The 144,179-nt window shown below is 37.6% G+C and overlaps 1 protein-coding gene across 2 annotated transcripts; it reads left to right on the top strand.

Annotated features, from left to right (window-relative positions):
- Window positions 1–65,060: 65,060 nt before the first annotated feature.
- On the top strand, window positions 65,061–130,993 carry nicn1 (nicolin 1). Of its 2 annotated transcripts, XM_058372990.1 has the most exons (8): window positions 65,061–65,260; window positions 67,483–67,618; window positions 68,779–68,961; window positions 70,667–70,780; window positions 70,928–70,996; window positions 71,387–71,491; window positions 85,842–85,931; window positions 130,884–130,993. In XM_058372990.1, the coding sequence occupies exons 2-7, from the start codon at window positions 67,493–67,495 to the stop codon at window positions 85,902–85,904; spliced, it is 660 nt and encodes a 219-aa protein (XP_058228973.1). In that variant the 5' UTR covers window positions 65,061–65,260; window positions 67,483–67,492; the 3' UTR covers window positions 85,905–85,931; window positions 130,884–130,993. The 2 variants fall into 2 exon arrangements, with proteins under 2 accessions (XP_058228973.1, XP_058228974.1); XM_058372991.1 differs by lacking the exons at window positions 85,842–85,931; window positions 130,884–130,993 and adding an exon at window positions 72,403–74,186.
- The last annotated feature ends 13,186 nt before the right edge of the window (window positions 130,994–144,179 follow it).

Genomic DNA, 144,179 nt, shown 5'->3' with positions numbered 1-144,179 from the left:
CTCAGAAATAGTTCGAGGAACATGACAAAGATGTTGACTTGACCTTCAAATTTCCCACATCTCACTCTGATCGAACATCTGCGGGATTTGCTGGACAAACAAGTCCAAACCATGGAGGCCCCACCTTGCAGCTTACAGGACCGGGAATGGGTTTGTTTCTGAAATTGTACCTCATTCATACAGTTTCAACTTTCTTGACGCAAATATCATCAGACATGACACTGGATGAAAAGGCTGTTTGATCAAGGTGGTTATTAAGTATGTCAGGAGTTAGCCGGGAACCGTTTGAAACCATACACATTTGTCACTATCATATCAAGCAATGGTGGTATAGCAGTTCAGAGATGCATTAACGAACTTCCAAATTCCTTTTACATCGTGGAGAAACTCAATTCTTCAATTCATTTCATCTTGATTGTCAGTCTGGATAAAGAACTTCGGGATAATTGCTATCTATCAATCCTGTCAGTGCTGAACTAATTAGTGTTGATGAGTTTCTCAGGCTAGCATTAAGGCACCATGAGCTGATCTGTGAAATAGGAACTAAGAATAAGTATGAAGGGGGGAAAAAAATCACAATGGCTGTTGTGTAAAATTGCACCCCATTCAGACTGCAAGGTTAAAATGATGTGGATTTAATAACTTGGCAGCCAATTGTATGTGAATGATACACCATCCTGCAGGGATTATGACGGCTACACTGAAAATATAAATAATAATAGAGTTACATAGTAGTTCAATAGCAGAGTGATTAGCTTATGAGCTTTGAAAGGAGAGGAGAAAGCTTTTGCATTAAAAATCTGATGTGAGGTTGCTGCCAGCTTGTACTGGCTTTTTATCCCCAAGGGAAATGGGAAACGAATCAAGAAAATATATCATAAAAAGTAGTGTTATCGCTCTAGAGCAGAACGGGCTATTGCTGCTCAATCTACAATGCTATACCCAAACCCAATTTATCCAACACAAAAGTCTTTGAGCCACACCCAAACAAATGAATCTGTCAGTAGTCAGTAGGTTGGGTTTAGCAGTGAATATTATGGATTTTTTTGAATATGACTTTAAAATCCTCTCAGAAATCCTGTCAGGTTTGATTATGGTATTTATTTGCTTACACTTACAATACCATTCAAAAGTTTGTGATCATTACCCACTGCTTTTTCTGTACTAGAACCAGTTCCTGAGGGGAATAGTTCACAGTATGGTGCTAAGATGTAAGTGGTATGGTATGTATGTATGTATGATAAGTTCTTACCATGAAAAGAAAGAAGTTCTTTCTTTTTCGGCCATTTTGAGCCTGTAAACAAACCCACAACTCCTGATGCTCCAGATACTAAACTAATCTAAAGAAGGCTTCTTTTATTGCTCCTTTTTATCAGTACAGCAGTGTTCAGCTGTGCTAGCACAATTGCAAAATGGTTTTCTAATAATCAGTTAGCCTTAGAAAATGATTAGCTTGGATTAGGAAACATGACAAGAGGTCGAAACAGAGGATTGAAGGTTGCCGAGAATGGGCCTCTGTGTGACAATGTAGAGCTTTCTTTAAAAATCAACTGATTCATTTTATGATTTTGAACTGAATAAAAATGGGTTTTTCTTTGGAAAACAAAGAAATTTCCAAACTTTTGAACGGTAGTGTAGTGACCAATGAAGATTATAAACTTTTATGAATGTTACTCTCAGAAATCCTGTCAAGATCAATTCTGATATTTATTTGCTAACACTCAGCAGTGACGATTATGAACTTTCATGAATGAACTCTCAGAAGTCCTGTCAGGTTCAAGTACAAGTCTTTCTTTTTTTTTCGTTTTTTTTTGCTAACACTTAGTTAGCAGTGAAGATGATAAACTGTCATGAATTTAAAAATCCTCTCAGAAATCCTGTCAGGTTCAAGTATGGTAGTTGGCTACACTAAGCAGTGAGGACTATGAACTGTTAGAAGTATTACTAAAATCCTATCAGAAATCCTGTCAGATGCGAATATGAGTCAGTTGAGTACACTTAGCAGTGAGGATTATGAACTCTTCTGAATGGTACTAAAATCCTGTCAGAAATCCTGTCAGGTTAGCTCATGATAGATAGTTGGCTACCATTAGCAGTGAGGATTATTAAAAATATTATTAAATTCCTGACAGGGTAATCCATATTAGCTACCAGGCACTACATCAGAAAAAAATTGTGAAGATTTTTGAATATGGCTTAATCCTCTTACAAATCATGTCAGGTTAGCACATGATAGTGGGCAATAGTTTGGACATTGTCATGTTAATTGTCTAAACATTTTTTGGGAATATGATGTAAAAATCATTTCAGCTTAGTTTATGATAGTTGGTTAGAGTTAGCAGTGAGGATTATGAACTATTATAAAAATTACTGAAGATCTTATTAGAAATACAGGTACGTTTAGTTCATATGTGTGTATGCTAGCTAGCTGGCTAGTTTTAGTAGTGAAAATTCTGACCTTTTATGAATATATAGCTTTAGTTCTTTTATAAATGTCCTGTTGGTTTAGCTCACCTAGCTAGATACCAGAATTAGTTGAGGAAACATGCATCAGGAAAGTAAGTGCATAAGTAGATTGTACATTATTAATAACATAGTAGATGTAGTAACAATGAGGCATACACAAAGTTTCCACCGTGTTTTGGACAAAAGCCTTACGTCAACATTGCAAGCAAACTAATGCTGAGCCTTCTACACGTTTTATTGGAAAAAATCAGGGGAACACGGACACTGTTTTAGAACAAACTAGAGTTGATATATAGCGTCACTTGAACCTCTGCACTATACAGACATGCCTTTGCAAGCATTACACTGATTAACAATCAAACATTGTTGTGTTTGTGTTGTACTTGGGTTAAGTTTATTTGATCATGTTCTCGCAAAGAGAAGACCAGAGCAATTTAAAGAGTACAAATTCACAGTTAAGGACTACATGATGTTAGTTTAGTAGAAGAGTGGAGGGAAGTCTATCAATAGCTGAGAGATCCAATCTGCCCCACATGCTTAAGGACTATCAGGCATTTTAACTTTCAATTGGTCACTGTCACCGTGTAGACAAAAAGTGGTGGCAGGCCATAGCATGAAGCAGAAAAGCATTGATTTATCTGAATCCTATTTGTTTCTGTCTGCCACAGAAGTGATGTTTGAGATATACAAGCAGAGGGAACTCTATTGATGAGTTCCTTCAGTGCACCTTTCTATCACCTTTGCCTGAAAAAACTTTTATAAAAGAGTAGCCAAGGTTTTACTTAAGGATAGATTTCATATACCACCTATATAAGCCCTTCTTGTTAACTGATATACACATATATAAATACGTAGAAGCTCATAAAGACTGATTTAATTGAACTTTTAATTATGCTTCTGATGTTGTGATGCCATTGGAAATCATTTGTTTGCTACAGCCCAGTGCTAGATTTTATTGGTGCATCCCAGTCCTGGATTTTCTTCAAACAGGCCAGCATTGGATTTATTCAATACAGCCCAATTCTGAATTTTATTCATAATGACCAGTGCTGGATTTTGGTTATAAATCCCAGTGCTAGATTTCATTGGTGCAGCCTAATGCTGGATTTTATTCATACTGTCTAATGCTGGATTTTAATTCATATAATAATATGATGGATAATATGAATTTCATACTGTCTAATGCTGGATTTTAATTCATATAATAATATGATGGATAATATGAATTTCATACTGTCTAATGCTGGATTTTAATTCATATAATAATATGATGGATAATATGAATTTCATACTGTCTAATGCTGGATTTTAATTCATATAATAATATGATGGATAATATGAATTTCATTCATATTATCCAATGCTGAATTTGAATTCATACTGTCCAATGCTAGATTTCATCCATACTGTCCAATGATGGATGTTATTTCATATTTTCCAATTCTGGATTTCATTCATACTGTCCAATGAAAGATTTGATTCATACTTTCTAATGCAGGATTTCATTCATGCAGTCAAATGCTGGATTTCATTGATATTGTCCAGTGATAGATTTCATTCATGCAGCCCAATGCTGGATTTCATTCATATTGTCCAATGCTGAATTTCTTTCATAGAGCCCAATGGAGGATTTCTTTCATACAGCCGTAACACTGGAATCCATTGAAATATCATAGTGTTGAATTTCTTGATAAAGCCCAATGTCGCCCCAAACTTATCAGTATTATGTAAATGATTATACATTTCCATGTGCTATAAATGTCCTTGTGTAAGACTTTTTATTTTAGAAGTGATAACAAGTAGCACATTAGTAAAACCTGAAACTACTATTACAGTGTTGTTAAGGAAAATGAACCCACACCATTCAATTTTGTCATACCACAAACTTATACCAACAAAAATCAGCTATTATGGTAACTTAACATCAGGATTCTAAACATATCCACATACTTTCACATTGGCTTATGATATCAGTGTGTAAAGCATCATTGATTAGCACGCCAAGCTTAAATATATTAGCCAAGAATCTTGGGAATGTTCCAAAGTGATAAGCTGTGACCTACACCAATAAGAGAACTGTAAAGATAACAGAGACAGCAGCTGTATGGCTGTAGTATACACAAGGTCGGCCACATGATTCGATCTAATCTCTAAATGTTTCTACAGTTCATTTTCTTTGCCAGATGGGTTTCTTTCAGATCATGCGGTTACAGTTACAGCTAAATGGTGTTCACTGCTTCAACTTTAGAGACAACATTTCTGAGAGGGAGTTTGTAGCATAATGACTTCCTAACCTCAAGTAAACTAGTCTCAAGGGCACAAAGAGCTGTTCTTTCTACACACAGAAACAAATAAAACAAACACAAATACAAAGGAAAGCATGCGGGCAAAAGCAACATGAAAGGGAATCTTATGGAGGGCAGATTCTCTGCTTTTCAAAGGATGATAGAACCATAAAAGCCTTTTTAACATCATTGTCGGAATGTTCCTGGGGCAGCAAGAACGTCAGAAATACTTTTAAGTGATGAATGAGATTATAGAGTAATAGTAATGACAGTGGAGAATTGAACTTTAGAGAGGCCTAAGTTTCAGTTTTTACATAAACCTTGTGTGTGTCTGTGTGTGTGTGTGTGTGTGTGTGTGTGGCAACAGCACAGTCATAACAGTCATAAAATCACACAGATACAGGTCAAGGGTTTCTTTTAAGGTTTACATCAAACATAAGTCACTTTTTCCCTTTGAATGCTTGCTGGTGGCAGATCAGCTGCTTCGAATATTTTGGAAACTACTGACCTCCAGGGATTTTCACACACAGTAGTTTTTGTTGAGTTTCCAAAGAATGGTGTGGAAAGAAAAACATCCAGTGAGCGTCAGTTCTCCAGGCCGAAATGCCTTGCTGATGAGAGAGGTCAGACCGTTTGGCCAGACTGGTTTAATCTGACAGGAATGAACCACTCTTTACAAGGTGGAAAGCTGAAAAGCATCTAAACATATCACTCTTAGGCTGACGAGCTACAGTGGCAAACAGGTTCACATCAGGACACAGTCGGTGCAAATCACTCCTGTCAGCCTTGTACACGAAACTGGGGCTAAAGTGGTACATCTATATGAGCCGTAAAGAACAATAAACATAACATAAGCTACACAAACCATTAAGATAATGACAAAATAACAAATTAGCAAAACAAACGTTCATTATCGAGATTATTTGCTCAGAAAAATGCCTCTTTAAACCTTGTAAAAGAAAGGGGGGAAAAAAACAAGCAAAGTGTGTAGGGGAAATGCAGAAGAATTCTAATCAGACTGCATATAAAAGATAATGAAAAATTAATAATCAGCTTTGTAATATTAACATAGACTCTGCATCATTTAAAAGGCTCCCTGTTAGTAAACAAAACATCCCATATCATTAAGTACAGGCTTTGCATACAAATGCGATTTCTATAGAAACCCTGGATTGAAAACAAAGGAAAAGAAATATTACAAGAATGTATAAAGAAAGAAAATCACTTTCTAAAATCACAGAATTTAGAAGGACAGCGATAACCACCTGTCACGGTTATGCTGAAATCAATGCTGAACTGCATTTCCCATCATCCCCAGCACATCACATGACCATGTCCCATGTCCCACTGATCACTCACACCTGTTTAATGTTATTCCCCAGTATACCCCTGTTTAAGTTCTGGTTGCTATGTGTTCCTTTTTTACAAGCTTTTGTTGTTGTTGTTGTGTTAGCGTTCCATACTCTCATTCTGTTTAGATTTATCGTTCTTGTGCTCACAGCTTCAGATGTTGTGTTGCGATAAAAATCTGTGCTTGCAATCCACCTCCTCCTCCTCCTAACCATGACACCACCATTTTAGATTACTGTTGTGTTTTCTTCAGATCCCATGCTAGCAATTTGTGTTTGCTAAAAACATAATGACATGCACTAGTAAGCTAAAATCCCCTTCTCCATCCACCACACACATCAATTTATTTGTATACCTAATTATTTATAGCACTACCCAGCTTAACATGTCCCTCAGGACTCATTTCTGAACAGGTAATTGCCATGGTTTCTGCACTAACATCCTCATGCTAGTAATCACTCGTGAGGCTAATCAAGAAAGCACACATGTATGCCGTGTAAAAATTGTGGCCTCGTGTGTCCCTGACTATTCGGGTTCTAAAAGGCGACGCCAGCTATGCCTGAGGTAATTTGACTGTCAGGAGGATATGTCCTTCATCTTGTTTAATGAGTGGAGGCAGTGGGAGAGACTAATTAGCCATAATTTGCTCAGTACCGGCTTGCTGAATGTTCCGGGGCTTGCCTCGGTCTTCCTTCTACCTTTGCCCTGAGAAATGTCAGTGGTCACTGTGTTAAGGAATGGTGGCATCTAATCAACCCTAGCTGGCATGTGTCTGTACAAATGCTCATCATTAGTGCCCTGGTTCTATAATTTGTCCCACTTTTTTGCTGAGACATGGTATTATGACTTTTTGGTTTAACCAGGCAGATCCAGATTATTTTATATATATATTTATATATATACACTACCAGTCAAAAGTTTGGACACATCTTCTAATTCCATGGTCTTTCCGGATGTTTATTTCTTTCTACATTGTAAAACAATGCTGAAGGCGGCTGAAATACACAATAATGTCCTTTGAACAGTTGATATTGAGATATGTCTGCTACTGATGCTCTGTAAAGTCTTCATAACGCCTCTAATCTGAGGTGCTGTTAATTGGTGATTTCTGAGGCTGGTCACTCTAAATGAACTTCTCCTCTGCAGCAGAGGTAAGTTTTGGTCTTGCTTTACTGGGATGGTCTTCATGTGAGCCAGTTTCATCATGGTGCTTGATGAGTTTTGCAAATGCACTTGACAATACTGTTCTTGCAAGAACTATTCCAGAACACCTGACCTTCGTGTCTTAAAATAACAACTGACTGTTTTTTGTTGTCGTTACATATGGATTACTTAAGTCCATGTGTGTTATTTCATGATTTTTAAATCTCCAGTATTGTTCTAGAATGTAGAAAATAAATCCCTAAACAAAAAACATTGAATTAAAAGGTGTGTGCAAACTTTTGACTGGTAGTGTATATATATATATGTATATATATAAAGTTTTATTGGAACCTGTAACAAAGACCTTAAATAAAACTATACTGTAAAGTTGTTAATCCCAGTTTAATACTTTTAAATACTAACAAGGAAACCTGTCAATCATTCTGATTTAATCCATTTGGATACTGACTATAAAGATAAGCCTTGAGTTGAGTGAATGTCTGCATTGCATCTCTCCATCCCATTTTCAAGCAGATTTCCACATATCTCTCTGCCTGAAGCCATTTACAGTCACTCCACCGAGCGCACAAATTGGTTTGATTGAAACAGATGGAATATAGAATTCTGTCCAATCCAGATTCATTCCTTTTCACTTGTCAGCTTTGGTCTTTATAGTCCTCAAGTGGGCAATATGTGATCCACAAACTGGATGGAATATCTTTTTTTCGTTTTTTGTTTCTGGTTGTTTCTGGGTGTGCTCAGGAAACACCACTAGAATTTTATGTGTAAAGCCCCATTCAGACCGGATTAGTTTTTGCACAGGGAGGTGCTGTAATGTAATTATTATAGCAGTATCTCTGGGATTTTAGATGAAATCTGCCACGTCAGTCGTTTTTTTATGGACTGTGCATGCACACACCTAGAATGATTACACCATATTTTATCTCCTTGAAAATAGACAGTGGAGATAACGCTGGGTAAAATATATCTTGAATATAAAACAGTATATAGAAAAGTTATATTTTTGGGGGAGGAAATAGGTTTTGTGCCTTTTCTTCAGTATAACAACACTCAAGCTTACATTTCATTACATTACATTACATAAACCGATAATTACCAAAGATATCTATAATGGCAATATTACACACTCTTAAAAAGAGATTTTTGGCTTCATGAATTTAAAGAAATAATAGAACACTTCCTGTTTTTTACGTAGAACTCTTGGAGAGCAATGAACCTTTTATATTAAAACTTCTATAATTCGAAGAATGTGTAAGCTGCCATTACTTTTAGAATTTTATCTCTATATAGATAACTGTGTTATTTTTGTTAATTGTTATTTTTGTTTATACTGTGTTTGAATTTTCAGTATGTCTAAATGTGTATGTAATAATAATAATAGTAATAGTAATAATAAACCTCTACAATCATAAATAAACAATAATAATAAAAAAAAACATTATACATATAATAAATAAATAAATACAAATAGTAATAAACCTCTAAATGATTCTTTAAAGAACCCCATTGAGTCCTTTCTAATAATCCCTTCCAGATGATTCTTTTGTAAAGCAAGTGAAAGAACCATTCCTCTTAATATTATACAGGAGCATACTAAGCATCCCACCTGAATAGTGCTTAAAATGTTTAGTTGCTGAAACGAGACCACACAAATCATTCAGAAAATCAGAATAATCTTTCAAGGGCATGAGCTTAGCCTAAAAACAGTTGTTTTTCTCTTCAAATAGCTGCGAATAATAACCTGACCATTTTTCTTTCTTATAGAAAGATGTCCTCTTCTTCAAACGAGTCTGTGTTATTCATGAAGCTATAACCCAGCAGTGGCCAGATTTCTGTTTAGATACCTATGTATATTCATGTGAATGTTAATAGGAGGTCAGATCAGGTGATAAACAGGAACAAATTAGAAATGGATCGAGGGTGTTTTTTCATTTCTTAGTGTGGCTCGATGCTCTATCTCCGCTGACACATCAAATGAAGATGTGTCAATTAAAAAATGCTCATGTCAAGATGCGATATGAGCGTAATCTTTTTGCTGTATTATATGAGCCGGGGTTGAGTGGAAACTTGTTTTATTTGACTAATGATTCGCCGGCACCACAGTCTCCTCCTCCTCTCCCGCTTGCTCTTTCCATCTCATCGACTTTTCTGCCCTCGCTTCTTTCCTTATCTCTTTGGGCACGTTGCCCATCCACCCGCCTCTCCCGATCATTTTCCCTCTTGCAACTCGCCAGACTTTTGTCATGAAAATCTTTAATTAAGTTTCACGGCTCAGGGAGATTTCTGAACGACTCGCATTCCCCTGCTGATCAGTCGTCGCATTCCCCTGCATGTCGATCCCTCCCTCCTTGTGCCATCCTCTCCACGGTCCCTGATTGGCATATGGCATGTGTATCCCAGCTGTCTATGAAAATTGGGCACCTTCTCATCAGAAAATGGCCCCTTTTTCCTTGAACCAGCATTTTCACTCGTTCGGCTTCTGGTGGATTCACACTTTCCGTCCTTTTCAGCTGTCTAAGTGCTGATCTCTTCCCATGGAAGCTTCTGGCCTGTGATAGCATCTCGCTCCCTGGAGCCTGTGCAGCATTAAACCCATACGTTCCCCTCAGTTTTGTCTCAGCTGTTGATTCTCAAGCTTCTTCTCCTTTAGAGATGATGCCGGTGATGCAGTGATGGGATTACATGGACATTTGCTGCTGACTTTTCTAGACTTTGGACATGGTAGATGATGTGGTTTTGACCTGTATAGCAGTAGTGCATAAAGCGATGTTCCACTGTCTTAAAGATATAGCTTTACAGTCATTCTACTGACATATTGTTTAGACAGCTCTAGAATAATACAGTACTAAAAAAATAATTTTATTTAGTAATTTAATACTAACACAAAATCAATAAATTATTTATTATTTAATTATTTTTTTTATTAAATATTTCATTCCAGTTTTCCTGATGGAATTTCCCAATCACAATCAATAATCTTACAGAATCATACTATTATGCATGTCACATTTTGAAAAAACAATTTTGCACAATGCTAACTATTACTTTTTCAATTACTAGCGGCAACAGCAACATATTTTACTGGATTATACTGTTCAAAAAAAAAAAAACAGAGAGAGTTGTACAAATGTTGTTTTGACAGTTCAACATTCTTACATGGAAACCTTTCTAAAAGGGCAATCTGGGGTGGTTTGAACCTCAAAAAAACAAACAAAAAAACCTTTTACTGTTCGAAAATTGTACCCATTTTTTTTATCAGCACACTCTGTTAAAATGTTCCAAAATCAAAAAACAGATGAAGCAAAATAAGTTTCACAAAAGAAAGGGTAGATAGAGTGCAGCTAATCTGGATTTCTAGAGGAAAGTAAAATAAAATGTTTTCTTTTTTAAAATGTTTCTTGTTATCTAATTACAATTTAGAAGTTTTTGGTTTGTGGGTTTGTTAATGCAAATTCTTTTGCATCAAGAGCTCAGACTTCTCGGAGCAGTATTCTATAATTCAATAAAGACAGAATTTCGTGTTGGCTGTAGTACAAATCATCTGAAGCCTTTTCAGCAGATTTTTGAGATTCAACCTGACTACTGTGAATCAGAAGATACAGAAGGATAGCTGTATAATTAAAAGGTTTGAGTCTTTTACTACTACTACTATTACTATTAATGCCAATATGGCAGCCTTTAACACTAGCTAAACCAGTGGCAGGCAAACACGCGTCCATTTCTCCAACAGTTCAGGTTGTGTCAACATTCCGAAAAGTCAGAAAATACAGAGTTCCCAGTTGTCATGAATGCAGCAAAACAGTGTTAAAATAGCTAAATCACAGGTGTGTGTCTGTTCATGTAAGCAGGATAGAGCAGTTAGTGCTCTCCTCCAAAGTGTGTTCAGCTGCTTTATGATGTTGTGTGTGTGTGTATAACAGTTTAAAAGAGACAATAACAGTAGCTTCACCTGTCTTGGAAGAAGCATGTGTTAGCACTCCCATTACATGGTGGTCAGCAGGGATGGTAGGTGACCTCTTAAACAGAGCTTCTCAGAGTGAAGTCCATGAAGCATAGCTTGTTTATCTTTCTTTCTTTTTCTTTTCTTTTTTGTGTTACTGTAGTGTAAATTACAACACACCACTCGAATCCGAGAACAAATAGGCTTATAAATAATGGCAGCATATCCTGTCAGTGGAAAGTCCAGGAATAAAAAGCTCTAGAGACATATTTTTGTAGCCCAACCTGGAAGTGATCATCACCTTGGTTCCCTTGACAAAAATCCAATAGGATTCTTCCATTGGCTTTTGGATTACAGCAGAAAATCAGCTCTGTGACCAAAAAAGTGACCAAGATTATCTTCACCTTTATGAAGCCTTAATACTATAATAATCTCCAGAAGTAATTTAGGCTAACTACACGACTTGAATCACCATCACTAAATCACTAAACAGTTCTTTCAACCTTTATTTAAAAACGTCTTCCTCGATAACGATCCATTGTACTGTTATTGAAGCCATTCATTTTATTTAGCCACTTGTTACCAGTAAAAAAGATTAAATTACGAGTGATCTATTCCTGATGTATTTTATATGTTGTAGAATAAAACAACATATTGAGCTTGTGTTAACCACAGACCTTATTTCAGGCATTTAGCCAAAACCCATTCATAAAAACCTCAAAGCGGAAATGCAAAAATGCTAATTTCCGGGTTTTGAGTCTCATTCCAGCAGCACTCTAATAAATACCTAGAATATTGTTCTACACATTTAAAAGTCTGAATAAGTTTTACTGCGGAATCCATGGCATTTATTTTTTTACAAGGGTCTCTGCCTGCAAACGGGTTGAGAACCTCAGACTTAGATAATATGGTAGGAATTAGTAATGGATGAATGGGAAGAAAATTTGGTTAAAAAAAAAAACGTATTTTAAGCCCCACCAGTGAGGGGAACCGGGTGATGCAACAGCAGTATAAAAAATAACCGTTTTAAAACCGTTCTTGCGATTTATTTTAGCAACACTCTTCCACTGTGAGAAGTTTTGTTGCTGAAAAAGGTTGGCCAGCTCGCCTGGCACATTTCAGATCGATTAGGTCTACATCAAAAGATTACAAGAAGAGCACAGAGTCCTCGACACTGGTCCATAGCGGCTGTTTAATTCGATTTTACACAGACATGGCTGCCTGTGTATTGCACATTTTCACCATTAACTGATCTGGACTGTGGGTGTCATAGTATTACAGCTGGGAATCAGCTCGGAGGCCTTGGAGTTGCAAGCGTATTTTTATCATTTGATATCCATGAGTGAATAAATGATACATTTCATGTCAGGCTTTCTATTCTCTTTATGCATTGGTAAGCTACAGTGCATTGCAGTCGCAGTGGACGGTGTTCAACACTAAAGCATTTCTATTTCCTTGTCAATTTGAGAAAGGATGATGTGACACGTTTTCCAGCCAAAAGGCGGTGGACTGTATAAAAAAAAAAAGGCAGACATGAATCAACACACAGGCATGCACACAGGCCGAGAACAAACCATTACACTGGCACACTTACACACAGATGATTACCCTGAAATCGCATGAATGTACAATCGACACAGAAGTGTCAAATAGCAAATGCAGGGAGGGAAAAAAAAAAAAACCCCAGCAGGGTAGACATTATTGCAGGAGGCCATGAAATCACTTCCAACAAATTAAATAAATAAACCAATTTTGGGTTGCTGTTTAAATTGTTTTAAAGCCTTGTATTAAACTCTAAAATCATCACTACCATTGCCAGATATGTTGGTACCTATAGGTTGTTTACAAATGAACATCATATGTTGACTTTTATTGAAGCCAGCTAATTAGAAATACCCGTGCACAGGGGCTAGTGTATTTTATGGAGTATTTTAGAAAGTGCTGATCTCTTCATCTCTTCAATTTTACACACAACTGTCTGCAGAATTTTATACAGAATGGTAGAATTGTGAGTCAGTTTCGGTGAGTCTGTTCACACCAGCCTCTTGGCTCACAGGAGTGGAACCCGATGTCGTCTTCTGCTCCTGTGGTCTGTCAACCTCAAGTTTTGGGTGTGTTGTCGGTTCTGAGCTGCTTTTTTGCTCACTACAGTTGTAAAGAGTGATTATTTCAGTTGTCATATCCTGTTGATTTGGTTTAGGGATTTTTCCTAGTTATACGAGTCTTTATGTAATCAGGCCTTGTGGAAGTCGAGCGGCAGGATCCCATGCTCTCATTGCCACAGCCTGGGTTTAATTCCTGGGCAGGGAGCTCACCCAGCCCCTGAAGGTTGTCCGGATAAAATTGGTCAGGAAGGGTATCCAGCATTAAACCTGTGCTAAATCAAAATACATGGGCCAAATGATCAGTAGTGGTGACCCCGAACAGACAGCAACCGCATATAAAAGTCTTACAATTATATATATTATATGCAAATTATAATATTAAGTACACATACACAGTTCTATACAGTATACAGTAAACTTGCAGTGAAATGAAAATCCGGCCTGTTCCTCCTTAGACTGTGTGTATAAGTGCACTAAATATAGGAGCTAAAAAAGAATAAATAGAAATAATAAGAAAGGGAAAAGAGGTAGTAGAAGGTGATGTGTGATATGTTCACGTTACATGTACTGTAGTAGCTTGATGTGCAATTATGTTCCACGAGTCTTTCGGGAAGCCTTTGAGGCAACATCCTGTAATAAAAGTCACTTATTTCTATTTCATATGTTTAAACCAGAGGTAAGAAACCTTATTATTGCTTTATGTTTTAATCAGAATCACAGCGTCCATATATAATCACTAGTTCACACATTTACTGTCTGCATACAAGATGACCTCTTTAAATAAATAATGCTACTCATTATTTTCCGCAACATCCAATCAAAGACAAAGCATCCTAATTCTACATCAAAACCGTGAACCTGGCAACCCTAATTCTTACATTTGATCAAGCATTCTTTTGAATTTTTCAGGTTTTCTTTTCCTATTCAGACTGTTATATAATTCCACATACAAAGGTTTTTAATGCTCTTTTTTAACATATTAGCAACAGTTTGCATGTTATCAAGGTGACCACGTCTATTTTTTCCCCCCAAGCGTTCAAAAGAAACAGGAATTGGCTGAATACCAGCAAGATAATTGCAGTCTTCAACAGACATCCTTGACATCTATGCTTACCGCTCTAAAAGCCAGACCTCTGGTTAATTAATTAGTCTGTATTTTCTGCAGCGCTGTCCATGTTATAGTAGACAGTTAAATGGTAGGGCACTAAAGCTCATTTTAAACCAGAAGTGCTAATGTCTGAAACCTAATCTGATGTGTAGTGTAGCTTTTTAAACTAGTTGGATGTGGGAAGTGGAGAAGCGGCAATCAGGCACTCACAAAGTGCCATCCTTTCTGTAACGTCTGATGAGCAAGGGCAGGACACAAGTGTGTATGCTCAGCATGTGTTTCACTGTTTACAATAATCATAGTCGTGGTCAAAATGAGCAAAATACCTGCCTCAAAGAAAGAATATGTGTATGTGGAAAATGGACCAGGATCCAAATAAGGAAGTGTAGAATACAAAAAACTTTAATAATTGATGACATGAGTGCACAGAAAGGGTACCAAAATTACCGAGGGGAGACATAAAACAGGCGCACACATTAGGTTAAACAACCAATGACAAGACATAGGCAGAGCGCAAACCCAAAACAATCATAAAAAAGCACTAAATACAAGAGCAGCGCTGTCCCAGTCATACTGAGAGGAGAAATTTCTGACACTTACCTTATCATATCTGCCGTGCTAGGAGCATCTTGGACCCATGTTGTGTGTCTGATAATCCTCTCCTCATTTACGTTATCTTTTAAATGTAATTAAATTGTTAAGCATTTACTGTAACAGCATCTGGTGAATGCATTTTATTACAAATATTACAAACAACATGTAGCCTTTCCAAGCATGTTGACTGAGGCTTTACCTATTTTTTACTTGTTCTTGCATCATCTTTTCATCAGTCCCATGTCATGGATTAATAAAAAACATGATAAATGTGCTTAAGCTGTTTGTTGTTTTGCAGCAAAGCAATGCACTGACTAAATGAGAATATCTGATCAGGCTGGCTCGAGCAATCACAAAACGTTCTTGAATTATTAACAGCGACAGCAGAGACTACAAACTAATGGGGGGGGGCATTTGAGATTCAATTCACGCATTTCTCCCTGCTTCGAGACCTTGACCTTCCCTATATATATATTTAACATTCAACTCTTATTATTGTGCAGTAACGTTCTTTTACTCCCAATGCAATCGTATTTCCAAAGCCGCATGCTTGTTAAAGGTTCAAGGCTGTGGTCATGGAATCTGTTTACCGATTATACTTTTATGGATGTGCTTTTTGAGTATCGCCTTGTACTTGAGTGCTCATGTTGGCATGGCTCACTTCTCAGCATGAGCTTAACGGTTACACAGCAACTGCATTGACCTAAATAGTGTCTCGATGGATGTTAGCTCCTGGGCTTGCTGTGAAGAAGGTCAAAGGGAGGTGAAAGTGGTGGAAATGGTGTGACAATAGGTTCGGAAAACCATAGGAAGCTCTCTTGCTCTCGTCAGTGCTTCCATACCTCTGTTTAGTCCTCAGTACCATCTGAAAAATATAAAATAAATAAATAAATAAACACCACTTCGTCTCCCAGTTAACAAATTATTAGTGTATTATTAAAATATACACTAAAACAATAATCCTCGAATGCTGATTTGTCAGTAGGTGATGATTATTTTTTAATTTTATTAATAATTCAGTTTTATTTGTTTAGTGCTTTTAACGAACAATATTGTGACAAAGCAGCTTGAACGAAATCTAAAAACTTACATTTAATGTCCATTATTAGTTTATATGCATCACACACACACACATATATATATATATATATATATATATATATATATATATATATATATGAATTACAAAGGTGCAACAATTATTCACTTCTATTATACTAAATGGTGACCATTTTAAATCGTACCAATCATGACACTGAACTACTTAATGTGCTTGCTTACTTTTTTTTTAGGTTTTAAATTAAGATTTTTTTTCCCCCAATCACATTATCAAAATGTGCTTAAATGTTTCCTTTTCCTCAGTAAATGTAATCCAACTGAATTACCCTGAACAACAAAAACGATTTAGCTACAGCTCTGAGTTTGAGAGGAAAAACTCAGCCGGCGGTTGTGAAGCTAACATGCATTTAGACAATACCACAGTGAAATAGTTTCAAATGGGAAAGCTGTGAAAGGTACAGGTCTGAGTGGACTCTTGATGGATCGCTCAGCCTCGCTTCAAGTCGTCTATTTACAGAGCAGTTAAAACTAAACAGTTCTCATGTTCTGAGAAAAAAGCATCCATATTCACATCGTGCCTTCTTCTGATTGCCTTCTGAAGTGCTTGTGAACACTTTTTTCTTTTTTTCTTTTTACCCTTCACCTCATAAAAAGCCCAGCAGATAGGATTGACTGATTATGCAAATCACAGTTCTTATTTATGATATACCTCAGGAGTTAAACTAAGAAGATTTGCCACTTGATCCAATCAGGCTGATTATCACAAAGTCATAGTGATCCACTTTTTTTATGCTTCAGGGTTTGTAAATATCTGAGGAGTCTATATCTAAAGGACCATGACGGTTATTTAATTCTTTTTTCCTCGACCAGCTCAGTAGGTTACGTGGTACGTGTAAGACTTGGTCCTTGGGTGCGATTATTTTAGAATTTCAATAGTTAAACACTTCCTGGAAGTAGGACAAAGTGAATTTGATCATTTGTGAATTTCCCTTTGGGATGAATAAAGTATCTATCTATCTATCTATCTATCTATCTATCTATCTATCTATCTATCTATCTATCTATCTATCTATCTATCTATCTATCTATCTATCTCTGTCTGTTTTCATGCTGCAGATTATTAACCCTTTCTCTTTTTTTTTTACCAGTACACCAGCTTTCTATTCCACCAGTGCATTGGAAATCAACTTTCTTTTTATCAGTATAAAGAAATGAATTCTTTTCTCACTGTACATCCGACACAAATTAGTCAGGACACTATTGGCTATCAGTGTGGAAATGTATGAGGCTGAAAACTCTTCCATTCCTTCAGTCAGTTGGAAACACAGTAGGGAAAACAGAAATAAAACTTTGGCAAGCTTTGTTTACCCTTTTTCTGTTGCTTTATTTCTGATCGATATGTTGAGTTTTATGGACGTTTTCAGCCCTAAACACACTCCAGTTATTTTTATTGTTATAATTTCTGTTTTATTTCACATCCTACTGAATAGCAAACAAACCAAAAGATCTGATTCAGTCTTGGCAAATAGGTGTGAACACCTTTATGTGAGCGTATTTAGGTTTCTAACCTAGTTTTGGCTTTCGATGTTTGCTCTCAGACAGGACATTTAGGAGCTTGTTTTAGCCTTAAGATTCTTTCCACTTAAACAGAGCTATTTTTTTCCTACCAGCTCACTCCACTGTTCCTGTAAGTACTGCTTTATCAGTGCCCTGGCTCCCATAGGCTCGCAACAGCGGTTATCAAACCGAGGCAACGTCTGACCCCAGCTTTTCCATTTTCAACCATCTTACAGTCTGAATGTGGCTGACCTGCAGCATTAATTCAAACCCTCCCTGGAGTGCGGGAAAGTGCCTGTACTTTGTCACCTGTTAGAATCAAGTTTTGATGCACTGCAAGGGTCGGACTGGGGTGCAGATCAAATTGAACCTGCTTCACCGCTTGAAATACCTGCCCACTCCCACCCCTTTTCCCACACTGCACTGGGAAAAGTCACTGATAAGGCAAGGTCACTCTCTCCTTTTCTTCACCTCTTGTCCTATTATCGCCTTCTGTGCCCTCGCGGGGCTTTCTGTTGCAAAAATTTGTCATGAATCATCTGAGCCTCTGTTCCACCAGCCATACTCACTCCCTCCTCATTTGTATTTTTTCCACATGACCAATTTGGAAATGGAGGAGAAATTTTTTTTTTTACCTATTTTGATCAATTAATGGAACGCATCGTAGCTATAAATTATGTCTTTGCTGTGCGATTGTTAAGGTAGGCAGTTTCCAGGGGAATTGGAGATGTTTTGAAGGCTTTCAAGTGAAGAGACGGTGTAAAAAATTGCCAGTGGCGATGCTTAAATTGGTCACGGTTGCTGAAGCCAGACAGACACAAGTAAATAATTTAGATGAATACAATTGTAAGGCGTATGTTCTTTTTCATTCATCTGAAAAGCAAACCACTTGGCTTATTTGTATGTTCTTCATTTATCTTTAATTAACCTCAATCCACTCACATTTACAAAACCGCTGAGGCGTCCAAACATCTGCATTCACTATCGAGAACACTTTATTTAATCATTTACTAAAAGAAAGGGGAAAAAAAGTACTTCACATGCATTTGTATACTGGATTTAAGAAATAGATTCTTCTAGAAATGCAGTTATATTTAACAAAGAAGAAACAAGGAATTATTGATATATGGTGACGTTTTCTGTAAGGAGACGTTATTAAATGTTTATGGAAGGAGACTCCAGTGTCACTGTTTTGGATTCAGAAGGTTTTCCACCATGGGAAAGTCACTCTCCTGTTTGTTTGTATCATGAAAGCTTGTTTTTTGTTTTAATAACTTTACAATTTAGGAAACGAAGAGAGGCTGATGGAGGAATGACCGTTTATAGCTGCTATAATGGAAAGCTAACAGTTTCATGAAGAGCAGTAAATGTAACTATAAATGGATAAAAAGCAGGATGTGTTATATAATCATTGGTAAATAATCCCCATCTGTGTGGTTGTAGATTATTTATCTATTACTACACACTCTATATTGTTTTAATGAAGTAGACCTCATATGAAGTCAGATATAATTACAGATATAATCAGATATAATTTCATTTCTTGTTTAGTCAACTTTAGTCAAGTATCAAGCGGCTTAAATATTTCCCTACTTCATGTTGAATTTAAAACAAAAAGCTCTAAGTTCCAGACTCGGATCGCTAGACTGTAATGTATAATTAAGTGGTCATCTACACTTACCTCAGCAGGGAAGATCTTAAGCCCTCCCCATGCTGCAGTCAGTAGAGACCACCAGAACGGGAGCAGGTGGGTTGTTCAGCACAGATGGTGGCCCTCTTTGTGATTCCATGGACAAAACCACCACCCGCATTGAGAGAGACAGGCTTAGCCTTGATCATCCCAACCAATCAACACTGCTGCCAGCTCCTTCGTTTCAGAGCAGATTTTGTTTCTCGTAGCACCATGAAGATTCCCACTGAAACACTTGTCATGCTGGTTTGAAAGAGTGAAATGCTTCAGAGAGCGATTTTCACACCTTTCAATTCTTAAAATTTTTCTTTTCAGGTCAGAGTCTACTTCAACAGCTAATTAAGTCTGCTGGCAAAAGGCAAAATGGAGTGCTGTGTTAACTGTTTGTGGCCTGAATCCTAGAACAATACACTGTTCACTGTGTGTTGTCTAGAAATTAAAATTGAAACCTAAAAACAATTAAAAGCAGTTCATGTTGACTAACATCTAATGTTGAATGTACAGTAGCTCTTTCTAAGCTACTTTCTTAAGCACCATTGTTTGAGCTTGGCAGACAATACATACTGATTTGTATATGAATATAATTAATATTTGTCTATACACTGACCAAGCATAACATTATGACCACCTGCCTAATATTCTGGTGGTTCCCTTTTTGCTGTCAAAACAGCCCTGACCCGTTATGCACTGTGTATTCTGACACCTTTCTCACAGAGCCAGCATTAACTTCTTCAGCAATGTGAGCAACAGTAGCTCGTCTGTTAGATCGGATCACACGGGCCAGCCTTCGCTCCCCACGTGCATCAATGAGACTTGGCCGCCCATGACTCTGTCACCGGTTCACCACTGTTCCTTCCTTGGACCACTTTTGATAGATACTGACCACTGCAGACCGGGAACACCCCACAAGAGCTGCAGTTTTGGAGATGCTCTGATCCAGTGGTCTAGCCATCACAGTTTGTCCCTTGTCAAACTCGCTCAAATCCTTACACTTGCCCATTTTTCCTGCTTCTAACACATCAACTTTGAGGACAAAATGTTCACTTGCTGCCTAATATATCCCCCCCACTAACAGGTGCCATGATGAGGAGATCATCAGTGTTATATATGCTCATAATGTTAGGCCTGATCGGTGTAGAGTGGGGCCCAAAAATCTGAGCTTTATTAGAATTGAAAATGAAATGTTTTAATAAACTTTCAGTAAAATAAGTAATTGTTCAGTGTTAACAATATTTCATGTTCAAAAAGTCTGCACTATTTCTAGGCCTCAATTTAAAAGTAAGCAAACGTGTGATATTGACTTTATTACCTGCTTTGTGGAAAAGGTCAGATTTTCCTCATGCCTCATCTGTTCTATTGAAGTATGTATTCAGATGGTGCTAGACTGGATTTAATCTAAAACCTGTGCAGTTTCAGACAGTCAACACAAACGGTACATAGGACACAGAAACTCTAAAATTGATGTATATATTCCAAAGATTCTGCTTTTTACTCAGGTTGCTGTCATTAATATAATTTGTAATGAAAATGTCTGTGCAAAACCGTAACATTTTCTGAAGTGCTCTCATACATTCAGGCCCGAGGTGTTCATGTCTGTACTCTGACTATCTACATGAATAAACCCTTTTAATAAAAGCAAACAATGGATTTGTTAAGGTGGAAGTAAATCACCCTTTTTTCTCTGTTTGCTTGAGAGTTATTGCAACATCATCCAATTCCCCCAAGAGTCACTATGGTCTACAAACCTGGCCTCACCGGACTCAGTTTTCCAGACTGCACCCTCAGTCACAGTCACCAGCTTCCTGTTTCCAAATGCACCTTCACTCATAGTCACCTTTTTAAAGTAACTCACACACTTTGAGTGAAGTATACACTCAGTCTGTCTTTACCAAGCTTTTATTCATTGATTGCTTCTCTGGTTTTTCCCCGACTTACTCCATTTCTGCTTTACTCCAGATTTGTTTGTTGTTTCAACCTTGAGTAGTCTGCTGATTTGGATCCTCTGTCTCTGTGTTAATAAAACTGCTTCACCTGCAACCGCTTCCTCGTCACGTGACGGTTATACAGTTTATTTTACTCAGGTTTGTCAGTTTTTCCACATACAGGCATGTTCCTGATCCTGAAAAGCTTGAGTCTTCTGCAATCTATTTACCGTAACTAGAGAACCCAGTGTGTGTGGTGAAGTAGATGGTAGGATTCAGGACACTTAGCATGCGGTTGAATGACGCCATTGATGTGTATCACTCCACTGTGTACTACATTTTTGTTTTATACATACCTAATGTAAATCTTCAGTGAAATCAATACTGAATAGGGCTTTTTTTTTGCTGAAAGACAATAGAAACAAATAATGAGTGCTAGCCTACTGAGCTTTCTTATCTGCTGGGTATCTATGAATAAAAAATGAATAGCCTGTGTTCGTAATCGTCTTGTCCTGGGTGCTCGGGCTAGTGATTTGTCCACCCCTGCACTGGTAGTAATTAAGGAGCGAGCTTGCTCTTAGTGGGATGGCACTCTTCTGGACTGAGATTGAATTTCTCGATTCTGAAATCTGAAGGAGCCATTTTTCCAGCATAGAGGTCAACAGGCCAAGTGCTTTTATTGGCATGTTTTAAACCATGGTTTTTAACATCCACACTTCCCTTCTTTGGATAGCACCTTTAGTTGAGATTGCCAAATCGATCACTCTTGCTTTTTCTCCTCCTCCACATCTACTATGCACTGTTTCTTGTTCATCTTTCTGAATCTGCATGTTCAGATGTTCCTGTATACAATCAATTCAGTACTAGGTTTGACCTCTTATCGTACGGTAGTTAGTTCATGCCTCTGATTAACAGCGGCTTTCATGAAGTTGGTGCTTGATTGGCTAACCACAACATGACAAGATAATGAGAGTAAATGTAACATTACCGGACGCTATTCTCGCTCGTATTTCACACAGTGCTGCTCAGCTCTGGATTGTCTCAGACTGCACCCTCGGTCTTATCTGAAATGATACACCACTGCTGATTGAGCTAGTGCTGAGTGTTTGTTCTTGTGCTGGCGTGATTAGTACCTCTAGTAGGAGTTTCTCTTGTCAGCCACCTCTGCTATCTGTCAGTGGTTCATTTCATGCCATGGAAGTGCAACTCAATGAGTGAGGCTGGATGAGAAACACAAGCAAGAGTCACTTTATGGATAAAAATTCTGTGACAGGGACAAGAAGGTTGACAGGAATGCCCAGGAATGTGGTTAAACTGTTCAATCTGTTCACTAATTATTATTTAACAGGTTCTACTCCTTCAGTAATCAAAAGAAAAGAATGTCTCCTTTAACCAGAATAAAACATAATGAAAGATTAAGAATTAAGAACTAAAGAATTCCAGCAACATACAAGAAAATTCTCTAAAAAACCAGCTAGAATGATCTAGGAGTCAAAATTACCAAGAAATGTAATGTTCAGAATACGCTACGCCTAATTTATCGCTTTTAAACATTTACTAAATGTTTTCCAAGGTCAAGCCAAGCTAAAAATTTCACGAGAAGTTTTGTTAACGCTGATATTTGCTTGATAAATGCCAATCACCTGTATTCGACCAAGCACATTTATTAGCAACAGCTACATTAGCAACGCCTCAAAACATAAAACTGAATAAACTGCAAAGCTCACACAGAGCTGCAAATGTCAAAATAACAACTAAATGGTGAAAAAGCACCTCTTTAGCACAGCATGTGCTAGATCTACCAGTAACACCACCACACACACTTAACTCTTTCTATTTTTATGGTAGAATTTGTTATGTCCCAGCTGAATGGCTAGAATTATTTTATTTATGGATTGCTTTATTTCAGTAAGTCATTAATACGAAGAGTTTTGCAAAAATATTTAATAGATTTGGATGTGTAATTAAAGAAAAAATGTAATTTGAACCTGGTTTTATCCATATATTAAAAAAAACCTGCTAATTATAATTTTGAAGCCAATTAATTGAGGCGCTCATTAGTTAGGTTACGTATGAACTTTTTTTTTTTTTCCAGAACAAATTGGAATTTCATTAATACCAAATTTCTTCTGTAAATATTCCTAAAAAAAGAAAGAAAGAAAATATTAATATCTATCTTAATATTGTAAATATTTTGGGAATGAGTAAACACAATATATTTGGTACAGCGCCTTTTTTTGCTTTAATGATGGTATGCATTTGAGCTGGCATGGACATCACAAGCTTTTGCAAAACCTTTTGACACGTTTTAGATCAGATCCATAGATCAGAGCATCAGAATTAGGAAAATCGGACATTTTTATAAAAAAAAACAATTAATGGGATCAATATCACAAATTTGCTAACATTTAAATAGGAATCTAGAAATAGTCCAGATTCTTAAATATTAAATATTTAAAATAAAAAGATATTGAGCATCGAATATGTTTGTTTTACATATTTTGAAATTCTGAAAGCTTTTTATTTATTTTAAATTTTAAAAAATCCCATATACTATATTTACTGTATGTACTTGTAAATTGTTCGAAATAATTAAAAAAAAAAAAATTTCTAAGAAATTGTTTGAATGGCTTTAAATATATTTTTCAGCTTGAAGGATTTTTTATAAATATGTACAGTGAATACTAAGAAATGAAGAACTATGTAACAATGTTATTCAGGAGCAGAACTAATATAACAGTGGGCCTTGAACCTTTTTCCAAGTGCACTGAGAAAGTGAATTTGGCAGTATAGTACAGACTGCACTGTCTCATGCTGCTAATTGATAAGTATTGTTTTCTCCCAAAGATCACTCAGACACCAGGCTTTCCTGACGTAACTGGAACAGCTGTGATCCAAACATGAATCCCAACAACATGAAAACAGTGTGATTACAGCAATAGCCAGCCTGGGCTCTGCTGTTCATTTTTAATTAAGTCCTACTAGCTGAAGATGATTCCCTGGTAGTCAGGGCACTTGAATATAAACATCTTAGGCTGGCCAGCAATTATTTAAGTGTTATCTGGCAGTAAGATTGAAGAGACCTGAAAGGGCTGGAGATAAACCGCTCACTAACCAGCACTCTTGTGGGAAGGAGTGCCTCTGTAGCCTCGGGTCTGGTACTCGGCAGATGTTTTATGAATATTTATTTGTTCTTTTTTATTTACTCATTCATTTATGAGTCTCTCTTTGGTGCTGGCCTAGCAGCCTTGTTTCATTCTGACATCGCTTCCAGTGCTGGACCGTGGCTAGGGAAGCTCTCGGATCCTGAGACGTCTTGGCTTTCCTGGAAGGCCTACGGTTTGACATTGCAGTCTTGGTTTATTGATCTGAAAAAAGGCATTAATATTTAAAGATCACAGATGGCCGTTTTCCTTCATGTCGAAGCATGTTTCAAGCTCGAGGGGCATGATGTCATGAAAGCCGAAGCAATCTGAAAGTAATCTGAAAGTGGAGATGGATTATCGCAAGGTAGTGTTTACTCTAATTGTAAACATGCTTCATTGTCTGCTTTCTGAATGCTTGGATGGATGGATGGAAGATGGATTGATTGAGGGATGGATAAACAGATAGAATTGATGGCTAGACCAAGAGTCAGAAATCCCCCTGCTACGGCAAACACCACTCGAGTGTGGATCGCTGATGTCAGCGCAACTTGCAATCTAATGTTGCTACCTAAACCGTCCAAGCTGAAGAGGCACAAAATAAATCTTTTACATTTGAGAGCTTTTCTATGATTCTGTGGACTGTGAAAGACATTTTGAATTATGAACTTATTTGCTCTTACTTACTATTTATGTCATAAAGAAGACGTTGACAAGCTTTTGTGTACAAAACCAGTGCTGGTCTAAGCGTAAAAAAAAATATTCCTGTTTGTACAAAGAGTCATTTCTTCTCTAAGCTTTTCATGGCTGAAGATTAAGGCCCATTATTTCCCAGCCTTCCTGGCTCTGTCCTCAAAACTAAGAGTCCCCTAATAAGCCAAAGTGAATGACCACAATGGGAAGCTTTTACAACACTGTGGTTCCAAGCTACCACCCTATTGTGGCTTTTTTTTACTAGGAGGCAGCTATTCCCTTTTAGAGTCGCCCCCCTCTTAATTCCGAGGTCGTGAACTATCATTCTATTGTGTTTTTTGCATGGACTTCATTTCCTGTTGCTTTGCAGGGTCAGTGCTTTCTTTCTGCCCTGGATCACCGGGTCTATTAAAGCAGAGCTAGACAAACTGATTAGGTAGACCTTAATTACTTCGGCAATGCTCCATTCTTGTGCTGAGTGCTTTCAGGACATCTGTATCTCTCTCTCTCTCTCTCTCTTTCTCTTTCTCTCTCACACACACTCCTTTCTGTCTTTTGTCCTTTTAAAATGCCACCTAGAAAACTATTAGACAACTGGAGAACTTCTTCCAAAGAGACACCAATGCTGCAATAATCAAAACTTCGAAGTGCAAGGGTTAAATATGACATTGTCATGTCTGTTGTCCTTCTACTGGCTTGTTAGAGTTTCGGTTTAGTAGAGTCAGCTCATTTGTTTGAGTCAGCCTTTCTGTATCTGTCCTTCATTTTTCTGCATTCTTTCTCACAGAGCCATATGACAGCACATCGCTCAGGCAGCTCAGGGTTGTATATATATATATATATATATATATATATATATATTATACATATTTTTTGCCATGTGCACCATTTTTGCTTCTTCCTGAAGCTATTCTGATAACAGATTTTGTTCTGTAAATTTGTCTGTATAAAATATTTGTTTGGAAATATAAAAAATAACTATTAATAAAATCTAAGCATTAATCAGCAGGATCACATTTTACTTAAGTTGGTTGTTGCCATGTGTTTAATAAAAAGACAACAGCAAAACAAAAAACACATTTCCTTAATGTGATAATTTGTAAATAAATAAATAAATAAATAAATAAATAAATAAATAAATAAATAAAATAAAATAAAATAAAATAAAATAAAATAAAAATAAATATTAAACCAAAGATTTACTTTTGGTCTATCTATCTATCTATCTATCTATCTATCTATCTATCTATCTATCTATCTATCTATCTATCTATCTACATCTAAAATTCGATTTTCTATAAGAGAAAATAAGCTTCCCTTCAACATTCAACATGGCTTGATAACAAAACCATTAGTGTTTTCTGACAACATCCTAAGAGTCACTATACACACAGCAACATACTGTGCAGCTATTTGTTGAGTTGCTGACCTCAACACACACACACACACACACACTCACTCACTCAGTGGACCATGAACTCCTAGCACAGGCTTATTTCCATTCTTCACCATGCACTCCTACCTCATGGTACGTTGCTCATTCACTCCATGGAGTGTGAAGTCCTACTTCATTCCAAATGCTATTTCCATTCCAGGCCACATCCTCTTAACTTATGTAACCTCTATTTTAGCTCGGTTTCCATCCAGGACTATTTGCTGTTGTCTCTTTATTGAGTAGCTAATGATTTGTGACATGTTATACCCAAGGTCAAGAGAGTGATTTTTTTTTTTTCTCTAGATTTTAAAGCCCTAGGGAAGATAAATCCATGGTGGATTTCTTTTTAGGTTGATGTTGGCTTTGCAAGTCGCAATCTGCAGTACAAAGTATGAATAATTATTGACTTTCTACTGTACCCCTTCATGTGTAAATCCAGTTTTCCGCTTTGCGATTACAGCTGTGTTTTATGATTATTACTTGTCACACTGGACAAGTCTGACTGATCCTAATGAAATCCTGAATTCTATAACAGACTGTTTGATAATGTTCTGTCCATGTCAGATTATATGATAAAGATCCTCTGATGCAATGCTTCTTAATGGTTCTTGAGGTCCCTTGAGAAACCCTAAGGGGAGGGGTCGGGGGAGTCACAGTGGACATTATCAAAGCTTTTATATTTACAGGTCCAAGCGCAAAAGTAAAATCAGTCCTAATTTTTTTGAAAAAGAAATCTGTATTGAAGAAGCCATAGAAGCTGCATATATGGTATTAAAAATTACATGGTATATATATTTGTAAGACAAAGTTTTCAGGTTACGCTGTTAAACTTTGTCCTGAGAGGTAAAGTGTATAACAGAGGCGCAGACTCTTAATGCAGCTACTAGTAACAAATTAAAAGCAGCATGTGCTGTGGTCAAGTTTTAACTTTTGTTGATTAGTCTAGCGGTTTTTATCCACTTTTATTGTCTGTGTCATCTGTGGTTTTGGCTAATGCTACTAAAGCTTTAAAAAGAGCACTAAAAAAAAAAAACAGACCAAAAAGCCAGATGTTTGCATTAAAACTTTTAGCAACATTCTCCCAGAAACAGAAAAGCTTCTTTTTTCACCTGTTATTTTCAGTACATTAATAAAAATCAACCAAATTATTAATTAAGCTAATGATTAATTGTCCAGATATCTTGTCCATATGTGCTCTAATCATACTTCTATGGCAATTTGTTATCGCTACAATACTAACGTACCAAATGACTTTTTGGTACATAGGCTCCTCCAGCCCACGGTGCCGCTAATTGCCAACCCCTGAAACTCATCCACTTCCAGCATGTCATTTTCCCATCCATCTTCCTCCACTTCAAATTACCTGTCGCCGATGTCACGTCCACCAAACAAGGCTGCAGTTTCCTAGCAACACCTGGTGTGTTGGATGGGGAACAGGTGGAGCATTGTGTCCGTCCTCCTGTTTTCTGTCCATTTGGGGGAATTTTGTCCATTCAGCCTGATGTTCTGTCACAGCGTGAGACATGGCAGGTTGACATGGCAGGTTGACTTTGGCTGATTTTGCAAAACATATGATAGATGAATAAACCAGACTAAGAAAAATAAACCATAAAAATTGAATTTTCTAGTGTGTAGCACAGAATTAATTCCTCTAGTCAGTCTTTATTTGGATATATTTACTAATCCAAATGTATTAAGAATCTAAGCACTGAAATTAAAATGATTTATTTGTTTGTTTGTTTTAATGGATGCTTAATTGTTCAATAATAATAATACCTTGTGCACCAAATTAATCTAATTTGACATTCATCACATATCAGGTTTGTTCCTCTAGTTGTTTATGTATATGCAGGGGCTGGACAATGAGACTGTTGAGATTTTAGACCACACCTGGTTTTAGACCACAGTAATTTATTAGTATGTTGTAAAGCCTCATTTCGCGGCCAATACAGCATCAATATTTTATGTTTATTGGATACAATCTGGGTTAGGACCCAGGCATCCCTTTTAGACAGCTTCCTCTTTCATGGACACTTACTCCTGATTGTCTTTCTTGGTGGTATGCCGACATAACCCTAGATACCATGGCTCTCGAACTTGCACCAGTAATTTGTCCTCTTTTGAACTCTGAGATGTTTCCCTTCGTGTTGTGTGGATTGCAATATTTTGCAATATGCAATATGCCTAACCGTGCTATACATTGAATTGCTTCACTAATTCCACCCTCACACTCTGATTTTACTTATGGACTGCAGACTGGACACTAGGCTGCGAATATACAGGCGTGAACCGTCCAGTTTCATTTTCCATGTGTCATTTTATATGATCCTTATTGCCATAGACTGCTGGACAGTCCATAGTTTTATTTACATTATTGTTACGTTCCCATTTGCTTCTCCAGTTGGCTTTCCACTGACGCAAACAAGTTCTGAATGGCTCCTTGACGTATGGGCAGTTTAGCTGGCATCCAGTTCACTCATCTGCTGAAAATGCTTCTTATGCCGATGAAAAATTCTTGTAAAATTTCAATTCTTGATGTGAAAAATTCATAAGGGAGGGCATTTGTATGCTAAGGTTCCACTGTACCTGCTGTCTTGATTGTCTTTTGCTGAGTCCTCTGTTTTTTGGATTTTTAGTTTTCTGTTTCCCTGGATCTTGTGTTTGTATTATTGATGTCTTAGTTTTACTCCTAGTGTTTTCCTGTGTCTGTTGGTTTAGATATTCTTTTAATAAAACACCCGTCTGCCTTCTATCCCTGCATTTGGGTCTGGTTTTTGTTCTCGTGGAGACACCTGCCTCCTGAGACATATTTTACCTTAGTTTCAAATATTGAAAAAAGAAAAGAAAACTAATAATAATACAATACTAAATAGTTAATATATTTCCATACCTGTGTAGAGTTATTTGTGTCAGTTTATCCAGACTTATCTTTCGACATAGGACTGCATTTTGCCTTGTCTTTGTTGCTCTAATGAAAATGCGGTATTGTGTTGTACATCATAGAGTTCAGTCTATATGCAAATAGAAGTAAATTAGCATGTGTATTGTGAATTCGTTAATCTAATAGACACATTGGGAACAGTGAATATGTGATCAATGAATACAGTCGAAAGGCAGATGTTTGTAGAATGTTGAAGAAACGCTGGTTTTGACACACCTCTTGTTCCCCTGCCACTCATGTTATGGAAACCAATGATCTCATCATAGGTGAAAACACATGCGCAGGTTACTTCACGTCCTGAAAAAGTGCAGACTCAAGAACAGGTTGCGTTCACATTCACAGGAATCACGGCTCAGTTCCTGTGCAACACCACCTCCTTCTCAATACCTTGGTGCACTTCACAATCCTGGCTTTCTCATTACCAAATTTTTCATGCAAGCTGTGCTTAGTTGCGAACTAAACTGCCAGTGTGAAAGCCTCCTAAGAGCCTTTAGACAGTTTGTTGCTCTTGTAGTAAGCCATTAACAATCATTGTGTTTCAGTGAGGACAAGAAGATTGCATCATTGAATGAACCTACTTTAGATAGATAGATAGATAGATAGATAGATAGATAGATAGATAGATAGATAGATAGATAGATAGATAGATAGATAGATAGATAGATAGATAGATAGGACACAAGGGATTTCAAAAGAATAGAAGAAAATCTCTGTTACGAGACAGTGGAGAGACCGGCCATGCTGTATGGTTTAGAGACAGTGTCATTGAGGAAGGGACAGGAGTCAGAGCTGGAGGTAGCAGAGCTGAAGATGTTAAGGTTGTCTGTGGGAGTGACACGGTTGGACAGGATTAGGAATGAGTACAACAGAGGGACAGCTCATGTTGGATGTTTGGGGGACAAAGTTAGGGAGGCCAGATTAAGATGGTTTGGACATGTTCAGAGGAGGGAGAGTGAGTATATCGGTAGGAGAATGTTGGACATGGAGCTGCCAGGCAGGAGGCAAAGAGGAAGGCCAAAGAGGAGGTATATGGATGGAATAAATGAGGATATGAAGTTAGTGGGTGCAAGTGTTGAGGATGCAGAAGGTAGGGATAGGTGGAGAGAGATGATTCGCTGTGGTGACCCCTGAAGTGAAAAAAAAATCTCTGGTTAGGCAGAAAGCCACTATTGGGCATTTTAGGAAGTCTCTATCTCCTTAGCTCTGTACTTGTTTTGTGTTGTCTGACTTTGTTTTGGTTAAAACAGTTAGCACAAGATTAAACGTCAGTGCCACATCTCCAACCTTGCTGCATTGAATCAGTGCTAAAATATGACATGACATGTTTGACCTCTTGCTTAGACAGTAGTTCAAATTCAGAAACTTCCTGTTTTCCTGGCACTGGGGCATGACATTACAGTGATTAAAAAGCTTTCAGATGGACTATGATTCTGCAAGTTCTTTATATGTAATTATGGAAATGAGCAATTATGCCAATAATGGCTGACTGCAACGTCAAATAGTTCCATAATGTATAGTTTCATTACTCATGCACAATGGCGTGCATGGTGGTGGACGTGATTACGTTTCATTAAATCATTCTGACAGCACAGAGTTGGAAAATTATTAATTGGTTGTTTTTCTCGAGACCAGTGGCATTTAGCAAATGAATAAATATATCTGAAAGTCCATTTTAATTTGAGCAATAGACCACCTTTTTCACATGGTCATGCTCTCCACCAGAATATCATTTATACATTGGGCATGATCAAAATAAAAAGCATATGGACAACATATGGCGAATGCTTTCACGGTTTGTTCCTGATGATATGATTTGAATTACATGAGCCTTTGGAGTTTATAAGCCTCCAAACAGGACTGCTGCAGTTTTTACTGATTACAGTTTGACTGACTGAGGCAGCCAAGGAGAAATAATCGTTCGTTTTTATCTGAATCCAAGGCTTGCTGATAACTTTCTGAAATAAAGATGAAGCCTTGGAATTATGATAAAACTGTTGATGATAACAGAATCAATACATCTAATACATTTATACTTTATTCCAGGGTGGACATCCATCCTAAACTTAACTTAACTCCATACCCAGTATTTGTGAATAAAATAAAGCTTTTCAGAGTTTTAAGTAAACAGGTCCGTTGACTGACTATTAAGGACAAATCGTGGCTTTCTAATTGATGTTAGTCCTTTATTTTATCAGTGATTCTATCTACAAAAGCTTTCAGATTGAAATGACTATTTTTACTTTCTCCATCAAGGGTTAAGAAAGGACAAAATATAAGGAAAAAAAGGGGTTCCTTAATGGTCCTGTGTATGGCTAATGAAGCAAAAAGGATCTACTTACAATCTTTTCTCAGAGGGAAACCATATGATGTAGGGAGGAACATAGAAACTTTAAGAGTTTCCCCAGAGGAACAACCCAAAGAACCATTAACCTAGTAATATGTCTAGGTGATGTTCCTCGGAGAGATTCCTCAGGAGTAATTAAGCACCTTAAATAGGCAGTGAAATGGCTTCACAATTATAATAGTGAAGTAGTCTTCATTTACTGCTAATAGACAAGATCTGGATAACGGGGGGAAAAAACATAAAACATACAGTAATAACAATTATCAAAAGTGCCAACCATCACCATCAAAAACGACTTACCCTTGTGAGAAATACATCTATTATCCATTACACTTGAGCAAGAGTATTCAAATAAAATATATAACAGTCCTGTTACATAAAGTACAAGCTCTGGATAAGCAGCTAACTTGGCAGAATAGTGACAACAGTAACAATTTATTTACTGGCTATTAATCAGTTGACTACTGGCCAGTTTCTGGCTATAAACGAGACAATTCAATAAGAGTGATCATGTTTTTAATAGTTAACAGTCTAGAATGTGCAAATTGAATGAAAAATCTATGAATGTCTGTGAAAACACTCCTCTTCTTACTTAACACTAAGCTCTAGCCATGTAGCTAATCTCTGGTTCGATGAGCTACCTTCAGCTAATTTACACAAATGCATGTGATTCAGATAATCTGAAACAAACATAGATGTCAAGATGTTGTTAATAGTCACTGAAGAACAATACGATTTCCATTTATATGTTTATTACCTCATCCACTTTGGTCCATATCTGGACCTTGGGCTACCATTTGACATCCCCAGTCCTAAAGGTTTCTCCAGTTTGTCCCAGTAGATCTGGTCCAGTAAAAAGCATTTACCATATTGTAAGAGGATCAAAATCCCTGCCATGGCAGTCACAGAAACACTAGCCACAAGCTCATGTATGTGGAAGAAGGCAGGCAGCACTTTTCTCTGAGTGTGGGAATTTTCAGGTTTACAAATTAGAGAGAAAATGGGGAAAATTAGTTTTATATATATCTTATATCAGAGGATATTTCTTTGAGAAAGATTTCCAAACAGAATCCATTTAAAAACCATTAAACATTCAAAATAAAAAATTAAAAAACTCTGGCAAACTCTTTCCCTATAGGCAGTCCTATTGATTGGTTGGGCAGTATTACGTGGCACAACATTTCTTTCAATGCAAAACTACACCCAGTGTAGCACTGCTCTTGCAGTAGTCAACAAGATATTACCATGAGATATAGTCCAATTTCTCACTAACTGCGCTGGCCCAGTTCTGAACCCTCCTTACTCATCTGGACCACATACCACATAGAGGAACGATTCTGAACTCATCTGACCCTGGCTGCCAGAAGACTTTACTTTGATGAGACCATATCTCAGAGATGATCTGGACCAGAATTTGCAGTTGCCCAAATTTCTGCCCAGCCCAATACTGAAATGCCCCACGGGCATTAGATATAGTTGGATGAATTTGAACTATTTGGGTCTAGATTCCAAATGCCATAAAAAAAACCTTGGTTCATTGGTTCACGTTTGGCATCCAAAACACTTGCTATTGCCATAAGTGACACTTTTGTCCCTAAACCTGACCACATTTGGCCTGGAATCATATGCTATCCGAGAGCAACCATCCTAAAACAGATGGCTCATCCCATGCCATATGACACCCAACTGTATCATTGCCAGACATTTTCCAAGCCTGTCCCGTACCATATGTGATATACAAACTAAATGTCAAGCGAATAATATAAATTCCATAATAGGGTTGGATTTAAAATATTCAGCTTCCATTTCACCCAGTTGTTTCTTCATAATCTACACTTTCAGATTACATCCATAGACTCATATTACAGCAAGCTATTATTAACAGGCAGAGCTCTGGAAAAGGACTGTGATAAGGACTGCAGTTTTTTTTTTTCTTTCTTTTTAACACTGCTATCACTTCAGAATGAACTTGAAGCCTTTGGGCTCTTGTCCCTTGTTTGAATCAATTTAACTCAGTATAGGAGAATCTGCAGCACTAGGGTCCAGCCAATGATGATAGCACTGTCCTTGATTTGTGCTAATGTGGTAACGGATTGATTAAAACGGAAAACAATATTCCACACCATAACAAAGTCCTAATGTATTCTCAGTGTCTAATGACTTTTTGTAATGGACAATTTGCTTCCTTAATATGGCCAGGGAGTCCCAGATGAAAGCGTGGGAGGGGAAGACGGAAAACGAGGGATGGAGAGAGTGAATGGGGGAGAATTTGACAGGAGAAGGCTAATATAAAAGGTCATCTTTTCCACTGTAACTACTAGCATATCTGTAAGGGGGGACTCCTAACAAGCTCTAAATTTCTACATGACAAATGAAAGAGCTTTAATCATGTAAGTATTAATTTTTTTTTTCTTCAAATTAATTTCTGGGGATGGTGACTTGGGAATTACCTAGATTTCTTTGGGGTTTCAAACAAACATGTAATAATGAAATCTGCCTCAGCAACTGGTGCATTGACTGAGTCTATTGCTCAGGTCTAATGCTTTTAATTAAAATCCACATCAGCTGATAACTCAATTTAGTTGATCGCTAGCAGGCTACTTGATTTAGACTGTATTTTTCCTGCATAACAAAACAAACAAACTAACTACAGGTCAATATTGCCTCTTGTATACACAAGAGATGAGGATGTGAAATTTATAGTTGGTATACAAGAAAAGACAGAAATGAGAGAATCACTACACATTGTAAATAGATACACTAATAACAGCTAATTCCTGGCTAAACATAGTCGTGTTTAGGAACATTAGTGTTTAGTTCTACCAACAGCATCTGTCTGTCAAGTGGCTTAACTCTATGCAGTTGCATATATCTGGTAAATTTATCAAAGATTAAGACTAAGTTCAATCAGCCATATACACTGACCAGGCATAACATTATGACCATTAACAACATTATGTGTTGGTCCCTATTTTGCTGCCAAAACAGTCGTAACCCATCATGCACTGTGTATTCTGACACCATTCTATCAGAACTCTTCAGCAATTTGAGCAACAGTAGCTCGTCTGTTGGATCACACGGTTTACCCTTCGCTCTTCACATGCAACAACAAGCCTTGGTCGCCCATGACCCTGTCGCCATGTTTACCACTGTTCCTTCCTTGGACCACTTTGGATAGATACTGACCACTGCAGACCGCGAACACCCCACAAGAGCTGCAGTTTTGGAGATGCTCTGATCCAGTGGTCTAGCCATCACAGTTTGGCCCTTCGTCAAACTCGCTCAAATCCTTACGCTTGTCCATTTTTCCTGCTTCTAACACATCAACTTTGAGGGCAAAATGTTCACTTGCTGCCTAATATATCCCACCCACTAACAGGTGTCATGATGAGGAGATCATCAGTCTTATACACTTCGCCTGTCAGTGCTCAGAATGTTATGCCTGATCGGTGTATAATGCAGAAATAGAGATCAGGTGCCTCAGTCTTTAAGATTCGGATTCAGATTTGAATTCAGATTGAAAATGTAAAGGTTTTAACATTGCCAAGTTATCATTTTTGAGACATCACATTCTCTGCTCTAGACGTGCTATTAGGTATGCTTCTACACATTAAACCGAGCTCCTTCCATGCTAACGTGCCAATTTCATTACACTTACCCAGACAGATGCAGCTTTTCTAGAAAAATTGTTAGAAGGTTGAGACTACATAGTGGTGTGCATGCATCAGGATTGGGATCCTGTGGGATGCATCAAAAAGGACTGGATAATAGAGTGGGAGGTTTTTAATTTCATGCAAGTGTGAGCGAGTGGTCATATATTAAGCTTCTGGGACTAATAAAGACCACATTCTGTGTTAAAAGCATTAATAGCATTAACAGCATTCATTCGTTTATCCTTAGTAACTGCCTGGTCAGGACCATGGTGCTTTAAACAGGCCACTGGTTTGTATATATTTTGGGAAATTGAACCAAATAAATTTGATAGAAAATTTTGTAGGTAGATACTAACAAAAATAGAGACGAGCACAAGCATGTCCTGTTGAGTTTTAATATGAATTTGAGTGTTGTAGCTGAGGATGAGAAATTCAAAGCCTCGGGGTATTTTCCAAAGTTTTTCAGATATTGGTAAATTTCATCGGAAAAAAAATCCAAAAAGTCCACTTCTGGTTTAAATTCAAAATATGGATACTGATAGAAATATTTGAAGCATTAATCAGATACAGATTCAGATACTGCCAGTGTCAGTAATCTACGACAATAAAGACTTCTTTTCTAGATAACACGAGTTACCCCATTGTTTTTTTTTTCTGGGTAACACTGGATAAGAAGCAGCAACACTTAAAACTAGCAGAGAAATCCCAGATCATTTAGTATAAAAGTCTACTAGCTTTTTCAACCAGGCTGTGTGTGTATGTGTGTGTGTGTGTGTGTGTTTGGTCATACTGATGCTTCGAGCTTCAAGCTTTTGCAGCATTTCAATTTTGGGCCATAAGCAGCTTCACGTTCTAGTCCATATCATCCCTGAGATATGGTCTCATCAAGGATGAGTTACGGCAGTGTCCTGGCTCCCAGATTCGGATGCGTTTATTGCCGTCACTTCGCTGTGGTATGTGGGCCAGATGACAGTGGTAAGTGTGAGCTAGCACAAGGCCATCACTCATTTGATGCTGGGGTACACACTGCGTAAGACATGGGTGAGAATCCAGACATGGAGAACCTCTTAACGGGAAAAGGGGATATCGATATCACCTTTCACTTTGCTTCAATGATCTTCAATGTGAATTCAGTTTACCTGAGTTTTTTATTAAATAGAAGTGCTTGTGCAGTTGTGTGCAGCGATTCAGGAGAAATGTGTGAGTGCAGCAGCGTCACTGTGACTGCTATGAAGGGTCTGCATTAACACAATATACGCCTGTATTGCGGAAAGACATATTTCACTTACAAAGAAAACAGCAAGCACAGATCTGGGTCAGTGTGAAAAGGAAAGTCTATATAGGGATATTTATTTGTTCATTCAATCATTCAGTCAGTCATTCATTCAGTCATTCAGCATTCAGTCATAGCAGAGTCTGCAGTAAACCTTTATCAGTTTGTCTAAATGTTATGACAAATTTGTTATTTAGTTTTTGGATTTGTTGTTTTGTTTTTGGATTTGTTATTTTTTTGTGATTTGTTAATTTGTTTTCTGATTTATTTTGTTTTTAGATTTATTATTTTGTTTACGAATTTGTTGTTTCGTTTTCTGATTTGTTATTTTGTTTTGCGATTTGTTATTTTGTTTTTGGATTTGTTAATTTGCTGTCTGATTTATTATTTTGTTTACGAATTCATTGTTTTGTTTTCTGATTTATTAACCTGTTTTCGGATGTGATATCTTGTTTTCTGTCCATTTTGTTTCGAGATTTATTTATTTATTTATTTATTTATTACGAATTTGTTGTTTTGTTTTCTGATTTGATTTTACTTTTCGAATTTATTATTTTGTTTTCTGATTTGTTATTTTTTCCTGGATTATTTATTGTGTTTTTGGATTTGTTCATTTTCAGATTTGTTATTTTGTTTTCTGATTTGTTATTGTGTTTTTTTTTGTTTGTTTGTTTGTTTTGCACTTTTCAGCACAAGGACAGATTTCTATACAGTATTGAACACATAGGACATCATACACTGGATGTATGTGTTTTTCTAATTCACCTTCCAAGATTCAACACAGAATGGTTTGAAGGAGCGATGCTGGGGCTGATTTCTTTCTATCTCAGCAAATACAAATTCATGCAGTCTATTAGTGACATTTGTGTCAGGTGTTTACACAGAGAGAAACACAGCCTACATTTAACCTGCATGTGGCCTGATGTTTCCTAGACACATAAGACATCATCAGTGATTGAGAAAGTGCATGTAAAATAGAGTTGCAGGTGTAATAAACATGAAAATAGTGGGGAAAAAACAACCATGTCATCCTCCTTTGCCCAATACTTAATATATTATTAGAATGGTAACAATAAGATCATGATAACATGATTACCAGTAGTCATTCAGATGCATCAGTTCACCTCTGCCAAGTAAAATACACTCATAATCTTCCCCGAGTGCTGCAGTCCCCATGAGTCATTTCCGTGAATAACAACAGAGCCGTGAATAACAACCACAACGCTTCTGATTACTGCTCTTGATTTTCACTGTTATAACGCTGGTCACTCTTTCATTCCATTGCTTCCCTATACATAACTCAAACCCAACACGCGTCTGTAAATATTTCACAGTGCTCCGAGGGAAGCTCTTTGTATTCAGACCTTTTATTATTTATTTTTTTTTACTCCTGGTGGAAAAAATAAAATTAAATAAATAAACACCAGATAGCCAGGATCTTGCGACACAGACTGAAATGATATCTTGTGGCACTGTTTTGTTGTCATTTTTAATTTATAAGTCGCTAGCTTTAAGCATGCTAACATTCTCTTTGTATTCTTTCCAGTTTTGCCTGAGTAAACAACTTTGCCAAAGTCAAAAGCCCCTAAAACTAAAAGTTTAAGCACTGTTCCTGCCAGCTGGTCTCTTTGATGGGAGCCAATTGTTCCAGGCATGCCTTTACAATGGATTATTTCAAAGCGAAGACGTGCCACGGTGAATTTCTCTCTGGGATCGGAAGGAGGTTTTACACGGGCTGCTTTAAGATGGCAAGAAATAATCTTTGCTCTGTCAGAAACAGTGTGTAGTTCAGGTTATACTTAAGAACACACTGTATACACACTGGTTGAACAATTCACTTGAAAGTCATTTTAGCCACTTTAGATTGTTTGAGAGTTTTTTATTTATTTAATTTTTTAGTTTATTTATTTATTTATTTTTTGTACATGGATTTATATATATATTTTTTTCGGTTTCTCATGAAGATTATTTAAGAATTTTCACTGGTTCAATCCAATTTATGCCTACCATATAAGACAGATGTTTTAAAGAAAACTATCGTGCAAGAGATTATAGATATACAATATATATACGATATAGATTGATATAGATAGAATTGATGGTGTACCTTTAGAAATTTTTATATTATTATTATTATTATTATTAATAATAATAATAATAAAAATAATAATAATAATATAACAGACTGGAAGATTTCACAAATGGGGTGCCAATACATATGTATGTCAAGCCAAGTCAAGTGAAGAAGCTTTTATTGTCATTTCAACCATATATAGCTGACACAGTACGCAGTGAAATGAAATGTTTCTCCAGGACCATGGTGCTACATAAAACAACACAGAGCTACAGTACAAAACAAGAGCTAAGGACTGAAAGTAAGATCTCCTAGCCACATAAAGTGCAATGTATGCAACCTAGTGCAGACAGACAATACAAGGCACTACAGGACAGATACACAAAATAGCGTGGACCAGTATACATTCTGTATATTATACAGCATAGTGTGCAAAAATAAAAGGATTGTAAACATAGAGGGTTTTTGTAAACATATATTCACTTATGTAATAGCAGCAGTTGGTGGCAGTATTGAAATGTGGTGTGCAAAAACAGCAATTGAGTGAATGTGCAAGACAGTTTTAATAAGGGTGGTGCTATAGACATGGATGTATACTGAATGAGTGTTTGAGTGTGTGTTTGAGATCGGTACATTTCAGTTTAGTTCACACAGTTGAGTGTGTCTGTGTGTATGAGATCAGTATCGAAAGTAAAGGTAAAGTTAAAGTAGAAAACAAAGGTAAAAGATGTTTTAAATATACTATGTTTAACTTTATGGAAAGGCTCTCCATTACCTTTTAGATTTGCCCAAGAATGTCAAGTTCTGGGGTGCAGATGGTGTTCCAGTTCATCTCAAAGATGTTTAGTCAGGTTGAAGACAGGCCTTTTTGCCGGACTCTCGAGTTCCTCTACACCATCCTTTTCTCATGTTTCTCATTTGTGCACATGTGCATTGTCATGCTGGAACAATCTGAGCGCCTTAGTTCCACTGAAAGGAATTCCTAATGTGACAGCATACAGCATTCTAGAGAATTCTGTGCTTGCAAAATTGTGGCACACAGTTTGGGGAAGAGCCACACACAGCTATGATGGTCCGGTGTCCACATACTTTCGGTCATGTGTCCTTGAAAATAACCTAGTTAAAAAAATATGAATAAATAATAATAATAATAAAAAAATACATGTAATATCTACAGCACTTTGCCTTTCCTAGCACAGTAGAAGTACACTTTACCTTAAAAACATAATCATTAAAATACCTGAAACAATTTTTTTTTTTTTTGCATTAATGTGTTATTTTTTTTATTATGCTGTCATATTATGCCATGCGTCATCCATTATACTTTTTTCAGTTTTCACAGTTAGTGTTCATATTCATTCACTCAACGCTTTTACCTGATCAAATTAAATAGTTGGAATAGTTTTGCGTTGTGTGATCAGAAATTCTTGAAGATCGAGTAAGTTTTCTCGTTCATATTTTTCAAATTAAGTAAATGATTAAAACATCCTTGAACTCTTTTTACCCTTAAAAATAAAATTTTTGTGCCTGTTTTGGTTTGTCATGTCACACTCAACATGGAGAATTTGTAGTTTTCATATGTGTTTCTGTTTTTACCAGTTGAGAATAAGGAATGATGATGATGATGATGATGATGAAGCTTTAAACGTTTAATGTTTAAACCTTTACCTCAGGTAATGAGACAGAGAATAACAACATTTGTAATCAAGTAGACCTCATTTCTCATTCAAAAACTTTCAAATAATTTTAATTTCCAGTAAGTGTTTCCAACTAGCGGCAATATATTCATTGGAAAGTTCCACATTTTCCCCACACAAATGTTTCTATCTTCAAAATAAATGGTAATCAAACCCATTTCAGCTCTCTGAGATACTTGTCCATAAGCATCTCAAATTTGAAGGTGTTTGTCTTCAACCACTGTGTATCCCAACAGAGAGAAAACCAAAATTCTCACAGTCAAAGCCAACAGAGTCCTGACTAATTTTATATCAGACTTGCGGCAATAAAATAATCCATTTGTTCAATTCATAACGACTGAAACTGTCCGATAAATCGATTTCAGAATAAAATGCCAGTGTACTGGTAAAAAGGCTTAATGTCTTCATGCTATTACAGTAGCATGGGCACTAGTTCACTACATTTTGTGTATTTGCTAATTCTGTGAAGAAATTCTGCCTGAGATGGGATAACACATTTTTAAATCATTCACTTGTCTACAAATGAAACAAGCATAGATTAGCACCATAATGGCAACACAACGCTACCTCAGTTTTTATAAAAACAGATATACTGCATAATATATATACACTATATTGCCAAAAGTATTCGCTCACCCATACAAATAATCAGAATCAGGTGTTCCAATCACTTCCATGGCCACAGGTGTATAAAATCAAGCACCTAGGCATGCAGACTGTTTTTACAAACATTTGTGAAAGAATGGATCACTCTCAGGAGCTCAGTGAATTCCAGCGTGGAACTGTGATAGGATGCCACCTGTGCAACAAATCCAGTCGTGAAATTTCCTCGCTCCTAAATATCCCACAGTCAACAGTCAGCTGTATTATAAGAACGTGGAAGTGTTTGGGAATGACAGCAACTCAGCCACGAAGTGGTAGGCCACGTAAACTGACGGAGCGGGGTCAGCGGATGCTGAGGCGCATAGTGTGAAGAGGTCGCCAACTTTCTGCAGGGTCAATCGCTACAGACCTCCAAACTTCATGTGGCCTTCAGATTAGCTCAAGAACAGTGCGCAGAGAGCTTCATGGAATGGGTTTCCATGGCCGAGCAGCTGCATCCAAGCCATACATCACCAAGTGCAATGCAAAGCGTCGGATGCAGTGGTGTAAAGCACGCCGCCACTGGACTCTAGAGCAGTGGAGACGCGTTCTCTGGAGTGACGAATCGCGCTTCTCCATCTGGCAATCTGATGGACGAGTCTGGGTTTGGCGGTTGCCAGGAGAACGGTACTTGTCTGACTGCATTGTGCCAAGTGTAAAGTTTGGTGGAGGGGGGATTATGGTGTGGGGTTTGTTTTTCAGGAGCTGGGCTTGGCCCCTTAGTTTCAGTGGAAGGAACTCTGAATGCTTCAGCATACCAAGACATTTTGGACAATTCCATGCTCCCAACTTTGTGGGAACAGTTTGGAGCTGGCCCCTTCCTCTTCCAACATGACTGTGCACCAATGCACAAAGCAAGATCCATAAAGACATGGATGGCAGAGTCTGGTGTGGATGAACTTGACTGGCCTGCACAGAGTCCTGACCTCAACCCGATAGAACACCTTTGGGATGAATTAGAGCGGAGACTGTGAGCCAGGCTTTCTCGTCCAACATCAGTGTGTGACCTCACAAATGCGCTTCTGGAATAATGGTCAAAAATTCCCATAAATACACTCCTAAACCTTGTGGACAGCCTTCCCAGAAGAGTTGAAGCTGTTAGAGCTGCAAAGGGTGGACCGACGTCATATTGAACCCTATGGATTAGGAATGGGATGTCACTTAAGTTCATATGCGAGTCAAGGCAGGTGAGCGAATACTTTTGGCAATATAGTGTATATATATATATATATATATATATATATATATATAAATATATATATATATATATATATATATATGTATGTATGTCTTTACAGGAGTATTCAGGAAGTAACTGCAGTTTAATACAGTAATGATAGTGGATGTGGAAACTAGTAGCTATTTGGAGAAGTATATACACCCAACAGCCATTTTGCTTTATCATCATTTTAGCTTGTTGCTTGCTAGCTTGCTTTCTAGCTAATTGCTTAAGCTGTGTGTAGTTTAAAATAAAGAGGATCTTTGGCTAAACAGCAGTTTCTTTTTATTTCCAATATTACCAATTACACTAATAGTTTTCTGATTATTGTTTATGTTTTAAAGGGCTTTATTCCCCAGAATCTTAAGGACCACGCTCTTCAGAACTGCTCTAAACTCGATGCCACAAAATCTCAAACCACAGAGCCTCCTCCTACAGAAGGATCCACTGAGGTAAACCAAACTCCACCTACTGACCCATCTGGCTGGCTGGCTGTGTTATTAGATGCCGTTAAAACAGATTTAGTAAGTACACAGCAAGCATTTGGAAGGATTTAGAGTTGCAGCTAAAAAAGGAGGGACATGCAGATATGCAGGCTGTGAAGAGATGCTGGGGGAAGCTTCTTACTGGTAGAATGGCCACCATCCAATTTCTAGCACAGAAAGAAGCCTTGATTAGAGCGGATCACCGGCGTGACATATTGTTCACAGTGATGAGTTGTTAAAAGAGCTGGCATCTTTGCTAAGTCTGATTTTGTAATGCTGCAACACGGAGCAAGGGCGCAAAGTACAGTTGGCGTCCACCCACGTGACTTGAAAGAAGCAAGTTAATTTCAGCAATAAGTGGCAGAGGAATGGCAGATATCACGGCAGAAATGAAAACAGCAAGAATATTTCTTAACATGTTAGAATTTCACACTTAATAAGCCAACAAGTTGCATGAAAACCTGATAGATATCACTGTGACTGGAAGATTCACAGCCAAAGACAGAAATGGCTTGTTTTAACTAAAATCTACTTTTTCTGCTAACAATATACTTTGATAACTACTATTAGGTATATTTTATTTAGGCAACTGCCTTGGCTATCGTCCTGCAAATACCATGTGGGGTAAACAGCCTGCTGATTAAAAAAAAAGAAGCACCCCAGCTAATTGTGAAGCACAACATGGTATCTTAATTAAAGATTTGGCTTACTGGCTATCAAAATGTCCACAATTCTTCTCAAAGCAGTATGTTCAGGATGCTCAGACAGATAACAGTGAAATAAACTAATAAAAAGAAAGTCAGTGATTAATTTCCCACCAACACCAGTTGAGAATAGGGATGATGATGATGAAGAAGCTTGTGTTTAAATGTTTACCTCAGGTCATGAGACAGAGGATAATAACATCCGTAATCAGGTAGAACTCATTTCCCATTGAAAATTGAGAATTTTAATTCTTTCCAATAATTTTGATTATCCATAAGTAGATTAGGTGCTAACTGTAGAGGTAGGTGAAGAGCTTCTCATTTACTCATTTCTTTCTTTATTTCATTTCTCATTTCACTTTTGGGGGCTGTAATGTACTCAGAACTATGTACAGCACTATCCAAAAGGTTTAGTCACATGTAATGAATTGCTGCAAAGCAAAAGCAGCAACCAGCACTAAACTAAAAATGTGGAGTGACAAGGCCCTCCATTAAAAATGCATCAGTAGTCTTGGGTACAGTACACCTCTTACAATTTTTAAGAACATTGTCTGTTTTTTTTTTTTTAAGCATCCTGGAGAACTTGCCCCAGTTCTTCTGGTGACTTTGGCTGTCACACTATTTTTTATTTATTTATTTATTTATTTATTTATTTATTTATTTATTTTTACTGGGGAGTAAAGTAACATTTAGAAAACGATTTCTTTTACTGATGGAGTAATGCTGAAGATAAAAAATTAACATCTAAAATACGTATTAAAAATAGCTGCCTAAGACTTTTACACAGTACTGTACAGTATATAGTAGAAAATGCCCATATTTAAGTATACAATTTATTTATTATCTCCAGCATCCTGATTAATTGTCTTTTTCAAAGGATTTCGAAAGATTAGGCAACATTTTGTCAATTGCAGCAGATGAAGCCACTTGTCAAATCTGATAAACCTTGCATTCAAAAAGATCAATAAAAAACAGCCTACATTTAGTGACTGAAGAGTCAAGTTTATGACAACGGAGCAAGAAGAAGACTTTACTTTGTCACATATACATTACAGCACAATCAAATTTTCTCTTTGTATATCCCAGTTTTGGAAGTTGGGGTCAGAGTGCAGGGTCAGCCATGATACTCCGACCCTGGAGCAGAGAGGGTTAAGGGACTTGCTCAAGAGCCCAATAGTGGTAGCTTAGCATTGCTGGGACTTGAACCCTGACCTTCCGATCAACAACCTTAACCACTTAAGCTGTGACTGCCAAAGACTGAAGTCTACGAATCCTCATGGTTATGAAGAGTAATCTAAGTTGTTGATCCTAAGAGTGGAAATTAAATGTCTAGGGCTTCTGAGAGACTGAAGACATAACAGATGCTCTGTACCAGTGTGGGACCAGGTCATTGATGGAAACATCAGGATCAATGCTCAGATTTCAGCCTCTCAGTCTGATTTTGCATAAATCTACATAAAGACTAATCTCTGGTCAAGAGTTAAGACCAGTGTAATTAGACTGCTTAATGTGACACTCTCACAACCGATTCAGTGTCTCTCTGTAACCCAAAACAGCTGACGTGTATGAAGTGTTTGCTATGTTTGCTATAACCCTTCCTCTAAAACCTGTCCACCAATAGGAGGATGGCATGTGATTACACAAAGTGCTTGTTTTGTGTATTCACATGGGATGCTGTATCAAGGCTGACCCTGAGCTATGACCCCAACATCCAAAAGCTGTAGTACATGAAGGAAGACTTTCACAGTGCTGTAATGTATATGTGACAAAAATAAAGGCTTATTAGGCATTGGCCTACTGATCGGTAGATTGTGAGTTCCCAGATGCCAGATCCACTGCTCAGCCCTTGAACAAGGCCCTTAATGCTTAGTTGTATAAAATAAGATAAAATATAAGTTGCTCTGGATAAGGGTGTCTGCCAAATGAATGTAAATGTAATGTAATGACTGCTACAAACAGAGCAGTTGCGATGATGAAGAGTGTCATTGCAGAATGCATACATAACATCTGATCACATACTGTATATATCCTGACAAGACAAAAGAAAAGGAAAGAGAGTAATTTAGTACATCACTTCCATGTGTGTAGCTAGTGTTTATTTGCTGTGAGACCAAATTGAAGATATTTTTATTGCTTTCCAGAATTTTAAAATGCTACAAAACTGTGGTATGTGGTATGGTAGAACATACAGTAGTGGCTATGTTCATGGTTTACTCTGGCATAAAAAAACACACACACACACGTTATGGCACATGTGTTTTCTGTTACAGAATTTTTATTGGGATCGTCTCATACAGTGCGACAACTAAGAATAGGAAAAGACCGCCGGAACGGGACCATGTAAACCGGCTTAAGAAATGCGGGATGGAATGAATGTGGATGCTACGCTAAATCAGAAGAAGATGAAAGGCCTGAGAAATGCATATTCATTCATTCATATTCAGTAAGAGCTTTATCTTTCTGTTATGTTGTTTATATATGGGTGGCTGTGGATCTGGAGTCTATCCTGGAAACACTGGGTGGATTTGGGATAAATGTAAAATGTAAAATTTTATAATTGAATCTTTATATCCCTTTAATGCTGCTTTGTGACAATTCCTATTGTTAAAAGCCATATTCGAAATGAAATAGAATTGAATTGAATTGGGCAACACACACAAGAGCTTTTCACACTTGAAATACACTATATTGCCAAAAGTATTCGCTCACCCATCCAAATAATCAGAATCAGGTGTTCCAATCACTTCCATGGCCACAGGTGTATAAAATCAAGCACCTAGGCATGCAGACTTTTACAAACATTTGTGAAAGAATGGGTCGCTCTCAGGAGCTCAGTGAATTCCAGCGTGGAACTGTGATAGGATGCCACCTGTGCAACAAATCCAGTCGTGAAATTTCCTCGCTCCTAAATATTCCACAGTCAACTGTCAGCTGTATTATAAGAACGTGGAAGCGTTTGGGAACGACAGCAACTCAGCCACGAAGTGGTAGGCCACGTAAACTGACGGAGCGGGGTCAGCGGATGCTGAGGTGCATAGTGCAAAGAGGTCGCCAACTTTCTGCAGAGTCAATCGCTACAGACCTCCAAACTTCATGTGGCCTTCAGATTAGCTCAAGAACAGTGCGCAGAGAGCTTCATGGAATGGGTTTCCATGGCCGAGCAGCTGCATCCAAGCCATACATCACCAATTGCAATGCAAAGCGTCGGATGCAGTGGTGTAAAGCACGCCGCCACTGGACTCTAGAGCAGTGGAGACGCGTTCTCTGGAGTGACGAATCGCGCTTCTCCATCTGGCAATCTGATGGACGAGTCTGGGTTTGGCGGTTGCCAGGAGAACGGTACTTGTCTGACTGCATTGTGCCAAGTGTAAAGTTTGGTGGAGGGGGGATTATGGTGTGGGGTTGTTTTTCAGGAGCTGGGCCTGGCCCCTTAGTTCCAGTGAAAGGAACTCTGAATGCTTCAGCATACCAAGACATTTTGGACAATTCCATGCTCCCAACTTTGTGGGAACAGTTTGGAGCTGGCCCCTTCCTCTTCCAACATGACTGTGCACCAGTGCACAAAGCAAGGTCCATAAAGACATGGATGACAGAGCCTGGTGTGGATGAACTTGACTGGCCTGCACAGAGTCCTGACCTCAACCCGATAGAACACCTTTGGGATGAATTAGAGTGGAGACTGAGAGCCAGGCCTTCTCGTCCAACATCAGTGTGTGACCTCACAAATGCGCTTCTGGAAGAATGGTCAAAAATTCCCATAAACACACTCCTAAACCTTGTGGACAGCCTTCCCAGAAGAGTTGAAGCTGTTATAGCTGCAAAGGGTGGACCGACGTCATATTGAACCCTATGGATTAGGAATGGGATGTCACTTAAGTTCATATGCGAGTCAAGGCAGGTGAGCGAATACTTTTGGCAATATAGTGTAGTTATCTAAACTCCGGGGAAAACCGAATCCTGGGTTATCTTGTTTGACGGTTCACACTTCTAACACTTTACCTGGGATTAATCAATCCTGGCTCTTCATATTCTGATGTTTCACAGTGTACTTTCCTAAACCCTGGGTTAACATTCTTAATTGCATATTTGCACCGTCAACAACCACATTTGGATAAAAACAGCATGCGACTGCTTTAAATAACATCTTCTCTCATGCTTTTGCAGCAGTGCGGAAAAAATGTTGCAATGTAAATCCTCCTTGGCTGTTTTAAGCCTCCTGAGATGCACAAAGGCCGTCCAGATTGTAACTGAAAAAAATCTCTTTTTCGCTCCAACTAATGCGTTTTCCATGATTTTTTTCATTCTTCCTTCCAATGCTGAAACTACAGCAGTCCTGTGAATATACAAAACACATTCAGTTTCTGATGGCTGTCTGTTGCTAAGCGTCCAGCCATAATATTCTAACACTGTTCATTATCATCGTTCGTTTCAACATACTGCAAGATTGTGGGTTTAACACGGCAAAAACAGCAGTGTCGTAACCCTGGGAACCCCTGCCTCTAAATGACTAAAGTGTGAAACCTCTATCCAGGGTTAAAAGGAAGGTTTAGAACCCGAGGTTAAGCATACACACACACAAACACACACATTCACACCTATGCATAATTTGGTGTAGCCAATCTGGCATGTTATGTAATGTAGGAGGAACCTGGAGAACCTGGTGAAAACCCCCACATAGAGAAAATATGAAATCCTGTACAGACAGTAACCCCAGCTCAGGATTGAACTGGGAACCCTGGAGCTGTGAAGTAGCAAGATTCTCTCCACTGCTCCACCTCAGAAGCCCAGCTGAACCTTTAATGATGCCGTACATTAAATTAGAGGTAACATTTCTGACGACTTGAGGAAATATTTGTCAGCCTCACATAGACGGAGACAATTTCAGCTCTTAAACTTCTGAATGATCTACTCCGGGTGACACATTTATTGATTCTCTAACAGCACCAATGCTAAGTTTTTCGACCTTACTCAGTACCAATACGTACTTGTGATCCTTAATGTCCCAAGAGAACTTGCGTTTCTCTGTGAGAATCAGGAAATATCTGATAGAAAACGGTGCAAAGACTGAAGACTACAAAAGCAACGGTGGCAATGTTTCCTTTTTTTTAATGCCTAACTCAATCCAGACATACTCTTTGTGCTGTAATATTTATAATTCTCAAGGTAGCATCGTGGTTCCTACCACAGTGCTGCTGAATTCTCGGATGCGATTGGTCAAAATGTGTTGATTAATTTCCTACAACCATCGCTCTGACAGCAGATCTGAGCTGTGAGGTTTATATTAATGTGCTTGTGTCAGCACTTTGTAAACAGTCAAATGTAAAAATGTAACTTTTAACTTTTCCAACCCTGAGGAATTTCTACATTTCTGGTTTCTCAGAGTAACGTGACAAACCTACTAAGTTTGAGAGAGAAAACTGTGTGGCTGGTGAAGGAAAGAACCTGAAGGTGAGAATCTGATTGAACTTTAAACATTAAATGTGGCAATAAATGGTTAAAAAGGATGATTTATTCATACAATTAAAAAATATATAATGTTATATTTTCATAGTGAAAGAGGGAGAAAAAAACACTTCAGGTATAAGAAAATAATCCAGCATATCCCTCGCATATTATTCTTTACATAATTATATACTTTTATTTATTTATCAATTTATTTCTTTATTTCATTTATTATATAAAGTGCATTTTGGGACATATATATTTTTACTGTTGCACTTTGTACACATTGCTCTGCTCTGTTCGCACTGGATGTATTGACATTGAAAGTTTTACACAGATGCTTTGTAGAGCAGTTGGTAAATTTTAAAACATTCTGCTGCCTATAAGGCAAATTTTAGTTGAGAAAAAAACAAAACAATACCGAAAAACACTGACAAGTCTTCTATTTCAGCCTTCTAGTTGTCATTAAGAGATGTCAAACCCTCTGTAGAAAACAATGGACGCCTTTAGAGCACTTCTCTGGCTGAGTGTGGAATTCATTTCAGGGCCAGAAAAACGACAAATAACAATCCTGAACTGAAGAAACGAGCCTTATGTTTCTTCTAAGCCAACTTTTTGAATTACTTAATATATAATAAACTGCAGCTTTAATGCTTACTTCTATCAAACTGAAGATAAAAAGAAACAACTATTGTTTTTGAACTGATTATATTGATGCAATGCTTTTGTACTGGGACAGACTTTCCTGGCAAGTAGTAAAGATTCGTAAGTGAAGACTTTCTCCAAGTTTTGTTTCAGGAAAACTTTGCGCTTATGCATACACTTCGAATATACATGCAAATTTGGCTTAAATGGTCTCAGTTCAGGCAACAGAAGTGTCTAGGCTTTGGCTTATGAGAAGTGAAATAGTAGCTGAGTAGCATGTGATAAATTTTGATTGTACTGAATTTTGTCCTGGAATTAATCAGAAACTCCCAGCAGGAGTTTCGCTGGTATAACTTGCCAAATTTTCTGCACTTTAGCTGAAAGAATATATCTGAACACTTTAAGCATGTGCTGCGCACCTTGCAATATTTTGGGTGCAATGCACCAGTACAGAAGCTTAATTAACCTCATTTATCAAGCCAAATAGCTGAATCAGCACAACAATTTGGAAGCTCTAGAGTATTCCAAATGCATCAAAAAAAAAAAAGATTCTACCAAAATTCCCAGAAGCTTAAGTGAAATATGCTCTTGTTTTAATTGTTACAGTTTACATTTCATTATAAATGTATAACAATTATCATTAGTATAAAATATGATCCTTATCCAAAGTTATTGGTCTATTTATGATTATTTGTCTAAAAAAGAGTTTTCTTAAGAGAGATGCTATGTAAAGGATGAGGCAAAAAATCTCGCTGGGAAATACACAGGAAATACTTTGGTTAGCAAAACCAGACATTTTAACAGTTTAACCAATTCATTATACACCAATCAGGCATAACATTATAAGCACTGACAGGTGAGTAACACTGATGGTCTCCTCATCATGGCACCTGTTAGTGGGTGGGATATACACTATATTGCCAAAAGTATTCGCTCACCTGCCTTGACTCGCATATGAACTTAAGTGACATCCCATTCCTAATCCATAGGGTTCAATATGACATCGGTCCACCCTTTGCAGCTATAACAGCTTCAACTCTTCTGGGAAGGCTGTCCACAAGGTTTAGGAGTGTGTTTATGGGAATTTTTGACCATTCTTCCAGAAGCGCATTTGTGAGGTCACACACTGATGTTGGACGAGAAGGCCTGGCTCTCAGTCTCCGCTCTAATTCATCCCAAAGGTGTTCTATCGGGTTGAGGTCAGGACTCTGTGCAGGCCAGTCAAGTTCATCCACACCAGACTCTGTCATCCATGTCTTTATGGACCTTGCTTTGTGCACTGGTGCACAGTCATGTTGGAAGAGGAAGGGACCAGCTCCAAACTGTTCCCACAAAGTTGGGAGCATGGAATTCAGGAGCCCAGCTCCTGAAAAACAACCCCACACCATAATCCCCCCTCCACCAAACTTTACACTTGGCACAATGCAGTCAGATAAGTACCGTTCTCCTGGCAACTGCCAAACCCAGACTCGTCCATCAGATTGCCAGATGGAGAAGCGCGATTCGTCACTCCAGAGAACGCGTCTCCACTGCTCTAGGGTCCAGTGGCAGCGTGCTTTACACCACTGCATCCGACGCTTTGCATTGCACTTGGTGATGTATGGCTTGGATGCAGCTGCTCGGCCATGGAAACCCATTCCATGAAGCTCTCTGCGCACTGTTCTTGAGCTAATCTGAAGGCCACATGAAGTTTGGAGGTCTGTAGCGATTGACTCTGCAGAAAGTTGGCGACCTCTTCGCACTATGCGCCTCAGCATCCGCTGACCCCGCTCCGTCAGTTTACGTGGCCTACCACTTCGTGGCTGAGTTGCTGTCGTTCCCAAACACTTCCACGTTCTTATAATACAGCTGACAGTTGACTGTGGAATATTTAGGAGCGAGGAAATTTCACGACTGGATTTGTTGCACAGGTGGCATCCTATCACAGTTCCACGCTGGAATTCACTGAGCTCCTGAGAGCGACCCATTCTTTCACAAATGTCTGTAAAAACAGTCTGCATGCCTAGGTGCTTGATTTTATACACCTGTGGCCATGGAAGTGATTGGAACACCTGATTCTGATTATTTGGATGGGTGAGCGAATACTTTTGGCAATATAGTGTATTAGGCAGCAAGTGAACATTTTGTCCTCAAAGTTGATGTGTTAGAAGCAGGAAAAATGGGCAAGCGTAAGGATTTGAGGGCCAAATTGTGATGGCTAGATGACTGGATCAGAGCATCTCCAAAACTGCAGCTCTTGTGGAGTGTTCCCAGTCTACAGTGGTCAGTATCTATCAAAAGTTGTCCAAGGAAAGAACAGTGGTGAACTGGCGACAGGGTCATGGGTGGGTTCTGATAGAAAGGTGTCAGATACACAGAGTATGATGGTAGCCAAAGGGGTAGCCAAAGGGGAACCAACACAATTTTAGGCAGGTGGTCATAATGTTATACCTGATAGGTGTATAACATTGTACTTCATAAGAATTAGTCATTTCTGAAGAAACTCCTACGTGGCTTGATCATGCTAACGACTCTAATGAGCACTAAGAATATTCTGGATTTAGTTGTTAGGTTGTTGTAGTTTAGATATCTGTTGAGTCTGTTCACTGCAGCGAAATAACCAATTAGATACAGTCTCTACATTTCTGCATGTGATTTTCACCTGACAGAACCAGCAGTTCCTCAAGCTAGCATGCGCCTAACTCCACTCAGGTAGCACTGACAATTCACGAACAATGCGACAGCAACTTCCAAACTCATGACCGACTTGTTAACGAAGAAGTGAAAAGTCAGCAATGTGTCGACAGGTTTGTTTTCTTTCCAGCATTTTGTGAAAACCATGACTGCTCTTACTGAATTGTTTATTGTTTATTTTTTAGCACTAGCTAGTAAGCTGGGTGCTGACTTGCAGGAAAAAACGAGCGTTGCCAACATGGAGGAAATCTTAACAGGCTAATGTTTGTGGTAAGTTTTTAAAATCCAAAGAGTCTGAAGGAAATCTGAAGGACTTAGTTTTAGTGTTATCACAAAGTACACTCAAAGCGGTTGGACGCCAAAGCAGGGCATAGTTTAATAAAAGTCTCCAAAAATAGGCACAATAGGCAAAAGTATTAGAACATCCACAAAAATAGGGGATATGCAAAAATATTGGGACAGTTACAAAATTAGGAGCAAAAGTATTTGAACATACAAACACAGGCACTGTGGATAATCTAAATCAGCACTAATCAAAACAGGAAAAAGTTAACAAGGAATACTATCAGAGATAAACGGGATTAAAATAAATATATATAAAAAAGGCACAGCTAAATACAAGCTTAGTAATGTTTCGCGGACGTGTGGAACTTAGCATATGCCTCGCAATGAGGAACTGAAACCAAGGAGCTTCAAAAGTATGAGAAACAAATATGCATAATAAGAAATAGGTGAAAGAATTTAATGTCTGGTTAATGAGAATGTGGGAATGACTGGGAATTGAAGTCAGTGGCATCCATGTTTGTCAGCTGCGGTAAAGCATAACCCAGCAGTTGCATTTTCCCCCTGAAACGTCTGTAATATTACAGCAAATAGATTGTTAACCTTGCTGTTGGATTAAAATAATGACCTGACCCACTAGTGGTTCAGAAAATACGCCTCTTTTTGCTTCTACCTCAAAAAGGCAGAGGCAGCTGATTTCTGTTTTTACATTTTCAGTTCATGAGTCGTGATTTTCATGATTTATTTCAGGAGTTTTTATCTTAGTGAATGTAAAAAATGTTAAATAGTTCCCTGCCAATACAATAAAATACAACACAAATCAATGAAAACACAAATCAAAGCAAAATGAGTCTCATTTTCTCAACTCAAAGCTGAATACTGTCTTCAGAGTCTTCATGATCCATCCTTGGTGTAAGTTAACAGCTGAAACTTCAGATCATCAGACCATCATTACCTGAAGTATTTTTCGACCATTCAAACACGTGTATTCCTGTGCTAACACGATATTTTATACATTTTCTTTATCTTCTTGTCAATCCTTGTTTGTTCATCTGTTACCATTTGCAGTTAATTATCAGCAAAGATCAACAGAAACATGAAACACAATGCTTCGGTAAACTGAAATCCTTGTAACATAATTACTTTGAGGTGACCTCTTTTCAGCAGTCTCATTACATTTCCTTTTGATCACAGCACGAGACAACGGAGACTGATGTCTCCCTCAGGATCTCCACAGCAACACTCTTTTTTCCTCTACAATCACAGCTCATCCAGCTAATGTAAAGGAGACATTAATAAAAGGCCTTCAATTTTGCCACACACTACAAGAAAAAAAATGGCTGATACTATTACTGCCTGACAAACCACACAAAGGGAGGATGTGTGCTTTTAAAACATCAAGTGAACAAGCAGATTGTGTTATTGAATTACAGCAGGAGTTGGGAAACAATTAAGTTCTCATTAAATTCCTCACGCTCACTGACAGGGGAACGGAGACAGGCAGCAATTTCTTCTTCCCATAGATTAGATTAGCCCATCATCAACGTGATCCCATTGAAGTTTGGAAGGGTGAGAGCCTGCTAAGAGATTAGCTGCTAATGGCGTGCTCTTCAACTAGCCCTGCCAGGCAGTCGAGAGATTGATGGAGAGATTTTGAACCAGAAGGGAAATTTAAGCAAATCCCTTCTCTGTAACAGCGTGCTAGACAATTGGACAGCACCGAATCATTTCTCCGCACCGGGTTTTAAAATGCTCCCATGCTTTTAAGCTTGGCCTTGGAATAACAATAGAATAAGGAAGTGGTACTTTTTAAACACAGGATTACTTTTCTCTGACTCGACGCATCTGTGCAGTCTGATTAACGTTGGCTTGATTAGAAAGGAAACAAAGAAGCCGTTGTTTCCACACCGGCTTTCGGTTCACTTCGGTGTTAAGTGACAATTGAATATGAAGATGGTTTTACAAATGTTCATTATGTTTTAATCAGGATGTAACCGGATTACATTGACTTGACTGACATTTCGCCGAAGCAGTGCTGCCGCTTGAGCAGTCAGGGAATACTGATACTGCAATTTGAGCATATTGTGCTGCGTATCATGCAGATAACCTGCCGTGTAAGCTTGGGTGATCTTCTGATATCAAAAAATAAACCTGACTACGCAGAACACTCACGGAAACCGGAGTATATAATTAGCTCGTTTGTACAGATGAAGGAAAAAAAAAAACACACATCATGTAAATTAGTTAACGAATCGAATATGTTCTATGTTTTAAAAGACACAGACACCCGAAGAAAAAATACACACTGTAAAAAAAAAAAAAAAAAAAAAAATCAATCATAATAGTGCACACCATTGCAATTTCTCAAGATGTTTTTTTTTTTTTTTTATATTGAGATTTATTGCCCTGTTATGTGCAGGTGACAGATATCAAGCTAGCACACATTCGTCCCGCAGCATCCCTCGCTCCTGATGCCTCACCTGTGTCAGTTCATCCTAGAGGCTATAAAAAGAAACCCAGCTGATCCCTGCGACACAATGCTGCATTATCTCCACCACCAGACGGAGTGGATCGAGGAAATAACACCGGTATAATGGGCATAATTGAAATGATCGATGCCATCGGCCACCAGGGAGCCAGGAACATGATGCAAAGCATCATGGGTGAAAGGAGCACATGAGCTTCTGAACGATAGACTCCTGCCAGCTGGGGTTTCATGCATGAGGGATTTGGGGTGGTAAAGGATGATGATCTGTGAAACGTTTCTCCTTTTTAAAGGAGAGAAATTGTTAAATATGTTTGTAGCCACTTTTTAAGCTGTGTAGTGCAGATTCTAAAAGTTACCAAAAAAACTAACCAAAAAAAAAAACGATGTCAAGATGTCCTAAGTTAGTTATAGTTACAGTAGTAGTGTACATTTCATTAAAGTTCATAAAACTTGATGGGTCCGAAACTGTAGATTTAAGTTTACCAACATGCGAAAGTCAATATAAAGGAAAACTTTTAGCTTTCTTGTTTCTCTCTAAAATGACAAACTGCTTTTTTTTGACTTAATAATTTCATTGAAAAAGAAAAATAGAGGCTTGTGAGTAAAAGGCTGTTTATAACTGGTATAAGTCATAACAGTAACTTGTTTTGCAGACGTTCCACAAGATTAAACATAATTATAAGTGGTTAAAAGGTCGTTCTTGAATGGAACATTGCTGTGTTATACATAGAACAAAACACTTCAGAACATTTTATATCAACTATTCGACTTTAAGGACGTCATCCTGTTTTTATTTCCTATAACACCATATCCTGATGTACTTGTTAGCAATTTATGTTATTTATATTGAGTTATTTTGAGGCCTCAAAATACGTCCCATAAAGATAATCATGGTTTGCTGGATCATGATAATAGCTCTTCTATTATTTAGCACTTGCTTTAGCACCATAATTCTCTACACTAGCATCTAATCTACTAATCTGGAGGCGCTTGAATATTCCTGCCCAGATTGTTATTAAGGTAAGAGTCAAGGTACCTAGGTCTATGGTACAAGGGCTGGGGAAGCTAAGCCTGTAGTTTGAGAAACAAGAAATAACAGCACTAATTGTTGTAATCTTTTATTTTATTGAACTGAATGATATCATATTCTGTTTTGTTAGCTTCTTGGACAACTCTTGTTTTCAAGTTTCAATATGCCTGCACTGACTTGCCCTGAACTGACATTTGTTGGTCAGTGACCCCTTAAATGATCTGTGAGGATTGAATCAGCATGACTCACGTACTTAAGCACATTCTCAGTTTAAAACATGTACCGTATCTATACAGCTGACATAACTACTTCATGTTGCTAGGTACATGATCTAGAGCAGGGGTCTCCAACCTTTGTTCATCTGAGAGCTTCTTTGACAATATTAAGGTGGCCAAGAGTTACTCAGTATATTATTAGTAAAATTCATTTACACAGCTTTTTGCCACCAAACTGAATAAGTTATTTTTGTGTGAATTAAAAGAAAACAAAACAGTATTGTTTTCAGATTTCGTTCACTCACATTGATCCTGTTATTTAGCAGCAAACTGTTACTTACAAATGCCCTGGCACATACCCTGATGGCCTCAGCAAGACTGTAAAAGACTCTTTTTGTTAAAAAAAGAAAAGGGAACTGAAGGCGTTATTAATTTTGAAAACAGAGACCTGAAATTTTATTGGACTTTATGGGATTGAATAATAGTATTTTTATGGCATTCATATGCATGTACAATGAGAAATGTTAGACAGCAGTTTACTACAAAACACCACCTGCAGTAATAAGAAACGTCTACAGCTTGTGCATTCTTTATCCTTTATCCAAAATTAAATTGTGCTTATAGATTTAAGGGTATATAATGCTTCCATGTACAGTCTTGGTGTTAGCTGTGTGTGAAATCGATTGATAAATGGCTGTATTAAACTGTGTGATGTATGTGCACGCATGGAGGAGTTTGATTTTTCCATGGAGTCAGATTTCCGTATGGGGCGGGAGTTTATTGAGTTAATTGGATTTTTATTAATTTTGTACATATTTTAAGAACCTTTAGGTGAGCTACTCAGAAGTGGGTTGCGAGCTACTGGTAGCTCACGAGCGACGTGTTGGAGACCCCTGTGATGATTCATCAAAAGTAAATATGTATTTTGTAAAATCTAACATATCATTAGTTTGGAAATAATCCTCTGTGAAATCTTGTAAATTTTTACAGTGAACTCTTTTTTCTAACTTCTTATTTCATTTACATTGATGTATTGTTTTATGTTTAGATGCGTTTGTTGCTGTCTGAGTATATAATAACAATAAAGTACCTTACCTTACCTTACCTTGTTGCTTTTCCTGGTGGGGATGACGAGCTGAAAAGTTCAATCAAGGCTTTTCTAACTCTGGCCACAGATTGTAACATGTCCAAGTGAATCCCTAGACATTCCCAAGCCAACTGGCCAAATGTAAGATATAATCTCTCCATTGAGTCCTGGATCTGCCCCAAGGTCTCCATCCACTGGGACATGTCTGAACAGTTCTAGTGTGAGTGCACCAGAGGCATTCTTGTAAAATACCCAAACCACTTCAAATGGCTCCTCTACTCTGGTGTTCTCTTGGACTGTCAAGATCCTTACTTTATTATGGAAAGTAAAGTTCAGCAACCTTGCAGAGGAACCACATACTCAAAACCGTATTCTTTTGGTTGCTACCCGCAGCTTATGACCAAGAGAAGAAATAGATAGATTGTGGATTAAGTAATTGTCATGGTGAAGAGGTTTGTTTGAGTAAACAAAGCTTAGGCCTATTTTACTGGAAGTCTAGTTCTCACAGTGGGGTCATTTTTGGTGAACAGATCTGAAGGCAAAGGTCAGACAAAAAGTGATCCTAATGACCCCATGGCCTGGCCTTAGGTTGGGATACCAGGACCTACTCTTGGAGTCTGGCATAGTGGTGGCTTCCACACATCTAGTGACCAAGCCACCTAACCTGGTCAGGCTCAAGAAATGAGGGATAATGTGGGACATTTTGTGTGTGCACCACCTGCAAGATAAAGGGGGAATGTCAGGTGCAATGCCATCCACATGGAAGGCATGTAGTGGATAGTCTTTGATAGGCTGGGCATAGTTCAAAGGAAGAGACTAAAACAGAAATAGCCAACTGATTTAAAAGGTCAGACAAAGACTGATCCTGATGAACCCCACTGGAAGTACAAAGACAGTAGGTATAGCCTTTTGGATTAGGGCTAGTACCACCCAGACCTTGAGCTAGATTAGTCTACAGGCTGTCACCCATGTAACACTATTAGGCTGAAACTGTGATGTCCAGTCATCTTGTGGGCTCACTAGCTGCACAATGAAGGATGTGGTTCAGATACAAGCTGATACAGTGGCCAGACCCCAGTCTAACCACTAGTTTAAAGGAAAACAAAATAGAAATAAATAACTAAATTGCATCATTTACAGTTTTCTTGGTGCTTGCTGCCAAAGGCAAGTCCCCCATTACACCCTTCTTGCCTTGCGGATGCAAGTAGCCACTTGTTTTGGAAGTTGGCGAGGGTTAAAATGCTTTATGCTATAATGTATCTGTGCTCCCTTTCTACTATTACACTTCAGAATGACCGAATGAGTGTTTTATATCCATCGACCGGATGACAATGTTCAGTATGCCGATTTAGCATAACTACTTCCACTCTGCATTGTTAAAAGTGGAAGAAACAAGATGTAGGAGGGGGAAAAAGGAGCCCTTTTCGTCCCCGTTGAAATGTTGCACAATATTCCAATCAGCCTAGCTGACTGAATGCACAGAAGCACTTATGGGTGATTTTCCTGCAGCGCGTATGCTGATTCACAATGCACTCATAAACACGCACGCAATTTTAGGCCATTCTTCACACAGCAATGCAGTTAATGGAGCCCTTGGTAATAACATCTGGAACATGCATTAACTGTCTCCCTTTTCAGCAGCCAGATAAAAAAAGTTGCTGTCAAAGGATCACACCAAAATGAAGAAATGTGAATACACTACTGAAAGGAAAGTGAGACTTGGACCAATGCCAAGTAGCCAATTGAGGTCCTGGGCTGCACTTTAAAATGCACGCTCTTAAATGACCTAGATAAATATGCTAAATTTCCTCTCCACACAAAAAGCTATCAATTATTCATCAAAATGGAGGCTCCCCCAAGAGCGAGACGTTTTGGGCAGAAAGCGAGTGAAATAAAGAGAAAGTGGCTCACGTCTGCGTTTCTTTCCCCTCTTGTACTTATGCCAGTGATAAACATAAATGGTAAGTGCTGTATAAAACCTGCAGACATTGAGTATTCGAACATCACCATCTTGCTGTGTCTATTAGACTGACAGGGAGTCAGAAAATCATCATGCAAAAACAAACACATAGCTATGGCTTGATTTATAATTAAAGACATATTTATAATTCAACAGCGCCTCGAATCGCCTTCTTAAGTTCTTTACACAATGCATCGCTTTTCACATCCACCGCTCCCATTTACATACACCCTAGTTTTCTTTCTTGCAAGCACGTTATGTATGCTTTTGATATACAATTGGTTCAAGCTGATCTTATTGTCAGATGATAATAAGCTGGTATTCATTTGCATTCATGTATCAACTTCATAATTGAATGAGGTTTTGCGAATAGTAAACAAAGCTGTCGTAGCTTATTTATATACGTGTAAAAAAAAAAAAGAAAACGAAAAGCCTAAACAGTGGCAGCTTGGCAGGCACTGAAACTTTATTGAATGTAAAAGTCTTTATGATTTCACAGAATACCTGAGGGAATTTCTCAGGTTAGCTAAAGAAACCGTGGATAAGCCTTCACGGATTAAAATGATTTCAGCATCTGATAAATTAAAAATATATATGGGTGTGATTGATGGTTCAGTTTGTTTTCAATTATTTATCTGAAATGTACTATAGCTACATAGCATATATAAAGCACAAAGTTTGTAATGTTTTTTTAACATTTAATTTCCATACAGATTTATAAGGATTATATCAGTGATAAACAAACGGTACTACAATAGTGGAATCACCCGAATTATAGGGGTGGTAGGGTCTGTTAAATTCATGGCATAGCAGCTATACAACACTGGCATGTTGGTATATCAACATTCAAGATCCTAGCTTTATAAAAATAAATACAACAACTACAACAAACAATAATAAATACCTACTCCCTAAGTACACCATGTATAGCTACTTAGCTAGCTACCAAGATTTACACTGTTTACATCCAGGCATGATACTTTTTTCCTGATTTAGTTAGCTAAATTTGTTTAGGCATATTCCCAAACATTAGCTAACTTAATTTGTTTATAACTATGTTGTTTTATTCAGGTATATTCTCTAATATTAACTAGCTAGTTTTGCTTAGATATAGGCTATTGTTTGACATAAGTTAACTACATTTGTTTAGGCATATTCTCTAACAATAACAATCTACTCTTCTTTAGGTGTATTTTCTAACATTAGCTAGCTAGTTTTGTTAAGGTATGTTCTCTAAATTTAGCTAGCTAGTTTGTTTAGGTGTATTCTCTAACAGCTAGCTAATTTGTTTAGGTGTATTCTCTAACATTGAGCTAATTTGTTTAGGTGTATTCTCTAACAGCTAGCTAATTTGTTTAGGTATATTCTCTAACATTGAGCTAATTTGTTTAGGTGTATTCTCTAACATTGAGCTAATTTGTTTAGGTGTATTCTCTAACATTGAGCTAATTTGTTTAGGTGTATTCTCTAACAGCTAGCTAATTTGTTTAGGTGTATTCTCTAACATTGAGCTAATTTGTTTAGGTGTATTCTCTAACATTGAGCTAATTTGTTTAGGTGTATTCTCTAACAGCTAGCTAATTTGTTTAGGTGTATTCTCTAACATTGAGCTAATTTGTTTAGGTGTATTCTCTAACATTGAGCTAATTTGTTTAGGTGTATTCTCTAACATTGAGCTAATTTGTTTAGGTGTATTCTCTAACATTGAGCTAATTTGTTTAGGTGTATTCTCTAACAGCTAGCTAATTTGTTTAGGTGTATTCTCTAACAGCTAGCTAATTTGTTTAGGTGTATTCTCTAACATTGAGCTAATTTGTTTAGGTGTATTCTCTAACATTGAGCTAATTTGTTTAGGTGTATTCTCTAACATTGAGCTAATTTGTTTAGGTGTATTCTCTAACATTGAGCTAATTTGTTTAGGTGTATTCTCTAACATTGAGCTAATTTGTTTAGGTGTATTCTCTAACATTGAGCTAATTTGTTTAGGTGTATTCTCTAACATTGAGCTAATTTGTTTAGGTGTATTCTCTAACAGCTAGCTAATTTGTTTAGGTGTATTCTCTAACATTGAGCTAATTTGTTTAGGTGTATTCTCTAACATTGAGCTAATTTGTTTAGGTGTATTCTCTAACATTGAGCTAATTTGTTTAGGTGTATTCTCTAACATTGAGCTAATTTGTTTAGGTGTATTCTCTAACAGCTAGCTAATTTGTTTAGGTGTATTCTCTAACAGCTAGCTAATTTGTTTAGGTGTATTCTCTAACATTGAGCTAATTTGTTTAGGTGTATTCTCTAACATTGAGCTAATTTGTTTAGGTGTATTCTCTAACATTGAGCTAATTTGTTTAGGTGTATTCTCTAACATTAGCAAGCTAGTTTTGTTTATTTGTATTTTCTAACATTAGCAAGCTAGTTTTGTTTAGGTATATTCTCTAACATTAGCGAGCTAGTTTTTTTTATTTGTACTTTCTAACATTAGCTAGTTAGTTTTGTTTAGGTGTATTCTCTAAAATTAGCAAAGTAGTTTTGTTTTGGTGTGTTCTCTAACATTAGCTAGCTAGATTGTTTAGGTGTATTGTCTAACATTAGCTAGCTAGTTTGTAAAGTGTATTTTCTAACATTAGCTAGCTGGTTTTGTCCGTGTATTTTCTAACATTAGCTAGCTGGTTTTGTTTACATGTGTGTTTTACATTAGCTAGCTAGTTTGTTTGGGTGTATTCTCTAACATTAACAAGCTAGTTTTGTCTATGTGTATTTTCTAACATTAGCTAGCTAGTTTTGTTTATGTGTATGTTCTACATTAGCTAGCTAGTTTGTTTAGGTGTATTTTCTAACACATAGCAAGTTAGTTTTGTTTAGATGTATTCTCTAATATTAGCTAGCTAGTTTGTTTAGATGTATTCTCTAACATTAGCTAGATAGTTTTATTTTTGGCAAATTCTTTAACAATGTTTAGTTTTTGTTTTGCCATATTCTCGAACATTTGCTAACTAATTTGTTTAGGCATATTCTCTATTATTAGTTGTGATTAAGCTTACTGTATGGAATTGGCTAGTTTTGTTTAGATGTATTTTTTAATAATAGCTAGCTACATTTGTTTCAATATATTCCCTATTACTAGCTAGCTAGTTTGTTTAGGTGTATTATCTAACATTAGCAAGCTAGTTTTATTTTTTGGCAAATTCTTTAACAATATTTAGTTTTTGTTTTGCCATATTCTCTAACATTTGCTAACTAATTTGTTTAGGCGTATTTTCTATTATTAGCTGTGTTTAGGCTTATTGTATGGAATTAGCTAGTTTTGTTAAAATGTGGGTTTTAATATTAGCTAGCTAAATTTGTTTTAACGTATTCTTTAACATTAGCTAGTAATTTCTTTTGGTGTATTTCATAACATTAGCTAGCTGGTTTAATTTCAAATTGAATTTTTATGCTACATTTGTTATCATAAACCAAACAATGCTGCGTTTTTGCATTATATTTAGTTCAAATTCCCTGGGTACATTTTTTTAAAAGGAACCCCTTTATCACCACAGTTTATTCAATTATTAACTAATAAAAGAAAAGAGCAAAGGAAAAAAGGTTGGATTTAAGGGGCTTTAATTGGCCTTGTGTATTTTATCAGAAAAAAATATTTTTCTAAAAAGGGATAAAAAAGAAAATAACTGACCTCATGAAGATTAAGATCCTCTTCCTGCTTCCCAGATTGTTGCCAGCTTTTGAACTATGCTCTCTTCCCACAGCTACTTAGCAGCCCACATTTCACCACAGAGGGAAAAAAACACAGATAAAGGCATTTGTGTGTGTGTGTGTGTGTGTGTGTGTGTGTAGCATGGTTGTGTCATTGTGTATTCTAAACATAAAGAACTCTTTAATTTTTTTTTTCTCATAGTGTGAGCAACTAGTGATTGTTGATGGATGCATTTCATAATCTGTGTTTAAAAGCCAACCACCATTTTCAAGATGTTTGTAAAGCATTCATCACAAATTGAAAACGTTTTAAACGGTGGTTTCCGAATCCCCACTTTCACTGGAGCATAAGCACAAACAAATCAAGCAAGGTCTTGACTCTTTGAAATGTGCATCTTGTGAATAATTAAAACTGTTTAATCATTGGTCATGCAGCAGTGGGCTCGTATTGTGCTAAACTGGAGTGCAGTGGAAAAAACCCGAAGGCATTTATTGAACCAATAAAACCAATCAGTGCATTCTCAAGGCAGCATACTGTATGTCATCCAGTTCTCCTGGACTGGATCAGAGCTCGAAAAACCACAGAGCATTCCTGCCATCTACCTGCAGTCTACAGCTGCTACACGCACTGTGAAAAAAATTCACATTCACAAATTCACGACATCTTGGCGCTTGAGGATGATTTTATTTGCACTACACATTTCACTACTGCTTCATCACACATACTGTACATACATACATACAGAATTGGGTCAATGGTATACATGATGACAAGTTACAGACTTTGAATAAAAAGAAAAAAATGATCAAACATCTACCAAAAAGAAAACGTACAAAACACATTATTTATTTCATCCACTATGAATTTATAAACTTTTATGTAATTTGATTTTCATTCAGCAGATGGTTTATATTTTATGGTCATTAATCATTGGTAGAGAGAGAGAGAGAGTCGGTGAGGGAATGACTGTTTATAGCTGCTATAATGTAAATGGTAACAGGAACTCACTTTTATTACAGACGTTTTGCAAGATCGAACATACAAGGATGATAACCTAAAAGTGATGGAAGTATGTTTTTATTTTTCCTAGAGGAAAATCGGATACTAAATAAGAGCTGGGAATTTTAACGCAATTCAAAAGATTATACACGCGTACAACCTGTTTGCAATAAACAATGCATTTGACTCACTCTTTTTTACTGTAAAATAAAATGCTCTAAAAGAGCAGTTACTGTCAAGTTGATATGATTGATTGTTTCCAGAAAACGATAAACGCCACCCCCAAATGCTTTTTTTTTTATTGTTTAAGGCATAAATTACCCTCCCACACTCTTTAAACACACAGAAAACATTTGCATGGAAGCATATAGCGAGATGAATTAATAGGGCTTGCAGAAAAAGTGTAAAAATTCAATGTACGCAGCACAAAACGAAACACTCGGGACAGTGACACGTGAAAAACTGGGATGCTGGAGAATTCTGCTTCCCTTTCCTCGACTGCACGCACAGCCAGCAGCCAATCACAACCATGATTAAATGAATGGGGCATTCCGATTGGCCAGACTCGTTCCTCCAGGCGTACTGTATTTTCATTTTCAGCATCCCCACACTACGCTTTCCTAAACAACGCTATGTGTTCTTATTAACATTTAACTTCCTTTTCAGTTAATGTTTATATTATGTAATTAATAATTATATTTTTTATTAATAAATTATTTTTGAATAATTTATAAATATATATTATTAAATATTATTAAATAATAAATTATTTTATTTCAACATAAAAACAATTTACTATAAGGTTTGCGGATACCGGGAAAATCCGCAAAAAAATAAATTAGTTATGTTCCAAATTAAAATCTGCGATATACCGGGACCGCGATATTTGAGACGCGATATAACGGGGGATCACTGTATCACACAACCTCATACCTGTATATGATGAACCGACAGAAACACAGAAGTACTGCGCTGCCCCTTTAAGATAACGCGTTTCCATGGTTGCATAGGCCGGAAGTAGCACGGATCTGTATCCCGGAAAGATGCTCGGGCAAAACATGCTAGCTGTGTGTTTAGCAAACGAGTTTTGTGAATATAAGTGAAGTTGTTATGTTCTGCTTTAAAATCTGCTTTGCTATAGGAGTCGACAGCTGCTTCTTATTAAATGTCAAGTAGCTACCTTTAACGCAAGAGTCCCCCTAAAGGTAAGTAAGCTAGCTTAGTTTACATAGAACTAGCGCCATGCACGGCTAATTGTAGCGGTTAGCACGCTAATTGTCGATTTGACAGTGTTACCTGTGTGTACTTTCGGTTCATATTCAGTAGTCAAGGCTAAACGAAGCTTTATGAAGGGTTAAAACTTTCCAGGTGTGTTTTTGAAATGGGTCGTTTCTCGAAGATTCACTTGTCCAGTAGTGCTCTCTAGTGGTCGAAAAACCCTGGCAGTTATGTTATGTTTATTGTATTATACACCGACCACCTGCCTGATATTGTGTTGGTTCCCCCTTTTGCTGCCAAAGTAGCCCTGACCCATCATGCACTGTGTATTCTGACACCTTTCTATCAGAACCAGTATTAATAGCTCGTCTGTTGGATCGGATCACACGGGCCAGCCTTCGCTCCCCACGTGCATCAATGAGCCTTGACCACCCATGACCCTGTTGCCGGTTCAACACTGTTCCTTCCTTGGACCAATTTTTGATAGATACTGACCACTGCAGACGGGGAACACCCCCACAAGAGCTGCAGTTTTGGAGATGCTCTGATCCAGTCGTCCGGCCATCACAATTTGGTCCTTCGTCAATCTCGCTCAAATCCTTATGCATGTCCATTTTTCCTGCTTCTAACACATCAACTTTGAGGACAAAATGTTCACTTGCTGCCTAATATATCCCCCCCACTAACAGGTGCCATTATTCACTTCATCTGTCAGTGCTCATAATGTTAGGCCTGGTCAGGGTAGACTACAATAACAACAATATGATAGATCCCGTATTTGTTAGTTTATTATTAGTAACATTCCCACATAACTCTTCTTCCATCTGTTGTCAATTTCAAGTTTTATGACTAATTATATTGATCTATAAATGATATATTATTCGATCCATTCGATGCGTAGGCATATGGTACAGTCTCTTGCTTGTTCAAGGCATTAAGGCATCCAGCTACTGACCAGAAGTCCATGAGTTCAAAACAGGCTGCTACTGTTGAGCAAGACCCTTAAGATCCTGTCTCACTTCAGAAAAATCGTCAGAAAAATGAGGTCCTCAGCTCAGTGACATTATATTGGCATTTTTTGAACTGCTAGCAGGGTAGCTTAACACATTTGCAGGAAAGTGTATCAACCCTGTTCACATGCACCCACAGTTGTTTAATGTCTGACTGATTGCCTGGAGATAGTCATCCCATCCCTCCCACTCAGACAGCACAGGCGATGTTGCTCTCTAGACTCACAGCCACACATGGCAAAGACATTGCAGAGAATTAAACTCGCAACTCTTAACGATAGGTCTTTTCCTCAGCTGAACCTATTCTCAAAGCATTTCCTAAACATGGTGATTAAGACATCATTAATTATGCCATTACAGGAAAAGAAATATGGAGCTTCATGTAACCAGTATAAAAATTATATTGCTAAATAAACATGCAAAGAGTCCACCTGAAGAAAAAGAACCAAAGAACCAGCATATTTAAGTGGTGTCTGAATTGTCATGGCTCTATGTAATTTCCTGTTTTAGCTCCACCTTTTCCCTTTCCATTGTGTGATTGTAGAATAAAAGGTTCAGATGACCGAACGCCTTCAGTGCAGTATCTATTCATCCAACGAAGTTTTTAACTGGTGGTCCGAAGCCATCTACAATTGTGTGACCACATAAATCTCATTGGGTGTCGCGACAGCACCGGATACATTTACCTGAACGTGGCCTGCCATCTCAGCATGCACATCTAAGTGCTAATATCCAGAATAACCTCAGTAGTAAGAAACCACATGTAGCAATTGACAGCACTGTAATTTATTAGAACATGACTCAATATATCAAAAACTCCCCAAAACAACCATAAACTGCTATGAGGTCATTATATTGCAATTGCATAAATTCTTAATAATGAATGAGTTTAAATTGCATTATAATAGTATGAAGAATCAGAATCCAATGACAATATGAAGTTATTGGACAACATGAGCCATTTCTCCATACTGAGACTGTTATCAGTGTGACATGAGCCTGTATTTGTTTATTCTCTAAAGCTGTTGTCAATGTTTTTATTTCTTTATTCATACATTCTGTAGTGGAAGACAAACCCAACATTTTCGAATGGTCCCTGAAATTTACGTCTATCAGACCTCAACATATAGTTTAGTTTTTTTCATGAATCTTCACAGCTTGAAAATAATCAATACCCTCATTGTTTTGTGACGTTTCAGCTCCAGAACCATGCGCGGTGATCCTGTGGACTGCGTAGTGAAAACCCCAGTGGCTCTACAGCTCGGCGATATGGTGTCCGATTCAGTCCGTCCTGGAGTTTATATCACAGACGTCGTACTTCCCGAGCCGGTCAATGTAAGCGTTTTGACACATGGGACTGGTGAATGAGTAGAAGTGATAATGAGTAATATTAATATTAAAAGAAATAAGTCATATTTAGGATGTTAAATAAAACTGAGAGGTTTGTAATAAAGCACTTTTGTGTGGTGTTGTAGAAAAATAATCAGTGATGGTGTGGTGTTATTTAACAGTTTTTTCCATGCCACCTTTTCCTAACCATCCCAAAAATGTTGATTCAGGTCACATGGTTTTATTTGGCTGAGCTTTTTATCATTATCTTAATTATACATCATGGTTTATTCCTTATAACAGTGAGAATTTTTCATGTTTTTTCAGCAGGAACTCATACTTTTTTGGGGAAATTAATGGTATTTCTCTCCAACTCTACCCTATGGTGACACTTCCAGAATCATAAATGTTTTATAACTCTTCTAAGTGTCAGAAATTCTGGGTCCTGAAATAACTAAGACAGGCACTTATTAGTTTAAATGGGCAGTTTAATTGCTAATTCTGTCTGTACATGTGATTGATCACAGTTCAGTAAAATATATATCATTTATATTTGTATTAGTTCAGCACATTTCTTCTAACCTTTCTTCAGTGTTTCACAGACTGCTACATAATAACAGACTATAACTGCTTTATGAATAGTTCAATAAGTAGTTATAATCCTGTCTCTGAACACTTGCCCGGCTTAAACGTTTTCCGATTCAGAGCCTCCTGCGAGTCTGCATTAGGACTCGAGTCCTAGATAGATTGTTAAAAGTGGTTGACATTAAAGGTTCTAGTGACTTCTGTTTTTCGGAAAACTGCATTAATGAATGTGGTCCTGTGTCGAATTAACTTGCTTTAGGGTGCAGTAATCAACCACAGATCTGTTGTGTGAGAAGGTGTAATTATACAGGCTCAGATGGTGATGGTGTCTCACTAGGTTTTGAATTGCAACTGTAAATATACCTTACTCCCAGAGTTTTAAAGCTGCGTTATAAATGTTTACTGCGTAAGTGGCTATAAAAAGTTTCGGATGTTTTGTTGCATCTCAGAATATCACTAATGCCTTGTTTTATTCATATCGCTGTTCACTTCATTTTTGGTCATGTAAAGTCAGTTATTAAAATGCTTTGTGGTTTTCGTGATGGCAATGACACGCAGGCCTTTTATGTTCCTTGGGCTAGATTCGGGAAATCTCCTTCAAGAACTACTACACAGCCTATTTGACTGTGCGAGTGTTGAAGAATGAGGAAGGGAGTGAAGAGAATCCTGCTAAGTGGTTCACTTGCGTGAGGAACTACTGCCTGATGTCCAGTCCACACACTGAAGGCGGATCACAGGACTACTTTTCTATCTACAGACAACAGGTCAGCCTGAGATACGACCATTTGCTGATGTCGCCTTCTGTTGCAGCCCCAAGGTTTAACATACTGCGCAGACTCAGATGCTTTTCTGCACACCACAGGTCATTTTTAAAATGATTATAGCCTTATGTCGGCCTGACCCTTTCCTCTCGATCCACAGTTTCGATTCACAGAGCTTGCGTTTTCTGCACCATTCTACTGTTCTTAATGAAAATCATAGGAGATCAGCAGTTTCTGAAATACCGAGATCTCGTTTGTTTCAAATTTAACCTTAACATCAAATCCTGTAACTGCATGATATTGTGATTAATCATAGTATGGATATTATATTATATTATATTGTAATATTACCCAGCACTACAAAAATCCTATTTGAGTGTTATGGCTAAGAAACCTTGAGAGATGCAGAGAGTTGTCTCTTTCTTTCAGACTCAAAGAAAACATTTAAAGAAAAAAGGAAATGGATTCTTGGTATTCCTGTTAGCGTCCTGGCAGATATTCAGCTCTCCGGAGTCATTTACATCTCTGTGGACCCTGTTTGCCCAGACCTTGATCTCAGAGGTTTTATTTTATAGTAATTATCCTCTTAATTAAATGAGATCAGCCTCCCTGTTTCAAAGGCTGGGTAATATTATGCTAATATGTCAGAGTCCTCACATTATCAGTGTGTTAAACGAGCCAATAAGAAGAGATGGTTCACCGCTCTAGTTTTACCATCATCACCTTTCCCCTTTAACACCATATGTGACAGTTCTTTCAAGCCTCTTGAAACGTGACAGACCTGAATGTCCCAGAGTGAACTGAATATACAATCGGCTCCAGAAATGATGGCATCTAGGACTTGAAGATAATGTACTATAAGGAAAAACTTTTAAAAATGTATTTATTAAACAAGACGGTGTTCAATTAGTGACACTTCTTGAAATGCTTACTTACTAATACTTTTTCAATTCAGTGTGTAAACACTTAAACAGTCATCTACTACTTCACAGTGGTATAAGAATGAATTGACACAGAGACCAAATTCCAATACCAAGGGTGCCAATTATTACGACACTGACTAACTTATATTAATATATTTTCAAATTCCCATGTCACATTTGATGCATTAAAGACCCTGAAACTCTATGGATCCGTAAGTGCATCCACAATCCCATCACTGCACACCTTTCCTATTAGTTTTACTGTAATTACTGACTGATTTTAAGTTAATAATAAGTTGTGTGGTCTTTGTATTAAATGTGAAAAGCTGACACTAAGGATTGAACCTGCAGAGATATTTAGAAGAACAAATCCACAAATCCCCACAAAAACAATCTTGCCTAAATAAATAAGCAAATACTTTCCTATTAGAGGAGATGTTGTCAAGTGAACTTAAGAAATCTCACGCTTCCATTTCCATGGGCCGCAAATATCAGTTCCATTTTCCTTGAGAAGATTCACATTCAAAAGCAAATAACACCTCAAATTGAACTGTTTCTCTCGTTTCCCTTCTGTGATTTAATTTCCAGTTTCCAACAGCTTGTAGTTTACCTATTTGTCTGATGTAATGTTGAACAATTTTTTATTTTTTTTTTTCCCTATCACTCTGGCGGCATGCTGGAGGTTTGAAAAGACTGAACTCGCCCTTGAAAGTCTCAAACCTGTCACATTAATTCTGCCCCATTGTATTTACTGAAGCCTCTGCTTCTGTTGTGCCGGCTGACAGATGATGACGGAGCCAGATAAAGTTATTACCGTGCGGCTCATACTGAGACAGCCTTCTTCAGTCTGGCTGAATTTCAACATAGAGGACATCAAAATATACCCATTGACAGATGAAGTAAGTATAAAACAAAGAACCTCTACTCATGGCAAATATATAATAATCTAGTCTCCCATTGTGATTCACTTCTTATTTAGAATAAAGCTACTATATTATATGCTATTTATAACAGTGCTGTCACCGTATAACTATTTCTTTTTCCAGGAACCAGAGAGAGACGTTCCTTCCTGGTTAGCTACCATCACACCCGCTGAAGAGCCTCTTGATTTGAATGTAAGTAATCCAGTGTTCCAGGAAGAACCGTGTTTAATGCTAGATAATTGCATTTCTGAGCATCTTGCTTTGCACTGGCCTCTCCTAGAAAAAAATAAAATGTCGAACTTGCACTTTATGGACACTGTAAAGGACTTTTACTGTTCTACAGTCAGAACGTTAATGAGTTTCCATTAAGGTTGCCTCTCTTCTCTATAACGTGATTAATGTTCTAAGTGCCATTGCCCTCTACTGCCATTTATCACCCTGCGATGTTAATAGAATGACTGAAAGACATAATGTTTCTCACACTTATTCTGTGTTTGATTTTTTATTTTTTTTTAACAAGATTTATTGTACTGGGTCACAGAGTTACTGAGTCATTAAGTAGATGAATCTTTGTTGTATCAGGGGCTTCCTGATCCAGACACAGTGTCATCCAGTATTCAGCACATGTGGGCTCTCACAGAGATCATGCAGTCAAGCCAGACCTCCGCCTCCATCGGCCGTTTTGACGTAAGACTCAGCTCCTCCTTTCAATAAGTAGTCAAACTACAGACAACAAATAATAAACAACAATATATACATGTTGGATTTTATACTGCTATTGAATTCTTGAATCTGATAGATGGTCAGAAGAAAATGTATAATGGTGGATCAAGTGGTTAGGGCACTGGGTTGTTGATTGGAAGATCAGGGTTCAAGCCCTACTGCTGGGCAATTGAGGAAGGCCCTTAACCCTCCCTGCTCTAGGGGCACTGTATCATAGCTGCCCCTGTGCTCTGACCCCAACTCCCTTAGCTGGAATATGCCATTCCACTGTGGCTTCATGACCGCAGTTCTTCTGATTGTTTCTCAAATACACAACACTTTCACATCTGCAATAAAAATTGTATCAAAAATACACAATATGGCCAAAGGTTTGTGGACACCTGACCATCACACCCATATGCGTTCCTTCCCCAGACTGTTATCTAGAATTGTCTAGAATGTCTTTGTGTCCTATAGCATTACAATTCTCCTCACTGTAACTAAAAGGCCTAAATAATGTCATGTTCCGGCATGACAATGCACAAAATGAGGTCCATAAAGACAAGGCTGGTGTAGACAAATCAAGTGGCCTGCTCTGATCCCTCACCTGAACACCTTTGGTATGAACTGGAACTGGAAATTAACATTTAATGTCACTAATATAATCTTGTGCTTGAATGAACACAATCCCCATAGCCACATTCCAAAATCTAGGGGAAAGTCTTCCAAGAAGAGTGGAGAATATTATTACAGCAAACACAAACCTTTGGCCGTATAGTGTATTTGTTTGTCAATTCAGCAATGTGCTATTTCTCATTTTAGATTCATTAGATTTCCGCTTTCTTTCTCCCTATAAACTGAATGCCTCGTTCCTTTTTTCTTCTCTCCATTTCCAGGTTGATGGCTGCTATGACGTCAACCTGCTTTCATATACATAACGGGAAGATCAACAGGAATTATGTACACCCAAGCTTATAACAAACTGGGCAATGGTATTCAAGCATAGCTGTGTCTCAAATGACGCTATTCACTATGTACTTTACAGTGTTATGCCTCAAATCAAACACTACTACAATTTAGAGTTGAATGTAAATGATAAGTTGCCATTGAAGCCGGTCTGTGCCCAGGTTCGTATTTTTGGCTGACAGTAATGGAACAGGCAATGATCTGCTGCTGTATAACTCCTCACCAAGGCATGTGGAGATGCTTATCCGTTCACCACAGCTGTAAAGAGCGGTTTTTTCAGCCTTTTTTTTTTTCATTTTAAACATGAAGCTCACTTCCTGTCCTATCCTCTGACCTCTCTCATCAACAAGGTATTTTTCCCCTGCAAAACTGCTGCTCACTGGATATTTTTTTGTTTTATGCACCATTCCATGTAATTAGTAATATCTCAAACTAAACACAACAAAATTATCACTAAACTTAAAGAGCAAGAGGAGCAAATTTAGAATGCAAAATGGCTGGATTTGATTTTTAAAAAAAGGAATGTTTAAAATGTGACCTAAAGCATGGCGCCCTCTAGTGGTCCAACTACCTCACCTAATAAAGTGTCTGCAACTGCACAGTGTAAAAAACCACTTTTTTCTGTGGTTTTACTGCATTATTTGGGTATTTACGGGACAAAACATACAATGAATTTATTAATTAGGGTCCAAAAAGTGGGTCATTTGAGAAACAGCTTACGTAATATATTTAGGACAATAACTAGCAAAGGAAATGCGCTGCAGATGACGGCAATCGTCTTGCATTTATATACACTCTTTAAAATGTTGAAGATGTTTTTAAGTAACAAGTTATTTAATTTCTTCATAGATTATTTATTTGGTATATTAAAAATGTACAACACCAATTTGGATGCTTACAAGTAAATAAATTAAGAAATTACTTTATCCTTTTTACTCAAATTTTCCAGATTTGGAACTACAAGTCTTATGGCCCAGAGTCAGTGTTTTAATTAGAATCCTCAGTTTCATGTAATTATTAAAACGTACAGCTCGTATCAGCTACTCTTTTCTCCTTTCTGTTAGGAAAGCCAAGTGTCAACATTTTCATTAATCTGTTCATCTCTGCTTTGTTTAATCCTATTCTAAGGTGCTCCACACAGCATACATAATCAGCTAATAATAAAAGCCCGAAGGAAGACAATCAACTCTATATTTCAGTCCCACTATCTCCGGAGATCTCTGTCTATTTTTAAACATTAATGAAATGCGTTAATTAAAACTTATTGGAAATCAGTATTCTGCATCCGACTGGACCTTCTATCTGCCCCTTCCTTACATTAGAAATGTGATCTCATATGCAACCTTATAGCCAAACATGATCGCAATCCACTCTGAAAACCTCCCAGCAGTTAGCGAGAAGACGGACGTCTTAATGCTTCCTTTATTGGCACCTCGTTAATATTCATGAGCGTGGATAAACTAGCATGCAAATCCATCTATGGCTCTGTATTTGCATGATTATGCAATGGGAATTATTCAAGTGGTGAAATCCAAACATACTTTTGACTGTTAAATGTTCCCTCAACCCTAGTGGTTTTAGCGAGATAGAACAACTTTTCTCTTTGTGATTTCATGCTCTTTGAATTTTATGACTGTATAATGCAGTGGAACCGGATTTGTTTATTACAAACAAACAATGCCATTGAATTAAATATCTGGATGAAACACAGAGTTCTCGTTTGCACAAAGTAATTCCACAAGATGGCAGTAGATGCACACTATTAGGGGTGAAAACATCAGCTTTTCTTTCACAACAGTGCCATACTTTCTCCCCCCCCATACATTATTCACCATCTCCATGGCGTTTATTCCAAATTACTGTCAGTTTTCTTTACCGCAGCATGTAAACACGATCTGCTACATCATTGACACAATACACAATTACGATCTTACCTTTCCGGCAGCATGAGTATCTATAAATATGAACTACATTGTCAATGTTAAGATATCTAGATATTTTATCACATGCTGCTTCAGAGTAAAGAGAAATAATTGCTGTCTGTTAGCAAATTTTCATATTAGTTCAACACTTTTCCAACAAATCAGAACATTAACAAGAGGAGTAACACCCAGGGATGTATGATGGCGATATAGAAAACTTTTGAGAATGTGCTGTTAAAGTAAAATAAGCAATAGTGGGCTGTGGCTCAACATGACGTTGATTATTTTACAGCACTTCTCAGGAAGTGTTTCATTCCTCTTATATTACAGTAATATGCCAAGGCTAACTATTTTTTATTTATTAAATAATGGCAAGGCTCTCTATTTAATGTTATGTATAATATTATAGAATAATCTGTGAATCATATGGCTTCATCTCGCAGGTGAAATACTCATTGATCAGAAAATATCAAGAGAGATCCTCGCAATTATCCCAAGCTTTCAGCATCCACGCTTGTTCTTAAGAAGGTCTTTTGCCGCAGCTTAACATTGCGTTTATTCCTTTAGCAGATGCTTTTATCTGAAGTGAGGCCAAACGAAGGCCAAGCATCAGGCTGACGTTATCAAAGACTCGATAGAAGTGCTGCACTGAAGCGTTCACCCAAGTTTTTAGGAAGAACCATTGGAACACAACCTCTGGAGTAAGTGCTAGTAATGAGAAGTGCTACAAATAGAGGCAGCTGAAGTCCAGTTGATGGGGTTGATGGTAAACGATGAAGCACATTTTCTACAGTAACAATGTAATATGAGAATGTGAGAGACAGTGTTTGTTGAAATAGTTATAATGCACTAATTTCTTCAACTTTAAGTGCAAATGAATTCTGACCGATTGTGTCTGAAACATCTAGGAAACTCCAAATTTCTGCTTTAGCGAAGCGTTTGAAAATTAGCTTGGCCATTAATGGGATTTATAAAGGATCCTTAATTGAACCTGAGCTATACTGCAGTGACTTCCCTCAGATTAATGGTGCATTTTAAATTCTCCCTACTAGAAGGAAATGAGTGAGATGCAGGTCACGTATGCTAAACTTTATCTGTAAGACAATGTACTCTTAATATCCAGGAACTTTTTTTAAATCCGTATTTCTATGCAGAGCAACATTTGGATATAAAATGTGATGACCTAGGTATGAGGATTTTGTGGACTGGAACAAAAAGCTGATCGTAACTGTGCATGGTTGCAGGAAGCTCGACGTAACCAACAGTTTTCCAGGTTTTCTCTACGTTTTCCTGCACAACCTGTCAACATGCTAAGCTGTGCTGCTGGCTATGGATAAAAAGAAATCAAACATAACCTTTACAACAGCATGACTATGGATGAGAAGCTAAAAAGCCTGGAGATGTAATATTCTTGTCCCGGGTGTCTACTTATTTCCACACCCATGATTTGATATCAATTTTACACCTGGTTATGGTTGATGCAGCAGTATTCACTTTATGCCCAGGACTTTTTTTGTTATAAACAGATGCAAGTCATGTTGATGCCACAGACCCCCAAGTGTCATAGCAGTGGTATATTCAAATTCAGCTCTTTGGCTTCCTTCACATGCTAGCAGAATTTTCCTGCTTCCCACTTCTTAAGTAGTAAATACAAGTATGTCATTTTCACGTTTTGGTGTTGGAAAGAACCTGAAACACGTACAATGTCAGGTTCATTCAACACATTAGTTAGCTAGCTTGGTGATTATAATGGTATTTTGCTACTTTCACGGTATAGAAATGTACTACATGCATAGAATAGTTGCTGATATACTGTAGATAAGGAGCTTTTATTATCACTGCACATACATTACAGCACAGTGGAATTCTTTTCTATGCATATCCTTGCTGAGGAAGTTGGGGTCAGGGCGCAGGGGCAGCTATGATACAGCGCCCCTGGAGCCAGGAGGGTTAAGGGTCTTGCTCAGTTTCCCAACAGTGGAGCTTAGTGGTGCTGGGGCAACAACTGTGTGCTTTAACCACTTGAACCACCACTTCCCCGTAATACATGTATACATACACTATATTGCCAAAAGTTTTGGGACACCTCTTTAATCATCCCAAAGTTGTTCTATTGGGTTGAGGTCAGGACTAGGGTTAGGGTTAGTCAAGTTCCTCCACACCAAACTCACTCATCCATGTCTTTATGGACCTTGCTTTGTGCACTGGTGTGCAGTCATGTTGGAAGAGGAAGGGGTCATCCCCAAACTGTCCCCACAATGTTGGGAGCATGAAATTGTCCAAAATGTCTTGGTATGCTGAAGCATTAAGAATTCCTTTTGCTGGAACTAAGGGGCCGAGTCAAACCCCTGAAAAAACAACACCTGAATTTAATGATTTGGAGGGGTGTCCCAAAACTTTTGGCAATATAGTGTATGTATACATGAATATGAGCAAAACAGCAAGCTCAAAAGATTAGCTGTGTTTAGAAACTTGAACGTATTCTGTCATTCAGTAGAAAAACTGTATTCTCCTATGCCATGTTAAAAGTTTAAGACGCCTCCCATCTTAGAAACTCTGGGATCAAAACGATGGTCAAGTTTCCTAGTCGTGATTACAACCTGAATAGTCTAATTTTACTTAGCACTCGTTTTCAAAATGCCTCTGGTTTAAATAGATGTTTCTTTGCACGCATCACATGTTGACATTTTTGATGAGGTCTCAACTCATCATGTTTGTGTACGCAACACTGCAGAGTAAAATGGTGCACTTCCATTCCTATGGCAACGAAACCTTCCTGCAGATCTTTGCTGTCATTTGGGGATGTTGCTTTGCCTTTCTTGTCAGCATGCAGGCCGTTCTATCTGAAAGTGTCCTTGTTCCTCCGGATCTTGCCTTGACTTCCACAGCTCCCCTTAACTGGTATTTCTTAATGACGTTACAGACAGTGGAAATTTCAGATCCTCGATCAGCTGCTTAGAGGAGCCTGTTCTTGTTGACCATTAGCACAAGGTTTGATGAGTAATTTTATTATACTCTGGAATTGTTATTCCCTATGATTATTATTGACTAGCCTATCAAGTCCTAATGAGGCGATTAATGCCTGATGAATGAGTTAATTTGGTTCTGAGACCGGAGAAACCTTTGCACAAGCCATAATTATTTTTTCCGTTTAAAAGCTCATAAAAATTATAAACAAATTGTGCATTAAGATTTACAGAAAAGCAAGTTTTTCAATTTAAAAAATCTATAAAATATGTATAATTTGGTCAGGGGTTACTTCACACATTGTATGTGCTTCCTGAACATCCCATTCCAAATTTAGCCACCATTTGCTGGTATAATAAGCTCCACGCTTCCCGGAAGGCTTTCTATTCGATTTTGGATTGTGGCTGTGGGGATTTGTGATCATTCAGCTACAAGAGCATTAGTGAGATCAGGCATTTGATGTTGGGTGAGGAGGCTTGGGGTGCAGTCAGTGTTCCAGTGAAGGGAAACTATAAATTAAATATCATATAAAAACATTTTATACAGCAGTAATCGTATGTGTAATAGCCAGTCAGGTCAATCTACAAACCTTTGGCCATATAGTAGAAAATGTCAAAACTTGACCATGTGAAGGGTTTTCGCAGGCTGCCAGACAAAACTTTGAATACGGTCATTGGTGAATGATTGCAAATTCCAACATGCCATTTGATCTATTTTCAGGTGAAACTGCCTGATTAAATTAGCCAGTGTAATCGGTTTCTGTGTTAAATACACCCCTACTTCCTCTTAAAATGAAGTAATTATTTGGAGGCAAACCCCATTAGGCTGTTTAATCACTGGAAAGGTCAGCCAGGCAGTTTGGTCAGCCAGAGTGTTTGCACTTGATGACTTTTTCAGTATTTTTTTTTTTCCTCGAGCATCAGTGCTGACTAATACACAATACAACACTAATTCAGTTTTTCAATTTAACAGCATAAACTTGAAATGTCCAGATGCCATGACAGGATTCTTAGCTACAGTTTTCCTCTTCTCTGAACCGACAGACCAAATGGAAAAAGGTGAGCACTTGAATAAATCAGGGTTATGATCAACACAGAGAGTTTCAATATTCACACAGGCTGGATTAGCTGCTGTGCCCTCGTTCTTATTGAATCTTTCGTCAGGGTTGGCAGTCGACTGACATTAATATTTTCCTTTTCCTTTGTCATGGCCATTACAGTCAAGAAAAATCGGTCTCATGGACTTGAATGTGTCTTAGAGTTATGTAACAGCTCGGCCAAGTGGTGACTCAGTCTAGACCATGCAATGAACTCTGTGCTTAATATTGAGAAGGTTGATCTACAAGTGCTGTCGGTATTTTAATTACGACCATTCGAGCATGTCACTCTGATGCACATGGTAACTTTTTGAAATGGAAATATTCTTCCATTCCGACAGCAAAGTGAAAAGTAAAGCGAGGACAAACGATCCAACTCAGAGTGAAATTAACTTCTTCTTGCGGCAGATGGGCTGAAGGATTCGTTCGACTTGGCATTGGTAGGAAGTCTAACATATTAGGACTTAATTGTCATTTTAACCATGACCTGTAGACACCATCTTTTTTTTTTAAGAATCATAAAATCGGCAGAATATGATTTTAATTGGCACATGAATATAGACTGAGAGTCTTATTCTAACACTAGTAATAACCTTGTGAATAAGCTATTATGCTTGGCACTGACAATGAATGGGACAGTTTACGTTTCTTCTTATGTTTTTCGAGTGTGAAGAAACTCTTCCCAAAAGTTGTGCTCTTATCCAAGACATCGACATTATCAGAAAGCTCGAAACTTAGGGTGCCATCAGTCTGCAGTCTGTATTTTAATTCTATCTTCTGGTGCATGACATTTCCCAACATTTTCATCATCAATATTATGTAAAGCTATGACAAATTACCCAACTCAGGGTGAAATTAACCTCCTCCTCGAGCAGATGTGCTGAAGGACTCATTTGACTTGGCATTGCCGGGACGTCCTTCATAATAGAACTTAATTGTCATGTCGGCCATGGCCTGAGCTGGGCTAGAGACACCATTCTTCGTTGAGAAGCAGAAAATTGGTCCGAGTCTGATTTTAATTGGAGCAGGAATATAGACAGACTCGTTCCACAACTGAGCGACTGGATAGCGCAAAGTCCCCTTGACAAGCGGTATTTGAATTCAATATTGTCACGACATGCGCTATTAAGTTTCCCAGGATGGAGGATTAGCTGTGAAGAAACAATTCGTTTCTGAATTAAACAACAGTACTTCCTTCCAAGATGAAGTAATTATGTGGAGGCAAAGCCATTAGGTTTTTTAATCACTGTAAAGGTCTACCAGTCTGTTTGACCAGCCATATGTATTTGATGGCTATTTTATTATTTCTTCCATCAGTGCTGTTTGATATTCACTCTTAATCCACTGTGGAGTGTCATCTTACAGTACGTCGCATAAGTATCCACCTCACTGAATGTTTCTACATTGTGTAGTGTTGCAACTTGGAACTGAAATGAAATTAATTAGGATTTTATGTTCCTTATGTTAAGCTACACGATATAGCTATAATACTGTGTCTATTTTTGTTTGAGGGTAAGAGGGGGATCCAGATTTGCAAAGCTGATAGTAACTCCAGCCACAGTTGGGTCTACCAAGTATTGGTCTTCTGATGCAAACAATTTTTTAATGAATTTAAATTGTTTACTGTGTAAATGAAATGCTTTAGTAATGTACATTTATTTAGGAGGACACTGCATTCATTCTACCTCAGTTACTAAGTTTTATAGTCATATCAATGGCTATTTATATTTTGGCTTGAATCCACAATACAAGATAAGTGATAATTAAAGGGAGTGATGGAAAAAGTATCACACCAGTACATATGAGTCATTGTTTGTCCTCTTTCCCATGAGCCTTTAATGCCAGGTTATTTACCAGGTGGTTCTCAAAAATAGCACGGCTCTATATCACATTGCCACACACACTTTTTCATGTCGCAAATGAGGAAAACGTACACAGAGGTCCCTCAAACATGAGAAAACAAGCCCATAGAACTTTCAATGATCATCCATTATTCATGATCTTGCTTTATTTTTTAAAACAGTATAATGAATATGATAGAAAACATTGGCACCTCATCGAGCAAGTATATGGGGTTTGGACTGGAGATGCTTTGGAAAAAAGTGTCTGCCAAATCATTCAATGGAAAAATGATCATTAGCCTAGTTTCCTTATCATCACTGTTTATTGCAGCTGCAGTCACATACAGAGGCAATGAGTAATTCCTCTGATGGAGTTCTTGTTCCTCTAATGCCCATATTAGCATTCATGAGCTCACTCGTCATCCAGCAACGGGCTCATCACACTGGCGTTAACCACAGCCTTGCATTAATCACTAATCCTCATCATTATACCTATGTTTACTCCTGACACTTGAGCGACATTGCTCACCAACACACCCTGTTTTTTTTGTGTTGTTTGGTTTGTTTTTTGGTCATAATGAACAGCCAGTGTGTGGGATGATATTCAAGACTGTATTGCTGACAGTGAAGCCAGAAGAAATATTTTGTACTGTATATAATATGAGCTAGGATAAGATTTTATGTATTGTTTATACCACAGTGCTGATGAATGCTTGATACTGATTGGTCGGTAGGTGTCGATTCATTTTCTGTAACTGTAGCTCTGACTGTAGTTCCCGCTACAGTTATATTTAAATAGAGTATGCTAGCTTTTCATGCAAGCTAAGCTTCATTTTTTTTCCATAATAAGATTTTTATTTAACATTTTTGGTAACACAAGTGGCATTTTTGTCATAGTTTAACAAAACTGGAACTATTAGACGTAGCTATAACTAGATAAAAGGTATGCTGTGTCAGTCTTTAGTTATTAAAAATTGCCAGTATTGGCAAATTGCTAAAAAACCTCAAGGACAAAGACAGATATGCTTCACCTTTCTTTATTGTTTTCCTTTCGCATTCAGAACACGTACAGACCCAAACAACCTCTCGCCAAATACAAACTGACCTCAAGGCATGCATAATCAATTTTCAGAATTACATTATTATAGAAAAACAAAAACAAAACAGCAGCCCAAGCTGTAACCCTGACCACTGAGTAGTCATAACTCATTGTATGGGTTGAAGTGAACATCTAGATCAGAAAAAGGTACAGCTCACAGTATTTTCAACAATTCCTCGAGGTCACAAATACGTTATTATACACCGATCAGACATAACATTCTGAGCACTGACAGGTGAAGTGAATAACACTGATGATCTCCTCATCATGGCACTTGTTAGTGGGTGGGATACATCAGGCAGCAAGTGAACATTTTGTTCTCAAAGTTGATGTGTTAGAAGCAGGAAAAATGGACAACAGTAAGAATTTAAGTGAGTTTGACTAGGGACAAATTGTGATGGCTAGACCACTGGATCAGAGCATCTCCAAAACTGCAGCTCTTGTGGGGTGTTCCCGGTCTGCAGTGGTCAGTAGTAGTAGTCCAAGGAAGGAACAGTGGTGAACCGGCGACAGGGTCATGGACGCCAAAGCTCTTTGATGGACCTGGGGAGTGAAGGCTGGCCCGTGTGATCCGATCCAACAGATGAGCTACTGTTGCTCAAATTACTGAAAAATATCACTTCATTCAATATCACTTCATTCACGAGTCATTTAATTTCAAATCACCATAAAAAAATAGTCCTCTCTGGGATGGACTGTTAAATTATGTTTTCCCAGAGGATTAAAAAACATTTATTCCTTAAAAACATTTTTTTTCTCAAACTGAGAATCTCACTTTGTTAAGCAGATATTATACTGTATTTTATCCAGCAGGGTCAGCTTATTAAACTTACAGACTAGCCACTAGTTTGCCATAGCAACAAACCAGTTGTGGTGGAGATGTCTGATTTTAAAAATAGATATACAAAGCAATTTCCTTTACTTTACTCTGTTTCTTTAATTTGTACAATTTTGTTTATAAGAATTTGAGCAAATAACATCTAAGATCTACAGCGGTCACCGTCGGCTTGTGGTTTTATTCATACTATAATTACACATTCATAAACTGTTGCTTAAATACATAAATAATATTCTGAGCAGTGACAGGTGAAGTGAATAACACTGATTATCTCATCATGGCACCTCTTAGTGGGTGGGATATATTAGGCAACAAGTGAACATTTTGTCCTTAAAGTTGATGTGTTAGAAGCAGGCGTAAAGATTTGAGCGAGTTTGACTAGAGACAACTGGTGATGGCTAGATGACTGGATTAGAGCATCTCCAAAATTGCAGCTCTTGTGGGGTGTTCCCGGTCTGCAGTGGTCAGTATCTATCAAAAGTATCCTTTAAATCCTGTAAGTATACTTTATGTCCTGTAAATTATGAGGTGGGGCACGTTAAAGGACCTGCTGCTAACATCTTGGTGCCAGATACCACAGCACCAATCATGGAAGTATAACTAGAAACACAGAAACAGGGAATGTACGATCATTGAATAAGACTTTTAAGACAAAGAATGCGTCTGAAATCACGTACCTGTGACAGTACCTACTGCTCAGCTGTTGATACAGTACATATGTGTAGAATAAATACAATTGGCATTGTCATGTGACCTTATGACATCATCATAACCACAACAACCTTTTTTTTCTTGTTTAAACCTTCAACAAGTGAACAATTTACTCAGGGGTTCTTAAGCAAGTACGGTTAGCATGAGTCCCATTGCATTATGGGGTAGTCCAGTGTTCATTTGCTCCATACTGCAGAATGTCAGCAGAAGCTGAAGGTATTTCTCGTGCTAATCTGTTCAATATCAGGGACGTGGTAGGTTAGTTTTTAAGGTGTTAGGCTCCTGATCAAGAGTTCCAGCAAGCTGCCACCACTGGGCCCTTGAGCAAGGCCCTTAACCTTCAGTTGTATAAAAAAAATGGGATAAATTGTAAGTCACTCCAGATAAGAGCGTCTACCAAATGCCTGAAATGTAAATGTAATTCAAACAGAGCTAAATAGGTATACAAAATGATTTAAAATATAAATATTAAAATAAACCAAGGGAGGAACTCAGAATGGCTGGATACCTTTTTGAAACACACCAATGACAGAACAGGGATGGAGACAAGCCTGAAATTCACATGTCATAAACAAACAAAGAAAAAAAAAAGCACATGAAGGGACATCTAAACAAATCATCTGAACATTGTTTGTCATGCTGGGGAACATGCCGCATGCCAAGAGATGGGATTCGTGACAGTCAGAGGCAAAAAGTTTCCTCATCTTCAAAAACTCGTGTCTTACTTTGCTAAACTCTTGCCTTTAAAGGCAAAAAAAAAATGCATTGAATTTTATCTTCTTATTGCACCTGCATTTCAGGTCTGAATTAAAAATCTGTTTAAAAAATGGGCTCAGCAATAATATCTGCCCCAACCTTTAAAAGATAAGGATCGAAATTGTCTGGACCTGCAGACATTTTGTGGTCAAAGAGCTTTCTACACTCGAGCAAATAAGTTTAAAATCAAATGAATATAGATTTCTGTCCGTTTCAGTACATGGTATATATTTACATTTGAGCTGTCAAATAGAGACCCTGCACAGATAAAGTCTTTATTAAACAGCTTTTTCCTTTATTTCCTCTGAGCCAACCAAGACATGTTCAAGGAGGCTTGAAGCGACATGTGTATCCGACAAGAATGTAATTAATTTTGAAGGGCTTTTCAGGTTCTCTGTAATTGACTTAAGTGAAAACTCAGACTCGGAATTTCAAATCAATACGGTATACCAGTTTCTTGAGGTTCTAAATGTAGTCCAATCGCTAGCAGAATGTAAAAATCAAGCTTGGGACCATGATTTATTCCTTTTCACAAATTAGCTCTGAAAGACGGAGAACCAAGTACTGGTTGTTAATGGGAGCATGTTTATTAGAGACAGACAAAAGCACAAGTGTTTAGATCACCGAAAAGGATGACTTCAGTGTCCTGAAATAGACAGACATTTTATAGTTGATGTCTTAGAAGCAGGAAAAATGGGCAAGCGTAAGGATTTGAGCGAGTTTGACGCAGGGCCAAATTGTGATGGCTGGACGACTGGATTAGAGCATCTCCAAAACTGCAGCTCTTCTGGGGTGTTCCCGGGATGCAGTGGTCAGTATCTATCAAAAGTGGTCCAACGAAGGAATAGTGGTGAACCGCAGCCAAGGCTCACTGATGCACGTGGGGAGTGAAGGCTGATCCGTGTGATCCGATCCAACAGACGAGCTACTGTTGGTCAGTTTGCTGAAGACGTTAATGCTGGTTCTGATAGAAAGGGGTCAGAATACGCAGTGCATGACGGGTCAGGGCTGTTTTGACAGCAAAAAGGGGACCACCAGAATTTTAGGCAGGTGGTCATAATGGCAGGCCATCCAAATACATCTCCATGCTGTAGTGGTACTATCCACAGCAATCTCATGTATCTCTAGGTTATCCGTGCAAAGTCATTAACAACCTTATCATATTTACCCAGACCTTGATCCTACCATTTTGGGGGGATGATTCTTATAAAACATTTAAAAGTATAAAACCAAGTCACTGTTTCCCTTTCAAAACCTGAACATTTACATACAGGTACATTTCCAGACAGCATCAATAAAAGCATAACCATACATCACAATTTTAATGTGACAGAAAATCATTTATCAGAACTGCCACCATCTATAAGCTGCAAGAAGACGGTAAAAACATTCATTTAACAGCATTAGATTCCGAAGTTACAGAAACTCATTGACTTGCACATGAGTGTCTTCAGCTGAAGTGAACTGATTGATTGACTGATTATATAACTCGATCATTTTCGTCTGAGAAGTTTAGAGATGTCTGAAGTATAATGAGCAGAGTCTCTCTCCCTGTTGTGCCTGTTAAATTCATTTAATCCAGTGTTGCAATGAATAAGCATCAATAATATATGGAAAAAAAATTGATGGTCATCGTAACTCTTTTTACCAGAGGTCAAGAAATGGAATTTTGGGGTGTCCATGTTTAACATCGAATTGCTTTGTCCTGTTACACTCCCCAGTAGTGCTTAATGGCTCATATGAAAGTAAACACTTTAAGAAGTTGTAGATTTTCCATAAGTATTTGTGATTTTTTCTATCCTATAGGGTAGGAAAATTCATAGAGAAGCTAAAATAAATAAATGTTTCTATCTTCAAAGTAAACGGTGATATCAAACCCATTTCTGCTCTCTGAGATGCCCCAAGTGCTTATGCACAAGCATCTAACATTTAATGCTGTTATCTTCAATTACTAAAATTCTGTGTAAGGTTAAACCATCTCACACTGAGTCCTGATTCATTTTATACCAGACTTGCAGCAATAAAAGAATGAATTTTTTTATACTGTATAGCTTCCTTGATCTCTGTGGATCTATCCTGGAGTCACTGGACAGAAGGAAAAGGTGAAACACAAGTCAAAGTATTTTTTGTGTCTTTTAGGTGAAAGGAACCTGGAGAAGCCTGAGGAAACCCACATGGACACAGACAATAACCGGAGCTTAGGATCAAATACCGGACTGAACCTCTTGTGTGAGTCGAGATTACTTTGATACATTTTTTATAACAGATTTCAACTGTATTTTTTGTTACAATTCTTTTGCCATTTTCTGTCTCCAACAATCTGATCTACTATCTCTTGAGCCCCCTTTAGTCCACTGTAGTCTGGCTCATCTGTTTTTTATGCTGATGACGCTTGCATCAGCATAAAAAAAATGGCTCCTACTAACCTTACTAACACAACAGGACTGGAACCCAGACCTCTGTTGCATTTAAAGTGCTGGAAGGCTGCCGTTCAGGTTAAAATTATAGAGTAAAAGAAACACAAAGCCATCCGGAGCCCTGTTCTGAAAACAGCGCCTCGTCTGTTTTTCACTTTGGCACACCGTAGTGGATTTAAACGAGTACAGAGATTATAATTTAGCTTCAAGTCTAATTCTGTTTACAGCAGGACGTTAGGCTCTGGGGGGAATGTAGCTTGTATGAATGAAACAAGTGCAGTAATTATCATTAATGATTCCTTCATTTGATTTAGAGGACAATAATGATTTATTTATTTATTTATTTTTTTTGGCAGGTGATACTACACACCATAGAATGGATTTCTTACAGAGCACGAGTTAATATTCAATACATTAGCATGATTTCTTTTGTGTGCAAATGATTGATTTAATAGCCTGCTGTTTGTTTTTGCAGCATCTGCTAATTCAAGCATTATAAACGGTATCATGGTTTTAGATGATTTGAGCAAATAGTTCCACTTTATTTCGGAGCAGATGGCGGAGCAGTCCATCTGATCACGACTATTATTATTAGAGGTGTTGTGAGATATTTGCATTGCAAACGATTTAGAATGAGTAATAAATATACACTAAATTGCTGCACAACTGTGCAAGTAAGTCTTCTAATTTTACGCCATTATTTAAACGTCTCTCAGTTACAGTATATCCCGATTAATGAATAGAAGCTTTATTAAAATGGGCGGCATGATGGTGCAGTGGGTAACGTCGCTGCTTTACGCTCCAGGAAACTGTCAGCGTGATGTTTCTGTGGATGTCCTCAGGCTTCCCTGTTTCATGCGAATAATGCATTCGTATTTGGCTACACTGTTCAATACTGATTTTATCCTAGTCCTGTTTTCAAGCAGTATGTAACCAGGTAACTGGTGACAGTTGTTGATGGCTACAATTTCCTCCTTTTGGTGGAGTATTTCCTCATACATCTAACATCTAACACCTAATCTGATCTAATCTAATCTCTCAGCTTGTGTATTTCACACCATAATGCTTTTACCTGAACCAAATATAACCTTCTTCCATTGGCCCAATTGACAGAGATAGACCAAATATAAGACTAAGAATATGTTTTCTGTCTCGTCGACAACCAGTGCAGTATTGCACACCAATAAACCACATCTTCCATAAAGCGATTTGCTGCCGATCTTTTCCGGAAAGGTCCCAGGGAATCAGCAATGAGAAATCTGCGCCCTAATAACAGATTACAGTAAGTCATACTGTGTGACAGGATGCTTGTAGCTTCACAGAACAACTAAAGAAGCGAGCTTCAAACATTAATAATGTCCAGGCTGATTGATTATGTTAAGAGGAAATCATGTACATGTGGGTTTTTTGTGTAAATATCACTTTCAGAGTGATGCAAGTTATTTGTTTTAGATTCAAATCCTACAATAATTGGGAATCCGCCCCCATACAAATCTGTGTGATTCATGTTCATGCTGCAGTAATGTGCAATGAGAAATTTATATGGTCATTCATACGCTAGGTCATGATATGAAATAAGGATAACATTCTCCTATATAATAAAATAATCGCTATTGCTGGATTTTAGTGAAATTTGTCTTCTGAAAGTTTGGCAAAATGTGTTGCTTAGGTTTGGGTTTTTGCTAAGTGATTTTCTAAGCTTTCTTTCATGGTTTATCCGTCTTAAGCTGCACATTTATAGCTATAAGATTGTGCAACACGAGATGGTCACATGAGCGTTGTGTTCTGCTTGGACATGAAGCCCATATTTTCAACTGACTAAGTTACATTTATCCAGTTGTCTAGAAACACTATTCATATTGCACTATAAGACGCTCTTATCTGTGGATGCTGCGACCTTATATTTGGTCCCGGGATGCCGTCTTACACAGTGGACAATGGGAACACTGACTGTACACAGGTGGCAGTTTAATTTCAGCACCAAGGACAGCGGTGCCATAGGTGCCACTGTTTTTTTTTTTTATTATTATTTATTTATTTTGTTTTCTTTCAGAATGAATTCAAGGAAAGAAGGAATTGACAGCAATTTTTGGATAAATAAATCTTTAATATGCATACACTCCATCAGATGTAGCAATGAAAGCTTTACAGCTTGTGTACAGGCTCTTTTAGCTTATACAAGATACTATTTATCATATGCTCCAGCTTGCAAGTGTAGGGTGGATTAATGCTTTACCAGGAAATTCCTCATTCCATCATTCCTATTTGCACAGTTAAATAATTGATACGTATTTAAAGATGACCCGATTTCCAGATATCACAAGCTAAAGGAAGTACGATAGAGGAGTTAGAAGACAGTAACTGGAATACTGGGAAGCCCCGTACATGTATCATACTTCTGTGGTTGGCAGCTAAGGGCTAGAAGCACAAAAAGTGCTACGTGTTGGATAAGAAGATGGGGAAGCTCCACACATTATTCCCTATAGACATTCTCTATTTTTTGTCACAGATATCCCTAAGGAATCATACCCTCCAGCTTACTGTCGAGCTAGCAACTCCCACAAGAGAGCACCTTGAGCACATCAGCCAAATTTAGGCATCCCCACCACCTGCACTCTTTCACTTCCCATTTCCATTTTATGAAGAAATAAAAACTCAACTATTATTAAACACAATCAATATGTTTCTAAAATAATAGACAGTTTTATTGTTCCTCTAAGCTGTAAACCTGCTCAGTGACCACTGTGATCAGTTTTAATTTGTAGCTTTCCAAGATCAATGAAATTGGCAGTTCCAGTTCTGACCACAAGCATGTGCTGTGTTGTGTAGGTAATGTGCTGCACTGTTATAGGAAATAATCAATGACAGGGTGGAGGGATGCATCTCAATAAGTTACTCTTACCAGCCTAATGATGATTTTACAATAACAATGCATTCTGAAGTGTCTGATTTCTCTTTTATTATATATAATAATATTAACCAATAATATTTTCTCCAGTAACCAGTAACTTGCCTCCATGCTTGTGCTAATGGTAGATTATTTGATGTGAAATTCAGAGGGGTAATATTCTTTTATGAAATAGTATTATTGTTAATGGGGATGGTTGGTTTGGTGATCTCAGTTCTAAAAGTGAGTTTTCTGTCCCTTCTTCCTTCCTTCCTTCCTTTCTTCCTTCCTTCCTTCCTTCCTCATAGATTGTTTCTCATGTTTACATTTGTTAAGTAACATCACTTTTGAATCTGTTATTTTTATTATGTGACACCATATTGCCATAATGCAGTCAATGTGATTGACATGTTGCCATAGAAACAGTAGGATGATAATTAGGCTGAGCTCATTAATGTAAAACTGTTGTTTGAATTACAGCCAGAACAAGTGTCAGAGGTGCTGTAAGGGAAACATTAATCAACATTATCTGAGCTATCAGGTTTGAGACTTCCATAGCACTGTGGTGCAGGTTGTTTTATGTTAGCTGTATTAAATTTTCCACAGCACTGGCTGTATCTCAGTTAAATTCTGGAAACAGAATGTGTAGTGCATGTAGTCACTCTCAGGACCCTTTAGGAGTTGCATTCTGGATGTCATCCAGAATTTCCAATCGCCTGATCAGCAGTCAGCAGACTGACTCTTTTGAACTTCTTTGAGACTTGGCTTAGTTGTTGAAAGTACCTGATGCTTTTGAGGAATACACGTTATAAACTCCTTGAAGGGCAGCCTGTGATTCTTCACTGCCAGGAGAAAGATGTGGGGAAATTTGTCAAACAATATAAATAGCTTTCAGTTCACGCCCTTGTGCTGTGAATAGTGTAACACAGTGCATGAGAGAAAAGGATAGACGGCGATGAGAAGATTGGGTGTGGTGATACATGCGAATACCACCTTGTCCTCTGTTTAACTGCAAGTCTGTTTAGCCATATTAACTGAGGCAATGGCCATTATAGGTTCAGCTCACCAGAATCCAAGATAGAAGAAGTATCTAAAATAGATGCTGCACTATTGTTTACATTCTGGTCAACACATGAGACTGTCATAAAACAAATAGCAATTACCAATTAATTCTGCCTCCACATGCTATCTGACTTATCACACTTGCACATGAATGACCTTTCAAGTCGTAATAATGAGATAATTTTGACAGAGATGGGAAGAGTCCTAAATTTTCAACATGGCAGATGAGAGGACAGTTTCTCCACTGAGAACGGCAGGCTTTGTTCTTTTGTTTAAATGTAACAAAATGTTTGTCAAAAATGTTTACCCAATACAGGCATTTTTACATGGTAAGAAATCCATAAAAATGGAGATTCAATTTTTAACCCCTTGGTCACAAGAGGCTGCTCTTTTTGGCCAGTCTGTTAATTTATACCTCTTGGACATACTGTACTATAATTAAAAAATATAAAGTAATTTATTGTGATGCAAAAATCAACTGGCACTCAAGTATATGCAACGTGAGGCTCACCTGGTTGAATTTTTAATTATAAATGAATGAAAATGTACAGAAATACAAAACTTAACCCCACCCCTAACCCTACATCTGTAACCATACTAAAATCATGCAGATTGAATTATTTAAATTTATAATTTTATCAAGTCTAAGATCATGTTAGAGAAAACTATAAATAACCCAAACCAAAAAATTCCCCTAGATAAAAAAGTATTCAGAATAATCCAGAATAAGATGACCTCATTTTCGAGTGTTGTGTAAATATTCATCCCCATTGCTGTAAAACTATTAAATTCCTTCTTTCAAGAAAGAGTCATAGATACAGTAGCAACATTTTTAGCACATTTAGTCAGAAGCTGAATTTATAGCCCTGAGTTTATTGCTCTAGTTTTCCCCTAGTGTAAAACTGAGACAAATCTTACAATTCAATCATCTTCCTCAAAGCTATTTTAATTTAGACTGTGGATGCCAAATTCACTCGGTGCGCCAGATAAGAACATTTATCAGGCTAGTCCTGGGCCATGGGCCGTATATTTGACACCCCAGCACTAAATTAACAATTTATCAAACAGTTAATGCATATTGGTCAATTCTTGTCCACATCCATCACTACGATTGTGAGCAGAGGCAATTCTATGGACTGTGCTTATGCTTCCATACGAAAAAGATATATGGTAACTGTTAAAATGCTATAATCTGTATATAGTTTTAGGGCTTAGAAAATATATAAACCATCATTATATCATAAAGAAATTATATCAACAGAATTGTGGGTTGTAAAATTGTCGTCTTTTGTACTTTGTATATGATTTAAATGACCAAAATATGAAGATATAGATTTTGAGCAAAACAATAAATTCTATAGAAATAAACTAGCTACAGAGTTTATCTGATCCTAGATAGCTTCCTGACGTTTGTTTGTTTCTTTCGAGCCTGCAGTCATGTCCTATCTCTTCTAAATAGCTGAATATCTTCATAAAAGCCAGACTTTCAGATAACCAGCTCTGCAATGCAGGCCTAAAATAGGTTAGCCCCAGTGGTCACAAAATCTAAAGGGATACTTGACTATAGGGGTGCACTCTCTTGTCATGACAGAAATCAGCCCCAGCCTCTAATTCATGTGTGTGTGTCTTCTTCAGGTCTCTGGTGGTGCTGTTAATTTTGGTTCCAGCTGATCCAGCTGCTCAATTATTATCTGGATATGTGCCAGCAATTCATCGTAAATATTTACAAAATACAGGAATTTTCTTTCATTCCATTTTCTTATAACTACAATTATCACCTTGATTGTGAGAGGCTGCCATTTTTGGCCAGTCAAATCCAAGACAGCTGAAAAATTGATGTTGGGTTATTCCCCCCCCCATTATGCTAGTGTTACATAACCTGTACTTAACCTGCATTTGTTACACCTTGATTAATTCATTATTAGATTATCACCACCACATATGAGAGATCTGCTTCCTCTTTTCCTCGTCTTCAAAAATCCATGTAGGCAAGTAAAGGCCTCTCATTTTCTATAACTGAGTACAGTTTCTGTACTAAATGACAGTTTTCATATATTTTTCTAAATGCAGCTAATTGTTAGCACTTTCTGTTTTGCTTATTTTTATTTATAGAACTTTGAATGTTTACATTTTTACACTGCATACATTTGACCAAATTTTAATAGTCGGCAAACTAGCTACCTGAGTAATATGTTATCTTATCAAAATAATAGTAAAATTAAAAAGAAATGTTTATGATTGAGCCTGGTATCGTCCATGATTGATGTTATTTCGGACAACAAAGCATGCGAATATGACATACTCTTAATTACCACTTGAATAGTAGGATAGCACATGAAGGCATCGTGATTGAATGTATCGGTAATTTAACCTATCAGTGTCTCAAATTATTGCTGAACCTTCAAATTATAGAGTCTTTTATTTTGTAAAGCACAGCAATCCAAATAAACCTATACCAGAAAGATGGACCTAGCTTTCCTGGTATAGTGTTGTGCATTACCCTTTGGAGGTTTTGAAGTCCTTTAATGCTGAACTGTTGTCTGTATAATGCCTGAAGTAGGTTTTGTCTTAGTTGTAAGTCTTTAAATAAAAGTCTCTGCCAAAGCGTCTGAAGAAAAGTAGACTGTAGAGTAGAGTAAACATTCCTCTGTTCCTCCTCAGTCTCTGTAGGCTAAAAATCAAAGAACAAAACGAGTTTGAAAAAGAGTTAAAGCACGTTTGTAGGCTTGTGTCATGAAGAATATGTTGTGGGTTTTTCTGGCGGTTCTACAACAAAATTCCTCTCATCATTCCTATTTTTCTTTCTTTCTTCCTTTCTTTCTTTCTCTCATTTATTCCAGCCGTTCTGGTATTTCACTTGACTTCTGCTTTTGCTTTATCTTTGATCCACAGCCAAATTATAGCACAGTGTAAAGTAGCCATTTTGAATTACGCTCAGCTATCCATAATTCATTGTTACGCAGCAGGGGTCTGAGTTCTAAAGCAGTTGTGCTGTGAACGACAAGTGGTCTGCGAGCTCATCTGTGGTGAAATGCCCTCTCAGAAAAGGAAAGGGAACAGAGCTCCGCTTATTTTGCGAACACCAAAGTAACCAGCTGCAAATGACCTTGCTGCTTCTTTTGGTGTTCACAGTACAATGGGGACTCGCTTCTCTTTCTGGACATTTTCTCATTGATGAGCTCTCTCTCTCTCTCTCTCTCTCTCTCTCTCTCAGACCACTTGTTGATCTTTTTTTTTGTGCTTGGACCCTGGATGTATAACACTGAATTATGGATAACGTGATAAAAATTAATTTATTTTATCGACCAGCTGTGGATGAAAAATTCATATGTATCTGGGGATAAAAAAAAAAGGGGGGGGGGGTGGAATTTTGTTGCAACATCTTCAAAATTCATGCCTCATGCCCACATTCAAGTGAGTGATGGAAGTGGTTGGTTTATCCAAAAGATCCATTATACAGGAAATATCAACTGTTATATGGAGTAACTTGGGAATCTGCAGGAGAGAATCTGCTTCTCACGCTTCTCTCCAAAATTTCCCATACTGGTTCGATGATATTCAAGTCAGGTGATTGAGCTAGCCAGGGCAGATGTTGAAGTTCATAGTCCTGAATCCAAGACTGAACTGTTTTGGCTGTATGTGTGGGCACATTATCATCATTGTTTGGAAGCAACATTTGGAGCATAGGATGCACCTGATTGCTTAGAATTTCCAAATACCTGCTGGTAGTAACACGACCATGTAGGCTAATGATGAGGTAGAATACCAAGATATCTTCACAGATCCACCCCCATGTTTGACAGTTCCTTGGGGGCTCTCCATACATGAACTGGACCTGCTGATGGGAATAATGTAAATGATGATTCATCAGCCCATATCACTCGTCTGTGATTAATGGTTTAGCAACTCGTCGATGGAGGTCAGCTTTGTAAAGTTCACTGTGGACTGTTTTTATGGAAACAGTGTCTTTAAGATGGATATTAAGTTCTGCTGTCACTTTTGCTGCAGTACTTAGCGCTTGCTCTTGTGTTAACTGTGTTATTTGGACACTATCTTTCCTAATGTTCGATAAATTTTCGTCCACTATTCTTCTTCACTGATGAAGTCCTGCCATGCTTTGCGTATGCAGTTATAATCATAGAGACTATTGCTCTTGATACCCCAATGATTTAGGCTGTAAAGTTTACAGATGCTCCTGCTAAACAGGTTTCCACGATCTGTCCCCCTTGCCTGTTTATTACTGAGAGATTGCCTGAAGTTCTGGATTTGTCTTATTAAAAATAAGCTTTATGCTAACCTGAACTCCATCCTCCTCAGTATTTATGGTCTGACAACATGGAGGACACACACACACACACACACACACACATAAAATGTCTTTCTGTAGTGTATTACAAATTTTCGGTTTGTAAAATAAAATAATAATAATAAAAACCCCACTGTATTTAATTTTGTACAAATACCAGATGTGCCGCTGTTTATTTATTTATTTTTTATTTTTTAATGTTTTTATTTTCCCTGTTTCCTGACTTTTATTATGAGCTGTATGTGCAAAGGACAAACTTAAAAGCATGTAGATAATGCTCAAAGCTGAAATAAAAGAAAAAACGCATACGGCATACAGCATGAGTAAGCAAAAACCTTATTAATTTATCTTAACCTTACACGATTAAATCGTCATGGTAATAAATAAATAAATAAATAAATAAATACATACATTTCAAACTTAACGATAAAGTTGTATTTCTCCAACATAAGCGCTAAAGGGAAATTTTCCAAATCGCACGCAAGCCCATGAGCCACCTCTGTCTCCTATATGAGGAAAAAAAAACAAGAATGTTAAGTATTACTGATAACAAATGCACCATGGAGCAAATCACGAACAGGTCTGGGTGTAATAGTTTTTGTTTTGCCCTTTCCAGACACGGAAAATGTTTGGCTTGGGCACAATGCGTTCATTCTAAACACTTTTATTACTATGTCTTATCCTCATTCCTGGTGTGCCTTCGAAGCTGCAACAAATATTGAACAGTTCACATTGGGGTCACCTTAATTATGTTGTTTTAGCCCAGCAGTGTTGATGTAATGCATGATTTATGTCTTGTATTTATGCCAGACATTATTAGACAGAGGCCAAGATTCCAGCATTTATTTTCTGGTCTGATTATTGGCATCTTCCCCAGTGGTTTCTTCTGCTCATGTAACCTTGGTGTTACTCGTACTCATTTAGAACTCTTTAGGGATCTGTACCTAGTGGTTTTAATCTGACAATAATTATTTATCTTCTTTAGACATGCTACATGCCCTAGCGCATTACTCTAGCCTGGGGTGGGTTAAAGCATTGCACCAATGCTTTTCACCCATACATCTTTCACGTAGAAAGCAGAACACTAGAGAGATTAGAGATCTTAGTGACTACTGACCTTTGAATGTAGCCTCAGGCTTACAATTAGAAAAGAATTGCACAGTTCAGCACCACTGACAATCGTAAACGACTAGGAATGCCTTTAATGAAGTTGCGTAAACAAGAAGTGGTCTGAGATCTCATCAATGCAATAATGTTCTCAAAGAGAAATGAGCTCTTTTATAAGTCTGGTTGTATTGTGAGCACCAAAGACACCAGCTGCAAATGCCCTCAGTGCTTTTGGCGTTCTCAATGCAAATGGGCTTAAAAGGGAACAGTGTTTTTCATTGAGACCAGCTGTTAATCACACCAAAACTACTGTACGAGCTGCGATTTCTTATATTCCTTATCATTTTTCTCAATTGGACCATTCCAATCTCCATGCACCTCTGTAGTGCCTTTCATCATGTAGTAATTATGCTGTTACCCAGATACAGGAAATAAAAATAGAAATCTTTTCGACTTCTAAAGAGTTCAGAAGCTGTGGGACTACAAATTCATCAATATTCTGTTGCTTGCTATGACTTTCTCTTTCGCTGGCAATTGTTGTGAGGTTAGTTGTGGGTTTTCTTGTGCCACAACAGTCGTGTACAACTTCCAGACTCGACTAAATTATACTATGAACTCGATCCAATTGAAACATCTGGAAATACCAAATGACAATCCAACCATATGTGAGAGAACCGTACAGGAAATGATGAGGGACGGGAGACATGGAATGGGCTTTTGGTTAAGCCGCAGGATTTAAAAAAAAAAAAAAAAAGACTAAACACTGAAATGTGCAGGATGGGGAATTCTGAAACACGAAAGGTAGAGGACAAGGAGGGTTCCAGCATGAGAGTTTGGATTTAGATTAAGAAATGTTCCCATCAACGTCGCTTCGGAAGGCATGCTAGCCCAAGCTCAAACTTGTCATATTAGCTATCAATATGATGTGGGATTTCACAGAGACATCATGACCCCTACATATAAGTCTTGACTTTACTCTCTCCAGGCAAAAAAAAAAGTGGTTCGGTAAAGTGGTGGTTTCTTTATAGCTACCTCAGTATAGACTGGTGTAAAAGTAATCTTGCGCATCTAATTGGCATTGCTTGTACGTATATTTGAACTGTTAATATTATGACTGTGATTTTTCCCTCTGTCTTGTTAACGGCTGACACAACCATGGGCCACAGCCAGTATTCTGATGACTTGCTGTGTAATCAACAGGCAAGAAAAAATACCTTTAATTTGATGGTGCTCTGGGACTTTAACCAGCTTACAAATCAGATGAAATATTAGAGAAAACAACGGCTCACGTCTTACTCTAACATCACTAGAGGCAACAGGTCTGCTTTTAAGAGAGAAACATTCCTCTTAAAGGCAGCACACTGCTAATTGTATAAAAGACATACAATTTAGAACCAGGGTTGTACTTTTGGCACACCTAACATAACATAACAATAACATTACAATACTATCCTAAACCAAGACCCAAGATTGTAGATAATAATTGATTATCTCCAAGTGTCATTTGGACCAAGGTTCAAAACTTTATTAGACAGACGCTTTGATTCTTTGTGCAGACCAACTGGCTCCCATTTCTTACTGCATTACCTGACCCCTGTAGCATGACCTCTGGCAAATTCCCCATTCACCCCTCCACTTGTTTCAAACAACCACTTTCTGCTTATTTCCTTGTTTAAAAGTATTTAAGTAGCTTGTGTTTATCAAACTCATTTCGAAGTCTTGCCATACCAAGCATTTGTGTACATTTCCAGTCTTTGTTCATTACTGATTGCCTTGCTGTGTTTTTACCATTGCCAGGTTCATTTTGAATGATTCTGATCTTGTGCATACTTTTAACATTCTGTATGTTGGATTATGATTTCAGCTGGCAGGCTTAGTGGTTAGCACATTTGGGTTGGGGTTTCAAGTCCCATCTCCATTTTGTCCACTTTCTCCCTTCCTCTGGGTACTCTGGTTTCCTCCCTTAGTTCAAAGACATGTTGTGGGCTAATTGGCATCTCTAAATTGTTTGTTGTGAGTGAGTGTGTCTGCGATTGTGCCCTGGATAGGCATAGACTCCAGACTGCTAGTTATCCTGCACTCAAAAAAATGATACTTCAAACTTACTCAAATTAATTATGGACAGTGGTTCCACACAACCTTATTAGTTTTTATTAACATTTAAGATTTTTGTTTAATCTATGCCAAACTCTTGAGTTTTGACAACAAACCTGAATGATGAAAAATTAACGTGAATTATTTGTGTTTAATCAAATAAGTATTATTACGTTCCTGTGACTTAAAATGGTTAAGTTGTTTGAACAAGTTTTCATCTTTTAAAAACTCTTCAAATATTTTTCACTAAACCAACATAAGAACATTTCATTCAAACAACTCATTTAGATTATGGACAGTGGTTCCATCCAAATAGCTCAAGTTACGTTAACACAAGTTTTTTAATTTCAAGTTACATCACACACAAAAATGCTTTGCTCTGAAAATTATTTGTTAAAGACTTGTCAGACACCAGCTCTTTTTAAAGCACTGTTTATTGCACTTAAATGACACATTCTAGATTAACTAAATATAATGATTACTGATAAAATTGGATACATTCTGCACCATTAAGGGAGCTTGCAACAAGTTTTTTTTAAGAACAACTACAGTTAACAGTTGGACAATTACAGTTAAACAATACTGTAACATTACAAAACAAATGTTTACTGAAACAAAAAAATAGATGCACTCTGTACCATGTAAGCTGTAAATACAGCTGGCCATGCAGATGACTTTAGACTTGAAGATGGCTCAGGAGACAGACTTGCAACAGAGCTTGCTGAAGTAGATGGAGATGACAAAATAAGCGTCACAGGATGAAAGTGAGGAGATGGTGAGGAGCAGGTACTTCCACTTTGAGATGTGTCCAAATGTGGCAAGGGTGAGGTAGTCTCAAGGACATTTGATGTCAGAAATACAGCCTTCAACGGAATTTTTGTCGTGAATTTCAGATGTGGACATGAGATTCATGAATTCATTGTCAAATTCAGGATCAATGAATTGCAATCTAAAATCTCCTTGTAGGTTACACTGGTTTTCAATTTCCTTTGAGAGATCACTAACAGAAGTCGGCATGCCATTCTGGAGGATCACCTTCTGATCACCTTCGTCTTGATTGGAGAAGTCATTTTGGTAAAGCTGTGGAAAAAACAGGAATACAATTAGTTTCTGAAAATACAAGAGTATGGTAATGATAAAATAAAAACATGCAACAGTAAATTGTGAAGTTCTTTTTATACTTTATGCATGCACTTGTCTTTTCAAAGTCACCAAACGCAAAGGACCAACCATATAGTCAGCCAAAGGATAATCATCAGCTAAATCACCGTGTTCTACATAGAACATCTCTCTTGTTGGTGAAGTAGTAAGCTCAAATGCCCTAAAGTGTTCCCTGTATCAACCACACAATTGTCTCATTATGAAGCACAATGTCTTTTGGACTATACAAATTTGGACAATTTCTCCAAGGGAGGCCACTTGTTTTATGTGCCAGGATCATACCGTTTCTGAATTTCAAACCCTTGCTAGAGACACTCTTAGCAATATGGACTTCCAGTATATCTTGGTACTTACTTTTGATCATCAATACCAATCAATATCAATATGAATATCACAACAATATCACTCAAAAAAACAGTGCAACATGTGATGTAAAACAAAAGCCAAATATAGCGAAACCTCGTTCGAACGCATGAATAATCCATTAAGTTTTAAACAAACATATAAATACTTGACTACTATATAAAACGCTAAAAATCACCCCAAAACAGAGCATCAAGTTCAATACCGACCAAACGTGATGAAAAGGATAAATGAAACGCAGCTCCTTCAACCGCATGAAATCATCCACACAATACTCGACTGCAATATAAAAGCGCCACAACAGAGCAAAAAGTTTAAAATGAAATAAAGAAAAAAAATCCTTAAGATTTCTTACCTGGTTCTTCTCTTTAACACCAGCTCCTTTGCGCCGTCTTCCAGAGATCCGTTACAAAGCGTCACGTCCGGTTTTTTGAATTACAAACTTAAGTACATTATGTTAGTTTAACAAATGACAATCAAGTGTAGCGGAAATTGGAATGATTTGTTTTAGGGTAACACAATACACTTATGTTTTGACCGAAAACGAAACATGTATGTGCTATTTTAACACGAAATATTTGGGTAAAGCAAACAGTGCCACAAAACCCATTTTTTGAGTGTGTGTAGCATACATTGTACAGAAGATGGATTTCACTATGCGTATGCCACTTACTATCTGATGCAATTGTGGTTATAAAAACCTTAGATTATTGACATACCTCAGTTCTGTTACAAATACTTCATTCACTACATTGTGGCTACATTTGTCAAGATGTCCCTCTATTTTAAAGCCATAAATAATTAGTCCAATTTGTAGACAACAGCCTCTCTTAATGACCAACTTATCAATAGATCTCAAAGAGCTGGATGGTCAAAGAGCCTGTCTTTGTAGATGAAGGCATTCCACAAGGCTCTGTACTCCCCTTTCATCTTTTTCCATTATATCCCAATGATTGCTCTTTAAATTTTGCTCTCTTGAAGGGGCCAGAATTTGTAGATGAGACAACAATGGCCTGCCTCATCTCCAACAACAACAAATCAAGTTCTCAGTTGGAGGTGGCTTGCTTCATAGTGTGATGAATGCACAACTATCTGCAGCTCAGCATGTACAAAAGCAGACTTCCTAGCCACCTCCCTTGTAAATAAATGGTGCAGCAGTGGGTGTAATTGATCTCCTGGGGTCCATCATCTCCAGCATCCTATGATAAGATGGTAATGGTTACACCATTGTCTTTTCTTCCTGGGTCAACCAAGTCAATCCCATTTCTGCTCTGCCTCGTTACCTCCATCACTGTCTGGTTCTGCATGGTTTCCACTTCCTTCAAGACAAAGGTGCAGCATGTCATTCTCTTCACTGAGAAGGTCATTGCCTGCCATCTTTCCTCCATCAGGGCTTTGTAGCCTTTCAGAAGGAGGTAAAGAGCAAAAACCGGCATGGATCCTGTCCCCCCAGGCAATCACATCTTTAACAAACAACCTATACTGAGAGTTCATGACCACTGCAACACATATTATCCATAAGTTCACTTTCTTCCCTACAGCTGATGTGTTTTTAAATGTGTATCTCTCATCTTACTCTATTTTCCTATTCTTCTTCTTCTCTTGGTGTCTTCTAAACTAAACTACACTAGCAGCCTCATTTATCCAGCTGTTAAATTGTTTACTCATATTCTGCTGCTTGCTACTGTTATTCTATTATCTCACTCATTCATTATCCTTAGATTATGTTTCTGTGCCAGTTTTGGTCACAGGCACTGAACTGTGGTTACACCGTAACCTGGAAAATTGTGCAATTACTTGGTCTGCATTTTTAAATTACATTCTGTTAAAACCACCATTATATCTATTTTTATCCATTATCCTTTTTTGTGCCAATTTAAAAAAAAAAGAAAAGAAAATGGTATTCAGCAGCATCAACACAAAAGTGATTCATATAGTAAAATAATTATGCAGAAAAACAGACATACACTTAGACACTTATTTATTTATACTACACTTCCTATATGATTGGTGCAATATGCATTATTTTCTTCACACTCTTCATTCTAAGTCTTTACAGTTTGTGTGTAACTTGAAATAAATGAAATATTTATTAGAATTATTTATGAAAACATAAATCTTCAATTAATTTCCTGCTACTTTTTTGATATTTTCTTTTCAATTTGATATTTTTCTTGTCCTCCATATGTATGCATTCATTCATTCATCCTTCCATCCATCCATACACCCATCCATCCATCCATCCATCCATCCGTCATTCCATCCACCCATCTGTCTGTCTATCCACCTATCCATCCACCCATCTGTTCACCTGTCCATTCATCCTTCGATCCACCCATCCATCCGTCCAACCCCCCACCTGTTCGTCCGTCCATCCATCCATCCATCCATCCATCCATCCATCCATCCATCCATCAATTCATTCATTTACAAAACAGGTGAACAAACTGTACAGACTTTCCATTTTAGGCTTTTCAAAATCTTCTGGTAAAGAATGAATGAATGAATGAATGAATGAATATGTACCTAATTATCACACAATTACTATTTTATACTATCCTGGACCAATAGGGATCACTTTCCATGGGACCCAGTATTTACAAGAATAGCTGCTTTTTATGTCTCATTTGCAATAATAATAATAATAATAATAATAATAATAATCCACTTTAATACTTAATAAATGCATGCTTCATGATCTGTAGCTACTCTGTAGCTATCCCAATTTTTCACAGACTGCTATATATCCTTAGCTCAACTCATCAAAGTGACCAAACAGAATGTAGCTAAAAATCAAAATGTTCCATGAGTACAGTATGTTGTTTATGCTTCATATTTCAGGTTGTATGCGCTGCGTTTTTTTTCCAAACCGTTTTCTTATCATGGTGTATTAAAACAGTTATTTCTGTTAAACCATACTTTTCCTACCTTAGGTTTGTAGTAGGTCTGTTTGAGGGGTCACAAAAGAAGAACTTTCTAGTAGGGCTTCTCAGGTTTTCATCCTGGATCTGTTTCATTTAAAAAAGTTCCCAAACCTTTTTTTTTTTCAGCAAGTGTACATCTCAGTCATTTGTCAAACTTGTCCACAGCTTCTTTCTTCAGATTGTCAGTGATGGATGGCTTTTTATTCACTTTGCATTTTTATGCAATGCAGTTCTCTCCAAAAAGTTAATTTTGGGCAGTGTTGGGGTGTAAAAATGACAAAATCGACCCATCCTTTAATGTATGATCAATCAGTAAAGAGTTGTAGTCTGCATTTTCTTACTGTTCCCACCAGGGTGATTTACAGTTTGAAATTGGGTGCACTGAGACCTGATTTGATGAACACAACCTGCACAGCTTGAATTATTTTCTAAAGCACTTAATAATACGATCACAATTTTTTTTTGCTTCTACTTAGCAGTCAGAGTGGTGTGATGGTCTAGGCATTTGATCTATTGTACACTGAATAGCGCTGTTAATGCGGTAGATCAAACATATTCAGCTTCTTGCCATATAATTCAATTTCAGTTCATTTTCTGTAGCGTTTTTTTATAACAACTGACATTTTCACAAAGCAGCTTTAGGGACATATATAAATTTTGTCCATCTATTTTCTGTACCCAGGGTCACAGGGAGCCTGGAGCCTATCCCACAGGCACAAGGTGGGAGATAGCCTTGAAAGGGGTGCCAACCCATCACAGGGCACACACACAAAATCACACACTACAGACAACTAACAGAAGCCAATAAGCTACAACAAATTTTGGAAATCGGGGGAAAGAAACCAGAATACCTCAAGAAAACCCCTAAAGCACAAGGAGAACATGCAAACTCTAAGCACAGAGGAGGCAGGATTTGAACCCCTTGAGGTGACAGGGAGAAATTTAATTAGAAACTAAAGAGTCAAGACCTTTAACAGAGAATTACATTCACTGACTGTTGTATATAGAATTACTGAAAACGGCTCATGTTTGTAATCCTACACTGCTCAGAGAATGCAGCAGGCTCAGGGTAAGAACGCATATGGGATTTTATTTACTGGTACTCCTGCCCTTTGGCACAGTAAGTGGACAGTAACGTAAAACTTTAATAAACAGCTGTTCACTCAGCTTTGGCAAAGAAAAGTTAAATAAGGGATTACATAGCACTACCAATGCTAAATGAAAATGCTATTACAAACTGTCACTATCATCATAATCTTAATCTTTACCAAGTAATTCAAACTCTTTTCAATCAGTGCCATATTGCAAAAAATGTGAACGCTGGAATGTTTATCAACGTTCCTGTATTTATTATATCATTTTAAAACCTTGTAGACAGATAAAATATGTAGAAGTTGGCCGAATCAGTGTCCAGATATTTATGGATCTCGCTGTATATTAATTTAGTCTACCGCTAAGGTAACATTAATCATTAATCAATAATTAATTAGTCTTTAATAATGAATGTACTGTTTACAGTCAGTAGTTCTGCTGGAACTTTAGTATGTTGTGAATAATGAATAGTCACAAATTTCTGCTCCACAATTTGTTAATACAAGAGAGAAACATTTACTGAAGCAGGAAACAACCTACACGGATATAGAGGATGTATATTAGTGGAAGAAGAAAAGTAGAAAAGTTCTTCAGTTGAAGTGAAAAGCATAGAGATTGAAATATTTATATATTTTTTCTTTATTATTATTATTATTTTTATAATAATAATAATAATTATTATTATTATTATTATTATTATTATTATTATTATTATTATTTGCATTTAAGCTTATAAGCCAAATATCTCCTCAACAGCTGAGTCCAACTTTCTCTAGAAAGATTTTCTACATATACACAAGGGTATTTTTTTTTTCTTATTTATACTGATTAAAATTTTATTCAGCTGTATATTTTTCCATGTAACTACCTATATACCTGTAGGACATGCTTGATGTATGACCTATATGAAGAAACAATTAGTTCAGAAATGAATACTTCCATGTTTGATATTGAATTACTTTGTCACACTCCACATTGTTAATGGCTCATATAAAAGTAGATACTCAAGGCTTTCATTTTTTTCATAAGTATTTTGGTTTTTCTTAACTAAGGGAAATATATTCATAGAAAAATCCCCAAATGGTTAGTCTTGTAGTAGTTTCACACAATTGTTTCTATCTTCAAAGTAAATGTTGATATCAAACCCATTTTCTGCTTTCCATGATGCCCCAAATGCTTGTTCATAAGCATTTCAAATTTAAAGGTGCTTATCTTCAACCACTAAAATTCCGTGTAAGGTTATCCCAACAAAGGGAAAAGCACACGTCTCACACTGAAAGCCAACTCATTTTTATATAAGACTTGCAGCAGTAAAGTAATTTATTTGTTTATCCTGATTTAAAAAGTCTGATAAATCGATCTCCATTCCACCAGAGTAATGGAACATCAGTGCACTGATTCAAAGAGGTAAAGGTGTAAAATTTCAATAAAACCTTTCTCAGGCCATATACAGAGTATTCATACTTTTTCACCTGTAGAATCATGTCGAGATTGGGTTGTAACATCATTTAAGGTACTTTAGGAACAGTTTCAGACTTCACACTTCTTGCAAAGAACATGACCATATCATGAATCACCCACATGGCGTGTACCACTCTGCTCAGGTTTGAACAGTGACCAGTCCTGGTAATTAGGGCAGAATCGAGCACGCCATGCTTTGTGCTCACCTAATTAAGAGACTGCAATTTGATTGATTTCGTTTCGGAATGGAGCAAGGGAGCATTTAGAGGAAAATAAGGGGGGGGGAATCCTTGTACCTGATAGAGGTACTATTTAGAGTTGCAAAGGAACAGCAAATCAAGTTTGAATCTAAAACTAGATAGAATTATTTCATACCACTTGCAGGCTGTTGGATCACATGCACTTATGTATTTTTTATTAGTGTTACATGCTCGTTATTTATTCATATCTACATCTTCAGGGAGTGTTTAATCCTGGGCAGGATCACAGTGAATCCAGAGCTTTGGAACACTGGGAACACTGGTGGTGTGGCAGGAATACACCCTGGATGGGATTAACACTGTAACTGAAATCAGCTACAAGATTAGCAGTATTCTAGGAAGTAGCTTTCTTACTTGGACCCATTGGAGCAGTGGTGGTTCAGGTGGTTAAGGCTCTAGGTTGTTGATTGAAGGATCAGGGTTCAAGTCCCAGCACCACCAAGCTTCACTGCTGGGCAATTGAGCAAGACCCTTAACCCTCTCTGCTCCAGGGGCACTGTATCATAGCTGCCCCTGTGCTCTGACTCCTCAGCTGGGATATGCGAAGAAAAGAATTCCACTGTGCTGTAACGCATGTGTGGCGATAATAATACAGGCTTCATTTTAAATGTAACACAATCTTGGCAGCATCATGATTTAGACACTGTTTAAACGCACTTCATCACAACCAAACTACCGTTTGATGAATATCAGCTAATCCGTTCTTTATAGTAAAACAGTAAATGTAAGTGTCAGGAGCTACTGGGACAGTTCCCTGCCAGACCACTAGAGGCGTTTCACCTTAGCCTGCTTTTTCTTACGTCATAGGATTAAACCCATTTTGAGTATATGTAGAATATAACAGCAACAAATATAGACAACACATTCATATTCAGTCCTTAATAAAGGTTATACATCATTTACACATTTTTAAAGCATTTAATTTATATATTTATCCTATTGTTCTGCTTTCCTACCTTGTCACCTGGGCTGATCCCTATATACCCTAATATTTTGTCCTATATACACCAGCCCTTTTGTAGCTGTCTACAATGTCAGTCATTGTTTGTTGCTAGTGTGGTTCGATCAGATGCTGTTGTGTTTCCATGATGTTATAGTTTAGTTTTTGTTTCTCACATTGTATTTGTGTAGTTTTCTGTGTAAGTTTAATTTAAGTTTGGTTAATAAAGCAAAGCCTTTATTTTATCCTGCATGTGGGACTGATTATCTGCATGTGGGTGATTCTGCGACTACCACGGAGATCCAGGTTCGATCTTAGTTACCTACAAAACAGGAAATTCGCTTACATCTGTAAACATGATGTGATTTCTTGGTTGGTCTAGGGAACAGAAGTAAGGATACTTTGTGATTGGGGCTTCAGGTTTGTTTTTGTTCTTTGATATAGACAACAATACCTCCTCCCCAAATGATCTGTGTAGGCTTCACCAATTCCAGCCCCACTCCTGAGTAGTGACAGTGATTGCGCTTCAGTGTGGCAAGACCGCAACCCACTGATGAAAGAGAAATGCAGAATTAAATTCTATAAAAGCTGACTGTTTTTCAATGAAGAGATTAAACAATGTAAGAGGTTTTACTCTTACTTGTAAAATAATAGCAAACAATAATTAAATAAATGCTGTGATTAGCATCAGTTAAATGCGGTGCATATTACCATATATTATTGTAGAAGTTGTTTTATATACCACAAAAATGTTAAAAAAATTAGTAATCATCCATCTTTCTTTGCCTTAAACATGACTATAAGTTGTCAAGATGATGGCATCATACCATGGTCTGCTTGTTGATGTGTCAGGTTGGTCAGACCCTGTTTGCACTACTGTTTTTTGTAGTGCTGTAGTGTTTTTTTGCAACTTTATGACAGAAAGTTCAAATGAAGTGTCGTTAGCAATTAGCCTGGGAGCCTTTTTTTTTCCATTCACAAGAGCTTGTGAGCTCGTGCTACAGGGAGAAGGTAATGCGAATTGATCTTGCTTCATTGATCTCGTAATTGATGTTGGCGCATTGGCTACTTGATTTATTTATTTATTTATTTTTGTAAGCGTAACAACACGCAAGGCTTGTCATTTATATTGAGCGTTAAGGAGGTCTTCAATTTCTAGCCAAGTTAGGATGTCACATGTTTTGGAATGACTAAAACGGACTTGGCTTTAAAAGCCAGATCTCTTTACAAATACTGTACTAGAAATATCATGATACTAATATCCACATTCACATACACAGAAGAATTCACACACTTTTAACATAGGAGATAGATCCTGGGATGACCCCCAAGAGAGTACAGAGCTGCCTGGACACACACACACACACACAGTACATATATGCCTGTAGGAGTGATACAAGGACTTGAAAAATCCATCAGTGTCATTCAGTTTGCCTTTGCAAGATGAATGCTATTGACTCATTTTATCAGCCAAACATAATGGACTATGTGATGGTTGTAGCTTTTCTTAGACAGGAAATGGATCCAGAGACCGCACAAAATATGAGGTTTGGACAAAAACGTCTTTCTGAGGCTTTTTAGCTGGTTGAATTGTGTAGTAATTGTGTAGAAACCATAAAAGCAGAAATTATATATATTTATATATATATATATATATATATATATATAAACACGTCAATAAAGTGGTGTATGTAACTGAATCTCCTCTTTTATTTTATCTATTTTACAAATCAATATTCCAAAAAATGAAAAATGCTACTGCTTTGAAATGTTACTGCTATTCACTTTGAAACAAAATTCATTTAATAAAGCATGCACATGCGATTTTAGCCTTTTTCTGCTTTCAGGTATGCTGCACTGCAGTAAGAGTTCAGCAATAAAAAAAATCCTCCCTCCATCTACCTCTGCTATTTCCTTAACAAAATTGAGTGACTCTGACTCTGTGGAAAAGCAGAAGGAAAGAAAATGAACACGAATATACTGTATGCCGAATATGAATTGATAAATCCTGAAGTATAAATGTGGAATAAAAGTGTTCTGTGGTCAGGGATTGGGGTTGTGGAAAATTATAATATATGATATTCGTTTTGGGTCATTTTGCTCAAAAGGTTTGGGAACTCCTCGTGTATAGAAGAAGGATGGATTTGCCGAATATTTGATTTGTTCATTGCTGAATTTCTTCCTCAAAGCTACAAGGTTATTCATTCGGTCCAGAGCTCAGGACCTGTCAATGTGAAGAATTCCACAGATCTCCACTATATTCTCTTCAGGTCTGTGTGGGTTTTCTGGTATTAAATGGCCCCTAGGGGTGGGTGTGTGTGTAGTGATCTGCAATGGACTGGTGTCCCATCCAAGGTGGATCTCAGGATCCACTGTGATCGTGACCAGGATAAAATGGTTTGGATAGATGGTATGGATGGAGAATAGATTTGTAGAATAGATTGGATGGATGGAGGGAAGGAGGGAGGGACGAAGGGTCCCATAGTGTATCCCATCACTGTATTTTAGGTAAAATCGTAGGTAAAAACATCTACATAATTATATTTGATCATTGAAATCCACATGAACCACATCTGATCCATTAAAATCCAGTCTTCAGCGAATCCCTCTGCTGTAGGGTTGCTTGAAGGATTTCCCAGAAGAGCATTCTTCATTCTTATAGCTGTGATACATCACATGTAGGTCGTGTTGATTTCAAAGATCAATATAGCATTGTAGATGTTTTGACCCATGAGGCCAATACAGTGATGTGACCATTCATTCATTCAATCTTCAGGAACCATTTTATCACCGTTTAGGGTTAAACGGTGTAAAGGGTATTCACCTCGGTTTCTAAGAGTAATCAATCTTAAACAATATGATAAAGATTTAAGATCGGTCTTTGGGTTGGCGAGTTCAATGGGGTAATTCAGAGTGGCAGCTGCTACATGTAATCACAGTGGCCATGCCCCATGTATAGCTACATCAATTACTTACTTAATGTAGCTGTTCCAATTTTCAGAGAGCTGTCAAAGAATATATTCTTATAACCAATGGTTTAGCCGTCTTATTTACTTGAGGCACAACCATTCACATTACTGCGACTTTGTAACAAGGGACTGGATCTGCAATATTCAATGGAACATTGATTGCAAGCCACCGAAGCATGTCAGGCAAATACCCAGGAGTGATGTTCTCGCCCTCCTCTCTTTCTCTTTAGGTCTATAATCTTCTGCAATTGGATTCGGTACATAACCTTACTTTAATGCCTACTTAAAAGCACTGTGGAAATCAATTTTACCTCAACTTTCATATATACATGTCCAAAGTTTGAATTATACTTTGTAGCTAAACATGCTGCCAGAGTTTGGAGAATATTAGGCATGTTGTAGTGTTTTAAACATGATGTTCACCTATTCCTTAATTCCAATTACATACTGTATTTAATATTTTGTTATGAAACACACTTTGTATAATGCATAGTTTGCTGTGTTGTAAGCTGTGTGGAACCTATTTGCCTATTTCAGTAATAGCATGTTCTGTATATTTATCTTTTGTTTGGCTTTGTTAGTCTGAAAGTGTAATATCCAGCCTTGGAACACGCCCACATGGGCAGGGTTAATAGTGTAGTCTCATAAGAAATACATTTCCCATCTTTCATTGTGGTCATTACTGCAAGTGGAACTATTTATTTAAGTGCGCTTGAGTTTGTTTTGTGTGGACAAGGTCGGAAACAATAGATTCTTTTTTGGGGGTGGGGGGTGGGGGGTGGATAGCATTTTTGTCACGACATTAGGGTTGATGTTTGTATTCAATTTACTCAAATTAGAATTTAGTGCATGAGCTTGCTGTGTTTTCCTGTAACTCATGCATAGAGTTTAAGTCTTTGACCCATTGGTTCAAGTGGTTAAGGCTCTAGGTCTGGGGTGTCCAATCTTACCCGCAAAGGGCCGGTGTGGGTGCAGGTTTTCATTCCAACTGAGCAGAAGCTACACCTGAGTCTACTGAAAGCCAAGATCAGTTGATCAGTTGGAATCAGGTGTAGCTTCTTGGTTGGAATGAAAACTTGCACCCACACCGGCCCTTTCTGGATAAGATTGGACACCCCTGCTCTAGGTTGTTGATTGGAGGATCGGTGTTCAAGCCACCAAGCTCCGCTGTTGGGCAAATGAGCAAGGCCCTTAACCCTCCCTGCTCCAGGGGCGCTGTATTATAGCTGCCTCATGCTCTGACCCCAACTTCCTCAGGTTGGATGTGTGAAGAAAAGAATTGCACTGTGCAGTATGTGTGGCTTCTTGCCCTCAGTTCATTGGAATGGAGGTCAGCTCTAGTTGTCGAATATTCCACTGTTCACGTTATTCTAACGGTTTTCTTAAACCCTTTTGGTTCTCTGGTGTTTCTATCACATTGCATTATCACTACCCGGTAGCTCAGTGTCAAAGCACTCTTCTTTGCTGCTGTGAGAACCAGGTCCAGTCCTCACTAAGCACAACTGTCACTTCACTCATTTAGACTGACCAAACTCTGCAACTGGCTATCCGTTGTATGGGAGTTCTGAGCGTGATGGTTGTTGAGATGCTTCAAACAAAACAAAAATTTTTCATTGTTTGGGTTTAGATTTGATAACTGGCTTTGTAATAACTATAAACAATTATAAAAAATATATATATAAAAGAATTATAATTACAATAGAAACACATTTGAAATGGCATAAGATGTCATTTGTATGCAAGACATTTATATTCTCGTCAATTAAAAGAAAATGAACAAATCAGAAATGATCAGGAAGCACTGCTGATCCATGTGTACATACTCCAGCTGAAATGGCCAGCCTGGCCCCTGATTATGAGTTTAAATGCAGGAAATGATGCATAATTTAACACTTCTTCTCTGCATCAGACTGTTGCCGTGATACGTGATGGAGGCTGATTTATAATTCTTAGATGTTACCGAGCAGCCCAAGTAAATAAAGAACTTTAAAAGAATAGCATCACAGCATGTGTCCCAAACGGTGGTGGAGGCTTCACACTGTGATAAAAGAGCTCTTATTAGAATCCTTTCTAACAAGTCAATCTTGGCCATTGATAAAACTTTAAAGAACATGCTGTTTGGGACAGCATACATAGAGTCTTATGTCAAGCAAGTCGATGGAAAGAAGAAGAGAAGATCCTGATTCTTATCTGAATGTGTCTGCAATCAGATGTAAATTTTCTATTTACCCAAAGTTTGGGAATATGATGAAATCTGTGTTTACATTTACGTGTGTTGCAGGCAGAAATGGCTGGAGTAAATGTGCTAGCATGGCTAAGTCTGTCTTTTTTCAACTTATAGACATTAATATTAGGGGTTTTTTTTGTTATCAACATAACATTATGACCTGTTAACAATGTTATGGAGGATTAAATGCACTGAATACACAGAATGGTCTGAAAGTGACACTGGGCTGATCTCTTCCTAGCCCAGACTATAGACTCATGTAGCCTGTGAGTCGTGTCAGATGATTGCCGTTATTAGAGAGTAACCCTCTTGGTTCAGCCTGAAGATTCTTTGAGTGAAGCTTAGTCCTGTTTTTAAAGGCCTTGCTTTTATTTCTAACAAATCTGGTTGTCAATACCCTTTCCAGCAATTTTATAAAAACTATTTCTCCCGATTTTCCCAAAGAATTTCAATGATTGTGTAATCTGGGATGACAAAGGCATGTGACGAGCGCAGTTAATGTTGCAGTTAGTCAGAGGTTATTCATACCCAATGCCAAGTTTTGTCCAATCTCTTGCTCTGATCTCTTTGTCCAGTCTCAATTCTCATTATGTACTGAACATTGTTTTGAACTATGAGCTTCCTCTTGTTTTACTATTCATTCATAATGGTACCTGTGACCTCACAGTCATCTACCACTTAATGAACTACCACTTGACCTCATACATCAGACAGCTTTCAGTGTGGTGGTCTATGGAGTTTCATATGTTCTACATACAGTATGCCTGTGTGGGTTTCTTCTGCAAACCATACTTGTAGATGATCTAGAGACTCTAAATTGCCCCTGGTGAGAATGTATGTGTGTTCAAACTGCCCTTTGTATCCCCATCTCACAAACAGCGTTCCTAAAATAGACGGCCCTGACCACACAGTTACTGAAGATTAATTGACAAATGAATTCTTAACAATATTCCTTTGCACATATTCTTAACCAGCCTCATCGGGGAAGATTCACCCTGGAAGAAATTGCAACCATATCAGAATATCTGGAACAATGGAGAATGTATCGTTACATTAACATCTGAACTTTTGTTTTACGGTCTATCTAATTAAACAACTATTCAGCAGTAATGACAGTTACATGCACCATCAAAAGCAGGAAGTTAACTTATAACAGTTTACACAAATGTAAGAATTACAGCATGGAATATTATTCTATGGGACTTAAGAACACTTCATTTAAAAGTGAGGCATGGCTGGCTTTTACCACAAGACCTATAATTTAATCACTGAGGAAAGAATTGCATGAGATATAAATTCCATTAACCAGAGTATATATCTTTAAGCATATCCCCTTCTATGAGTAGTGTCTGTATTTGTTGGTGAAAGTGACCCAGCAGGGGGCACTGCAAGAGTATTTTTGATCAAAACACCCTCTCCATAGAGTACGTACCCATTTACCCTGTACTGCTTTACGAGACACACACCGAGAGCTCAGAGTGACCAGGCCTGTTTGCTGTTCCTTCACTTTTCTTTTCCCTGTGGTACTTTTTTTGTAATTTAGGTGCTCTAATCTAAAAATCAGCCTGACAGCTGCTGTGTCACGTTCAGCCTGATCATCCTAACAACGCCTCACGGAAATCTTGGTTCCTCATTAATAATACCTTGAGCTGAATTCATGAATTGCTACCAGAGTTGTTTACTTGACATTTTTTCTTCCACGGCTGAGGTTACGCTGACAATATTTTACCATACCTGGGATGGACTGTGTTGGATTCCTGAATGCAGGGTTTCTGTAGGTGCTGAGAATTAGTGACTGAATTCATTTGTGGCTCATTTCTCAAATCCGACATCTGAACAATGTAGAATGTTTTAAATGGATAGACACTTTGCAGCTCTTAAAAACTAAGCAATCTTGTTTGATATAAATAAATAAAAATCTCAACAATTTATCTAAAGAAAACCTCCATTTAACCGTTTCTTTTATGATCGGTTTATCAGGCAGATTAACAAGCTTGAGCAATCTCATTTTTATGACACTGAGGCTAATCGTAACCCACCACACCACCTCAGATTTTAAGCTGTTAAGACAAGTAGATATGGCTTTTAAAGTACATAGACTCCTCTAGATAAGATTTTAAATAAGAAGTTAATTAAGCAGTCTAAGCTAGCTCTAGCCCATCTGTCTCTCCTGAAATTCAAATACAATATCATGATTTTCATTACTTTCCATTATCAGGAGACAGTTATACAACATTATATAACTCCCAGAATCCACTGCTAAGCCTAGAATATTCTCTTGGAATTACTGTAGTTTACTGAATATTTTAGGTAATTTCTGAAACATATGCTTTCACATTAATGACTGTATAGTCAGTTAGGATTTAGAGAAACCGCTGCAATATAAAACAGACTTGTTAAAATGGTCTCTACGCTTTTGGTTGTTTAAATAAAATACTGTTAAAAAACACAGTCTTTGTAAAGTTGTTTTTTACAAAAAAAAAATAAAAAAAAAATGCAACTTTAAATTTATAAATTGGATTAACTTTAAAATTAAATTAAATTAAATTAAATTAAATTAAATTAAATTAAATTAAATTAAATTAAATTAAATTAAATTAAATTAAATTAAATTAAATAAGAATTTGAGGCTGTTTTTACTGCCTGAAAAAAGTCAACTAAAGTCAACAAATTTTAATGTTTAAAACTTTAAAACGCACAATCCACTTAAACATTCAACTTTAAATAAACAGAAAAACAGCACTTTAATAAACAAAAACTTCTTAAACTCTTATAAACTTAAGTGATTATAAAACTTTGAAATAAAAATTATAAAACTCGGTGTGCTGTTTTCAGTGGCTAACTCCTAAAAGTCAACTTGAAAAATGCTTTTTTATATTTAAATAAACTTTTAAAAAAGAACAACAAAATAAATAAATAAATAAATAAATAAAAGTGGTCAACTTAAACAGTCAACTGTAAATGAAATGTCAACAATGGGGTAGAAAAACAAACATTAACTAACAGATTATTTTACATTTCAGCGATTATACAACTTTTAAAAACTGTAGCACATTTCACTGTATTGCAGTGACATCTTTAACTCTGTAGTAAAGTTAAACTTTACATTTCTAACTCTTTTTCTATTATGGTGTTTATTATATCCTTCCACCCCTAACAGTGACCTATACGTACTGCTCATAAAAACCAATGACCCATTCCTTTATTCTTGTGCCAAATTTTGTAGTACTGTTTGGCTATGGATTAATGGGTCGCATAAAAACACTGGCACCCTTCAGGGCTTTGCTTTGACAGTAGATTCTTTGGGGGCTGAAACAGCTTCGGACTCCAAAACGTTGCCCTTTAGAAAGGATCGTGCCCAGGTCTTTGGTGCAACTCAGTGAAAACACACGAAGCCAGCAGGATTGTTAGAGTTTGTTCTGCTTGTGGTGTGTAATATTATGCATTGTGGGAATGTGATCAAAGGAACGAGCGTCTGAGCAGAATCCGACTGTCGCATTGCATTATCGTGTATTTTGCTTATACGAGATTATGGAAAGCGAGCAAGTTCAAGAGTTACATGAATACTTGAAAGGTTCCAAGTTCTTTTTAAAACTGAGCAGCTTGAGGCTGTGATTGCTCAGCACTTAAGTTTTTTTTTTTTCCTACTGAACAGAAAGTTGCAAATTGAAATCTTGCGAGTACCAGAGAGAGTTTGGGTGGGCCCTCGAGCTAGACCTGCAACTCAACAGCTTTGTTTGGATTGGATTCTGCCTCACCTGGATAAATTAAAACCTGCACGTCTTACAACAACATAAAAACGGGTGAATTTCTGTTGAAGTGCTCCTGATATACAAGACCTTGCTCTTTTACCTTTTACCTATTGTCAGTGATAACTGGTGGTAATATTAGATGGGTGACTAAAATGTAATGCCATTGTGTAGCTTTGTAACCTTCTGGTTAGTCTGAGTCTCAGACGTCACACCCGTAAACCATTGTCTGAACATCTGATGCATATTGCACCCTAAATTGGAAACGCCTCAGGAGTTTCGAAGTCATCATCAGATTGGTTGGATTCAACGGGATTTCCAGGAGACGTCCTGTCTCTGTTTATTAACGATCCACCTGGAAACAAATCTGTCATATGCTCCACTTCCCTCATGTGACACTGAGCAATTATGAGGATCAGCTATACACTGGATTTTCAAAATGATGTGAATTTCAATGTACACTGTTCAGGCATAACATTATGACCACCTGCCTAATATTGTTCTGCCTTTTGCTGCCAAAATAGCCCGGACCCGTCCTGCACTGTGTATTCTGACACTATTTCTATCAGAACCAGCATTAACTTCTTCAGCAATTTGACCATCAGTAGCTCGTCTGTTTTATCAGATCACACGGGCCAGCCTTCGCTCCCCACGTGCATCAATGAGCCTTGGTCGCCCATGACCCTGTCACCGGTTCACCACTGTTCCTTCCTTGGACCACTTTTGATAGATACTGACCACTGCAGACCGGGAACACCCTACAAGAGCTGCAGTTTTGGAGATGCTCTGATCCGGTCGTCTAGCCATCACAATTTGGCCCTTCATCAAACTCGCTCAAATCCTTACGCTTGTCCATTTTTCCTGCTTCTAACACATCAACTTTGAGGACAAAGTGTTCACTTGCTGCCTAATATATCCCACCCACTAACAGGTGCCATGATGAGGAGATCATCAGTCTTGTTCACTTTACCTGTCACTGCTCATAATGTTATGCCTGATCAGTGTATAAACTAATTATTTATCCATTTATTGTTGCATCATTTGTGCACAAATGTGGATGTTGTACATTATGTAACACTACTTTGCATTTTGTGCTTAGGATCCTCTGTAGCAATGTTGCTTCCACTGCTTTAAAGGACAATATGTTGTAATGATTTTATCTAGTGTAACCCCATGTTCCAGGGAATTAATAATCCCTGTGCACAATATGGATAGAAATGTTATCTGGAAACTTCTGCAAGCCATCACCTCAAAAAGAAGACATTTGTGTAAACGGCAGAATGTGAAACCTCTCTATAGTAGACCATATGTTTCATCTGATACTGATTTACTCACTTGAACTCGATAGGCAATTTTCCTTTGAAAGGCAATGCTTTGTAGCATATTTCAGTCTGATCTCCTGAGAAATTTGTAGGAATATGAATGAATAATGACATGATTGCATTGTTGCATATGAACAAAGTCCACCCCTACAGCTAACCGAGTGGCGCCTGGTGATTTTTAAAGCAAGCGCAGCTATAGTATGTGTTATTGAAGGTTCTCATTGTGTGTTCTGTTTCATGTTTCATCTAATCTAGTTATTCTGTTCTCCTATTTAATTCACAGTCCCTACTCAAAGAGTGCCGCAAAGACCTTTCCTTAAAAGACCTTCTCAGTTTTTGGAGCCTTGGAGAATGCTATGTAGTACCCGAAAAGTAGCTCGCGAATTTTTGACTTTTTAAGGCACTGATGGCTAGCTAGCTAAGACCTATAAAAGTTGTCATTGGAGTCCTTGGTCTTCTCCCTGTTCAGGGTCACTATAGCATATTATTGAATTAGCATATTTGATTTTGGCACAGGTTTTTATGCCGAATGCCCTTCCTGATGCAGCCCTCACATTTTATCAAGGCTTGGGACCAGTACTGAGAGTTAACCCCTCATTGGCTGGGTTGGCTCCCTGCCCGTGATGGTGAGCACAAGGTTTCCTGCTGCTGGACCACTAGGGACTATAGCTAGACCTATAAAGGTCCATTTTTTCCAGGCTTGGGACCAGCACTGAGAGTTAACCCCTCATTGGCTGGGTTGGTTCCCTGCCCGCGCCGGTGAGCACAAGGGTTCCTGCTGCTGGACCACTTTGGACTATAGCTAGACCTATAAAGGTCCATTTTATCCAGGCTCGGGACCAGCACTGAGAGTTAACCTCGCATTGGCTGGGTTGGTTCCCTGCCCGCACCAGTGAGCGCAAGGTTTCCTGCTGCTGGACCACTTTGGACTATAGCTAGACCTATAAATTGACAACAAACATAACATGTTATAAAGATAGCTAAAACAACGCTATAATATAGACGATATATGTTATGGATTGGGATTTAAATTCTGAGCACCTTAGAAATCTTTGGACTACTGATGAGTTGCTGATGAGTTCAAAACGCTGTTAGATACTGTTTTAATGACTGGCAGTAGGGTACAAGGTTAAGCCGCTTTGAAACATTTCATTGTATGAAGAAGCCATATGTCGTCTAGATGCGACAAAAAGATGTCCAATAAGCAGATTTTATTTCCTGTACAAAACCACCTGTGATGTGTTCACTGATTCCTAGTGAAGCAGTGTATGTGCAGGTGGTGACCAAAATGGGGTATTAAAAGCCTGTGGTCTAATTAGATGTAATATTTTGTAATAAAATAGGACACATAAAATCCCATTGAATCCATGTGTCAAATAGTTCTATTGGTGGTGCGTGTAAAATATTGAATTTTACCAAGTTTGATGAATAATAGAGACACAGAATTTAATGGTCATCATTGTAATGGAATATTATAGGAGGCAGTGGTTCCCATGTAGCAGTAAAACAATTGGCAATGCCCTAAAACGTTTAAATAAACCATGGGTTAATTTCACAACTTCATTTATTTTATTTATTTCCCAATTATTTCTAGATATCTCCATCCTTTTTGTCACACTGAGCTAAAAATAAGCACAAAATACCATTTTCACTCCACAGATTTCCGCTACTTGTATTTTCTCCATCTAAATGTAATCCATCTACTGCAAATGATCAGTGTGTTACAGATCGGTGTGTAGCATCACTCTGGGCTAATGTAGCCCATAGGCCACCCCTACACCTGATGATTATGCAAAATGAAAGCGATAACAGCTCTAGAGATCCCTTATTCAGCATTCTTTTAATAGTGAGGTTCAGGTAATTGAGGAACATCTGTTTCTGAGAAAGTCAGACTTGGTTTGGATGCTGCTCTGGCATCTGGCTTGTGCCATGAACTTCTGACAGTGATGAATTACAAGATGGTGTGTTACAATACACAAGTAAATAGCTAGTAGGCTATATGTAATTATTAGGTTATTAAACACTCTTTTTATTTTTAGTGCTACTAAAATGCATTCAGGAAGACTAGCAAAAATTTAAATATACTATATTGCCAAAGGTTTTGGGACGTCTGCCTTTACATGCACATGAATGTAATACAGAGTTGGCCCGCCCTTTGCAGCTATAACAGCTTCAACTCTTCTGGGAAGGTTTTCCACAAGATTTATGAGTGTGTTTATATATTGACCATTCCTCTAGAAGCGTATTTGTGAGGTCAGGCACTGATGTTGGATGAGAAGGCCTAGCTTGCATTCTCCGCTCTAAAGGTGTTATAAGGTGCTCAGGGCTGCTCATCCCAAATGTGTTGAGGTCAGGACTCTGTGAAGGCCAGTCAAGTTGCTCCACACCATCATCCATGTTTTTATGGACCATACTTTGTGCACTGGTGTGCAGTCATGTTGGAACAGGAAGAGGCCATCCTCAAACTGTTCCCACAAAGTTAGGAGAATGAAATTGTCCAAAATGTCTTGGTATGCTGAAGTATTAAGAGTTCCTTTCACTGGAACTAAGGGGTCAAGCCCAACCCCTGAAAAACAACACCTGAATTCAGTGATTTGGAGGGGTGTCCCAAAACCTTTTGCAATATACTGTATGCAGCGTATACATTTTTAACTTTGAAATCAACAGAAGATTTTACGCTGAAAATGTGGATTATTTTGTATTTTTGTGGAACCGAGAGCAACAGCACCATAGTATTTAGCACAGAATGATATGAGAACAGGCGAAGTGATTTCTTTCCAGCCCAGCGCTGTATCAGTGACCCACATTTCAGGTCAGTGCAAAGAATAAATGAAGATTTGGTTTGTTTTTGCAGTGAGTTGACTCATTATTGAGGCAAATGTGATAATTACAGGTGTAATGAGCATGAAAATGGTAGATTATTTACTATACCATCATTTTTCCCCAATAAATCTGTTTGAAATGGAAACTAAATGTGAATAGACTAAGCACACATTGCAAATGAAACGTTTGCATTAATGTGCAAATGACACAAACAGACTGTAAGTTTATTTAGTCGCCTTCCCATATTTGGTATTCCTGGGATCCCAGTAGAGCAAATTAAAAATCACAAATGTAGTGATCTATCTGCCTTGATGAGGGTGTGTATGTTATTGCCTAATAATTTTACCCCTATATTATACTATTATACCATCACTGAAAACTCATGATCCTAATGCATTGCTTGACCCTGATAGTCTCATTATCAAGCTATTAATAGATGTTAATTTAATATTACGAGCAGTATCATAACTATTGGGACATATCAGTTTCCTTCATGGACTTGTAGCCTGCCCTTGGAACAGACCAGACAGTGATGGAAGATGTGGCAGCAGTTTCAATTATATTTTTTGGGAGGGAAGTGAAGCAGGTTAGGTTGCCTATCCCCCCCCCACTGCTGACTTTATACTGCTGTCTCAGGAGAGTACGGTGAAGCTGGTGGTCCCCTTAGAAGTTGAAGACTCTTCCACACTGACAGCAATGGCATTGTATTCTATTATTGAAGTAGTGTTGCAGAGTCCCATATTTCTAGTGCACCATGATGTGAAGTGACTCACCTCCCTTCTGTGCATTGTCTAGTCGCTATGTATAATTAGGCCCACAGGGGTGGTATCATCTGGAAAGTCTGAAAAGTTGGTATATAGGAAAGAAAATACATATCCTTCTGGTGAGCCGGTCAGCCAGGCGTACGTTTTCCCTCGATTCAGAAACATAGCTGTACTCGTGTCCGTGTCTGCTCCGACGCTCGGATCGTATCGTGGCATGCTTGTAAATCTCCTTTGGATAAAAGCGTACGCTGGATGAATAAATCTTAATGCAAGTTGTAGATTTCAATTACAGATGTATCTCGATATGAACGGATGGAAATATTTGTGTTGAAATGCACAAAGAAGAATCTGTCGGAACAGGAGGCTGAAATGCTTTTTCGAACTCAATCCGGAGGCTTTCGATAGGTAACTAATAATCTGATTTTGGTGTGTTAAATAATAATAAAAAAGTACTCAAACCATATTTTGGTCCCGTTTCAATATCAATATTCATCTCATATGAAAAAGATGCTCATAGTATCTTTTCAGAATCTTGTTTTTTTAATACAGTTTGTCTTGAAGTTAGCCATTTCTCTGTATCAATATATACTCTAAACATTCCTTTCAGTGTCTCTTCCTCGTTTCCGTCGAGTTATTGTTTGCCACTGTCGTTCTTATGCTGCCCAGTAGGGTTCAAGGTGTAGACTCTATGAAAGCGTTTTATACAAATAACATTGAAGTGAAAAAGGAAAATTTAAACGAATTTTAAAGACTGGGGAAAAGGCCATATTTGTAATACTGAGGAATTTTAGAAGTCAAAATAAACAGCAACGAGTGACCTGAGACAGATAAAGAGAGGATACAAATGGTTTGAGTGAAACTGAACTCATTGCTTAAATCCATCATGTTTAAGCATTTTAAACATTTACTTTGAAGGTTTTGTTAAAGCAATAGTGTTTTAAAGAACAGCACTATATTGCAAGCACTATATTGTATTTGTATTAACGTCATACTAATATACACATTAAAGTGTTAACTGAATCATTAAAATGTGAGGAAAAAGCAAACTAACTTGCTGATTAAATATACCTTTATTAATAAAAACCATATAATATTTTACAAATAATATAATCAATATATTATCATTTTATTATGATAGCTTATTTAATACTTACATTAAAATAACAAACATTTAATGAAAATAAAGGGAATGCTAAGCTTTATTTCCCTAAACCATTTAGATTTAAAATTACTATGTTATCCCCATTTACCTCAGATTCTAATCAAATTCCAGGAAAAAAACAGAACTTATTTTATTTTATTTTTATTTTGTTTTCTGTGTACAGTTCTGAAGTGCTGAGTGATGAATTTTGTCGAAGTGTGACATGGGACAAATAGAAGGACATCATCTAAGAAAGAGCTACCTTGAGAAGGAGGAAGATCAAGGATTACTGATAGACAAGGAAGGACACTCTGGTAAGATGGTTCTTACTCAAAAACCCTCTAAGCATGTCAATTTAAATCTCCAAGATCGGAGCCCAGTCTAAAATCATCAGTTGTAAAGCTTCATACCACCTTGAGCCACCAAAGAAACCAAAAGAGGTGAACAAAACACAAAGTTCTAGTACACAGTGTGTATTTTTCCCCGTCTTGGCACTTGTGATCAAAGCCTCATCTATTACTCATTTATTATTGAGTAACTATTGCACGTTTGTTGATTTTTGATCTGTAAAAACGTCGAGTATTTATGACCCTCTCCCTCAAAAAAAAGCATCTTCAACAGATGAATAAATGTTAAAGGGAAAATGGGGCGATTTGATCAGTTTCTCCAAACACTCGGCTGTTCACCATGCTAGGAGCTAGAAGACTGATTTGTTCTACTGTATCCAGAGGGAGACGGGTGCAAGTTAAATCATTGTTGTGAGTTCTGGCTGGGGTTAAAAAAAAGAATTATGTCTAAACTCACACGCAAGAGCTACAACTAGGTGAACTTTCTACAAAACTTTCTTGGGTAGTTTCTGTTCCCGAGGTACATCCCAAATCTCATGCCTATGCACTATTCTGTGCCTTTTTGTAGTGCGAATGGTGTATTCATGCTGAAAATTTCAACCCAAAGAAATGCACTTTAAGTACCAGGATGATGCTCAACCGAATAACACTTGTGGTTTTGCTTAAATAGCAGAAAAGGGGTGGGGCTAACTAGTCCTGACGCTGGATAAGAACAAATTTTCAAGATGGCCGACGACATTCAAGTGGACAAGACATCTTATAACTGTCTTTTAAATTTGCTCACGTTGACAGTCAGAATGCTGACGGAATACAATTTACATTCATTCTCCAGCATGGCATGTGCAGCACTCTTACGTTTTGTTTACATGCGCACACGTATTCGTGTTGAATTTCTCGTCTTTTCTCCACCTCTGTCTTGTCATTAGTCTTTCTCCGAGTGTGTCTAGGTATTCTTAGTTACATCCTTCTGTGTTTGTCATTGTGTGTTGATTGCATCATGCATTTCTGAGCCTTTTTATCCGTTTCCTGGTTTTGACTTTGCTCATGTCTTCAGTTCATGTCACAGATTGTCCTTGCTACACTTCCTAGTACTTTGTTGTGACCCCTGCAATGGACACTGATTTGGAATATTTCCAAATGGAATGGTTACAGCTTTAATGATTTTTAGGACACTCATTTGCATATCGAAGCCTTCCTTCTGGACAAGGTCTTGGCTTGGGAAACATACACAGCTGCCTTGAGGGGGCTCAACATACAGCCGGTGCCTGAGTGGCTGAGTACCCCAATCATATATACCGTTGCTGCCTGGCTTCCATGTGAGCTATGGCCTGAAGACCTCCCTTGCCCCCTCATTACAAATCCCTTTCATGCCTCTGGGTTTGGTGGAGTGAAACGGTAGACCTTGCCCAAGGCTTCAACCCACTTGGGCCAGCAATGTCATGAGTATCAGTATTGCAAAGGTCAAAAAAATAAACAATATATTGTCCAGTCCTGGTAGAAAATATTTTGAGGAACCTGTCACAATATAAATAACATGGAACAAGACTAGACATTTCTAAATGCCCTGACAAACAGTAATGTGTATGTTCTGAACAGAAAACTAGTAATAGGATTTCCACAACAACATGCTAATGATGCATCTAAACTTGTATGCATAATTGCAGTATTAAGCAAATAGTGTGAACAGTTATGGTTGTGGTAAGGCTTGGGATGGGTTTGGTGTTCATACCTTACTTTACTAGCGTTTATTTGTGGAATTTGCTAGACTTTCTTATCCAGAAGGACTTACTGATGTGCTTTGAAGGCTCCATCAATAAATACATCCTGATACTGGTTCACAATTTCCAGAACACCATCAGTGTTAAACATTTGTTGGAGGACTGTATGAAAAGACAAACACTTTCAAAGACAATCAGTGACTCGGCTGTTCAGACATCTAGGGAAAGTAGTTTTCTGGGTCCCAGAATGGAGAAAAATCTTGATTCATGTCTTCCTTGTACCCTGAGAGATGGTGACTTCAGGTGAGCAGTGCTCAAAGATTGGAGGGAGTGTAGAGCAGTTCAGGGTACTTTAAGATAAGTGGTTGTTGGTCCATGTTTGGCTTTGTAGGTAAACATCAGTGTTTTAAAGGTATAGAAAGTCAGTAGAAGGAGAGTAATAATGGGGTGCTGTGAGAGAAATCTGGGTCAGTTCCGGAGGTTGAACGATGCTCAGAGGCAGACCTGCCGGTAGTTCGGTATTGAAATAACAAGAGACTGAACAAGCACATGAGTGGCCAGTGTTGATAGAAATCCTTCAGATGTAAAGGAGAAATCTGCATGAGCGTGTCAAGCATGTGAGGATCGATAATTTAGATGCAAGAATTAAAATCCGAACAATTTAAAAATTTTTGGAAATGTAATAAGGATCATTGTAATAATGATGAGTCTTAAAACAATGTCCAGGTATTACAAATGGACAAGGAATGTGGACGAGGATTGAGACAAGTGTCTACTGTCATTTTTTCCCAAGAAGTGAAATAATCTGCAATCTTTTTCCCAAGCTGTACAGAGTACTATATTGTGGTTTATTGCCTAAAGTGTCCATTAGTGTGCTCTGTTTCTGCTACACTAAATTTAAAAATTTGCATGCTTCTTGAGGGCACTTGATATATATTTTGCCAGTGTACAACATTCCCCAAAATGCTATATTACCCTAGATTAAAAAGCCATTACAAGTACCTTCAGCCAAAATCTTTATGATCGTTCTGATGATTAAGTAGCACGAATCATTAATATCTTGCCTGAGCCTTCACTGTCTAAGTTCCCATGAATGATTCCTGGAATATGTCCCGGTCACACATATAGTGAGCGAAGCAGCTATTCACATGCAGATATCCATATGCACCCGTATTAGCATCACGACTGATATTAAAATGTATCCCACGCCGTGTCACACTCCCCCTTCCCAGTTGTGGCTTGTATTTGGTTTATAAAAGCAGTGTATTCATTGTGGTCATGGGTGTATTAAGAATTCATATCCAAGGTAAATTTCAAGTGGTAGTCCTGTGGCTGAACAAGGTCTCACACACACACACACACACATACACAGTGTCATGAATGGAGAAGTCGTGTTCTTATGTCCAGAATATGCAGTAAACTCATTCACAGCCTAGCCACCGATCTGGAACAGTATAATAATGTTATTGAAATAGGATTTTCAAGTGTGTGTACTGCACTTGAAGGTTTTTTTTCTTCTCGCACCTGCTGCTTTGAAAGGAAATATGTCTACTTTCTATTCAACATATTTTCAATTCTGTTTACTTACACCAGTGTCTATATACATATTCTTGGAAGTCGCACACGCCTCGAATAAGGGTGTAACTGTGTTACGTTTCCTTGCTCAGATGGTCATTTTGAAAATTTTTATTTTACCTGGAAATGTGTATACAGTTTACATTAAAGAAAACTGTATATTTAAAAAAAAAAACATTTAAAGATTATACCAGGGTACACTTTTGACATATAATGTGTATATATATATATATATATATATATTTTAAATATATGTTATTATTAAATAAATATGTTTACTTTGGTTAATGCTATAAAGATGTGGAACATCTATTTTGGTAGATTTTTGTAAATATTCTTATTTTTTTCTCACCCTATTTTTAAGAACCCCATTTTTAAGACCTGCCTCTGAAACCTGCATTACATTATTTACCTTATAAACTCAACCTTCCATTTAATTTATCCACGCAATTATTCAATCAGCTAATCATCTGCGAACACAGGTCAAGAACCTCCATTAACGTTCATCAAACATCAGAATGGAGAAAAAATGTGATCTCTAAGAGAATGATTATGGCTGAAAAATGTTTGTTCCCATGCATTTCACTGTACTTGGTGTATTTTTCGTACAGCCAAAAGGCGATGCTTCTGCTGTGTTCGGAGCCACAATTCACCTTGCGATATTTTGTCATGTAAAAGGCATTCACAGAGGTGACATTTGCTCTCTGAGCACATTTTCTGTGTGTGATAGAGAGAAATGTTTACAGACAGGGGATATTTCCTCCACACGAGTCTGGAGACACAGATACAGACAAATCCCTCTCAGTCTTAATGAGCTTCCTGTAGTGCTGAATTTAAATCATTTGGATTTCAGCCAATTTTATTTTATTTTATTTTTTTTTTGTAATCCATGTTTATCTGGAAACTTTTAATGGAAATGTCTTGAAACACAACATCAAATAAGTAAGAAGATGTAGTGTTGGGTTACTATATAACAGCTGTAAACTTGTGTCCACTATAGAGACTTTTTATATAACTAGGAAAAACTCGGAAATGGTTGCGAACTACATAACTTGTAGATGATAAAAAAAAAAAATGTATCTGTAATTGGCCATTAAAGGAGAAAAACGAACAGTGTGTTTATAAAAATACAGAATGTTTTTCGTTTCTTTTCTTTATACACCATGCCACGTTAAGTGCAAAAGTATTGGCACCCCGAGATACCTTCCAAGCATGATTTGTATGGAAAAACAATTCATGTTAATTATTTATTTAAAACAAACAACAAAAAAAACCTTTCCTCTTATTATAAACACATTCTTCTGAAATATTTTTTGGAAAATAATAAGTGGCAAAATGCACCTAAAGAATGTTTGCTTAAATTCACATATCACCAGTTAAATTATCATTAAGCAAAATTTATAGAAAGCTATAGGACAACAATACATGAGCATTCTGTATGGGAAAAAAAAATAAAAATGTGTTATTCAATTATGTATATTAATCTAGTTTTATAAAGGGTGCCAATATTTCTGGCCTTGACTATGTCCAAGCCATAAGCGCAAGCAAAGAAATCAGAAATGAGATTCAGAAACACGTTCATTCAAACCTAGAGGAAATGAACTGGCACACATGTACACGTCCGGTTTTACTGACCAGAAATGTTGCTATTATGCTTGGCTTGCTTTGTGCAGAGGGGTGTTCCAGGCCTCAGTGTAGCGTTAACAGGTTTGAGAGGTGTGTTAGGCAGAAATGTCTTATCTGTTACCAGTAGAAAAAGTGTCTTAAGGAAGACGGATGGTTCTCAGCAGGGTGTATCTATTGTGTCTGTTCTTTTTCACTCCTGAGTGTGCAGTCAGCACAATGCCTGTCACCTCTGAGCAGAGGAAAGACTTGACTTCCAATGTGACTGTGTGTGTCTGTGTGTGTCTGTGTGTGTCTGTGTGTGTCTGTGTGTGTGTGTGTGTGCCATGGGTGCTCGGAGCTTGCATGTACTGATTAATTGTTCTGCTTTCTCTGAAATCACATTCAGATAGACTTATTTACACTGTCAACTAACATGGTCCAAATGGGACTTTAATTACTGCTATGTTAATAATTATCCAGATTTATGTTAGTCCAAAAACTACCCCTTCTTGGCCACCTTTTTACTCCATCATGCAATTTGCGTTATTAAACTCTGAGTGAACTCCTTTATTATGCTAAAGCCTTATAAAACTGAACAAATTCAGGGCCGAGATTCCCAAAAGCATTGCGGCAGAAAGTTTATTGTTCAGTGATACGCTGAACCACTGTAGACTTGAAGATCTTTCCTAGAAAGCCTGATCGTGAGAAACAAGCCTCATGTAGTTCATGCAATTAGTCAATCATGTTGCATCAGCATACTGTATAAAAATCACACTGGTACCGATCATGAGCATTTATTATTCACCTCACACATTAAAAATAAAAATGTAATCTCACTGATCTTAAATGTAGCATGGATGCTAGTCGAGAAAGGCTGGTTTCGGATTTTCAGAAACTGCTGATCTCCTGGGATTTCACATATGGCTCATTTCTACACAGAAGCATGTGGGGAAGTAGAAAAAATAAATAAAAAAAATTGAGAGAGCAGCAGTTCTGCAGTTGATGAAAGAGGTCAGAGTAGAATTGAGTGTTTTGAGCAACCAGGAAGGATACTGTAAATCAAATAACCACTCTACTAACGGTGAGCAGAAAAGCATCTCAGACCGTATAGTGAGGCTACAACATCAGATTCCCCTTCTGAATCGAAATACAAAATAAAAGTAGTTCAACATGCTTGGTGCAAAATGTATTATTAACTAGTTTCTTGAAGGTTTAACTTAACATGTGATGACTTGATCTTGTTAACGTCTCGGCTGTGGTTTAAATTTAGCCCTTGTTCAGCACCGTTTTAGGTTTTGCCAAAGACACTTTTCAAGTGTTGTTGTTCTCCATTATATTTTGGAATTCTCAGCAGGTGGTGTTTGTGCTAATTGCTCCTTTTGTTAAAACATGAGCATCAGTTAGTCTGGATAACACAACGTGTTATTTTGCTACTGGATCAAATCCTGGTTGTATTAAGTTAATTGCCTCGTCATCGATTTGTCACGATAAACAACAAAACATGAGATCAGACATTTAAAGATATAAGTTCCTTTATTTCCAAGGATTTAGAAATCGATGTCCAAGAAAAAGGCTGGCATGCTTTTTATATTAGTGCATGTTGCCATAGTATTGGCCATACAGTAGTATTGGGGATTGACGGATGATACCCGTTTTATCGTTATTATTTAGTATCTACATTACAAACACAAAAATGTATTTCTGTAAAAGTATTTTTTTAAAAATAAGATGTCCAAGTGTGGAACCACCTCCTGTTTGTTAGAGTGGAAAAGGATAAGAATTTGTAAAATATTTATGAATATAGCAGTATGTGCTGATAGCTAGGTTATGAGCCTTAGCACTTTGACCAGAGAAAGAACAACAATTCTGCTTAGAGAGCAGTGCAAATGGCAGAGCTTTATTTATTAAAGAAGGTGAGGAGCACTCAACTACAGTAGGTGGTATGATGTCTATTTCACCCTCAGGCCAGCATGAGGACAGTTTTGTCTGGTCCCAGATCATAGAGCTGAAGTGTTTCACTGGCAGTCTACACATTCGAACTGAACTTTTATCCGCTATTCTGTATATGTCAGAGTAAAAAAAAAAATCGATATATATACATTTACTAATCACAAATCAGTGTGGGGATGTCAACTATTAAGGGCAATGGGGACACCTAAAATATACTATATTGCCAAAAGTTTTGGGACATCTGCTTTTACATGAACATGAATGTAATATGGAGTTGGCCCGCCGTTTACAGCGATAACAGCTTCAACTCTTCTGGGAAGGCTTTCCACAAGGTTTAGGAGTGTGTTTATGGGAATTTTTGACCATTCCTCTAGAAGCGCATTTGTGAGGTCAGACAAGAAGGCCTGGCTCGCAGTCTCTGCTCTAATTCATCCCAAAGGTGTTCTGGTTGAGGTCTGGACTCTTTGCAGGCCAGTCAAGTTCCTCCACACCAAACTCACTCATCTATGTCTTTATGGACCTTGCTTTGAGCACTGGTGTGCAGTCATGTTGGAACAGGAAGGGGTCATCCCCAAACTGTTCCCACAAAGTCGGGAGCATGAAATGTCTTGGTGTGCTGAAGCATTAAGAGTTCCTTTCACTGGAACTAATGGGCCAAGTCCAACTCCTGAAAATCAACACCTGAATTCAGTGATTTGGATGGGTGTCCCAAAACCTTTGGCAATATAGTGTATATGGAAAAAAGGCTAATGTACTTGAAGAAAAATGTCCAACAAATTCAGTTCTGTAGTCAAATTCAACCGAGGAAAGACAGAAAACAGATGTAGAGTAAAAAACACTGTAGCAGGAATCATCATTTCGTAGCCTGTGTGTGGCTGCTAATTGACGTGTGGGTTGATGCAATCTGATGTTGTTTATCATCGCTGCACTAATTAAACAGACTAAAAATAGCAATGTCCCGAATCTGAATCATTTTACCATCAAAAATCAAAAAGAAAAAAAAAGAGTTGACCAGTGAGACTTATGTCATGCAACCCCTGGTCATGATGGTTTAGACTTCTTTGGAAACAATGCTATACGATTGCATATGATTACAAGAAACCTGATCTAGCAGATGTGAAAATCATGTAGCATGGCAGTTACAGGTTTTAAATGAATGGTACAATTGACCTCACAGTCAGGGGCAATCCAGACACCTCAAACAAGGGCGTGCCAGCTCCATCGGCATAATTTGTTCATCTTAAATGGCCTAGTGCCACCCGTACTTCCAGGGCATTGCTGTGTCACCGAGCCGAGATTCTACTGATCACATCCATCTGTTATTGAGGCTCAGCAGCTTGGACCACATCAAACTGGAAATGACGCCACTCCTGACCTGACCTGAATTCTTAAATAGTCCTTCTCGCTTCCACTGTATTAAAAAATATGACAAATTTATATACATATGCCATGGCTACATAAGGAGATGTGAGATGAAGGAGTATAGTGTATTTAACCGTTTATGTGTGTGCGTTGTTAATATGAAAGCCTTGAATGAAACACATGATTGTGATTTGTTCTTATCGCAGAAAATATTTTGACTGACGTTATTTAGTTACAAGCTTAATTGATGATGTCTGTATTGCTTTAGCATTATATAACTATCCAGTGTCTTGAGGAAAGGATGAAATTGACTGTATGGGGGAATCACACTCAGCTAGCAAGGATTAGGACTGACTAGACGTTAACTGTTTGATAAACTGACACCTTACACAATATGATATTTGTAGAAAGAGAGACTAGGTTTGATTTTATTCGTTTAGTGAAATTAATTTCATTGGCAAGTATGTTATAGGCAGAAAAACCCAGTTTTGCTACAATTCATCCACTGTGACATCCAATGGGTTTTACCAAACTGCCATATACACCGATCAGGCATAACAGGAAGTGAATAACACTGATTATTTCCTCATCATGGCACCTGTTAGTGGGTGGGATATATTAGGCAGCAAGTGAACATTTTGTCCTCAAAGTTGATGTGTTAGAAGCAGGAAAAATGGACAAGCGTAAGGATTTGAGCGAGTTTGACAAGGGACAAATATTTTTATTAAGGGACGTCTGGATCAGAGCATCTCCAAAACTGCAGCTCTTGTGGGGTGTTCCCGGTCTGCAGTGGTCAGTATCTATCAAAAGTGGTCCAAGGAAGGAACAGTGGTGAACCGGCAACAGGGTCATGGGTGGCCGAGGCTCACTGATGCACGTGGGGAGCGAAGGCTGACCTGTGTGGTCCGATCCAACAGACAAGCTACTGTTGCTCAAATTACTGAAAAAGTTAATGCTGGTTCTGATCAAACAATGTGATTTATAGAAGGTCATGTGATATTTCACTGTCACCACTTGGAGGGAACACTGATTATAACAACTACAGTGCAAGCATGATGGAAAAAAAGCATTCCTTGTCATATCCCGTAGCCCATATTTGCAGTCACAGAAATTCCACATGCTAATAATCCCTTTCTTTTTGTAAAAGTACTGACAGAGTCTCTGTTTGTGAAAAAAAATGTATTGCCATTTGAGAGATCTATCTATATAAAAATCTGATTTCTGAGCTCAGAAGTACTTTAGATTTGGAATGCCAAGACTTTATTTGCATAAAGTCTAGCAAAATCCCTCTTGTCAAATCTTCCTAAATGTTTGGAATGTTCTGTAGTCTGAAAGAAGGTCAGTAGTGAAGCTAACATGAAACCCCCAATGAAAGTGACATGATAATATCTTTCTTATTGCTGTCCTGTCTTGTTCTTTCCTCAACAGTAAAGTGGGAAAGGTTTACTGACTGTAATGTTTATTAGAGCCATTAATCTTCTTTAATAATTGGTGTGAGCCCACTGTGCTGTAAAAACAGTAATCAATATTAATGTGACTTGTATTTCTTTGGCAGTGGGAGAGATGTTGCATGTGTCCAGCACCTGCACCAGTGAAGCAGACCATTGGGAAGACAAAACTGTTGCAGAAAAGTTAGTAGGCTATATTTATTATTACAAACTAGCCCATTTATTCATGTGACACTTAGCTGTCTTCTTAGATTGTGAGGTGATAAACTCACCATTTTAGTTTGAAAAGTTAAACAAGCACAGCACTGGGGTGCCTTTAAGCCTAAATGTCTGAGTTTCTATTTTAGTCTGTCATTCGACCGTCATGTCTAAAGAAAATCAACACCCTTTATTGATTTTCATATTGTTTTTGAAGAATGATCCCCAATAACATCCAGAAAATGTTCCAGTTAACAAGAGCACATAAAACATTTCTTATTTGTCTGTTATGTACTGGTAATTTTGTAAAGTAGGACAATCATCTTCAATTATGGCCCATTTCAAGTTTGTGGTATAAGTAATTTTGCTTTCTGAACTTGAAGAAATCTGGCTTGGCATGTGACTTTCAAATCCATTTGGAAAATGACTCAATCATTAAGAAACCATTTGAAAATCTTTCAAAGGTAGTGCAAAATTAAACCACATACACACACCCATGAACAAAATGGAAAACAAAAGCAAATAATGTTGTTTTTAAGTTTCCAAAGCAATCTAATATCTCCTGGAAAATTACTAAATTGCCCAAATTATGTCCGGTTTTTATTGAATGAAATGCGTGTGGAGACTTCTCTGTAGCCTCTAAATAAAAGCTTGTATTTCCCAATTAATCACTAGATTATTATTATTTATAAATAGAAAGAATGCACTTTAAAAAAAAAGAGTGAATGAATGGGTTTGATTAGCTACGGAAATGTTTGAGTAAGAATATTATAGAACAGTCTGGCATGAAAGTCAGTGTTATTTTATTCATGCTTTTTCTAAAAGATGGCTGGCTACCGAAAATTAGTTCTCAGACATGCACTTTCTTGATTGAGCTCAGTTATAGGATATTACTTGCTCAGAATAATTCAGTAAAATCCATTTTAATAAGCCCTTCAGGCAACAGTGGCCCTTCTTTCCCCAACCGTATAACTCATTCTGACTGCTGTTCCCACATATGTACTGCCATTTCTGCCCAAGAAATTTTTCATGCTGGATCATAAAGATATGTTTGAATATTAAGTCATAAGGCATTTTTTTTTTTGCATGTTCTATCCTGCTTTCTGAATAGCAGTTTTCAGTACAACTGGTGTGTCAAAATAGGCTTCATTTTGACCATTAATGCAGATTCTCAGGCTTTTAGCAGAACTACTTGCAGAGAAACGTATGGTTTCATAACTATGTGCTCTAAAGGCTCGTAATGAGTGGGACAAATTTCTTTTAGAGCCAGAGAGGAGAGACAACACACAAAAAGAACTAGAATAGGTCCAACTGTATTCTTATATAAACTATTCTGACAACATAAGATACTATAAGATATAAACATAATAGAAATTACTGCGCTAATGAACAACTGACATGAACTATGACAATTAATTAATTCGGATATGTCATATTAACAAGTAAACAGTCCTAGAGAATAGAGGACACTCAATTGAAAGTACGGAGACTGGGAAATATTGGTCGCAAATACTCAACAGCAGTTACTTCCAGAGACTAGGAAACAATTAATTCGACTCACTAGAAAACCCTTGACACTAGAGCCCTATTTGGACAGGATTAGTTTTGCTGGCCGCAGTGCCTTGGCAGTAGGTCTTGTTTTAAGCTACACAGAGGACTAGCCGATATGCATATGCTAGCAGGACAATTGTGTAATGTTTCTAATTAATACATCATTGATAATTAGAGGGAAAAAATAGACATTATTCCATCTGCCCCATCTTTTCCAACAGCTGCCCAAAACTCTGTAAGCCAAGCAGCTCAGACTGCATGCAGGAAAACTGGCTGGCAATCTGATTTCATTTGTCTTGCTCAAGGACACAATGGGAAAACAGGGATTGTAACCCAAGTAGTCATGTAGGTCAAGATTTATTATGTGTGTTTGCAAAAGTGTTGCAAGCCAATCAGGTACTATACTGTTCAGTCATAGATTTGCTTCTTTTACCTGTCTTTTTAACCCTTTTGGCAATGCACTGGTGTTCTATTCTGTGGCAGAATAAAATTTAACTTATTGGATATTTTCAATCAGTATAAACAAATGAATTATTTCGGTGAACGTCTGCTGAAAGCTCGTGGCTTTCAATGTGAGATGCTTTTATTTCTGTTGGGATAACCTTACACAGAATTTTAGTGGTTAAAGATAACACCTTCAATTTTTTTAGCAGAAATGGGTTTGATATCACCATTTAGTTTGAATATTTTTACAGCTTTTTTGGAATTTTTCTATGAAAATATAGCCACTAGCAGGCTAGCTAAAAACAGAAATACTTATGAAAATCTACAAATTCTTAATACCTTGAATGTCTAATTTCCAGGGTGAACCTGATTTACTGATCACATTAATGTCCAGATATTAGAGATTCAAGGTGGTGCTGCATTAGACAGTTAATCAACATGATCCTAGGATGTTTTATTAGACCAGTCCACCAATTTACAAACTGGACATAATTGTTGTTTTTTTGCTGATACCATACTTCATGAGCTTAAATTTTCTTGGTCACAAGTGTAGGTTGTTCCAATCCAGATGGAAGGCTGTTTTTAGCTTGGCTAGCAATAGTGCTTAAATCATATCCTACTCACCCCTAAAGCATTTGGCCATACTTCTGTCATTAATTTATTGAATTAACACTCTGTTAAATTTGGCTTCAGCTTAATCCCATTTGGATTACAAATTAGTAGAGGATTCTTCAATAGCAGATGATCTCCAGATGAGTCCAATCAATGATGTTAACTCTTCCCCTTGATACAGCATCAATTAGAATTGATTTTACATTTAGCCTTAAATGAGTCACAGCTAAAAGTTTCCATGTTGTGGAAGTGCTGCAGGAATACTGTGGGAATACTCTGGCAATAGCAAAGTGCCATGTAAGAGGTCTCTTTGCTTCAGCTACATGTATAAGTATCCATTTAAACTGCCCAGTATGAAACTTGCAGCATTTCAGCCTTCTGTGTTGAGATTGTATCCCTACCGATTTGGAAGCCTCCTATCATCCAGTTGATCTTTCCATATGGAGCTAGAAAAGAGGATCTTGGCCCTGGCTCGGTTGGGCATTTATAGATCGTTTCACATCTCAATGGAATTCTCATTCCCAAGTGGTTTTTCAGAGGAGGCTTAAGGGGATGTGGTAGATCATCTGTGACCAAACACATTTTATATGCCAAGAGTAAGAGAGGTTGAATGTATGGCTTACTTTTGATGGCCTGCAAAACAACAGATCCTTCATACTGAGACACTCAGGGTCTAGAGGAGCAAACGTTTTACAGAATGTGGTAGAAATCATACTAGGGGACATTGAGTTCAAAAGATTGAAAAGTACAGAGACTGGAAAATATTGGTTGCAAATAGTAAACAACCCTTACGTCCAGATCCACTAAAATGGTACAGAAGTGGAGAAGGCACTTGACTCTAAAGCTCTATTTGAACAGAATTAATTTTACTAAGAGACCTCTGTAATAATCTCTTAATCAACAGTTAAACACTTGTGTCTGGACCTTAAGGTTTTTACAATGTACCAAATTGTTGACTTGGCCACTCCTAAAGTTTGATATCTCTCTGATAGGTCTGAGACCTTCACTTGCATCGACACCTCAGTGAACCACATCTTGAGTTCCTATGAACATCTTCCAATAGCAAATCCAACACTTGCAAGAATCGATTGCATATCTTTTATTTCCTTAATTTGCCAAGAAATAACAAGGAAACAGGCCACATCTGGTCATGAAACTGTGTATCTGTCAATTGTTCAATTACTTTTGAGCCTATCAAAATGGGGACTAAGTAATAAATTGATTAATACAGCATTTTTGGTAAACCTTGACTTAAAGTTGAGCATCTACATTTCACAATTTGTTTGCTACATTTCAAATCCATCATGGTGCTGTGCTAAGGTAAAATGACAAAAAAGGCTTGTGGACCTGATGGGTAACCTGGTGGTCCAGTGGCAGGATTCTTCAATCTCAGGGAAGGGAACCAATCCAGCCACTGAGACACTCAGTACTGGTCCCAAACGATGATCAAATAGGAGGGTTGTGTCAGGCGTAAAAATCAAATATCTGGATTTGTAACCATAATCAAGGTTAAGTTGAAAATGGTTAGCATCACCTATTTCAAGGTACAGTATGTTCTAGTCAATATACATATGTTGTATGGAACCATTTATAATTATATCACTGATAAGTATAGAAAAAACTAGACATCATTCCATCTGCCTCCTCTTCCAACAGCTGCCCAAAATCTTTAAGCCAAGCAGCTTAGACCACATACAGAAAACCTGGCTAACAATATGACTTCATTTCTCTTGCTCAAGGACACAGTAAGAAAGCAGGGATTATAAATCTACTAGCCAGGTAGGTCAAGATTTATTCCCTGTGCTAGCCAAGGTATTAAAGCAAGGCACATATTAGTAGTGAATCAGATATTATATGTAGATCAAGTGGTTCTGTTAAACACATGCAGTACACAATCTGCACCCACCATACAACCATACACATTCCACCTAAATCAAATATCAGCTGTATTTAAAGGTAGCAAGGTGCACTGTGAGTACCTTCTTTATTTCTGAACCTTTTCAAGCTGTGGCCTTGTGGACTATTTTTTCAGAAAATCTGATCAGACTGGCATTCACTTGCAAATGCAGTGTACCTTAGTCCACACCTACACTAAAATTGCTGGGTTAAAGATCATTGCTTTCAATTGGAAACCCGACTCTAGGTTTCCAAACACGCATCAACTCATCACGGGTTGTTTTAAACCAGAAACATCGGGTTTGAATGTTGCTTGTGGGTAAAATGATTACATTTCTGGGCTAAGCCCTTACAGTAAACATATCAGAACAAAAGAAGAAGCTTCAGACAGTGCTTAAAAAACCCACATAATGTGAAACTAGCCCTTCTTGACTTAAACATATGGAACAATGTTACAGTAAAAACATGGTCATTTTCTACTAGCTGAAAGCTTCTGAAAACACTCTATAATTATGTACAAATTCAATCTAATCTTTAATTTAAGTTTTGTTTGTTACAAAATGACTACAATTTATTGCAAGAAGACAACTTACGCTGTTTTCTCCTCAAATAAAGTTAGCTAATGTAGCTAACTTTGTGCTAACAGCCCAACATTGGCTATACAGGCAAACTACATATTAAAATGATTTATGCCTACAAAATATCTACAAAAGTTTGTCTGTGGGTGCATGGTGGCTTGGTGGTTAGCATATTTGCCTCACACCTTCAGGCTTAGGGGTTTGATTCCCACCTCTGCCATATCATCTCCCCTTGCCTCAGGTACTCTGGTTTCCTCCTCCAGTCAAAAGACATGCATTGTAGTGTGTGTGCGATTGTGCCCTGCGATAGACTGGCATCCTGTCCAGGATGTACCCTGCCTTGTACCAGGAGTCTCCTGGGATAGACTCCAGGTTTCCCATGTCCCAGCTGGATAAGCAGTGTAGAGAATGGATCTATGGAAATGTCTACAAATATGGTCCATAACTAAATGAAGATAAATGTGAACAAAAACTGTCATAACTTGCAGTTGAAGCAAAAAATTTTTTTTTACTTCAGATGTTCTGGTTGCCGCTCTGTCTCAACATACCCTGAGGCAAATCCCAGTAAATGAATCTTGACGTTGTGTGTCTGTTCCCTTTCAGGTCCAAATCTTCAGCCCAGCATGTCGAGTTATCAACCCAACTACAAGATACAGGTTGAACCCAGCAACTGAGTTCTAAAAATAACTCAGTATTTTTTAGGATTTTTATACTCTAGCTGTCAAGAGGTTCCATACTTGTAGTTGACACCATGTATTACTCCAATTCAAACTGTCTTTGTCACAAGTGTTGGTTACTCTGCCAAGTCAAATGGAAGACAGGTCCATGCTAGCTTGGCAAGCAATAATTAGAGCACTTGAATCATATTCTACTCACCCCTAAAGCATTTGGCTTTACTTCTGTCAGGAGTGCATTGAATGTAACCACTCTTCAGTTTGCCTTTAGCTCCTGTAATCCTGTTTGGCTTGTAGATTCGTACAGGATGTTTAGATAGCCCATGATCTCTGTGAAAGCAATGATGCCAGCACTCCACCTCAACTTGGCCTCAAGTGGTTTTACCTATAAATTGAGCTTTGAACATAATAAACGTTTCTAGCAAACTTCACATAATGCTATGAGGAAGTACTGTTTTTTTTCTGACAACTTGCAATTCAAAACATCTAAATTAATTCTCCACAGACTTCCTGAATACAGATTTAATTCATCAACATTGTTTAGAGTACATTAAGTCATGGGTGACTTTGGTGCTTGGACCCCTAAATTTAATAGCTTTCATAATATGGGTTGTGATTTCTGTTGCTGAAAATAACTTAAAAACATACCTATGCTTTATGGACTCCTAGGGGTCCCAAGACTCACCCATCTTACCTGCTTTTGAGAACCGGTTTCATAGACTCCCTGAATAAAGATTAAATTCATTAACATTGTTTAAACTTGTGAAAAATTTTAATTGTTTAATTATTAGAACCAGATATCTTTCTATTCATGAGTCTAAAGCACATTAGGTATGACTTTGGTGCATGGACCTATAAATATAATGGCTTTGATGGTGGGTTGTATGATTTCCATCACTGGGGGAAAAAAAAGAAATCACAACCCCCTTAGCTATGCTTAACAGATGCCTAGGGTTCCCCAGATCCTCCCTTTAAGAACCACTGATTCAGAACATCCAAATGAAGATGTGATTCATGTGTCTCAGTGTTTCTACTGTCTTCTGTCATGCTTGAGTTCCTTTTGCTTCAGCTATCAGTATGCAGCTCCATTCAGCCTCCTCAGTATGACACATGCAGCATAACATTTCAGTCTTCACTGTTGAGACTGTAGCCCTACAGTTTTGGGAGCCTCCCATCATCCAATTGATCTTTCCATGTGGAGCTTGAAGAGATGATCTTGGCCCTGGCTCAGTGGGGCATCAATAAATCTTTTCACATCTCAATAGAATTCTCATTCCCTGGTAGTTTTCTTACTAGAAGAGGAGGAGGCGTGGGGGAACATGGTAGCTCATCTGTGACAAACACATTTTGTATGCATATACTACAACCAGAGCGAGAGAGGGTGAGTGTGTGGTTTAGATTGGATGGCCTACAAGACATCAGAACCTAGATACTACCTAGATACTAGACTACAAAATTGACTTCTGAGACTAGAAAAAAAAATGGGCATGATTCCATGGACACTGAATCTGAGAGACAAGGAAACAGAAGCTCATTCAGAAGCTGGGAAAGCACTTGTTTACAGAGACTGGGCAATAATTACTTCCAGAGAGAGGAAAACATGAGATTTGAGACACTGGAAAACCTTAAGGACTTGACACAGAACAGATGAACACAATAGAGCAAACATAAAGAGAAGCACATGACAGGGAATCAGTGCTCATTGTGTCCCAACAATGAGCACAGGGAAACGGAATTCATGACAAGTTCTGTCCAGATGGGTTTAGCTATAGTGGATGATGTCTGTAATCATTTTTTTTCAGACTTCTACTCCATGATAAATATCTCCCACCTGAATGGTATTTAAATGAATGTGGGGGGACGAGTTCTGTCAGGTTATTGCCTTCAAACCTGGGTGATTGTCACGCATGGTCACGTGATTATACATGGAAGCATCTAAGCTTATCTATCTATCTATCTATCTATCTATCTATCTATCTATCTATCTATCTATCTATCTATCTATCTATCTATCTATCTATCTATCTATCTATCTATCTATCTATCTATCTATCTATCTATCTCAACATGGGGTCCCAGTATATTATTATTATTATTATTATTATTATTATTATTATTATTATTATTTTTATAATTATTATTTTTATATTACATGTATTATAGAAATTTATGCTACCAATATTTTCAGATTTTTTTGACAATTGTACTTTGTACATTTCTATTTGTCTTCATTAATTTATTTTATTTTTTCCTTTATTTTTCTACTGCATCGTCCATGATATTAAGCAAACTAGAAAGGAGCTGGTGAATATGATAATTTGTAAATTTCAAATCTTGTAAATTGTAGATAGGCTCATTTTTTCACTATATGTATATCATTTCCGTTTATGCAACTGATCAAAATCAGTAGGTAATTTGATATCAAATTTACTCAGAGGATATAAACAAAACCAGAAATAAAACACAAAATCCCAGAGCTGCACCTTTTCCTCAAGAAGCTGCTTTAGCAAGATCTACAACATCTATTATCCTTGAAAGATTGTGTTTTTGATGCTTGGACCCCTACATCTAATAACTGTTAATACTAATGTGGGTTGTAAATTCCACCACTGTAACAAAGTTTAAAAAATACATTCCATCTCTCTATGCTTCATGAACCCCAGTGATTTTAAACCTCCAAAATGTGAAAAATGTGATTTTTCTCTCTTTCACAGTGATTACTTTGTCTTCATGATTGGAGTCTCTTTGCTTTGCTTATTAATGGGATTCTATTTGGACTATCCAGTATAAACCATGGAACATTTTATGTCTCACTGCTGAGGCTGTAGCTCTACAGTGTTGGACGTCCTATACTGTCGATGCAGCCAATCAAAATGGTGGAATTAAATGATGGAATTAATCAAGGTCTAGGGCTTAAATCTGTAAGATATCCAGGGATTGGGAAACACTTGCTGGCAGAGACCGCAGAGCTCCAGTGTCTTGAGACCTCATTTTGCACAGGAAGCTCTTCTGTTGAATTGTTTACAAGCTCAAGAATGCTCATTGTCCTTAAAATCAATATACCACAGTGGTAGTACATCGATGGTTTTGGAAATTGAGGTTTTGTCTAAGGCAGATGGGATTACTTTCGAGTTTACAAGATGCATAAAAAATCCATGAATCTTTTCACATCTCAGTTTCCATTAGCATCACTAGTTTAACTTGACTAATTATATTTTTAGAAAGATGTTAGCATTATTTTTTCTGGTCAGTCATCTGCTCCTTTGCAATAGGTCTAAATTGATTTATTTATTAATGGCCATTGATTTCTTTAGAGAAAATTATACCCCACTATAAGAGTGTGTCTTGAATGATTCCCAGGAGAGTGAAAGGTCTCCTGTGACACTTGACGTTTCTTTCTCTTCGTTACCAACAGTTCACAGCACAACTGGCTCGGACTGAACAGGAGCCATCGATTGTGTTAGTTGCTGTGATAAATACTGTCAGTGACAGGATTCACTGTGAACAGAGTAATGTTGCTCTTACAGGATAGTGGTACAGACAAAATAAGAAGAATACACGAAACATTACAAATAACGTTTAACAGGACATGGAAACTTCTACATATATATATATATATAATATATTCAAATTATCGATATTAGGTTAAATAAATAATTTAATTTTCTGTGCTATTTAATTGTGCCATTAACAGTTGGTGGATTTTATGGTCATTTGTTTTGAATTTGCTAGGAGTGACTTTTAAAACCTTTAAACAAAATGGCAGGTTATTTATAGATTATATATCTGAAATATATTCATATATTATTATATATGAAAATAAAGATCTTTAGGTTATAGGTGAAACATCTAGGATTCCCAGAAAAAAACTAGATGTCTTTAGAGTGGTCAATCAATGCATAGTATATACCCAGCATATCTGTTCTTGCTGTTGTTCTTTTGGCTGCTCCGTGTTCGGGGTCACCGCAGTGGATCTTTCGATTTGGCACAGGTTTTACATCAGATGCCCTTCCTGATGCAACCCTCTCATTTTATCCAGGCTTCAGACCGGCACCAGGAGTTAACTCTTCAGTGGCTGGTCCCTGCTCGGGAATCGGACCCAGGCTGCTGCAATGAGAGCCACTAGACCAAACCCAGTTTATTTGTATAAGTATGTAACAAACTATATGTACATACTGTAACTATGTGCTCTCACTCATTATGAAATATTCTAGCTAGGCTAACTTTGCTGGCAGTTATTAGCAGGTAACAGCTAAAGTTAGATTCTTAGTAGGATTGTAGCTCTTTCAGTAGCACAAAAAAATATACAAACATACCTGAATAACTTCATATCTTTCATTTTGACTTTTTGAGGTCCAGTGAAGGAACAGCGGCATGGATGGCCAAGGCTCACCGATGCATGGGGGGAGTGAAGGCTGACCCATGTGGTCCGATCCAACAGATGAGCTACTGTTGCTAGAAGTTAATGCTGGTTAATGCTGGTTCTGATAGAAAGGTGTCAGAATACACAGTGCATCACAGTTGCGGATGGGACTGCATAGCTGCAGACCAGTCAGGGTGCCCATGCTGACCCTTGTGCACTGCAAAAGTTCCAATAATAACATGAGCATCAGAACTGGACCACGAAGCAATTGAAGAAGGTGGCCTGGTCTGATGAATTTTCTTTTAGGTCACGTGGATGGCCGGGGGCGTGTGCGTCACTTACCTGGGGAACACATGGCAGCAGGATGCACTATGGGAAGAAGGCAAGCCGGCAGAGGCAGTGTCATGGTTTGGGAAAAGTTCTGCTGGGAAACCTTGGGTCCTGCCATCCATGTGGATGTTACCACCTACCTAAGCATTGTTGCAGACCATGTACACCCACATGGAAACAGTATTCTCTGCTTTGATGAGCACAAGAAGTTTGGGGTGTTGACTTGGCCTCCAAATTCTCCAGATCTCAATCCAATCAAGCATCTGTGGGATGTGCTGAACAAACAAGTCTGATCCATGGAGTCTCCATCTCACAACTTACAAGGCTTAAAGGATCTGCTGCTAACATCTTGGTGCCAACTACCACATTCAATTCAATTCAATTCAATTCAATTTTATTTGTATAGCGCTTTTAACAAAGAGCATTGTCTCAAAGCAGCTTTACATGAGAAACGACATAAGAAAACAACAAACATATAAACAGACAAACAGACAGACAGTCCTAGATGTTATCCCAAGTGAGCAAGCCTGAGGTGACTGAGGCGACTGTGGCAAGGAAAAACTCCCTTAGATGGTATGAGGAAGAAACCTTGAGAGGAACCAGACTCAAAAGGGAACCCATCCTCATTTGGGTGACAATTGTGTGATGCAGATACAGCATGTGTATAGTGTTATGTAAATCAGTAAGGAGGTTGTTGTCCATGGTGCTGCTTGAATATCCCAATCCTCACAAGCAGAACCCGGCTGGAGCTGGTCCATCTCCGGATGCCACTGGAGCCGGCACAGTCTCTGTATGCCTCGGGATGGGTAGAAGAAGGGAAACAATGGAACAGCATTAGCATAGCTAATTTCATAATATTAACAGTACTAGATGAATGTGCATTTAATCAGATGTACTGGAGTACAAGGTTATGGGAAGTGTTAGATGTATTACACCTTGATGGATCCATGCCTTGAAGGGTCAGGGCTGTTTTGGCAGCAAAAGGTGGACCAACACAATATTAAGCAGGTGGTCATAATGTTATGCTTGATTGGTGTACAGTATATGTGAGTGCCAAAATGTGATTGGCCAGATTTGTAATTGTGGTTCTTATGTGACCCATCATTTTGAATATTTGGCAAGAAAACCATTAAGACGCCTGTCATTTTATTAAATACACCACAGGGGAAATAAAGAATTTCATTAAGTGTGATGTGTGTAGAATTCAAATATATGAAAATTGTATTCAGCTTCCAGCCTTCATATATGTGCAGCTTTCAGGAAACACGTATTGAAGAAACGTAGGCAAAGATCGAGTTTGATATATGTGTGGAATCACATTTGGAGAAAAAAAAAGGGTTATATAGCTTTTTTCCTCTACTGTTGCTAGTAGCATTCATTTAGTTTATGATCATTTTTGTCACTAAAATGCTAATTATTGTAGGGCATTGTTTCTAATTTACTTCTTAAGATCTACTCCATTTCATGTATTTGATATAATGGTGCTACTTTCTGACATGAATTATTCTCACTTCACACACAGTATGCCTTTATATGGAAAGCTTATAGTGTAACCGATAAGCAAAATCATACCTATTAACTGTCTGGGATCTTAACACGTGCTTTGGATACATTGCTTCAGTTTAAAATGTAATAAATATGTAATAAATAATAGGTTACGGTGTGCTAAAAGTCCAACAAAGTGGGAAAGGAATGAAAAGTTAAGACAGCAACATAAACAAGAGAGATAAAATGAACACACTGCTGAGCAAAAGAAAGCATGAGTGTTCTGAAAAAATGAGATGATCACAGCTACACAGTAGATAATCTTGATGCCGTTCTGGGCTCAGTTTAACACATCATCTGTTCAAGCCCTCATAGTGGGAGGCTGTCCCCGTTGATGTAAGTTGAATTGAATTTAAAGTGTTCATTAAGATTTTCCTGTAAATATTGGCAGCATTTGGATGTAAGATTTATTGACAACGCAAAACAAGCTAGGCAAGGACAGGAATTACTATTAGCAAGAGAAAGCTCAAAGAACGTGGTACTTTATTATGGTTATTATAGAAGGCTGACCAGATGAGTATACTGTTAATTAATGCAATAAAAACTAAGACTAAATTATTTAAAGAAAAAAACCCTTGTGGAGTGTCTAGCTTGATAGGGTCTACTTTTACAGAGTCAGTAGTTGTAGTAATCATTTGCACAAGATAATCAGCTGTTGTTGATATATTTCTAAATGTGCCACTTTGGTAACATATTATGATAGTAAGTAGCAACAGAACAGACAGAAACAGACATATACATTACAGCACCATGAAATTCTTTCTTCACATATCCCAACTATGGAAGTTTCGGTCAGCCATGTTACAGCACCCCTGGACTGGTGGGGGTTAAGGGTCTTGCTCAAGGCCCCAGTAGTGGCAGCTTGGCAGTGCTGGGGCTTGAACCTCAATCCTCTGATCAACAATCCAGAGCCTTAACCGTTTGAAACTCCACTGCATTCCACCATATACCCATATATACATGCAATGCAGCTTTTTTCCTTTGTTTATTCATTAATTAATTTTTAACAACTGCTTAATCTTGGTTAGGGTCTTGGGATATCTATTACTTATCTCATGGGCACTGGTAAACAGGCAAGCATACACTCTGAATGGGATTCCATATAGATAGCAGGGCACCATCTAGATTCTCTATTAATATATTGATCCATCCATCCATCCATTTTCTGTACTGCTTATCCTACACAGGGTCACAATGAGCCTGGAGTCTATC

This window comes from Hemibagrus wyckioides, linkage group LG21 (genome assembly GCF_019097595.1).
Source record: "Hemibagrus wyckioides isolate EC202008001 linkage group LG21, SWU_Hwy_1.0, whole genome shotgun sequence".
NCBI classification, from domain to species: domain Eukaryota; kingdom Metazoa; phylum Chordata; class Actinopteri; order Siluriformes; family Bagridae; genus Hemibagrus; species Hemibagrus wyckioides.
Note: the sequence above shows the minus strand (reverse complement) of the source record. Positions and strands in the feature narration are given on the sequence as shown.

Coding starts and splice junctions, on each gene's coding strand:
- nicn1 (XM_058372990.1), top strand. CDS start 67,493: ATGCGCGGTGATCCTGTGGACTGCGTAGTGAAAACCCCAGTGGCTCTA. Junction 68,962..70,666: donor TTTCTATCTACAGACAACAG/GTCAGCCTGAGA, acceptor GCCGGCTGACAG/ATGATGACGGAGCCAGATAA. Junction 70,997..71,386: donor AAGAGCCTCTTGATTTGAAT/GTAAGTAATCCA, acceptor TTGTTGTATCAG/GGGCTTCCTGATCCAGACAC.